A 142,351-nucleotide genomic window follows, 5' to 3' on the forward strand; every position below is an offset into this window, starting at 1 on the left:
AGCGCTCGAGTGCTTTGCTTGGTTAATCAAATAAATTAAACCAAAACCGTAGAAATACGATTCTTCGTAAACAAGCGAAAGCAAGTTGCTCGTTCTTTGCTCCCTCCAGATCAAACATATCTAGAATCATAGTCCAGGCTATATCAGGACTCGTCAGTAAAAGACATATAACTCCATTCATCTGAACTCAACAAGAAGACAACATTACTTTAAATGAGCCTCTTTGTAAGATGAAGCGCGTGGGTCATAAAGCATTGGTTTTATCACATAAAGCTCAACATTGGTGAAGCCTTTGTGAAACACTAGAAAGTTTTACTTGAGTTCTAGTATCTTTCCTGGAGGTTTAAAACCAATTCTCGCTTCTCAGTTTCTTTTAGCTGACAGTGACAAAAAACGGTCTTCGAATGAAATTGTTACTCATCGCTATTCTTGAACAGGTTATCTACTAACTGATTTATTGCTTAAAATGTGGTTCCAAGTTCTTGATACGACACTTTAAAAGATATTCAAACGTTGAGCGACCTCCATTTATGTTTGACCTCTTCTTCAGTCTACCAGCTCAACCATTATTGGTCATTCGCAGAAGACACATTAATTTTAAATAACACTACAGTGCCGAATTAAAGTTGGGAGTCAACCGAGAAAATTACTCGACTAAAATCTCCCGAATTCATGTCGGGAGAATGTTTTCAGTCACCTAATTTGCATATTTTATGCGTTATTCTATGCGCAGAAGTCCAGTTTTGGATTCAGTTGCGAATATTTAATATAAATAATTACAAAGTTGGGCACTGTTTTAAAACTTTAACTAGTAAATATATCGGGCTCACCAAGCGGCCGAGCGGTAAAATCGCTGAGAGCTGGTAGTTCCGACCTGAGCTCGAATCCAGGCGCATGAGCGTTACGACGGCCATCCCGTGTATATGACTCAGTCTCCCTTAGAAAGTCCTCCACGGAGCATCCCTCCCTTTAGGCAGATAGCCTTAGCTGCTTTGTCATAATAAATTAAACCAAACCAATGATTATATCTTTTTAAATTAGCCTTTAACGAACAATATAAATTCGAGGACTTAAACAGTTATGCTCAAAGGAACTTCTGGAATCAGTTTTGCTTTTAAATACCTAGTATTTGATTTTTACATTTGATATGGTTAATTTTCCAGAAAAGGTCTTTGAGATTTTTGCAAGTGCACTTTATCCTTTATTTGCAATGTGAATGAAATGTTGGTAATTTTAGTTTAAAAGAGTTTAATGTTAAGTTTTATTTAGAGTTTTTATACTTATATAATATAATATTTTTATACTCATTATAGATGGTAAAAAATTGGCATAGCTACAGCTATTCATTTCAAACTCTACAGGTGGTAATGGATCAGTAGGTAACCAGATAACTCCCGTGGTAAAATAGATATGCCTCAGGTGGAGTAATTATCATTTTATCAAAAATATGCCGTAAGTATGAACTATTTACTGTATTACGAGAACTACAAAATGTGGTTACATAGTTATTTAATGAGGCACATTTAATTATTTTTAAATTCAGAACTAATTCTCCTATTTTAAATCAGAGTGCTGAAGGATTCCTGTTGTAAACTTGTATTCCAGAGTAGGAACAGTACTTTTAGATTTCCTGTTCCCCCCCCCAAAAAAAAAAAAAAAAAAACTAAGCTGATTACTGTTATCTTAGCTAACAGTCCTCGTTTTGATTCTATCTTATACATATTATTTGCCGATTAGGAATTATAATTTAGCTCACACGTAAAAACTGAGCAGTATAAAAGTAGAAGGCTTCTTTAGTTGTCTGCAAACAGGAAAATAAGGATGAAAGGTGAATTTATACATGTAAATCAATCAGGACTGGAGCTAAAATTCTTTAAATCTACTGCCACTAAAATAGACATGTAAATGTTCAGAGCACAAAACTTATGCATTTGTATATTATGAATTTACCAGTAAAGGAAGGGAAGCTACCTTATGCATGGAAAAGTAAATTTTAAAAAAATACAAAATAAAATATTCTGAGTGAAGATGGTATTTCAAAGTACTGAATTGCTTTCAAAGATTTCAATCTCGAAATCTTTATCGAGTTTCGGGAGAGAACTGAAAACGTAATTTTGTATTGTATTTGGAACTTTTGTAGCCTGTAAACTAGAAAGAGTATCCGGGAACGTGATGTGGATGTACCCAGATATGCAATATCCTGACGACAAATTCGAAGTTTGTAAATGGGTGATCAGAAAATTGGTAGGCCTATAAAATTCACACACTATAAAGTCACAGCACTTTCCGAAGCATCTTCGTCTTTACTCTTCCCAGTGAAATTAGTTTTTACAGTTAGTACTTTCATTTTTATAAAAGTTCCTACTCCTATTAAAGCAGTTGCTGATAATATTGTTGGTGTTATTTCATTCCGTGAATCACGGATAAAGATCATACGGTTGCTAAACTAAAATAAGTGTCGAGAAAAAAATCATGAAAAATTAAAATTTGGGAAAATTTTTGGAAAAATTTTTGAATTTCGATAATTTTTCAAAACTCGATGAAATATTCCTTAAATACAGTTATTTTACTTTTTCAAGCAAAATTATTCGTTGAATCGAAATTCTATTGTATATTCCTCTATACTGGAATACAGAATTTCTTTGCATCAAAAAACGGTTGCACAGTTGAGCGGATAAATCTCAGATGAACTTAAAGAAGTAATTGATTTAAAGTGTATATTAATTAGTTATTAAAAATCACTAATATTTATCACTTAAAAGTTACTGAATTTTTAAGTTTTACTTTCAATAAAGGAAGAAGAATCAGTTGCATTAAACAGTTTATAACTACGCAAAAGAAAATGTTTTCTGTTGATACAAACACGATCTGTATATAGAATTTTAGTGAGGAGAAGAAGGAAATTTAGAAGTAGATTGTTGGATTCCTTATGGTCATTTTTATTTAGATAAAATGTTGTTGAATAATAAACACAGCATAAGAATAGTAGCAACAAAGATGCATGCCATGTTCAGCTATTGCACGGCCTACCAGCGGCTGAACGGTAAAGTAGCTGAATGCTAGTAGTTCGATCGGGGCTCAAATCCCGGTGAACAAGCTGGCTACATGGGCTTTTCGTGGCTTTCTCCATGTGCAACGTCTACACCAGCCAGTTTCCCTTAGAAAGTACTCCCCGAAGGCATCCCTCCTCTTAGGCATATAGCCTTCGAGTACATTTCCATAATTAAATAAATCAAACCAAAACTAAAGCTTCTATTGCACATTAGTTTCATATGTGCATAGGGTTACCAGATTTTATGAACTAAAATCTCGAGCTATGTTATTTTCGTAGAGGGGCATGGTGTGTATAACCCAGCTAGAACCAAATAAAAATGCATTTTTATTGACGCGTGTTTGACTATATTCACAATACATGTTTTTATTGATGCAATAATATATTCTGTAATTTAATATTTGTAAACATCGAATTAAAGTATAAGTTGTTTCTCCCGTCTTCTTAGCAAGCTTTCGTGGTGTAGTGCTCTGCACGCTCAGCGCGTAATTGAGAAGTCCACGGTTCTCCATCCGTCCATGACATATCGCCAATTTTGTCGCCAAATGGGCGATTTCTGCCCAAATGGGGCAACCCTGCCTTTCCTGCCATTTTATGGCAACCCTAAAACTGCCTTGCGGGAAAGCCATCTTACCGCGCCTGTACATTTCGTAACAGTATTGAAAGGTTGACTGCATACTTTTTGTTGCTTTCGGTACTTAAATATTATCCTGTCGACCGTTGGCGGAAATTATGGCGATGGTCGTCAATCGCCAGTCATTCATAACTGGCTCTAAATCGCGTTACTTGGCCGGTCGACGGGATACTACGTAAGTACTTAGCTTTCTCCTCTGGATATGATACGAACAGCTGGGATTTTCATTGTTAAATTTTTACACAGTTTTCATTAGCTTATATTTTCCTTAAAAATTCTTTGCTGGATTTTATATATTAATAAAAATCACTTCATGAATATTTAAAATTTACCCCCAAATTTAAATTTCTTTTAGTTTTGAACTCTGTAACTGAATTCTTTCTGGTATTCTAATGTTGTCCGAAGTTGAAAAAATCTTTTGCATTACAGCTGAGGCATTTAGCGGAGAAACTGACTAACTAGACATACAGCCAGTCTCTGTTAAACTTCTGGGAGAATTTTCATTCTCGAATAAAACTCGGGCGCAACTTTATAAAGCCCGGACTATACAAAGCAGCCCTGAATGTCTAGTAACCCTATATATGCAGCAGTATGATTTGAGAGAAAGAGCAGCAGCAGTTGATAACCCTTTAGACATGATAGGTGACGGAGAACGGGGGCACCTGGCGTCTGCTAGAGGTAATCAGTTCTATGGCCTTCGTCCTCCGCTATCCAGAGATTAATAAAGAATTTTAGATTTTAAGTAAGTTTACATGGTCATATATAAGGTCTAGATGGCGATGCAATGGCTACTGTTTGGGGAGACAGAGGCTGCAAGAAACATGTTGTATTACCAGAACGTGAGACATGGAGAATAAAATATGAAACATAAATATAAATACAAAAGCATAGGTATTATAAAAAAAGCATGTATAATGTATAAGCATATAAAGCATATATTAGAACATAAAACACACAAAAAAAGAAATAAAGGAAAAAAATCTGAAAGCTTTCAGATTTTATATTACATTCAATGCCGCTTTTTTTTCCCACGGATTCAAAATGGGATTTGAAAAGTGATACAGACATTCAAAGTCATTCGAGGCAAAAATACCGTTAGATATTTGTAACGTCTTTGCATGGCTACTCTACCAGCATAATACCAGTAAGAAACGTAAAGAAACCAGCGCATAAAATATTGTGCTGGAAGATGCGTGCGATGTTAATGCTAATAACGGAACGCTTTGAAATCGTTAAGTTTGTTAATTAGAAATCCGTTAAAGTTTAACAAGATATGAAATAGCTAATACAACAAATTCCAAATTAGAGCTTCCAGATGCCCGCATTCGAGTGGAGAACTACGTTATTAAAAATTTGATGTCTCTAGGAACCGTTGTTTTTTCCCAGTGCGAGAAACATACATACATTCACGCAGATTCCTCATTATTTAATTTCTTTGAGTATAATATAGGGCGATAATATTTCCTGGAAACAATTTGAAGAGTGACTCAGGCTTTTATAGTGAACCAACGCAAAATGCTAAAACGAAATTAATAGCAGCTCTGAGCTAATGCTCTTTGGGCTAGCAAAAACAAAATACGTCTAAAACACTGCACATAAATACATGAAGAGATACTAAACAATTTTACTCAAAGTTCAATACAGTTTTTGCATTAAACAAGTTTCTCAGAGTTCATCAGTTGTGCTTGCATTGAATCACATACACATACTCCGCACAGATGAGATAATCCTAGATGAGACATAAAAGTTTGCTCAGAGAGATGCTTTGCTCAGTAAGCCTGACAGATGTCTTGTCCTTGGGCCTGAATCCAGGACATAGCAGATTTTCGTGACTGCTGTCCGATTTGTAGCCAGGATACGTTTGTACGCTGCTGTGTTGTTTGGGTTGTTTGGATGCAAAGAGATGATAAGAGGACAACTGTATATGTATTGGTCAGGGTGCAAACACAGACATGAGTACTGATGATATCATGTCTTTTGAAATAAGTTGGAAAGCGCTATGGCTGGTGATAAAATGCGTGGAATGAAGATATGGCGATCAGAATAGACGTTTTGAATGAAGAAGTCCCGTGTTCCAGTTATTCCATCCTGACTGCCAGAGGATTAATACTTTATGGTACGGTGGAGAATGCGTTTGAGGTGTGACGAGACCGCTAAGATGTGACATTACGTTGCGTCAATGTCCCGCGCCGGCTGTTTGGCTGGATGGTCAGCAGTTTCATTTCCTTCGAGTACATCATGTGCTTTTACCCACACGAGTTGGATGTTGGTATGTCTGTTATTCTATAATTGCTCTTGGATGGTTGAGGTGTGCCGAAGATCTGGAATGGCCGGAAGAGGTGATTTGCTGTCAGACATCACCATAAATGAACAAAAGGTGAGCTTTAAAAAACAAATAAATAAAAAAGAGTCAGTAACATGAATTACCAAATGTGCTATCAGGTTCACTGTTCCGTCTTACTTTCTTCGGAAACATGCAAGGACCTGACTCGGAACAGAGAGCTTACTAAAGCTATGTTCAATCACTGTGGGAAGTAGACAGGATACACAAGAAGGGTATACAAAACCCTTTATTTTTCTCTATTTACAATAACTTCCGTACTTCGGAATACACAGACCCGCTACTTGTGGTCTAACGTAAAAATATAAAAATAAAACTAAACTCTAATTTAACTTTAAAATAATAAACGTGGACCATTGGCCTTATTTTAACAGGAAGCCGTATGTAGTACAGAGAACTGTGAACACTACATTAACGTTTAAAAATTATCAAGAGGATTAAACCTCTGGCCTGAAAGGCAACCAGCAACTGAGTAAAACTTCTAAGGTAAGCGGCCCGCTTCGACTAACTGCTTCCTCTTTTTCGCTTGGCAAAAAGCCACAACTTAAATACTTGGCGTTCGCCAGACAAACTTTGCATAAATACATTAACGCTTATAATTCTGGCCGGAAGTAGAAAATAAGAAGTGATAGTAAAGATTTAAAATAAAATAAACGTTAGTAAAACTTAAGATCCTTACATACTTCCCGCCAGAACTAATTAGTTTGAAACTGAGGTCTAAAACGACCTTGTTGAAAACTTTTAGCTCTAGAATCTAACGCGAGGCCAATCTTTTACAAACATTTTTCGCTAGAAACTAGAAATTTAAAAGAAAGAAATTTGTTTTTACAATAGCAGCTCCCAGGACACACAATTTTTTTCATCTCTACTGCATCTAAACAGGAGCTTTTATTCAAATCTGGTTCCTTCCAGAGATCTGGAAGGAAAACTAGTTTAATGAAATGTTACACAATGAAATGGCAAGTAACATGCATATTCATATTTCTCTTAACATTCTTATTTCATTCATCACTATTTTAATTATCTCTCCCCGTGCTCTCTGACATGTGTTGTAAAAGAACACCAAACACGAATGTGTTTCTGTCTACGTGTTCAACACTTCCTTCTACAATCAAAACACTAACGTGTTAAAATTCAACATACCAAGACCTCGTAACACACCCTAATTTCAACTCTAAACCCTGAGTTACTATTCTGAAAGTGGCTAACTCTGAAGTGTAGCGTCAGAGAGCCTAACTACATCATTCAACCTTTAACACATATTCACCATGATTTAGTCTTTTTACAGTCACACGAATAAAAAAAAATTTAACATTACTTTCACTTTTACCATATCACGGTATTTCTTAACATTTAAAATAACAGTTCACATTGTATATAAGAACATATTAACATGCCGTTAATTTTACACATTTGAAAACATACATTAGTAGTACATTGTTAACTTCTATTCTTTTCAAAGCAAGTGCCAATTCTTTCTACATTGAAATAATACATTTCAAAAAGTCTTTCAGACTAAAACTTCTTTCTTGCCAGAATGTTTTAAATAATATTTATACAATAACTTTTTACAATATTTAAGTCTTTACTCAACGCCATTATACATCAACTTTAGTTTTACGCGCGAGTAATTGAAAAACATAATACCAAAATCGGTAACAACTCATTTCTCGCCCTTTTGGCGATAAAGGTAGACCTCGCATGAGGTAAACTTCTTGAAATCTGCCACTTGCAGTAAGAATGAAAGATTAACTTAAGTTTGCAAAGTAACATAAAATTTTACTTATCTTTGTGATATTCGGACATTCTTTTCTGGGCCCAGTCCTGAAAGGTAGTGCAGATTGTTGTTTGATTTATCCTCCTTCTTGTACGGGTTCGCCCTTCAGTGCCTTCCTCTAGATGCTTTCTTTTTTCTCCAGTTCGGTCACCCTTGAATACCTTCTTTTTTGCTTCTGCCTGTGGTCTTGGTCGTTTGATGGCAGCTGGTCTTGGCGGAACCGGGAAACTTCTTTCGTGTTCCTGCTTGGACCTCGTTGCTGGCCATTCAAATTTTCCTTGTAACTTTTCCTCCGCCGCTGATGGCCCTTCCGCAGTTCGGCGACATTTGCTGCGGAGAGTCCTGTCGGATGAGTAGATCTTCCGTTTTAGAGCCGGGTTATAGTTGCCGTCATTTCTCCTGGCTCTCTTTGCATACGTCGTCCTTCACCCTTCTTCATTCTGGGGGGTGTTCGTTAGCTCTCTTTTCTGGACGGTGGAACGGCTTCTTTTTCTTGCCACCTTCAATTTTTCCGCGGGGAAACTTTCTTTTCACTTGCTGCTGCCTCTTAATGGCTTGCCCTTGTACTTGTCGTTTTTCCACCTCTGGAGCTTGTGCCTGCGGTGTCTGCCGTGCCGGAAGAATCCGGTGAGTTTCCATTAAATGTTGCTTCTGGTTTCATCGAAGCGCGCATGGTCTGGACGATGTAACCAAATCCTTCCAGGGCGGCAGCTGGCATTTCTGGATTCTGAGCCGCTTCTGCAGGCAGCACAGGTTCTTCTTGAAACTCGGCCATGGTTATTCTTCTTCGTTGGGCGCCACTATCAGGTTCACTGTTCCGTCTTACTTTCTTCGGGAACATACAAGGACCTGACTCGGAACAGAGAGCTTACTAAAGCTATGTTCACTAATTGTGGTAAGTAGACAGGATACACAAGAAGGGTATATAAAACCCTTTATTTTTCTCTATTTACAAGAACTTCCGTACTTCGGAATACACAGACCCGCCACTTGGGGTCTAACGTAAAATATAAAAATAGAACTAAACTCTAATTTAACTTTAAAATAATAAACGTGGAAGATTGGCGTTATATTAACAGGAAGCCGTATGTAGTACAGAGAACTGTGAACACTACATTAACGTTTAAAAATTATCAAGAGGATTAAACCTCTGGCCTGGAAGGCAAACAGCAACTGCGTAACTTCTAAGGTAAGCGGCCTGCTTTGACTCAACTGCTTCCTCTCTCTCGCTTGGCAAAAAGCCACAACTTAAATACTTGGCGTTCGCCAGACAAACTTTGCATAAATACATTAACGCTTATAATTCTGGCCGGAAGTAGAAAATAAGAAGTGATAGTAAAGATTTAAAATAAAATAAACGTTAGTAAAACTTAAGATCCTTACAGTGCTAGACAAAGAATAGTGAAGTTATACACCCGCTTTAATTCCATTGGTTGATTAAGGTTTTGAATTGCAAGTTTTAGTATTATTAATGGCTGAGAGACTTTTGCGTCATATAATTACCTTCGTCACGGGCGTTATATAAAAATCACATGATATGGATACAGTTCAGCGATACGTTGCTGTTTTTAAAGGGGAAATAACCAAATTAAATAGGAGGTCTAAAGGGTTATTGCAGATCATATTCAGAATTTTATTTTATATAGTCTTTATCTTAAGTAATACTGCTAATTTTTTCGCACAATATTCTTTTAGTCCTGATGACACGAATCTGATTTCTCTTAACTAGTAGGAGAGATAAAAATGTTAGCATATCTGTGACATCACATGCATCAGCGAAGAAAAAAGACAAGCAAAACAAGCACCCAAGGGCATTCGCCGTTTTTGTTATTTTGATTCGCTGATGATACGTGTACGCGGTGACCTCCGATTCTGAAAATGGTTCGTATTTATATGCTCGCCCACGTGCAACGTTTTGATAGTGGCAGCTACACAAAGACCGAGGGAGCTTTTAGTGCCTTTTTACCGACACAGGTCAAGCCGTATTTCTGCCTCTAAAAACTCTTCCAGCTTGATATATAGAGACAACATGGTCTTCGAATTACGTGATATTCTATTTGATGATATTATTACGTGCTTCATATAAACGCTTGACTTCAAGTTTTGTTTGCTCTCTTGAGAAGTTGCTTGCTATTGAACCTTAGGTCAGAGCTAAGTCTCTTTCTTCCCCTCTTTCTCATTATTTTTAAGCTATTTCCCAGGTATTTCACAGCATTATTCACGGAAATAGAAGTGGGTTACGCAAACTGCTCGCTTAGGTTATATTTAAAGAATATCAAGGAGGTAGAACTCACAGCAATTTTCAAGGTAAGAATTACTAACTGCTAAACGCGGAAGGGAATATGGCATCCAGCTTATTCAGATTAAATCCCAAAAGACGTTTGCCTTAGTTTCTACTGTTGATATATAAATGCGCGTGAAATAAACACGCATTCTGGCGAAGGATTTAGAAATTCCATACCGCCATAGGGCCGATCAAAAATATGTGGAACTAAAATGAGAAGTTTATATTTGTTATAAACTAAAAGTAATAATAAAGTGTTGTTTTTGTTTTTCATAAACTCTTACCGAAAATCACGTAAAAAATAAAACTTAACCTTTGCGCTAACTTAAACTAAAGTTTAATATGGTTCATCAGCAGAGATTATAAACAGAGATGTCCCCAGTGGAATAGCGAAAATTGTTATTGTATATTAGATGAATATACATTTAGAAGAATATGCATTTTAAAAATTGAAAAAATATGTAATTCTATAAATATATTTAATGTTTTTAATTAGCTATATCACGAATTACATGCATTTTTGTTTAAATCAATCAGATTAAATATAAAAGAATATTAAATTTTTTATATAAATTAGATATATCATGAATTAAATGAAGTTTTTTTTTAAATCAATCAAATTAAAAGTAAAAGATTATATTTTTTAGAGTTACATCTCTTGTTTTCAAACAGTTTGTTAATTAACAACGAACATATTAAATATGAAAGAATAATAGCTTTCGCTTTACGAATGACACCAGAATCGACTGAAAAGTGAAATAACGCATTTACAGTGGACCATGCAAAATTACGTTGCGAGACTAAAGCTTTGTTTACACGGTGATTTTAAAGCTATAAAAGGTATAAGCCGAGCTTAATTTCTAAGCAATGAGACCTAGGTACGTCACACAAACTCGTTTAAGGATTTTGCCTAAAAGTTCTAACTTTTCAAAACTTATGCCAAATTAGTATAAGAACCACCAATCATAACAAACCAAACATCGGTCGACCGTTTCGCTGAGCCAGCTACACATTTACGCTGATTGGCTACGGCTTAAACCCTGTTAAACAGGTGTGAACGGACTTAATATGCCTTAAATCACAAAGCTCTATGTCGACAAAAGCTTCGTCTGAAAGAAGCCTAATAGACCGTTTTAGGTAATAAATTAAAAAGCTCTTGTTATCTCTTTATCATCATGTTAATTATATAGGCATATTTTTGCAGTTTCCTCACTTCTTTCCTTTTTTTTAAAGCCCAAATCGGCATTAGCCCAGAAGGGCTATTAGTCTCAAAACAGCACTTTGCGTCGAATCACTTTAAATATCCGAATCACTTTTGAAATTGTAGCCACCAAATATTATCGCCCTGTATTATATTTAAAGAAACTAAATAATGAAGAATCTACATGAATGTATGCATGTTTCTTGCACTGTGAAAAAAACTACGGTACCTAGAATCATCAGATTTTAAATAACATAGCACCCGAAGATGGGCGCCTGGAAGCCCGAATTTGGAATTTTTTAAAAAATTTTATTAAACGCTGTGCTTTGAAATAAATACATGCAGGGTCAGATAAAGATAATAGGGCGTTTTCTTCCCCCCACCCACTTTTCGTTTCAGGAGGAAAAGAGCAAGATTATGCGATATTAGTAAATGAATTTTGAGGATATAAAATATGCGGAGGGCTAAGCCCAAGTCTTTTAAAGTGGTTTGGTAAAAAAAAAAAAAAAAAAAAAAAAAAAAAAAAAAAAAACATTCCTCTATACATGGTTTAACATTCTTTTCTACAACGAAACTCACATTTTTAAAAGTCTGTAAAATAATATAATATCTATTTTATTAACAACTGCGATAGTAGTACCACTCACGATTTTAATGATTATTTAGAATACTATATTTTTAATACAGATTTAAATCTACCCAAATCCTTAAAAGTTTTTATTTTCTCTGTTTCAACAAGACTTTTTAATTTCGGTATTTCAGTTTTCAGACTTAGAATTCTCTTTTAAGAAAATTGTAATACTATATCGGATTCAAATTTTAAAAGCATCTTCTTTTCTGCATTAAGTATAATTACAAATATCATTAATGGTTTATTAAGCAATGCTTAAAATTTAAATGGTGAGGAGTCATTGTATTACCAGTTTTTATATAGTACATCAAAATTATATGACCTCCTATCTCGTTTTCGGATTTTGCGCTGAACCTGAATGAAAAGACTGAAATGGGAATCGTGTTTCCCTACTCCATCAAAAAAGGCTGCAATGATATGACTTTAAAAAAAGCCTCAACTGGGAAAGCCTGAAATGGGACATAACTCAGTGTTGATTAATTCTACTGCTAAATACCTACCATTTAGCTTTAATATTGCTTTAATGTGATAAATCCAAGGAGTTTAAAATTGCCGTAACATATAATTCTTGCATAATATTATTTCTTTATAAGAAATGTTAGCTCATTTATCCTTCTTACTTTAAAATAAAGCAAACGCTTAAGCAAACGTAGGCTGGCGTTAATTTTAGAAAATGTTCTATGCATTCATAGATGTCAAAGATTTCTCTTTTTCAAGGAATAAAAGTATTCTAGGCTATTTTGCCAGAATGTATTTTCTTTAAATGTTCATAATAGGATGATGAGTAAATAATTAAAAGTATCTACGGAACAAATTATATAAAAAATGCCAAGATACCTTCACTATGGGATGAGGCTTTTAAACGCTTTCGAAAGAAGATTGGAACTACAGTCATTTAAATAAAGTTGATATATTTTGATAAAAGGGGAAGCATTATTCTAGTTCATAACAGGTAATTTTTATCCTTTTCAATATCAAAATTCTTAACTTTAACACGCATTCATTATTACATCAAATTTTGATTTTTCTGATTGTACGTCAGTTTTACTACCTCTTATGATCAACTGGCTGATTTGACAAAATCAATCCACTCTTTTTGATGGATGAAAGGGAGAGCAGGAAGAGCTACATAGGGAAAACAAATAAAAATCAAAGTAGCCATAAAATAAAAGTTTTATGCACATATAATGTTCATAAAATATTTTGAGTTTTAAATTATATCATGAGACATACATCATAATAATAAAGTATGCATTTGAAAAACCAGCTGTAATTTCCTTATTTTGATTTCAACTTTTAGAAGAAGTCTGTTTACACTGTGAATGGTATGTATTTACTTTTTAAATGTGACACTTTCGGCTTTTAGAGGGGACGTAAATAAGTTATAGAGATTTTTAGTAAATTCAGTAAAATCTCAAAAATCAAATCGCTTCTAATTACGTTATTTACCTATGCCACTGACGGAACGAAGAGAGAGAAATCTCCGACCGCCCCCCTACCTCTCCAAAAAAAAGAGAAGTTGTCATACCTACAATAGCTTCCGGTTCAACACAAGGGAATGGATTACAAAAAAAAAAAAAAAAAAAAAAAATCTCGCGAATTCAGTATCAGCTTTTCTATTCCGAATAACCTTCTTCCGTATACAGTTAAAAGAACAGTATCATTTTGGTGTATTTAAATAAAAATTTGCAGGAGGAGGAAGTCATCAAATCAGAGGGAAAAATCTTATTTGCATACATTCTTTACTTGAACGGTGAAAATCAAAACTGTAAATCTCAATTTGTTTTAGACACCTTTTTTTTTTTTTTTTTTTTTTGTTGTTGTTGTTGTTAAATATATTATTTGTAGCTATGTAGAGTGGAACAAATGTACGAAAAAGATACATTGACTGAGCAGATTTCAGGCATGCAGTCACATGAAAATCGTTAACTGCTGCTGTTTTTTTTTTTAACTGCTAACGAGCCTATTTAAAAAAAATAATAATAAAAATAGAAAATAAAAGAGTCCGAAATAATATGCCATGCACTAACAGTTCACTTAGCCGTGGCGACATCAGTTTGTTTTTCTTAAAACCGTATCTAAATCGAGTTGGACTGAGCAAGTTCCTGACTTCTAATGATGAGATAAAAACAAAATAATTGGTGGTAGCTTGTTTTCTTACATGAACACTTTTCTCCGGAAATTGTCAGTACTCGTTATCTTATTCCCTATTCTTTAGTGATAACACAAATATTTAATATACACAAGTCCTTTAAACGTAAGGGGGGAAAATAACTATTTTATTATAAATTAAAGTGCTTAAAGAAAGGGAACGAAAACAGTTTATGCTCTAATAAAATTGCAGGATTGGATCGAAACATTCATTAAAATAACTGACCCTTAACAGCTCAGCGGATCTTCAGCATATTTTCACAAAAAACTCTCCGAATTAACCTTTAACTGGTGAAGTGAAAAATGTATGCGTAAATAATATGACGGAATTTTACTGATCTGTAGGTAAACCATATATGGTATCCGGACATAATCCCGACAGCCGAAATCCCGACAAGCCAGAATCCCGACAGACGGAATCCCGACAAGCCAGAATCCCGACAGGTTCGAAATCCCGACAAACCAAAATCCCGACAGGGTCGAAATCCCGAAAAGCCAAAATCGCGACATGGTCGAAATCCCGACCAGCAAAATCCCGACAGGGTCGAAATCCCGATTGTCCAATATCCCAACAGGGTTAAAATACCGACACGGGCGAAATCCCAATAAGGCCTAATAACCCCTTAACATACTTCCACAGCTGCAACTAGTATATGCTTTGATGACTAGCAAATCTGAAGAAAATTACAAAAGATTATTCCAAGATTTAATTGATTTCGCTGAAGAAATTAATATTGAACTGAGGCCATCTAGAATTATTAGTGATCTAGAAAAGGCAGCTATAAATGCTCCGCGCACTCAAAATGCTGTCGAGGATTGGGGATTGGCACAGAAGATGGGAGACCTTAATTGGACGGCCCATGTTGGCGTTTATAACATCATAGAAGGATTTCAAAAAGAACAGGAGCATGTGGAATACCAAGTTGAATGCATTCTTCGCGGAAAACAACAACCAAACCGTAGGAAGGTAGATGATGACAGAGAAAGGAGAATTATGACTGTTGTGGACGATCGTGATAATCGACCTGTGATGGAATATCTTCGTGCTATCGCTCACAATGTGTCACTGTAAATATGTCGTTTGCATGTTTAAGTGATGTTTTCTTTTTCTTAATAAAAAGAATTTTATAAATTTTCATTTCAAATTTTAACGGTCATTTCAATTTGTTAAAAATTATTTTAAGTAATGACATAATTTTTATGATTTTTTGATTTAAACTTTTAATTAGTAATATGTAATAGTTAGTTAAAAATTGTATTTTATTAAGCTAAATTGAGTGTTTGTATTTAGATATTAACTTGTCGGGATTTTGGATAGTCGGAATATCTACCCTGTCGGGATTCTGGACACTCGGGATTCTGACCCTGTCGGGATTCTGGCTTGTTGGGATTTTGACCCTGTCGGGATTTCGACCGTGTCGGGACTTTGGGTTGTCGGGATTTCGGCACTGTCGGGGTTTTGGACAGTCGGGATTCTGGCTTGTCGGGATTTCGGCTGTCGGGATTATGACCCAGACCCACCATATATTTCAGGAACAATTTTCAAACATAATTAGTTATTCTTAGAAATGATTAATAATTTCAACTTAAGATGAAACATGCTGAAACGTTTCACTGAAAGTGAGAAAGGCAGAGAAATACACGTGGTACGCTGCAAATTAGATTTAAAAAGTAAAATAAAAAAATTAAAATTAAAAACAATAAAATCTGAAAGCTTTCAGATTTTATATTACGCCTAAAGGGGCGTTTTTGAAACGTTTTGTGTGTTATCTTTATTTATTAAATATCATGTTCTTCACACTTAAACCTCATCATAAAATTCAGTTCAACAGCAATATCACAAAATATTTAAAAACAGCATATCCTTAGTGTCACATTCTTGCCACTAGGTGGCGGGCATCTCTTCCTTTACTTTTGCTGTAATTAAGTTCCGAGAAGCAGTCGAGATTGGAACCGCTCGGAGGAGCGTAAAGACTCAGAACTAAAAATGTACTGTCTTAAAATAGTTATCACCTACCTTGTAAATAGTGTATATTAGCTTTTTATTTCAATAAATAATTAAAAGACAAGATGGCCTGCTAATTGTAATAGAAACTCTTACTGGAAAACGTGATTATTAGAAGCCTGGCGTCGAGAACACTGAAGATGCAGCAGGTAAGGAATTTTACATTAATTTTATTGTAAATAGAAGAACCTGATGCAACATTTTTATGGCGCCCGAACAGGGACGCCAGGTTTTTTGAAAAGTTCTAATAAAGTGAATTCAAAAGCTGAATATTAAAATTGAAGATTTTAATACTTGTTCTTGAAGTATTCAGCAAAAGAATAATTTTGTTTTCTAAGTAAGAGTTAAATATTTGTTTTTCATGAGACGTATATTTTTTGTGTAAATGTTTGAATCTAAGAAAGATAATGGCTGAAGTAGATAAATTAAAAAAGAAAAGAAGTATCTTAAGAACTGCCGTTACAAAACTATTTAAGAAAATCGAAAGTGAATTAAATAAATCTGAAGGTAGTATTAATGAGCTCGAAGAATTGTTAGAACAGCTTAATGCTAAAACCGAAACGTTATCTAATGCCGATGTAGAAGTTGAACCAATTCTGAGTGTAGACGAATTCGAAAATGAATTCGAAATTACAGAACAATATCGCGAGAAGATAACGTTATGGAAATTCAGGCTTAAGAAACGGATTAAGGAACTTAATCATGACTTAAATGCACCTAACACTCAGCAAAATATAAAAGACACACCTAATGTTAAATTACCAAAACTTTCGATTCCTGTGTTTTATGGGAATAGTAGTCAATGGGTTACTTTTTGGAATAGTTTTGAGTCCTCAATACATAATAACGAATCATTGAACAAAGTAGACAAATTTAATTACCTGAAAGCATATTTAGGAGGAACAGCTGCTAGCTGCGTTCAAGGACTTCCGTTATCGCCAAAGCATTATGATTCAGCAATTCAAATCTTACACGACCGTTTTGGAAGGAGAGACATTCTTATTAATGCGCACATGAATAATTTGCTGAATGTTGAATCATTAAAAAATGCGAATGACATAAAAACATTTCGTAACTTGCATGATAAAGTACAAACGCAGATTAGATGTCTCGAAGCGTTAGATGTTGTATCGGAATCTTACAGCGCTTTGCTGTGTCCGATGATTTTGAAGTTATTGCCTTCAGAATTAACGCTTGAATTTCACAGAACACAAAATGTTTGCACCGATTATAATATAAAAGATTTAATGTCATTTTTACACGCAGAACTTTCATTCCGCGAACGCACAAGGTCAACGGTTTCGCAACAGCAAAAAGTATCAGATCGGCGACAGTCTTCTTCCCCCCCTGCAACGAAAAGCGCATATGGTCTCTCAAATAGACATAATAAACCAAAGATTCCGACCGCTACAGATTTGTTTACAAAATCCGAATGCAGAGAGGAAAATATGAACTGCGTCTTCTGTAATCAATTTCACAAGACTTATGACTGTAGTTTCGTTTCCGGCTTATCATTACAAGAAAAAAGGGACATTTTAAAAAGAAAATGTGCTTGCTATAAATGCCTAAAATTACACCATTTGGCTCAAAACTGCAGAACAAAAATAACTTGTTCTATTTGTAAAAAGCAACATGCAACTATTATGTGTAATAAACAAAATCCTTCTGTCGAGGTTTCGGAAATTAAAAAAGACAAACAGATAGAAAATAAAGTACTTTCAAATCAAGCAGGATGTTCAGAAGTATATTTGCAAACTTTAATTGTTCGCATATATGGAAGAGGGAATAACCAATTTGTTCGAGCGATAATTGACACCGGAAGTCAAAACTCATACATAAGCAGGTATGCAGCAGAAAGGTTACAATTAAGAAGCTTAGGTGAACAAAGTGTAACCCACGGACTTTTCGGTGGCATAGAAGTTTCGGAAAAACATAAACGTTATAGAATAAAATTGGGTAGCGTAGATAAACGGTATAATTGCGAAATCAATGTATTGGATGAAAGAAAAATATGTTCTTCGATCCCTAAAATCAAAAATATACACTGGATTAGGGAACTTAGAAGAAGAGGAATTTACGTCAGTGACGTTTTTGAAAATTGCAGATTATTTCAGGAGAATCCCCAAGAGATTCATTTGTTGTTAGGGGCAGATGTTGCTGCAAATTTATTTACAGGTAAAATCGAAGTTCTTCCTTGGGGAAGATTAGTTGCTGTAAGCACAAGACTTGGGTGGACAGTCATGGGGAAAGCGAACACTGACAATTACGAAATAGAAAATTCCTTTTCCACGCTTTCGTTATCTTTACATATTTCTGATGCCACGCTGTCAGAACTGTGGAGGCTTGATGTTATCGGAATAACAGATCCAGTTCTCTCCACCCACAAGGATTTAGCGTTGAAACGTCTACAATCTACCACCCAGAAACTTTTATCTCAAAATTTATTTTCTTCATATAATGCAGTTTTTAATGACTGGTGTAACTTAGGAGTGATCGAAGAAGTTAAAGAAAATATTGCGGTTGACTATGGACATTATTTACCGCATAGACCGGTGATCAAAGAAAATAGCTCAACACCAATTCGACCGGTGTTTGATGCGTCTGCGAGGAAACAATCGTCTCCTTCTCTAAATCAGTGTTTGGAGTGTGGACCAAATTTGATAGAACTAATTCCATCTCTTTTGTTGAGATTTCGGGAAGGCAAGTTTGCTGCTATAGCAGACATTGAAAAGGCTTTCTTACAGATCAGTGTAAGGCCTCAAGATAGAGACTGGCTTCGGTTTTTCTGGTGGAATGATGTGGAAGAAAGGAAAACGAAAATATTTCGTCATACTAGGGTAGTATTTGGGGTTAAGAGTAGTCCTTTCCTTTTGGCAGCTGTTATAGAATTCCATCTACAAAAGTACATGAAAAATTCTTCATATGATACGGAGATGGTAGCTAAACTCTTGCGTAGCTTCTACGTAGATAACGTTGTTGCCAGTTTTGACAAAGAATCCGAGATGATCCAGTTCATCGAAAAATCTCGAGAAATAATGTATGAAGGAAAGTTTAATCTTCGAGGTTGGTTACATAACGGAGATAACTTGAAACATGAAACTATTTCACCCGTATTGGGTCTGTTATGGAACTCTCAGAAAGATAATTTAACTTTGAATCTGAATTGGCTAGAAGATTTTGAAATGGGTATAATAACGAAGAGAACAATTCTCGCTGTAACACACAAAATATTTGATCCTATTGGTATTGTGAGTCCTGTTCTCTTGTATCCTAAAGTATTGTTGCAGAACCTATGGAAAACAGGAATTTCTTGGGATATTGAAGTCGACGAGAGTACAAAACAAAATTTTGTGAATTGGTATAAAAGCCTTTTTCTCTTAAAAGAAATATCCCTCCTACGTTGGATACATTCCAGCAAGGACAATAGGAAGTTCTGCAGCATTCACACATTCTGTGATGCCAGTAGTAATGCGTATGCTGCTGCAGTTTTCTTGAGAACTGTGACGAATTCTGGAGTTGAAGTTCATCTGTTGGCATCGAAGTCAAGGGTAGCTCCCGTGAAATATATTACGATCCCTCGTCTGGAATTGATAGCTGCCACGATAGGTGCCAGACTATGCTCTTCTGTTTTAAATGGTTTACAATGGCAAAATGTGGAAACGCATTTTTGGACGGATTCTACAACAGTTTTGACATGGATTCAAAGGGAAGAGATTGTCTGGGCTGTCTTTGTGGAAAACAGAGTCAGGGAGATTAGAAAACTCACAGATCCAAAAACGTGGAAACATATTGCTGGAACAAAAAATCCAGCTGACCTTCCATCAAGAAGTTGCACCGCCAAACAACTTTTAGCAGTTAGATGGTGGGAGGGCCCCGACTGGCTGAAGAAAAATCAGGAAGAATGGCCTATACAAAGGGAAATACCGGACATGGAAATAGTGAATTCAGAAAAAAGGAAATCAGTCATTTCTGCACTAAATACGCAAAGGGTAGAACATTTTTTTGAGAAATATTCATCTTACCATAAAATGTTAAGAATAACTGCTTGGATATGCAGATTTATCAACAACTGCAGAAGACCAGATTCTAAACAATCAGGAGAACTCACAGTCCCTGAAATAGAAACTGTAGAAAAGAAAATATGCAAGATAATACAAATAGAAGCATTTGACAAAGAACTTAAAGTTAGCAACCTTTGTACCTTTTTTGACTCAGATGGCCTTATTCGGTTAAAGACCAAGATTACTAGAAGAGAGGAAGAAGAAAATTTTCTCTGTCCAATTGTATTGCCCTCAAATCATAACTTAGTTCATAGGTTAATTTTAGATTACCATTTGCGACTATCCCACGCTGGTGTGCAATTCGTACTAGCCAATATTCGACAGAAATTCTGGGTCCTGAGAGGAAGAAAAACAGTACGTAAAGTTCTTATGAAGTGTGTTCGCTGTAGAAGATATAGCGCAAAGAATATAGAGACTGTTCCAGCACCTCTTCCTGAAGATCGAGTTAGAGATGCTCTGGTGTTTGAAGTGACCGGAGTCGATGTAGCCGGTCCTCTTTATTTACGAAAAGGAAAAAAGGCATGGATCTTGCTCTTTACTTGCGCGGTCTATCGCGCGATACATCTTGAACTGATAGAAAGTTTATCAACAAATGCGTTCATCTTGGGATTAAGGAGATTTATTGCCAGAAGAGGTCGTCCAAGTATTATTTACAGCGACAATGGCACTAATTTCGTTGGAACTGAAAACCTTTTAAGATCGATAGATTGGAAAGAAATAGAATGTAATTCAACTAGTATGAGAATACAGTGGAAGTTTAATCCCCCAACTGCTTCATGGTGGGGCGGTTGGTGGGAGAGGTTGGTACAAACAGTGAAGAAGATGTTGAGAAATGTTCTCGGCAAGTCCTGTGTCTCTTACGAGGAAATGTTGACTATACTTTGTGATATCAAATCAGTGATTAACTCAAGACCCCTTACGTACCTTTCAGAAGATCCAAATGATCTTACGACGGTACTAACTCCTTCAATGTTTCTACAAGATGTGCACGACGTCGGAGTACCAGACTTAGACTACCTGGATACCATCAATCTGACAAAAATATACAAGTTCTTGCAGAACTTAAGAGAACATTTTCGCAAAAGATTTCGTGATGAATATTTAGCTATCCTAGTGCAAAAACCATCTAAACGATCGACTCGGACTATCAACAAAAAAGACTTGGTGTTTGTCGGCAGCGACAACAAGAAGAGAATAGATTGGTCAATAGGTCGTGTTGTAGAACTATATCCTGGGAAAGACAACGAAGTACGTGTTGTAAAAGTGAAAACTGCAACGGGTGAACTCCTAAGACTTGTGAAACGTATTTATCCTCTCGAACTTGATAGACCTAACTTGTTTAGTGACTTCACCATGAACAGAAAAAACTCTGCCGATAAGTGTGACAGTGATATGAACTATCAAACTAGATATGGACGTAGAACTGTAAAACCTGTTACATATTTTTAAATTGCTATACTAATTTTTGTTTCTTTTCAGTATTTTAGAAATTTAATTGTCCTAACAGTAGTCAATTGGAACATGTTATCTGGATATGGTATGAATGTAATGCAGAAAATGTTTAGATGTGCAATCCTTCTTTGTAAGTATTAATTTTAGAGCATTAGTTACCTTTCATATTTGTGAAAGTTGTACTTGAATTTTTGTTTGATTATTATAAATTTTGTTTTGATTTTCCCATTTTATCGAGGTAAAATCAAAAGGTGGGAGGATGTCACATTCTTGCCACTAGGTGGCGGGCATCTCTTCCTTTACTTTTGCTGTAATTAAGTTCCGAGAAGCAGTCGAGATTGGAACCGCTCGGAGGAGCGTAAAGACTCAGAACTAAAAATGTACTGTCTTAAAATAGTTATCACCTACCTTGTAAATAGTGTATATTAGCTTTATATTTCAATAAATAATTAAAAGACAAGATGGCCTGCTAATTGTAATAGAAACTCTTACTGGAAAACGTGATTATTAGAAGCCTGGCGTCGAGAACACTGAAGATGCAGCAGGTAAGGAATTTTACATTAATTTTATTGTAAATAGAAGAACCTGATGCAACACTTAGAATTTCCGATAGACAGTCTCGCACGCTGGAAATAAAAATGTTCATTTCCTGTACAGTGTTGCTATTGCATGCTTTGAAATCGTTGAGTTTGTTAATAAAAAATTCGTTTAAGTTTTACAAAATATGAAATCAATAATAAAACAAATTCAAAATTCGGGCTTCCGAGTGGAGGATTACGTTATTTAAAATTTGATACTCTATGTACCGTCGTTTCTTTTTGCAATGCGAGAAGCATACCTACATTCATGCACATCCTCCTTTCTTTAATTTCTTTTAAAATAATACATGGCGATGATATTTGGTGGCAACATTTTGAAAAGTGATTCAGCTTTTTACAGTAATTCAACGCTAATCCTGTTAAAAAAAAAAAAAAAAAAAAAAAAAAAAAAAGTAAAGGGGGGAAAAAAAAGATTGTATTTGTAAAACGTGAGCTCAGTTTCTGTAGTACCATAACGGATGAAGGTTATATATATCATTTATAGAAAAGAATATAAGCCTATTTAGATTTTATGTTACCGAATAAATAAAATACAGGAAAATATATAGAATGAAGGAATTATATCTCTGGTTATAATTTAGTACTTAGTAAGCAATTAATAGATCTTATTTGGTTAAAATGCCAAGGAAGGATCTGCATCGAATAAAAACTAAAGCTGTAATTCAAAACTTGTATTCGAGCTAATCATTACAGTTTAATAGCTTTAAATCTCAACTGGTAGTTAAATTGAAAATCAATGAATAGAAGTAATTTATGACAGCGTATTTCATATTAAAATGCTAGCTGCCACAAGAATAACTTTCAGGTAAAATAGGAACATGAATAACATATCAAAAGTGTCTTTGAGATTAAAAGAATTTTTTTTTTCTTAAAATTATCGTGCTAAGAAGTTTGAATGAAAGAAATCGTGATATGTCAAAATAAGTCCATATTTTTTTCTTGAACGAAGAATTAATATTTTTAAATACTAAAAGTCAATAGACCATTAGAAAGACATAAAAAATGAAGTTATATAATGTTGTATAAGCTAATTTATGTTTATAAATGTAAAGTTATAGCCAGTGTTTTTCAACCTTTTTCACGCCACAGCACACCTCACAAGCATAAACAATTTCACAATGCACTTTACAAGAATAAAATGTATCACAATGCAGTATAAAGAAACTTTTCCTATTAACGTGATTGATTTCTTTTATTTCATACTAAGAATTTAATTAATAAGATCTTTCTTTCAAATATTTTTGCATCATAATGCATAAACATTCCAGTTAGACATTCATTTCAGATAAGTTTCTTATTCAGTCATAGGCACGAAGTAAACGAAACAGTTGGAATGGAAATAACAAATCCATATATTCAGTGATTAATATTTGACTTTTTATTTCGCATCTAAGAACTCATCTATTAGATTTAATTGAATGAAATTGTTACTAAATTTTAGAAATTTTTTTTTTTTTCGTTTCTTTTTTCTAATAATAGTTTAGTAGCATTAAAACTATTCATAGCGCAGTTTTTAAATTCAAATACTATTGAACTAAACTATTATTCGTGAATTATCCTTTAAACTAGCTTATTGTGCTTTTTAGTGTCCTGTAATCACTTAAGTAGGATAGATTTTAAAGCTAGATATTTCTGATGAAATTTCAGAAAGTTTATGTAATTTTGATATGTAAATGCTTATTTAGATATGTAAATTTCAAAAACTCGAAATCAGTGGCATTAAACTTCACCTGTTAAAAACTAGAAATCGGAAAACTGAATATATTTCACTTAAATTTTTACTATTAAGCAGCGCATGTCTGAAAATTAGTTAGTTCTCTGATCAATTGAGTATTGACAATCTGGTTTATTAATCATTTTTTTAAAATTTACTTTACAGCTTCTCTTGAAATTCTGCCGATATATTCATCTTTAAAGCTAAATTTTCGCTTTTCTTAGGAATATTTTTCTCCTATTTTGTATAAGGAAATCCTTCTGTTCTTCCTTTTGTTCATTTAAATCAGTACTGCAAAGCACGCTAGCCTTAGGAGAGGATGCCATTATTGAGACTTGTTTAAGGGGAACAGGCTCATATTTATGGTATACACGGGGAAAAAATAAAAAATAAAAGGGGAAAAAAAAGAAAGAAAGCATCCATGTAAGCAACCAGTTTGTTGGGATTTGGTTCCCAGTGAACGGGTTGACTGTCAAGTTAATTCATCTATTAAGAGTATGGCTTTATAGTATATGTTATCAGCAAGCAGTACATGAAACGTGGCCATTTTATAGAATGCCTAGCATTTTTAAATAAAGTATAAAAAGGGAGAATTATCATATACTTTGCCTAGACAGTGTATATAATACCTAGACATTCTATTGAATGACTAATTCTATTCAGGCAAAGTATGAAAAAGGTTATGGTAAAGTTAGTATTTAAAAGACATGCATTCCTCATAAATACAAATGTTATTTTGAAAAAAGTAACCAAAGAATACCATTAAAAAAAACTTTTGTGCATAAAGAAAAATCAATGTTGTACAAAAATAAATTTCCGCCTTTCTTATTAAAAAAAATTCAGATGTGGACACCATATGACTTCCTTGTAATGGCCTATTAAATTATACTTTGCTGCATTCCATTTAAACTTACTTCCTCCAGTTTCATAACAGATATATTTCTCATTCATTAATTCAGTTCTCACTTCTCGACTAAATACATAAAAACTCAAAATATCGACATTAAAAATTGTCAAATATGCAAAAATATAAAACACCAAATACTGTTAAAAACAGTTTTTACAATTAAAATTAGAGTTTCCACACAAAAACAAGCCATTCGGCCAGCGTATAGGAAGACCGATTTTTCGGTGCACAGAATTGAAAGTTTACTTTTGGTCCCACTCGGCAAAAAGACACTGAAGTTGGTGCACAAACTGACTTAATTCACTATTCTATTGAGAGTTTCAAACGTAAACTTTTAAACTGTTGAGAGTTTCAAACGTAAACTTTTAAACTGTTGATAATTCCACAGTTATTGCATGCAGATTAAGTAACGGCATGAAAACCGGAATATAACAACAACATAATTCAGTCTCCTTTAAAGCAGAAAATGCACAATTTACTAACATATAAGAGAAAAAAACTGAGCTCAGCCGGATAACAGATTTATATATACATATATAAACCAATAATTCATAATATTTTTTAATAGGAAAACTTTCCGTTTACCATCTCCAAGGAACAGAAATTCAATTTAAAGCCATGAATCAGAAAGGAAGGTACACAACTACATGTTATAGCAGTCCCATGTACAAAATTTTAACCTTCTGAGGCTTTCTTTTTTTGACTTATGCGAAATACATACATACGTACGGACGTCAAGAAGAAATCTCTTGTGAACCCATTTATAACCCGTTTTGGAAAAACGGGTTATAAAATGGATTCCTTTAATAGAAAATGGATTCCTTTAATGGAAAATGGATTACTTTAGTGGAAAATGGGTTCCTTTAATGGAAAATGGGTCCTTTATTCTGGCCTTTACAAGGATGTAAAAAGTAAAATATTTTCCTATAAATGTTAAGAAATTAAAATTAATCTATTCGTTGTAACATGGTAGGCTTGAATGCATTTTGAATTGCCCTTCTTTCACTCAAAAACATTTCATATTTTGGCTTTTTGTTTCGCACATAATTTGTTGAATCTTTGCCCGCTTCCACTGGACAGAGTAATTTATGACTGACCGGAGAGGAATTTCGTGGTTAAGAATGTCTTCAATTCTAAGCAAATTCTTTGCATAAAATGAGTTATGATCTAGCATGTAGTTGTTTCAAAGATTTTTCAGAGAAGTCACGCTGGTAGAATCCGTTCTCTGTGACACTCATTTATAGCTGCCAATATACTGTGCGAATCACTTAGCTCCTTGTTGATGTCAGGAATCGGAAGTCGTACAGTAGTTCTCAAAGAAGCTGTAATGTAATATTTTTTTTACAAGTTCATTTAAATTTTTTAGCTGTTTTATACTTTGCTGGTTTGTCATTTGGCATTCTACATAATACCTACGGAATATCTGAAATATTAATCGTTTCATATATTGCCTGCCAATTTTCGGCATAAAATTTCGGTATTTTCTATAAAATAGTTGGTATTCTATAGAATGCTGGCTTTCGCATACATCGCCGGTAACATATATAGTTACAGTTTTTGACTAAAAGGTTTTTATTTACTTTTTTTTTTCTTAATGTGTTATTAAATTCACAAGTACATTTTCTTTAAGAATACGTGTAAGAAAAAATATTGTAACTATAGAATCGCTTTCGAAGATCGCTTTCGAATCTAAAAAAGTAAGCAAAGAATTTTTTTTCTTTTTTTTTAAATCTGAAAAATTCGTTTTAAGCTTATTACATTTCAACAAAATACCCATGTACGTAGCGTATTCGGAAACTAAGTACCGTTTCATTCTAGCGCCGTCGCAGCGCTGTGGTAGGCGTCCCGCGCATGCGCACTAGTCTTTCTTGTTTACTGACTTTCAATTGTCGCCATTTTGGTTGCTCTATGTTGTGTTTTCAATTTGCTGTGCACATTCAAAATGTTTAAGACAATTAGTTCTCCCGCTGACTGTGAGATTCGTGCCGTGAATAAATTTTTGAACGCGAGGAATGTTAAACCGGCCGAAATTTATCGTCAAGTGACAGAAGTTTACGGTGAATACGCGATAAGTGATGGAATGGTGAGAACGTGCGTAAGAATGTTTAATGCAGGTCGAACAAATGTCCCCGCCGAGGCTCGGAGTGGTCGGCCTTCTGTTGTCACCGATGATTTGGTAAGGAAAGTTGATGAAGCAATTCATGACAACAGACGCTTCACAATGACAACTCTTTCAGAGGCATTTCCACAAATTTCACGTACTGTTTTGTTCGAAATTGTGTCTGACCGCTTGAATTATCGCAAACTGTGTTCCCGATGGGTTCCAAAAATGCTCACTGATGTTCACAAAACAAAGCGACTTGGTAGTGCCCTGACATTTCTCACGCGGTACAATGATGAGGGAGAAAACTTTTTAAACCAAATTGTGACAGGTCTTGGTGTGTCATTTCACACCAGAATCGAAACAACAATCGATGGAGTGGAGACACACTCATTCTCCGAAAAAACAAAAGTTCAAAGTGACAATGTCATCACAAAAAATCATGTGCACTGTCTTCCGGGATAGGAAAGGGGTTTTGCTTACTGAATTTCTTCCCAGAGGTGAAACCATTAATGCGGCACGATATTGTGAGACTTTAACAAAACTAAGGCGTGCCATTCAAAACAAACGAAGAGGAATGCTCAGTAAAGGAATTGTGTTGCTCCATGACAATGCTCGGCCCCATACTGCTGGTGTCACTCAATAGTTAATTCGACAGTTTCATTGGAAGCAGTTCGATCACCCGCCGTACAGCCCGGACTTGGCGCCGTCCGACTATCACTTGTTCCTGCACATGAAGCGCGAGCTTGGTGGCAAGCGCTTTGGATATGACGATGACACAAAAAATGCTGTGGAGTCGTGGTTATCGAAACTGGCGGGAAGTTTCTTTGACGATGGTATACAAAAACTGGTCACCCGCTATGACAAGTGTTTGATCATTGGCGGAAACTATGTTGAAAAATAGTTTAAGACATGTATTTTCATGTAAAAATAAAATTGGATTCGAAAAAATTGTTTTACTTTTTTTTTTTTTTTTTTCAAAACGGTACTTAGTTTCCGAATACGCCTCGTAATAATATGTAGAGAAAATGTATTAAAGAGAATTTGCATTGAAATGAAAACAAAATTCTTCATGAACAGTTACACATAACCATTCTGTAAAATTACAGAGATATTTACGCATTTTTAGAACGATTTAGTAGCCGTTTAATTACTGTTTAAAATGCATAGAGCATTTCTTTTTAATGTACGATCAACCTTTATTCTGCACTAAAATTCGGCATCGTGATTTCATGACAGAAAGGCTTTCCATAAAATTTGCAGGGCTACTGATTTCCATTGCTCTTCCACTACTTTAAAGAGTGTATCAATGGTGGAAGGTTTGCGTTTAGAAAGAGAGCTTTTCAACAGACAAAAGAGACAGTAGTTCATAAGTGAACGTCAGGTGCGAATTTCAAAAATCTTGGCACTTTAGTATAATTTGAGACGTAGAATCAAATTTGAAAAAGAAAGGCATGTCATTTCGGAAAAAATCCGCGTTTACGTTGAAAATCGTATATTAGAAAAAAACATTGTATGTGAATCTAATGCATATCCTAAATCGTGCTTTCGAGATATGAAAAAAGCAAGTGGAACATCGTCAGTCGGCAGACTAAAGTCCCCCCTCCCTGTGCGTGTGTGTGTGAGTGAGATTCTGCATAAGTATCAAGTACACTTATAAAATCTTTTCGACAAGTAAAATTTCGTCATAAAAATCCTTAACTCAGGTGCTATTTTATATTTAATTTAGAATGCTTTACTTAAGTTTATTATTATTATTATTATTATTAATTCAGATGTGGCAGCGCCTTTCTGAAATCATTCGAACTAAATTGCAGTTGAGTTGCGTTGACATGACATTCTTAGTTTTAAAAATGCTGCACTGTGCTATCTTTTTGTATGAACGTTTTTATTTATGAGATTTATCTGAAAAATAAATATTTTTCAACTTCAACGATTTGAATAAATATATGTTTTAATAGCAAATGAGGATAATCAAACGCAAAAAGAGCTTTCAAAAACTATTCGAAAACAAAATAGATAAAAAAATTCTAGGTGACGCTTTCACATTTGAATTGAACCGGAAGGAATATCGTCTTCGACAAACAGTCATCGAAACAATGTCATTCGTCAAACTCTGATGTCACTGATTATCTTTAAATTTTTATTACTTGCTTACTTTTTCACCAAATGCATTTAAGTGTTAAATAAACGCGTGGAGGGCGGAGAGAACTTTCCGCTCCGTCGCGTTGCTCGGGATGACCGGAAAGTTTTTGTCGTTTACGGAAATCCAAAAGTGAGGTCGACTAACTTCAATCTTTGTTACTGCTTTGATGGGTAAGCGACTTTTTTTGCCCCTGCTCTGAAATCAAGTATTTTTCAGCGGTGTGTGTCCTTCCATCATCTCATTCAGCTATACAAACCTATGTCCAGAATTCTAGGAGCTTCTGTTCCTTTAAGGCCGTGCCGAGATGTTCTGGGACAACAAAAAAAATGTAGAATTTTGCGGTAGATATAACATAAACGCAAGACTTAAATTCTAAGATAGAAAGTGGAGAAGATTTAACTGGGGATAGCCGGGAATATTGATTTAAAAAAATTATAATGAATGCAAATATAAATCTTTTAAAATTAAGCTTCTAAACGGAAGTAAATCAAAGAAAACGAAATGAAAAGAAATACGTGATGCAGGAAATATAAATATGTTTAATACTATCACCAGAGGCTAGTTTACACAATGAAGAGTTTCTTTGAACAGTTGTTAATCCATCTTCCACTGCTATCTGGAAGCCTTCTTGGTAAATGTACCAGTAAATGTGCCGTCAAATGTTCTTGATACTGTAATCCTGGTTATGCATATTTGTAAGTGTGCAGTGCCTTTGAAACATGGAAGCATTTTAAAATACTGCAGAGGTGGAAGTGCTGTCGTGAGGTTGATAGTAGAGAAAGAAAGCAAGAGACTTTCGGATCCATCCTGTGGTGTACTTCTCATCAAAACTGGGATGGAATTCCCCTTCTCACGAGTGTAATATCGATCTACTGCCTATGAAGCACTTTGGATAATATTTTTGTTCATAAGACAGTTTAATGACCAATGAGCACAAGCAGTACCAACAAATGCTGAAGAAACAAATACCTGGCCTTCAGGGAAAAAAGAAACTCAGAATTTCTTCGGAAGTTAATTATAAAAATAATAGGTCTGTCAGAGCTGTTTAACTTAATCCTCTTCCTTTGGAATCTAAATGTGAAAATCAGACAGCAATTTTTTTTAAAGGAAAAAATTATTCCCTTTTATATTTTAAATTTGTTAAAAGTTTTAATGATATAAAATCTTCGAGACGCTAGACTATAATTTGAAACTATTAGACTGCAGTTTATTTCTTTTTTTAATTAATTAATTTGTTTAACTTTCACACATTGTTTACAGACGCGACGCCATTGCTCTACATAACAAGCACTCTTTGATTCTACAGAATTTGCATCTAACAAAATTTTATAAGATTAACATTTTTTATCTGGTAAAGATAGCAAAATTCACTTCAATAGCAGCTCCATTGCCTTTTCCAGGAAAGAGGATTTTTATCAAAAATGAAATATTGGAACCGAGCACTACCGTTCGTCGCAAAAATTAATTACCATATACCAAAACGTTTTGCACTGCTGGTATTAAATAATAATAATAATAAAATTTAAAAAGTCTTGATTTTTTACGAAAGGAGGCAACCGAAACAGACAAAATCTCTTTTATCATATTGTTTGCCTTTTAGCACACTGTTTGCCTTTTATCATATTGAATTACAGTTTTCAGAAATTACATAAACTTAGCTGCTCAGATTTTACGACATACTCAAAAAGCTCAGATTCTGAGTATGTGTGGTGAGCTGATTATTTTAATATTAAACAATACGACAAAAAAGTCACAAGAAAAATTTCATGGAACCTTTTATTAAAGAATTTTGATACATAAGAATCATATGTAAGAGATAAATTTCATTGCCTTAACTTGCATCTGAATATTGCAAAAATATTTCTAATTTTAATATAAAATGTAATGAAAAACTGGGCAGATTCCATTTTTAACACCTGAAAAGTGTCATAAACTGGTGTTTTTACACAGCAATACATACAGGTCCCCCAAATAATCCAAAACTTGACTAGCTTTTTAATAAATTAATTTATACATTCATTTAATGAATATGTTTTGTAACTAAATATACTATATATTAAGATACAATAACACGCCGAACAAATATTAATTTAGAAGTCAAACAACAAAAATCAGCTTTGAATTTGAAAATATAACGCTGATTTTTGTTGTTTGACTTCTAAATCAATACTATATATAATTTATGAATTTATTGAATTGATTTGCTTCATAGTTAGAAATATTAAACCCGCATAATACATGTAATACATAAACCAAATAGTAGGAAATGCATTTTCCGAATCATGCGAACCAATCTCTGCTGAAGCAAAAATTCGTAGAAAACCATAGAAATATAGTGAACTATTCTTATGCGACCATCTCACTAAGAAAACCACCTCTCAAAGTGATCAGCATTTGTTAAAAACATAAACAAACATCAGTATACTGAAAATCATCTGTTTCCGGAAAATGCATCTTTGAAATTCTAGAAGTTCTTTTTCATTGCTTGAGGAAAACTATAAACAAACAGGTAACGTACTATAACAAACAGTATTTAGAATGGTGTTTAACTGTAGATCATAACACACACAGCCCAGAAATTGTTCAAATGATTTTCAAATCAGCTGGCAAACAGCTAAATTGTACAAATGCTAGTAAAAATAAATTTTTTACATGACAAGAAAAGACTGTTTAAACTTTTTGATTATAAGATCATATCTATGGAATAACATCATTTTTGCTGATGAAAGCAATTTTAATATAATTGTACCAGGTGAAAGATTTTTAAAAACCGATTAAAAATATAGGACGTATTACGAACAATGAAACATGAATGGGAAAACCTTACGTTCACCGTACGCGCGACAATTTAATACATTTGAAAAAGCTGAAACGAGATTTCGAAATACACTCTCAAAAAAAAAAAAAAAAAAAAAGCGACGCACCAAGTAAGAATTATCCGAATGGGACGAAAATCGGTAGAAGTGATGTACATGTATAGAAAAACAAATAATTACAGTTTGAGAAAAAATGGATTATTTATTGAAGTGATATAGCTTCACAAAATGAAAAGTCAGTAACGCGTTTGTCCACCTCTAGCCCTTATTCAAGCAGTTATTCGGCTTGGCATCGATTGATAGAGGTTGCGGATGTCCTCTTGAGCGATATCGTGCCAAATTCTGTGCAACTGGCGCGTTAGATAGTCAACATTCCGAGCTGGTTGGAGTGCCCTGCCCATAATGCTCCAAACGTGCTCAATAGGAGAGAGATCCAGCGACCTCGCTGGCCAAGGTAATGTTCCGCAAGCACTAAGGCAAGCAGTAAAAACATGTGCAGTGTGGGGCAGGCATTATCTTGCTGAAATGTACGCCTAGGGTGGCGTGACATGAAGGGCAACACAACGGGCTTTAGAACTTCGTCGACGTACCGCTGTGCTGTAAGGTTGCGACGGATGACAACCGAAGGTGGTCCTAATATGAAATGAAATGGCACCCCACACACCGCTGTCCGTGGCGTCTCCAGACGCTGGTCATCGAGGCTCAGTTCAAAGCGAGATTCATCACTGAAGACTATTCTACTCCAGTCAGTGACATTTCCAGTTCGAATGAGCCCGTTACCACTGTAAATAGGCTTGACGTTGTACAGAGGTCAATAGTAGTCGGCGCAAGGGGCGCCGTGACCTCAGCTCCCTTTCTGTGAGCCGTCTATGAATGGTCCTTGCGGTCACTGAAGCACTAGTTGCACGTACAATCGATGATAATAATGCATCTGGGGCTGTGAGTGCCGCTCTGACGATTGCTCGGTCTTCACGTTCTCTCGTTTCTCTAGACCTAACGCTTCCTTCTTGACGCTGTGTGCGGCCATGATTCACCTATTCCTGCCAACATCGTCTAATAGTGGCATCGCTTCTGCTCAAATGTCGATCTATTCGGCGATAAGACCAAACTGCTTCTTTGAGCCCAACTAGACGACCTCTCTCAAATTCTGACATCTGCGCATATCGTTCGCGCACCTGTATGCGAGGCATAGTTACTGTCTACCAGAGTACATGGAATGAAATTGTGAAGAATTTAAGACCTGAAATCGTAATTTCTCCTCTTAAATATCCTGTCAGTTGCGCAGATCAGATGCGCTGTAGTAACAACCATTCATTCATTGGCAGCCAAAATGTAAAATTTTGTTTTTCCATCGAAACCTGTATGCATATGAATTTGTGTCCAATTTGCTTTATGTATCTTCTCGGTGCGTCTTTCTTTTTTTTTTGGGGGGGGGGGCTAAGAGTGTATCTCACAAAATTCAATCCGTAAAACAGTTAAAATTTCATCAAAACAATGATTCGAAGTATTACATAGCAGTGAATGCTCATCTTTTGTTGTTCTGACCGTCTTCTGTTTCCCGAACATGTCCCTAATTAGTAGATCCAAATCCTGTAAAACATAATCCAAATAATTGTAGATCCAAATAATTGCAAAAACATTTTTTTTAATAAAGCACATTTGAGATTTGTGTCACGGAAAAGTATTCCAACGGGAAAATATTCCAACACTGAAGTTACTGGGAATATAAATAAATAAATAAATAAAAGAAGGAAAAAAACATTTTTTTTTTTTCAAAGCAGTTTTGAGAAGGCTAAAATATATCTTTCAAGCAAATTAGAACTAATAATTCAAATATATTAAGGGTTATAAAAAATTCGCAGACATTGAAACTTCGAAAATTTTGGATATTCCAAAATGACTAATTAATGGCAAATTGTTTCAACAGATAACATCTTAGGTAATACATCACTTGAAATTTCAGTTGCAACTTAAGCTGATAGCTTTGAAAAACCATTTGTTTGGCGCAAAATGAAGATGATTTTTTTTCAAGCAAAAAGTTCTTGAATCATTTTTAAAAACTTTTCCGAATGTTCTTGAACATATCAAGATAAACATTTTCTGCTTGGTAACTTGATTCTATTAAACTGGAAGCGATCACTCAAGAAGCAAAAGTAACAACTTATCTCTTTTGAGTTTTGATAAAATGAACGAAGTCATGAATAAAATGTTGCAATTACCAACACAGAATATGCGAAAGATGATATCGTAATCAAATTTATACGTTGCGAAGTAATGCTCAGTCATAAAAATACGTTCTGCTTGGGAAAAATCTCATTTCCATCTTGCATCGAATTAACGGTTTTAAGCACTAAACGGGGAATTTTAAATCATCTTTTAGACTATTTATGTCATCAATAAATACTAAATTACTTAATCCTGATGCTGACATGCACCCCCACACAACTACACCTCCACCGCTATGCTTGAATCAAGTTCTAAGCATGGCGATTAAGTTCCTCGTTTTCTTCTCCATACAATTAATTATATGTCCATCGGAACCAAAAATGTCACATTTGCTTTCATTTACAACTAAGATATGGTTCCAATAAGCCTCGAGCATATTTACCTTTGATTTTGCGAAGGAAACTTATAAGCTTTCTATTTTGCACTTGCAAAAAATTGTCTTCGAGCAGAGCCCATGTTATCCAGCGGGTCTGAGTACTCGTGGAACAGTTTCAGGTGAAATTGAAGTAGAAGATTTTTCAGTAAATTCTGCAGAAATCTTTACAGCACTCAAACTTGGATTTTTCACAAATTTTCTAATTCTAAATATCTGATTACGTTAACTTTGTCGGACAACCTCTTCTTACTTTATTTTCGATCCGATCTTGTTCTTCAAAGCATTTTATATCACATACTGCACCGTAGAATGGGATAAATTTACTAATTTAGTGATATCCCGGATCGATTTTCCACCCTTGAAAAATGGTATTTGTTGTTGCCTTACGACTACGATCCATTTTTGAATTATAAATAAAATATAACGAAGTAAGCGAGCGAGCAAAGAATATTCCAAGCGAATTGTAAACGTCATCAAAATGCAAAAATAAAAAAAAAAAAAAAGTAGCTGACTACTGTTTTATTTATAAAATTTTACGAAACTGTTTTGGTGTACGGTCACTTTTATGGCGTGTTCTATCATCTATGCCTCCTTACACTGTTCAAATTTAGAAAAATAAAGTAAGTTAGTATTAAAAACGTTTAATTTTATTCAAAATCGCATGGAGATGATACGGAAAAATATTGGGCTTTATATTCGAATTCATTTGCGGGCAACAGCGCTTTTTCTACAAATTCTTAATCGTAAGAACGCTTTTGAGGGCCACTGTATGCGAGCATTATGTTGTTACAAAATTTTATCACTATTATTGTTTTAATTTGACGCAAACGATGAGTACAGGTAAGTGTAAAAGAAAATTTCCGCAGCCGAGGCACTCAGTAAGTGGCATCATAATCGTCTTTTATTAATTATTCATCTGGGGGCATAAATATTAATGAAATTTATTATAAAATATTTTAAAAGATTTTCACAATGTTTATAAATTGCTTACTCTGTCACGCTGATAAGCAGTTTGCTCTTATAATTTCGAAAAGAAATTAAAATTTATTTTCCCTCTTTTCTTTCCCTCCCCACCCCACTCCCGCTAAATGCTTTTAATTGTAATGAATAAAGATTTATGTAAATTTTATGTGTTGAGACTTAATGACACTTCAAGGAGGTTAAATTTATTAGAATCTCTTAAGCTCTTGAAGGCAAAATATCTTGTAAAACATAATATTAACTTTCCTAGATATATTGTTTATGAATCTTAGTAATTTCAGGCTTATTATTATTATTAGAAAAAAAATATTGCGAGTTTCTTGCAAATTTTTCTCAGATCCAAGAATTGAAATGCAGATTCACAAATTTCGCATTGATGGCGCCATCTATGAATAGAGTTTTGAAACTAAACTTATTTGGCGGAAAATTGGTTCAATCCTATATTTCAGGTACGCCGAATATTTCAAACATGGAAGTCTGTATCTCCTGGAATTTAATGGACTTCCAGAAATTTTCAAAGTATGTTCTATTTTTATTCTGATCAATGCTTAATTATATTTCATCATTTTTCATCATTAAATCTTCACTCTACCGAAGAGAACATAAGAATAGAAGATAAAATTATGATGCTCTAGTTCTCTAATAAATGCATAAATTATAAACTATATTCCAGAATTTTAAAGTTTTATTCTTTTTCTGTAGTATGAATTACGCATGCACTGTATAATTTTATTTGTGTTTGCTTTTTATATTTACTTTCATTTTTTTGTTGATTTTGATCTAATTTGTTCCATGATATATTCGTTTTCATTTACACCATAGCTAGCCAAATTTCAGAAATCCAGAAATATCCATGAGCCACAGTTAGACATTTTAAGAACAGCAACTAGTTATTTACATCGTTTCATAAATGGCAAAACTATTTGTAAGTTTGTGAACAGTAAAAACTAGCTCTAACTTTACTAAAATCATAAGGAATTCTCATTTTCATAGTTAATATGGTTATTGATAAATAAATATTGCTTTTAATTTGCTTAGTTTGTTAACCAGTAATAGACGGATTAAATTTGAAAGAAATATTTCATATCTGACTCTTCACCAAATGGCAACAAACTGGCATGTAGAAAATAAAAATATTTTATATTGGGCTGTGGCAACGCATTTATCGCTGGGTTCTAACTAAAATTTGGAAGACAAATATCTTACGCTTCGCAAAGTGGCAAACACGTTGTCTTTTAATCGTTGAGTTTGTTAAGCAAAAAATTAGTATATTAAATTCGCCCAAAATATAAAATAAATCCAAAATAAATTCAAATTCCAGCTTCGAGCTGCATATGTTCGGATGGAGGACTACATGTGTTTAAAATCTGGTGGCTGTAGGTGCCACCGTTTTCCACAGTGCCAGGAACATTATAGTATGTATACAGACTCTTCGTCATTTAATACTAATAGAGATACATACGTAATTTTGATCACTTTCCTCTGTTATCAGGAAAGAATATTCTTCCGATGTGTGCAGATCTTAAATTTTTGTACGATAAATTGAACGCTCTTTTATTTTTATTACTAATATTATTTCTTTCTTATTCTCCAGAGAGAAAACAAGCTTTAGTTTCTTCTTTACTAATTTACTTCTGTAACTTTCCCTCCCCAATAACTGTCTTCTTATCTTAATAAGAGTAAACTGAAACTGAAAGTGTTTGGACCTTTATATTTATACAAGATAATATTAGGTACCTTATCGCACTTTACGCAAAATAATATTTGATTTCTTTGTAATTATACAGTAATTTGAAACTTAATTTAAAAACGATAATTGACAAAATAGAGCAAGCTCCGTGAAACTGCTTTCCAAATATGAGAATTATTTAGACCAAGCATGGCCAAACTGTGGCTCGCGAGTCACATAAGGCTGTTAAACCACTTAACTGCGGATCGGATCCATCATTAGAAAGCAGTATAAAAATCATTATATAATAATTATTATCATTAAAAGTCGATTTATTTTTGAGACTGCTTGAACTTGAAACCCAATCATTCTAAAACACGCTTTTCCAAAAATCAGTTGTTTCAATGTTTAAAATAGTATATTCACAGTCATCTGGGGCGATGCCAGCACCACCGCAACCTTTGAAGGCGACTGGAATGCGGCTCTGTGTATTAGTGTAAAGACCCTTGCTCTTGTTAAAACGCTTTGCCGTCTAACCGGTATAGTGGTTAGTATCGCTAACTGCCATACCAAAAGACCAGGGTTTGAATCCCAGAAAATGCATGTATATTTGTAAGTGTATAGTGTCTGTGCGGCAAGGAAAGCACTCAAAATACATCTCGAGCCGAAATCTCTCTCGAGATGTTGTTGGTGGTGAGAGACCGTCGGAACGCCCCTGCCTACATATTATCTGTCGGAATTCTAAAAAGGAAGGAAAACCTAACTCTAAGCTAGATACAGCATTACCCTAACCACCTGTTGTACAACAGAGGTTCTGGCCTAATTTCTACCTGTACCTATTGAAATCCGTTGACAATTACAGTAAAAAGTAATGATCAATATATCAGGCAAAAGCTTAAAATTTGTGATTCGTAGGAAGATATTTTTCCAAATGCATCACATGAGCAAAAAAGAAATATTTATTTATGAGTGTAAATTTATGGGTAAATTAATTGTATTCTGTTACGTGTGAATCTTGAAATTTGTAAGTTTATTTTATTTTGTGTTGTCTTGTTGTATTTGTTTGTTCGTTTGTTTGTTTTTTATTTACTTACCTCTGTAAGCCTAGTGTAATACTATGCGGTGCACAAGGAATTTAAAATTTTCAATTAAAAAAAATTAATTGCATTAGTTTATAAAGCCTTTGTTCAATTGTTCGAAATATTTCATTTTAGAAAAAAACTGTTTTACTACTCTTACGATGATATGTTGCGTACGTGGGGGTTTGTAATGGATTAATGCATGCAAAACCGATGATAGCTTGATAAAATTGTTTTCCCAAAAGAAATACAGTTCTAATCACAATGAACAATGAATAGTTATTCGAACTTTAGCTTTAGTGTTCTTGATCTTTCCACAAAAGTACTCGCTAAGCTTTCTCAAAAGGACGTTGCACAATGAGTTATTAGCGCTTCAAACTACTAATAACATCAAAAAGAACGCAATGCAAAGCTCATCCAAAGAGCGAATCTCGCACGGAGATATCTCAATAATCCGAAGTCAGCTTAGAACTAAAAACTGAGAACTGAAGCTTTCTCAAGTCTTGTATAGTTCCCCCCCCTCGGTTGTCGTGAAATCTCTTATAATCCCTTCCAATGCTCGAAATTGCCGAAAAGCATATGCGGTGTAATGTCAGAACACTCGTATTGGGTGCAAGAAAAGACGTTGACTTTTAAAATATTTATTTTGAAAACTTAAAAAGAAATTCTTGAATAAATATTAAATTAATTGAATCATTTCAGCCATAATTCATACCAAGGCCGCTGATGCGGGACGACGCTAAAATGCGTCTGCTTTCGCTCGTTTACAGCATTAAAAGCTTTTTACACAAAGCTCTCTCCTCGTTTTATTAAGAACATGGAAAGAGAATAATTAGTCCCTTATGACCGGAAACCACACTAAGGCAGTTTTCCGCTGCACCTTTCTTCCAAAGGTCTGCTGTCCATTCTGTCGCTGAGGAAAAAATAGTCTCATTAAGCATCTGGAAATCCGAGGTATGCATACATCTGAACGTCACAACTCCTCCCCTCCCCGGGGTGGGGGGGTTTCAGAACTTCAATTCCTCGTACCTTACCACAGCAAGTCTTAATAATAAAACTAACTAATAATTATTAGCACTAATACCTTTTTTTTCCACAACGCTGGGCTAGGTACCAAGGATAAACATAACAAGATCTATATTGAGGCCAGTATATATAATCAATATAACACTGAGAACTAAACTTAATTATACGCATACTAATAAAGAACTTTATTATTCAGAAATTAATTTAATTTAATATTCAGAAAATTTAATTATATTAAATTTTCTGAAAAATTTTCTGAAAAATTTAATATAAAATATACTTTCTAAGTTTAATAATTAAGAATTCTAAGTTTAATATTAATTATATATCTAGCCAGGCTGAAAAGGGAAACCTTGCATATTTTTAATTTTCCGTTTCTAATAATCGCTCAGGGGGTAATCCAACACCTGGATGAACACGGCTACATTTGTTGCCTCAAAATAAACATGTACATTTAATACTCAAAATAAACATGTACATTTAATTTGTACCTCAAAATAAACATGTACATTTAATTTGGCTTTAACATCAGAAAAACTACTTCATTATAAGTTAGATTTACAGCATTCATGAAGTAGCTATATTTAATCCTCTTTGATCCTTCAGTTACAGGCACTAGTATAGATAAATGATGAACTGGGGATTCTTCTACTTTCCTTGGTAAATTTACACTACTCGGTGTCTTCGTCAATTCTCTTACGGAATTTTTAGGCATTTGCAAACCTTCCGAGTCTGGTTGGTACGAAAAATCATTTGTCATACTACAGTTTCTTGTTCGTGCCGAACCGAAAAGGAAACTCTTAACTTGTACACATTTCCCAAAGAGTTATTGTGATCGTCTAACGCGACTAAGTCATAATATGGTTTTACAACGTAACTTTTCTTTTGTAGGTCCGCTACAAAAGAACATTTTATTGTAGGCAGTGACTGTTCATTCACTTTCGTTTCAGGCAGAGAGAAATTGGTTTTCTCTATCCTTTGTGCTTGATACAAGACTTCACGCCTTTCTATAATGAGGGGAGAAATTTCGCTTGAGGGTTCGAGTTCGCCGCGTTCAGACTCCAGCGGACAACTTTTTCCCATTTCATTCTTTGATTGACTCGGAGCTCGAGTACCTGTTTTCAGCTGAAAGAAAAGTTGATCTACTGCTAAATTTTCGGCGATTCTGTTTCCTAACAGATAATATTCCAATTCATTTCGAATGACCATTGCTTTTGTTGTTACTTGGCCAAACGTTCCTTCTATTGTAACGTTTGCTAAGGGTAAACAGATTGGGGTCTCATCAAACGAGTGTTTTACCCGAACAGTCTCGCCCGTCAGCATATAAGGAGTGAGATATTTCTTGCATATTACGTCAATGCATGACTCGGTATCTCTCAAAACTGGAAGATCAAAACCGTTCACTTTAGCTATCGTTAGATACGGGTCTAAACAATCTTCTTCAATCTCCTGGACCCTATTTACAATAAACGAAGTTTTGAGATCCTTTTTAACTTCCGGACATTGAGGCCTTAAGTGTTCGGTTGAATCTCAAGAATAACACTTAAGTGGTCTTCTCAAATCAAATTGACGCTCATTCTGATTCCGGAGATGTTCCTTTCTGTCAAAGGCATATCTATCTTCCCTCCAGACTGGTGATACTTTTGCGGATCTTTTGAATTTAAATGATTTTTATTCCCCCGTTGTGACTCAGAACTATGAACAGGAGATATCTTCTTCCGGGTTTCACGTACGTTTTCATACTCTTCTAGCATTTCTGCTAATTTATCTGGAGTCGCTATCTTCGACCATTCGTAAATAAAGTGCTGCTGCACTTCGACATTTACATGGGCGCTTCATTTGGTCCGTTATCATGAGATCCTTTAAAAGTTCAAAATCGGTAACTTCCAAACCTGCGATTCATTCTTCGAAATAATTCCTTAATTCAAAGGCAATATCTCTCCAATGGTTCGAGTGTTTTTCTAGGATTCCGTAAATTTGATATGAAATTTTTCTGGGCTAAGCTTAAACCTTTTAAGCAACATCCTCTTTACGTAATCGTAGTCATAAGCCTGCTGCTCTGGTTCTCGCATAATCAGCTGAACTATGTAAGTTGGCAAAATTGTCAATAAAACCGAAATCCATTCTGATTGGTGAAGATTCGGACGCTTTGCTTGGCGCTCAAACATGACTAGATACAAACTAATGTCGTTCTCTTCAGGATCAAATTTTGGAATCAATTTTTTTAGATCGTAACGGCTTTTCCCCATTCCCATCCATTTTCTGCATTCCCATCCTCATTCCCATCCATTTTCTGCATTCCCGCCATTTACAGAGTCATTTCCGTTAACGGTTAGTAATCTTAACTTAATAATAATAATAATTCAAATTCCATTTCTTCTCTCCTAATTCTATCTTGCCTCTCTTCTTCTTCTCTCCTAATTCTTTCCTGCCTTTCTTCTTCTTCTCTCCTAATTCTTTCCTGCTCCTTTTTTTCTTCTCTCCTCGTTGAAGTGATATTTTCTAACAGGCCTTTCATAGGCCTCATAGGATTCATTTCCCATAATCAGCTGTCTTAAATCCAATATCCTAAGTTCAGGGCTAACTTTTCCCCCTAACTCTTCAACCAAGGATTTAAGATCCTCTTTCCTAACTTTTGCTAAGAATGCCATCATATGAACCAAAATTATGATAACAACCTAACAATTTTAGCTCTCTCACACTACATATATATAAAATTGATTTAAACAAATATCATTTTCATGAAGAGAGAGTGAAATTGAATCTTTAATTTTTTTTTTTTTTTTTTTTTTTTCAGAACAGATCTAAACACAAATGCAAAACATTATACACCATAATATGCACATTAGGCGTTCAAAAAAAAACTTGCCTACTTGAGGACTTATGATACTACAGATAATATTACCTCTTAAATGCTTTAAATTCAGTTGCGTTAAACTCAATAGCTTATGATAATACAATATACTTTCGTCAAAATTTGAGGTCTATTAAAATATGCATTCAAAGGTTAATTATAAAAATCGTATATCTACATGCTCATAACTAAACATTAATATGACAACCGCTAAAATGAAAAATACTGGGGATTTCTAGCATTCCCCTTTTACTCATTCAATAGAAAAAATTTTCTCAGTTCTTACACAAATAATGTTTGACACACCTTAACTGAAAATTATAATATTTATAATATCCAAGACGTCTTAGAAATGAATGTCAGAATGCCACCTATCCTTAGAACCTTCAAAGTTACAGTGATTCTTCTCTAACACTAAGTACAAAAATCTACTAACACAGATTTAAATTCTAAAATTTACACTTCTTATTGTAACATAAAACCCAAACAGCACATTTCTTTAAACTTTACAGAAAACAAAGTTACTTAAAACAGCTATGTGAACTTGTATACTAAATTACAGAAATAAATTAAATTAGTTTACTGCCTCAATATAAAAATCCAACGTACTTACCCTTCTGGATTGTAGACACTTATATCAGGGACCGGAATCGAAGACATATCATATTTGTAGACACTTATACTGTAGACCATTATCACTACACTACACATTCACAATAATCTGATGATCTTGGGCAAAGAACACACTGCACTGAACACCATACACTGCACTGCACTAATTTTCTCAGGCACAACGATGATCACACACGTATCACTTTTTCACTACACTACACATTCACAATGATCTGATGATCTTCGAACAAGGCTTATCCGCACACTTCTGCACTAATTTTTCTCGAACACAAGATGATCGCGCAATTTATGCAGCTGAAGATGAGCTGTATTCAGGAGACTGTCGTTCCTTTTTATCTGGACTAAACTTCTTCGTGGATTCTATCTCACTGCTTCGAAGAGCTGTAAATCACTTTTCCGAACTGATGTTCGTAACTTTTCGTGCTGCACTTCAGAACCTGAAGGTCTGTCATATCTGAAAAACACTGATGATATCCCGACAACGACTGTCCCACAACCTTGAGGTGAATTTTCAGAGCCTAACGGTCTGTAATTTCTGCATGGATTTTCTCATCTGAACCGCTGCCACCATTTTAATAAAGCTATAACGTCAGAACACCTGTGTTGGGTGCAAGAAAAGACAAGTTGTCTTTTAAAATATTTATTTTGAAAACTTAATAAGAAATTCTTGAATAAATATTAAATTAGTTGAATCATTTCATTCATAATTCATACAAAGGCCGCTTACGCGGGACGACGCTAAAATGCGTCTGCTTTCACTCGTTTACAGCATCAAAAGCTTTTTACACAAAGCTCTCTCCTCGTTTTGTTAAAAACCTGGAAAGAGAATATTTAGTCCCTTATGATCGGAAACCACACTAGGGGGGTTTCCGCTGCACCTTTCTTCCAAAAGTCTGCTGTCCATTCTGTCGCTGAGAAAAAAATAGTTTTCATTAAGTACCTGGAAGTCCGAGGGGTGCATATGTCTGAACGTCACAGCGGTTAGTTTCATGTCAGAGCCGGATGTGGTTACAGTTACAGATAGGGATCAATTACAGTTATTTAATTACAATACCAATTATAGTTATACAGGAACGGAACCGAAATGTCACCAAATGGTAGCCAAGTTTCGCGACGAAAATTAGTCGCGAAACCATAGACAACTTGGTGGTATTTTGCAAATTTTGCGAGATAGATGTTTATCTCAATGTTAAATGGACTTGCCACTGTAATCTTACGTTTCCGGCACAGCTTCGACCTCTTCAGGCTTTTCATGTTACATTAGAGAAACGATACTACAATTTCACAGATAATTTCACTAAATTTATTTACTTATGTACAAAATTCGTAATAATAGGATGTTGTGGTTTTAAGTCTACTTACGACTCTGTAGTTTTTTAAGTGTTTCCTAAGTTTCTAAGAGGATGAGAGCTATCGTCTATTAACAGGAACCTAGGGCAAAATGAGCCCCTGAAAAATCGCAAATTGGGTTTTACGATTTCCTCTCTGTACCTGAGAGGAAGGAGGCTTTGACAGTCAAGAATCAGGAAGGCTTTGACAAACGCATGCAGGGGTGTGCTGTCGTCCAGCATAGTGCCCGCCCAAACTATTTCATCTTCACCACCGTAATGATCCTTTTGTCTGATGAGGAACTGGTAACTAATTCTTACTACTTTTAAATGTGAATTTCTGTAGGTTGAATTTTAATTAAAACTGGGCGTCACACTGAGCTCTGTAGTCACTTGCACTCGTGTTTTGGCCTGCATCCAATCTACTGACAATTCTCCATATCATTCCATCAGCTGCACGATCATGGCTACCCATTATACCTAAAACCTTGTAAAGTTTATTTAACTCTTGCGAGAAACACGGAAAATTCCGTGAAGGAGTACGAGCACACAAATCGCCGAAAATCCATCATGCGCTTATAGCCAGTCCACAACCGCAACTCCACAGACACATTACATGTACACTTAAGTATTCGACTTTGAATGTTTGCATAATTCTTCGGCGGCATAATTCGTACCTTTGGTTGGATATGTTTCGTAAAAATAAACATAATTTGTAAATTCTCTTAATTTTGCACGTGTTTACAGTTTAAGCCTTCCTTGGAAAAGAATACTAGGAAGCCGAAATGGAAGTTTCTTCTAATGAAGAGAAAGAGAATACAAAGAGTCCATGTCTGCTGCAATCATCAAGAACTATCTGAACAAGTAAAAAAAAGGACATCACAGACAAGCAGCGGCATCCCAATCAAACTGAGATGAAAAAAATGATATATCTTTTCATTAGAAAAGTAAAGCATTCCGCCAGGGCCATCCTGAAGAAGAAAAAAAAGTTAATTGCTTAATAAAACTTCTTGAAACATTTCCGTTCCCTCTTCCAAAAGCTACAGAATGGTAGTAGAGGTGCAAGAGGGTCAAAGATACCTGATATAACTACTTCCAGTTGAAGAATGAAAAGACGCAAACTAAATTCATTTAACTGAAAATTTATGAGACTAAACAGACGCATAGTGTACGTAAATATTTTTATAACAAATAAATTAATAAATTTCGAACATTTAAAATATTGAAGTTGTTTTTATTATTTTGTGAAATATTTTTACAATAATTCTCGATTTTGGACCGAGATGGAAACGCTTAAATTGATAACGAGCGGCAACATGAAACAGGTTGCATTCGTTATGAGAGGCACCGTTGTGTCTTCGTGAAACTTAATACTAGAAATCTGAGACATTCATCACATCGGCATCCGCTTGTAAAATTGATTGTCAGAAGTAAGACTGATTGTCACTTCCCAGAGCGTATTAATTTTGCATCACAGTCTAAGTTCATAATTTCATGTTGCATTTATTGTTTATGTAGCTGATCATGGACTTATGAACTGCTGCTCTGCCATCCTTAATTCCTTAATTAAATCCTTAATTTTTAGCTTCCAGTGAATATTCTAACTTAATTTATAGTATAATTCCAAAACTCCCAAGCGAATTTAAAAGTTCTGAAAACCAAATCTGGAGAAATACAGACAGGCAAAGGACCGGAGAAGCACTGACTAGGCTTTTGAGCTCCTTTTGATGTACTTTAGCCAGCCTAGAAGTTAGTATTGAAGCTGAGGCAATTCACAAAGTTTATGCTTAATCGTAGTAACTAGGAACCATTTTGCGAAACCTTTATAAAATACTGATCAACCAACTATTACTGTATGTGCAGATAGTTCAGCTGCCAATATCCAAATGTGCAAAAACTCTAGACAGCGTAATCTAATCGTCTTCTGTAATCCGGCCTTGTTATTATGGGCTTACATACTGCTTCTACAAAATTTTAGGATAAATATTTTACTTCAAATTCCAGTAAATGTGTCAGACAATTGCAAAAGTTTTATACCGTCTAGCCGGCATAGCGATAAGTGACTGAAATGCCACCAGGGATAACCACTGACCTTAACGTTATAAAGTTTACTTCTTTTGGGCAGCATACACTATAGACTTTAAAAAGACTATTGAAGAATCATCTTCTAGCCTTCTGAAACAAAACAAATTCAGAAGAAGGGTATATAACAATATATATATATAACTACTACGAGCTCCGAAGGCGCCAAGCAAAAATTAGGGAAATTACCGTTTTGAGATGATAGACGATTGACGTGGGAGCAGAGACGCTACTTCTGTTTAAAACGAACTTTGACGAATCATTACTTTTTTAATTCTCTTAAATGCTAAATTTATGCAATAATCGTTTGTCTAATCAAAATGTCTTTCGTTAATTAATTTGTTCATCGTTTAAAATCCCCACAAAGTTTTCTCAGAAGTGGGATAGCACTTCAGCACTCGAAGGAACTGTATTTTACCTGCTTTCCTGGATTACTACCGGTTTCGAAGATTTATTGTTGCTGTGATGGACTACGATGTATAATCAGCTATGTTTCTAACAAAAACCTCGTCAAACTCATAGGAATGTATGCTGATTTACCTGAACCGAAACTGCATAATAGTGAGTAAATAGTGTGCAGCTCTATTAAAGACTGTGGAATAATTTTTAATAATACTGGATGTCAAGTGGTGAATTGTGGCCAAAAATCCATCGGACATAACCTGTTTGTACTCGCGCTTTGTGGACACCATTCGTGATCTATTGGATGGTATGGAAGTACCTTGTTTCGTTTCTGTTTCCGAATTATAGCCAGGAACATCGTGGATTGCCATTACATGAAGTGAGTGATTTTCTTAATTTTATTAAGTTTAATTGATTATTTATTTTTAATTGATGTGCCGGGAATCGAAGATGTCCTGAAAAGTGAAAAAGCACATAAAATAAAATTATTACACAAAATAATATTTAACGATGTCGGCGAAAGAAATAATCGGAAAAGATTAAGACAATTTAATGGTTTCTCTTTAGCAGAGAATAGTAAAGAACTTAATGAAAAACTAGAAAAAAATCAAACAAGATTTTCAGGCTTATGAATTAATTTCCATTGCCAATGTTTTATGCATTGATAGCTCTGGCACACAAGATGACTTAGCAACCCGAATTGTTTCTCATCTGAATAATTTAGAATTGCTTAAAAATAATTTAATTTTAGAAGAAAGTGAAAACGAAAGGGATTTAGAGGGTGAGGATGGTGGGGATAAAAATGAAATAGATGATAATATTCGAGATGAAACGAAACTAAGAAACAATTCTGGTGCCACAGTGAGACAACTTCCTTCCCAATGTGCTAATGATAATATTATTAGTACAATTGAAAACAAGTCGAATGTATTTCATAATTGTAGTATAAATGTTACTATTAAAGACATCAAATCTTTTGTTGGTCAATTTGATGGCCAAAGCCACAAAAATGTCAGTAGTTGGGTCGAAAGTTTTGAAGATGCAGCTACCATTCTTCAGTTAAATGATTTACAAAAACTGCTTTTTACTAAACGCCTGATGACAGGCAAAGCAAAACTATTTGTTCTTAGTGAACCAAAGTTGAGCTCATGGCAAGTTTTTAAGAATGCTATTCTTGATGAATTCCGGTCCAGCTGCAATTCGGCCGAACTGCATGAGTTATTATCGAAACAAAAAATAAAGAGCTATGAAACGTTTGATGAGTTTTTTTTTTTTTAATATGAAGAGAATTGCTAAAAATGGTCAAATTGAAGTGTTGCTTTAATACGATATGTTATAGATGGTATACCAGGCTCCGCGTTTAAAAAATCTTGCTTGTATGGGTCACAAACATCAACTGATTTTAAGAACAAATTGAAGCTTTATCAACAGATATGTGATGATGAAGAAAAGTCGCGAACGTCAAAAACAAAATCTGAAATTAAACAAAAAAATTAATCTAAAAATAAATATGACTCAAAAAATTCTGTTAACCAAACTAAGTGTAATTTAACCGATAGTGGAAGAACAATTCCTGAGATAAAACGTAATACAACCTGTTTCAACTGCGTTGAAAGCGGTCATATTTCTAAACAATGTGTTCATAAAGATAAGCGCGTCAAGTGTTTTAAATGCAAAGAAATTGGGCATCGGAGTTTCGAATGCTCAAATACGAACTCGAAACCAGAAGTAGCAACCGTGAATATTGATGTAGTCTCGAAGATGACCAAAGAAGTAAAAATTAATGATGCATATGTAACTGCTTTAATAGACACAAGAAGTCAAACTACTTTGTTACGTAGCTCTATTTCTGATAAATTAAATACCGAAGGGCTCGGGCTCGTAAGTTAAACACTGAGTGGGTTCGGTAAATTTCAAGTAAAACCTCTAGGCTTCTTTAAAGGTAATATTAAAATTAATGATTTCCAGTGTACTGCAGATATTTATGTTGTAGACAACAATGTGATGACACATGAAGCCATTTAGGCTTAAACGTAATGTTGAAAGGTGAAATATTAATAAACGAAAATCGGGTTACCATAAAAAATAAGTCACAGAGTGTAGAGGAATTAAATATTGTATCTGTTTTATCTGTTGACCTAGCTACTAACGAAAACGAAATAAAAATTTCACCTAGTGTTCCAAACTGCTTTAAAGAGAATTTTCAACAGTTAATTTCGAACTATATGCCACGTAAGACCAAATCTACGGACATACAGTTAAAAATTTGTATTAAAAACCAGTATCGCATCAACCGCATAGATTACCGTTTGCAGAAAAGAAAATTGTTGAAACCCAAATATACGAATGGCTAACGTCAGGAATTATAGAACAGAGTTCTTCGGAATATTCCAGCCCATTGGTCATCGTTAAAAAAAAGACGGAACACCAAGAGTCTGCGTTGATTATTGTTGTTTAAACAAAGTTGTCGTAAAGGATAGATTTCCCCTTTCCCTGATTGAGGATATCGTAGACCGCATTCAAGAACCACGTGTTTTCAGCACTATTGATCTCAAAAATTACACATCATTTGTTACGCATGGAGGACAGTAACAGTTTTTGAAAGTGCCTTTTGGACTCTGTAACTCACCAGCTGTATTCCAGAGATTCATAAATACCATTTTCCGACTTTAGTTAACGAAGGCATCGTTTTGCCGTACATGGACGATATCATCATTTTGTCCGCCTCATACGAAGAGGGAATCGAGAGGCTGAGTCAAGTTTTAAATCTAGCGAGTGAATACGGGTTGAAATGAAATTAAAAAAAATCTCAGTTCTGAAAGAAACGAAATGACTTTTTAGGTAATGTCATAGAAGAGGATAAAATTTTCCCATCCATCTTGAAGACGCAAGCTGTTATAAATTTCCCTGAACCATCTAATTTAAAACAGATTCAAAGTTTTCTTGGGTTGACAGGGTATTTCAGAAAATTTATTACTAAATACTCTATAATTGCCAAACCCCTTAGCGACCTGCTAAAAAAAGGGTAATAAGTTCGAATTCGTTGAAAAACAAAAGATCACATTCAATCGTTTGAAATCAGCGCTAGCTGAGAAGCCTGTACTTGCAATTTATAACCCTCATTATGAAACCGAACTACACACAGTCGCCAGCATAGAAGGATATGAGGCGATTCTAATGCAGGAAACATCCAGGTGATAGCAGTTTTCACCCCACTTATTTTATGATTAGGAAAACCTCTGATGCAGAGAAAAAATACTCAAGTTACGAGTTGGAGGTCCTCGCGATCGTAGAAGCACTGAAAAAGTTCCGTGTTTACCTTTTGGGAATTTCATTTAAGATAGTGACGGACCGTTCAGCTTTTCAACGGATAATGGAAAAAAGAGATTTAGCAACGCGTGTTGCTCTTTGGGCTCTATTGTTACAGGAATTCGAGTATATTATAGAGCATCGTAAAGGTCTTATGTAGATGCCACATGCAGATGCTATAAGTAGAGCTCCTGTAAACGTCTTATGTATTTCTATTGAAAATATCTTACCTAAATTAAAACTTGCCCAAGAAAATGACGTTGAAATAAAAACCATTAAGGAATTATTGAAAACCTCAAGTTATGAAAATTATTGTAATAGAAATGGCGTATTATACAAGTTTATTGACGGTAAAGATTTGATAGTCGTACCGGAAAGTATGCAGACTGAAATCATAAAAGATGCTCACGAGAAAGGGCACACCGGTATCAAGCATACAGAGAAACACCTGAATGAATACTCTTTCATTCCCAAACTTCGGCAAAAGATAGAAAACGTTATCGCCAATTGCGTTCATTGCATCTTAATAAATCGCAAAGCAGGAAAAAAGAAAGGATTTTTACATCCGCGATTCAAGAAGGACATTCCGTTGCATACCTATCACATAGATCACTTGGGTTCTCTGTAAAGTACCCATAAAAAAAAAAAAAAAAAAAAAAAAAAAAAACTACAAGCACATATTAGTAGGGGTCGAAAAAATTTAGGAGCGATCTCCCTTCGCAATCTTGAAAGGAGAGCTTAGGAAAATCAGTTGTGGCTGAGAAATGGCCATTTGTCTCTTCAGATTGCAACTAATGAGTTTAACACCCGAAAAGACAATGCACACAAAATTGTGGATGATCCTGCAAAAAGAGAAATGTGTTCTCCCTTCCTGCTAAACGACAATGCACCATCACACAATCCCTTTTTTTCCATACTTTCTGGTCAAGAAACGTCTCAGGATTTTCAATTGCCCCTTATTCACTAACGTAAAAATTATTTTTTTTTATCATTACCGAAGAGATTCAGAAAACCACAGTTAAAGACTTATTATCATTATCCAAAAGATGATTTCTGTAAAGAAATCAACCAGTTGTACGAATGTATCAAGCGTTACGTAGAATTATAGGGATTACGTATTGAAGGCTAAGGAATAAGATCGTTCTTTTCTTGAATTTTTGTCCTTGTAAAAACTAGTCTTAAAACTTTGTAGACGTATTATATATATGCTAAGAACAATTCTTATCTTTCTAGAAAAATCTAATTATATATAAGATTTGTTGGTCAACCACTCTTAGAGTCATTAAAAACTGTTGTTACTTTTATAGTTCTGGGGCAGTCTTTTTTTTTTTAAACCCTTGGCCATAAAAAGAGAATTTAGGCTGACGTTTTACTTGCCACTTGGTCATCACAAGAATATTTTGGAAATGAGAGGGAGATAATAGTTTAATAATTTTCAGCTGATTACTTTTCCATTGCATTAAATCAGGAATTGATTTCAAATATACCAGTAAATACTTCAAAACCATAAAAATTTGCTCTGCTTGCTGCTTTCATCTTCCTGCAAAGCTATCAAAAATTATAAACAATAGGCACCGGGCCCACCAGCGGCCGAGCGGTAAAGTCATTGAACACTGGTAGTTCGGTCCAAGGTTCGGATCCCGCGAACGGGCTGGCTGCATGGGCGTTTTCGTGGATTTCCCCATGTGTAACGTGTATACGAGCCAATTTCCCCTAGAAAGTCCTCCACGAAGGCATCCCTGCCCTTAGGCAGATAGCCCTCGAGGCTTTGCCAAAATCACACACACACACACACACACCTTTGTCTTCATCCGAGGCGCGCCTTTCAAGAAATATAGTGTTGTGATCCCTAGAATCATTTTATGAGCTGGTCGCCCAACGAGATAGTGATAAGTCATTTTGACTACCGTACCGGGCCCGTGTTCGAAACCTGGAAAAAGCATGGATATTGTTTAGAGATAGTGTATTTGCGGCATGGACTACTCTAAATTATATATAAAGCCAAAAAACCATTATTCACGTGGTTTGGTGGTAGCGGGAGACAATAATAATAATAATTATCCTTAGCCTGCCTTTCCTCTCATCGGGCAATACAGGTCATTCATATCATCCCGGTCGTTGCGTAGTAACCTCTCTTTTATTTATAACTTACATTACAGAATATATAATTAACAATATGTTGGTGTGATCCAACTTACAATTGATGTGTTAGTAGTATAATAAAAAATCTTGGTTAGTAGTTGTAATGAGCAAAATTTAGTTTAGCTGTGTACAATATTTACAGAAGGCGTGCTGCCTTTTACAATACTTCAGACTGATATTTCTTGGATAATGCTCTGTGCATTGGAGTTTGAGAATGTGATGATATTCCTGTTTGTAAGCTATCATCAAGATATTGATCTTGATGATTGCTGCAAGCTCTGTACTTTGATTTTGAGATCTTAATTGTTGAAAACAATGATATTTGACACTTTTAACAAATAATGGGGCAAAATGAAAAATTGGACCATATCTTCAAATTTGGGCAATTCCAATCAAACCAGGACGTCTGGTAAGCCTGTTTAAAATTATAAGCGTATAGTTATAAACTATTGTTATAAACAAATACGTTCATTAAACCCCTCTAATTAATTACTAAAAAAATTTAAATAACATTTCGTCGAAAACTTAAATATATTTTTTTTCACAATAGTGACACACACAAAGCCGTTAGTGGGGATAACGGTGCCAGAGGGCATAGGGTTAAGACCCTCTGCTCTTTACAGTAACTGCTAACTATGGTCACGTGTGTTTTTCTATTTCCTTTAATTTTAACAATTTATGTAATGTAATTTACTCTACTCCCCTACACCAGTAACCTTATGGGTTGGCCACAAGTGACCGTAGGCTAATGATGATTTATAGCTTCCGTGCTTATTGTGGCCTTCGGTTTAATTTTAATTCTAAAGCTTTATGCCACTGCCTCACATTTGTAATCTACGGGCTGACCAGTGGCGTAGTTAGAGGGAGCAAGGGAGGACATCTTTCCTCGAGCGTTGCATCCAGGGGCCCCAAACTGATGTTAGGAAATTTTAGAATTAAAATGTTTTCCATTCTTGGCAAGCCAGGAGGGGTGGGAAATCTTCAGTTGTTCCCAGGCGCTGAAAACTCTAACTACGGTTCTGGGGTTGACTTCCAGTAATGGCCAACCCAAAAGTGACTGGTGATCGACAGACGTCCTTCGTATCATTGTGTTTCCATATGAATGTAAATTAAAATTGTCTTTTCCACCGTCTCATGTTGGTGACCATTTGGTTTACTTGAGTGATCTTCAATCTGTAGTTCATCGGTGATTTTAATAGGCACTGCTTACTAACTTTGAAAAATCACCAATTTAATATTAATCTAAATATTAGTCTGAACTTATAGTATTGATGACTGGTATTGGTGACCCGCAGATTCGCGTACTGGTGACCCTCAGATTGAACCCAAACGACCCTCAACCTGTAGGTCACCGATGATCTTGATGAGCAATGATAGTCGCTAGTAACCAAAAGCTTTGACAGCTATCTGTGAGCTTCGATTTAATTTTAATTTTAATAGCTGTCTATATTTCTTGCAGTACTTCACAGTGTTGACCCAAAGAGTGATATTAAGTCACAAATAATTTTAAGGTCACCAGTGATTAATCCCCTTAAAAACAGAAGAAACATAAGAAGTTCTGCTAACTGGAAAATTTCTTCCAGTTTTGTTCGTTTGCCGGTTTTAATTAAAAATCTACGACAAAATAAGTTTCCTGTTTTACGTATAAATTTTTTCATTGGCGTGTTTTTCTGCTAATTTTAAAATTTGTTCTAAAATACTGTCTACAAAACAAAATTTCAAATATTGTAATCCTCCTGCGAATTTTCGTGGAAACTGCTTTAAGTGCTGGTAGTTATGAGAAAAGTTTCATTACAAAAATCGATTAAGATGTATAATTAACACTTGCAATTGTTTATTTTACGTTTAAGAAATCTTTCTTCAGAACAATAACGGAAGCAATGAAATAAACCCCTGCAGTGTCATTGACTTTTTTAACAGAAAAACAAAGTATAGTTTATAAATGTAAAATTGGAATTCAAAATTTTAGTTCAAAATCAAACATAGTTTTAATTTATTTCCCCGAGGAGGGCGGCATATCCGGCGACTGCTCCGGGAGGTTATGTCATTACCTACCTATAGAATATCTGCAGCTAAATTTTCACAATTTTGTATTTCTAGACAATTAAAATTGTATATATTCCAAGAATCGTTGTAAGCCGCGATTGTTGGGCAATTTCTCACAACATGCTCCGGCTGTCATCAATTTGATGCCTAGACTGGCGCTTCAGATAGAGGAATTCATAAGCATGGGCCTAGAAGACAGTATTGAAGGTGCAAGGGGGGGGGCGTGACCAGTTGTCACGTGAGTAGCAAAGGCATCTGATGAGCCAAAGTGTAAAGTCCATTAAAAGGTTGTCTCACTTAATACAATTCGTTGGTCCCGTGATGAGCGTCTACAGAACTAGGCATTTCTCCAATGGTTCTTCATGGAGAAATAATTGCAATTTTAAAACACAAATATAAATAAGTAAGTAAGACCACAGTAAGATGTAGAATAAATACTGAAAGTACCAAAATTTTTCGCTTCAACTAAAAAATGACAAAGTAGCAAGTCACGTGGGGTGTCACCCACACATTCACTGTTGTTTAGAAATGCTGCTTGATTCAGTGCAGCCATTAAAAATAAATTTGCAATGCTGCAAATGTGATTATCAAATAAACACCTTAAGTTAGGAAATTTTGACTATCGTGGAGAAAAAAGGATGCATATGGTCGCAGATGGTTATCCTCTCTGAGAATCTTATAATGAAATATTTTAGGTGCTCACAATCAATGGCAGAGTTAAAGAGTTTCTCATTTGTTCTGTTCAGAAACTTATCTAAGCAACCAATTTTTAGATAATCATTTCTCCTTACATGGAAATGTGCATTTGTTATCATGTGGAGGAATCGATACACCACCGGTAGTTTCGGAATATCATTTTTGGTTATAGTAGGACGTATCGTGGACATCATAATAGGAAGTATCGTGGAGATGTAGATGAGTCTCCTTTTAGAGCGTTCTAATTCTGAATGCTTTCCAACGAACGGGTAGAGGCATTTCATAATTTTAACTGCCTTGTTTTGTACATGTTTTAAGCGTTGCGACCAGACCAGGTCATTGAGAATCACACCCAGCTAACGAGCTTGTTTTAGGATCGGAACACATTCACTACACAAAATTAGTGGCTTTTCTTGATTTTGAGATTCCTCTTTTTTCTCCTAATGACACCCATCTGGAAGTTTTGTGTATTCATGGCAATATTCCAATTTTCGTCCTACTCTTTGACTATCGGAATGTTTTCTTGCAGTTTCCAAATCGCATGCAGTAGTATGTTAGTAGAATTAACTGCCAGGGCAGTGTCGCCTGCATAACATGCCAGCGTTTAACTATCATAACAATGTGTTTGTGGGAAGTCTGCCATATAAAACAGGTAGCTAACGATCATAATTGCTAAACCTTGTGAGACCGCCCCCAAGCTTGAATTTCTCTTTCTGTCTAATATGAGTTTAAAAGTTCTGTTTGCCATGAAGGAAAGAATATCATGATGAGTTCTCTCACAAAGTTCAAGTTGATGAGTTAAATTAGACCCTCATGTCAAACGCATCGAAAGCTTTCGCCACATCAAGCATGAGAATCACTACATTAAGCTTTGAATGCAGAGCAACACCAGACAATTCGGTGATCCTAAGCAGCTGTTTCGTTGTCATTGATGATGAGGCTATAACAGCAGCTATGAAGTTTGTTGACCAAGAAGTTTGTATTTTCTCAGATAGCCAGTCGGCAATCTTTGCTCTTTGTGATCCATTCCATCCCTCACCGATCATAGCAGATATACAATGCCTGCTCAAAGAAAATGCGCATGACTGCAACATCCAGATTTTATGGATTAAAGTGCACGTGGGCCACAGGGGCAATGAGGATGCAGACACTCTTGCAAAGGAAGTTGCAAAGAATATCGGTGCGCAAGATGTCCAGATCCCGCTTCCCAAATCTTATCTGAAGCGAGTCTGTCGCATTAAATCGCAGCAACAATGGCAAGAGGAATGGGACTCTATATCGCAAGGCGTAGAACCCATGACTTTGTCCATAGAGTTTCCCAAGATCGACTCATCTCAGCCCCTTTTCTTTCCCGTTTCATTACAGGCCACGGACCACTTCCCCAATATTTCTATCAAAGGGGAATATGAACAACTGATCATTGTGTCTGTAATGAAGTAGGTACACCTGATCATTACGTTACGTCTTGCTCTCTCACGGAAGAATGGCACATGAGGCTTCCTGATACTGACATTGCTTATAAACGCTTCTTCATTAAGCAGCCAGCCTATCTCAAGAAGCTCAAAAGCATTATGAACAAACTTGAAGCACTAGGACTAGAATTATGCAGCCCACAATAACAGACTTAAATTTCGCAGAGATTCAAAGCACACTGGTTTCCAGTGGCCTCTGCAAGAAGCCCATCTTGAGTCAGTACGCAGAGTAACATTAGGCTGGGAACACGAAAAACAAATGTAAATATGATTTAATATTATCCAAATGTAAATAGTTTAATTATGTATATTTGTAATGAGCATATTAAAGCATGAGTGCAATATTGTAAGCATGTGCATTTTATAAATAGAATATTGTGCAGCGTATTGTGAATAATGTATTGTACAGCACACTGTGTATAGTACCTTGGTAAAATGTGTAAGTGCTCGTAGCATGCAGAGCTATGCTTTGAGCCGAAGGAAGCATAATAATTATAACTGTAGTACTACAACTTAATGTATTCAAGAGCACAGAATGTAAATATTATAGTGGTAATTATTATAGTAGTTATATGTATGTAAATATTATTGCATTCTGTAAATTTTAGTGCATTGAGTGATTTATATATAGTAGTGTGTTAATGTGCATATTATGAAATGTATAGCGCATGGTAAATACGGTATTTAATGTATCTAGTACATGTAATTTTTTAACTGCAATTAATTTGATCTGTAATTTTTTCCCTCAATGTGTATTTCTAACAGTGTTTTTTATAAGCTTTTTGTATTAAGAATTATGTTGTATATAACAAAGAGTTACTACCACTGCCTATATTATTTAATTAAGAGTAATGTTCAATGTAATATGTAGCCAATACACACAGTGCATTAAGTGTAGAAATGAGTTTTGTAAGGTGTCCTAAATATAGTGTAGTGTTCAATGTAATATGTATTATAAAAATTTTAGTGTATTGGGTGTTTTATATACAGCAGTATGTTAAGGTGCAATGTAACCAGTAGAATGCTTAATTACAAAGTTATTTTTGGTATGTTTTAAGAATACAGCAAAATATATGCCACAGTTAACTTTTAATATCTTATTTAATCAAAAGTAATATGGGCTGTACTATGTCCTTAAATCTGTATTTTGTATATTATAAGTACAGCACAAAGTAAACAAAGAGGATTTCTGTGTGCAAAATGTGTAATCTGTTTGTAACGTGCAATTTTGCTCTTTATTTAAGAGCTTTTAATTTATTTATCTGTTGTATCAAGTTATTTATTTAAGTCTGTTTTATATAACAAGTTATGTACTATATAATCCAGTTATGTCTTATTTAAACAATTACATTGTTCAGAATCTATGTTGAATTGTCAAGAATAATGTTCAGCGTAATATGTTGCAAAGTATAGTGTATTAAGTGTAGCATTGAGTTGTAAATGTGCCTTAAGTACAGTGCAATGATCAACGCAATGCATATTATGAAATGCATATTGTAGCAAGTATGTGTAGCAATGTGTTAACATGCGATGTAGCCAGGAAAATGTTTAATTTCACATGCAGAAAAATCTATATTTTGCCCTTGTATGGCCATGTACTTTGCCCTTGTATTGTTTTCGGAGTGTAGCTTCAGATAGTTGCGGGTTCCGGACGATACCCGACTAGTCTATGTAAGCCGTCCGGATGTCCGACCTGCTCTCACCTGTCACCTGTCATTGATGATGACTCGAAGCGAAGAATTCAAGCAAACTAATGTCTAAGAAGCTCCAAGTAGTGAGCTAAGTTATGTGCAGCTAAATATTCACTTAGTAAGTTTATTTTTATATGCCTGAGAACGCTCCATATGTACTGCTTGACGTCCTGTTTTTGTCTTTTTGTGCTAATTCACAAAAAGGCATGTTTCTGTATGCAGTGTTGTGTAGGCCATGTATGCTATGACAATATGCTATGCTATGTTCAATCACTTTTGTCTACTCTATGCTATGCCCACCTGCTGTACAGGTCATGTTATGCTGCTTATTTATATTTATATATATAGATTGTTTGTTATAAAAATTTTTTGTCAATATATATGCCTCCATGTTATGTTCTGTATGCCGTGTAGGCTATATGACGCTGTGTATTTTATGCTGTAAATCTGTGACGTCAGTATGTTATGTCGCAATACTATGTATCCTATGTCTATGACATATCGCTACGCTATATCCACCTTTCACGTATTTAAGTTACGTTCAATTTTAGTTCAGTTCGCCTTCAATTTTGATGGAGAGCACCCCGGGAGGACGGGTCTGAGGGTCTCCCACTCCTCGAGAGGATTTTCGGCTCGCCGCATATTTATATCGCCTCCATGCCGCACGGACACTAATTATTTATGGAGAGCACCCCGGGAAGACGGATCTCGAGGGTCTCCCACCCCTTTTTTCTTACCACGAACCTCTCGAGATAACATTCGGCTCGCTGCATATTTCGAATGCCTCCATGCTGTACGGACACTGCCTATTTACAAACATCCATGCCTTCTCCAGGATTCAAACCCGGGCCCCTCGGTACGGCAGTCAGCGAAGCTAACCACTATACCGGTTGGGCGGCGGCTGTTTCGTGGTTGACAGTTTCTCAGGAAACCCGAAGTATTCGGAAGGGAGAAGAGTGAAGTACTGTTTCATTCTAGCTAGAGTAAGTCTTTCTAAAATTTTGCCTAGACCTGATAAAAGGCTAGTAGACCTGAAACCATCAAGCTTGGAGTGATCCTTACCAGGTTTTTAAAGCATCATGATTTTTGCAGTTTTCCAAGTAGAAGGAGAGAGACAAGCATTCATGATGCTTTTAATTTTGAAGATGACATTTTTTGGTAAATTTTTGATGACAGAATTGGGGATTCCGTCAATTACTGGTGCGTTTCGCTTCTTTATTTTCAATTCAGTGATTTCCAAAGAAGCCAGTAGGAGGGGATTTCTTGCAATTGGCGAGTTCAGCCAATCGCGTACTTTCTGAAGTGCACTTAGTTCAAAATCATCATCTGACAGCCAGCTGTTGGGTGAAAACCGAATTTCCAGATGTGACGCAAAAACATTTATTTTGTCAATCTGCATCTTGACACTCAAGAATAAAATACGATCTGTGTGAGATTGCTGCAATTATAGATATATATATGTATATACGAAAAATTGAAATCTCTAGGGTTGATGTTCGCGTACATCTCATACGTCACACATCAGCCACAGATTTACGAATGAGGAGACTTTGCTAAACGGCGAAGTCGGAAGCATAGACGCTTCATTTCTTCAACAGGTGATAAGGTAACCCGATTGACGTTTTTTACCTGATGTTGCTCATTATTGTTGGAGTTAATTAAAATATTTCAATAATGGAAGAACTTGTGGCAGAACCAACTGTATATTTAACTCGTATTGAAACTTTCAGTGCATCTCATAGGTTGCACAGGTATGACTTGAAAATTTAAAGTAAATATAAGCCTAATAACAAAGTGTATAATTTCGTTAATTTTTTTTTTTTTTTAATAGTCCTCACCTGAGCGAAGAGGATAATCAGCGAATATATGGGAAATGTAATAATCCAAATGGCCATGGGCATAATTACAAGGGTATGGAAGTTTAACTTTTTGTCTGTTATTACATAGTTATGCGCTTTGCGAATGCCTATAAAACAACTATTTCTAGTTAGCTATTTGAATTGAGTAAATCCAAATTCATATGCGTATATTCTGTCATTTATATTATCTAAATAGTTGGGAAGCTTTAGTATTAGTCCTTTTTGGCAAGAAATTGTTTTGGCGCGATAAATGAATTATGATAACCTTGTTATTTATGGTAACCATAAATACTGAGCTCAAAAACATGCCGCCATTTCTGTCCACGTAACTTTAACGAATTTGATACAGCTTTAGGTATCAGAGCTTTGATGGCAGGAGGGATAAATTGCATGTTTTTCTTAAAGTTACTTTCATGTTAGTAAAGCACAACATTTAAAATATTTTTAAAAAAGCCAAAATTTGATAGTTCAAACTGATGCTTTTAATATTATATCACATGAGTCTTGACATTTTTTCATATGTCAACTCTGCATATTATAAACTCCATCTCACCCCCCCCCAAAGAAAAAAAAAACATTTTTAGTAGCATGAAGTAAATTCTTGGTGTTTCCTTTACTAAGGAACCACATTCAAATTTAGACTTCTTAGATATTTCTTAAAATGGCAGTGATCAAAATTACTGTGGTCTAAAAATACTTTTTTGCCTCATTTCTTAAATTAGAACTACAGGGATGTGTAATTGCATGAATTCATAGACCATAATTAGGTTTCATTATTGCTTTTATAACATTTTTATAATTTTTCTAACTATAAAAAATATAATGTTGCTTAGATTACGGAATATATTGCTTATAATTTACAGTTCTCAAATTTTATAAATATACAATCAATCAAAACAGCTGTATATGAATAACCTTCACTGAGTATTATTACTTTTATTAATAATATGTTGACATAACAGTTGACTTTTTATTTTAAATTTTATGCGGATTTTCTACATTACTTAAACATTTAATCTAACAGAAAACTAAATTTTTTGTAATAATTCTATAGTAAAAGTAAGAGTGCAATTTATATATAAAAATTTGACTACATGGCAAGCACTTAGATACTGATTTCAATGTCTTTAAATGTATTTATTATAAAGTTTAGATCTATATTTATTAAGATATACTCTTATTCTATAAAAAAATTTTAATGTACTGAACAGAAGGCACACTTTGTACTTACGACTCAGTCAACCACTTGTGGCAAGATAACTTATAATAACAATTAAGTTCCAATGTAAAATTTAAATTCAAATAAATTTGTAGCCAAAGGCTACACAAGTCAGTTTAATGCAAAGTTGGTTCAAAACTTAACCGGTATGGAATTCAACTATCAGCAATTATAATGCAGGACTGAAGACTACAAATCTTATCATATCTAGCAACCTAGTAACATGGACTCTGAAGTTAAAACACGGTTTGTTTTACAAACTAGAAACTTCATTTGGATTTTGGTGGAAAAACGGACGGGGAAATTGACAGCAAAGATCCCAAACATAAAAAAACTCTGGTTACAAAATAAAAGAACGTTACATTACATTTGTTCCCTGATTCACTACATGAAATATTGTAATGCATTTTTGTTTGCATCTTATACAAATTATTTATTTTATTTAAATGCTGTCCAAAACTGAACAGGATTTTGCAAACATAATGACCATATTTTTCAACCTATAGATGCAACACTTCTTCACTTCAGAAGTAAGATTTAAAATTAAGATATAAGAAGAGTATTTATGAATAGAAAATAAATATATATGTTGGCTAGCAGAAGGATGCCTTCATAAAGGACATTTTAAGAGAAACTGGCTCAGATTCACATTGCATGTAAGGAAAACCACAAAAACTTCCATATAGCCAGCCTGAATTACTACTGTTCAGTGGCTTATCACTCCACCACTAGTGGATTCCAATGACTGTTCGAATCTTTCACAGAAATCATCAGTTATGATGGTTGTTGTTGTGTATGATTACCATTGGTACAAAATTTACTCATTATGATAATTTAATTTTAACTTTTAAATTATAATCATAAATTATTTGTAATAAATTGAGTGATTAAAAAATAAACACTTTTTAATATTTTTACCATTTACAAAATTTAATCATAAAGTATTTCTAAAACTGGTACAAAATTTATTCGCTATAATTTAATTTGATTTCCTTCAATTTGAAACATTTTTTTAATTTTATTTTAATAACAGAATCTAAGAAACTAAAATAACATACTAGTTTGATATGCATTTATTAACCTTTTGTAAATTTCATTATTCATTACATAAAAATTAACCTTATATTATTCATTAAGCACCATTAAATTTAAAATATTAGCTAAATACTAATATAATATAAATATTAACTAATTACTTAAAAATTAATATTTAATACATTAATATTATATTTTGTAATTTAAAATATTAACCTTTTGTAAATTTCATTACTCATAACATAATCACTGCCATAACTTCATTTATGGTAGTGTTTCAAGAATTCATCATAGCAGTACTAGAAATGTTGAAAATTTGAAAAAGACTGTTTATTCTGAGCAAGAGCTTATTTTTTAAGATTGTTATTTAGTCTAGATCGGGTTTTGTTGACAATCCGCCATTTTTTCCGATTTTCAAAGCCAGGTCTACCTTGGCGACCGAAGTTTGTCGCCAAAAGGACCAATACTAAAGCTGTTCCAAAAAAGTGAAGAAAATGTTAAACAAAGCTTTGTGTTAATAAACAATGCTAACAAATTAAAGATGAGTTTTCAGTATTTTAAGTTTAATGAACAAGGTCCACATTTTGAGAACCATGTTTCATTAAATAATTCTTCTTTTATTGGTCTAAATGAATAATTTATGTCTTGCATTTTAAGTTTTTGAGTTTCCAACCGTTAACGAGAAATTGTTAATTTAAACCAGTCTGCAGATATACATAAAAATTCAAAAGTCCTTGACACATAGGAAAAAGATGGGGTTGGATGTACTAAATTTGTTTTTGTTTCATTCTGTTTAGGGCTTTTTGTTCTATTCTTATTGTTAAGCATCAAACTTAGCAATTGGATTAACATTTGATGAATATAAAAAGAATGAAGACAAAACTCGCATCATTCTAGTATATCTATGAGCAATATAGCATCATTCATTAGGCACCATTAAATTTTTAACACTAGAGTTTTGAAATTTATTCATTTGAAAATTTGGTTAAAAACTAAAATAGATGGTACAAGTACCGTAATTTCGCGCGTATAGTCCGCGGACTATCTGTGTTTAAAATGCGAATTTTTGAAGCTGCGGATAATACACTGGTTGTTCATGGTTAAAATCGTTGAAATTTAAAAAACACGCTGTCGTGAACTGCCGATGATCAAATATAAAAAAAGCGCGAGATTCCAAGAAAACATTTGTATGTATCGTATCCATAGTAAACCATAGAGCATAGTGCAGAACGAATGAGTAGTAGCGAGTAGAGCTCCTAAAAATCCAGGCTGACGCATCAAGCGATGCCGGGATATGAGCCAAAGAAAGTCTTGTATGAGCACTCACTTAGCGCAACCAGAGTCTTGTATCCCAGTATCCTTCGCACTGCTTTAGTGCAACTGCCGAGAGGGGGAAAAGTAATTGCTGCGTCAGCTCGGTTTTTAGGAGCCATAGTAGCAAGTACCTGGAGTACGAAAAAAAAAGCGTGATTCGTTTACTTATAGCCTGGTTTGGCAACACCTAGTGAGTGGGGTCGAAGGTCACATTTCATTACCACTTATCACGAGTATAGCACGTTGCACAGTATTTTGTCTTTCATATTCGATAACGTTGATGAAACATCGCGGGGAAAAAGATGAAAATAGAGAAGCGGGCCGTTATTGGTTTAATCCTAGTATTCGGTGCACTCAGGATTTGGCTACTTTTGGCGACTTTATGATGAGCAGTGAAAACGGGACATATACGATGAGTAGTTAACGGGTCATTCAAAGAAAATATATAGTTATGTGTGTATATACATATACTATGTGTGTATATACATATAACCAGCGGCCGAGCGGTAAAGTCGCTGAACACTGGTAGTTCGGTCCGAGGTTCGAATCCCGCGAACGGGCTGGCTGCATGGCTGTTTTCGTGGTTTTCCCCATGTGTAACGTGTATACGAGCCAGTTTCCCTTAGAAAGTCCTACACGAAGGCATCCCTCCCCTTAGGCAGATAGCCCTAGTGGGCTTTGCCATAATTAAATACACACACAGTATATACATATACTATGTGTGTATAGTATATATATAGACGTTCTTTGGATCATTTTTGGTGTTGGCGATAATTTTCAAAGTCGCGCCAAGGCTGCACCATATACTAGGATTTTACTCCGTTATTTTGAAGTGGACGAGAAAGCGGTGAGAAATTGGCGCAAACAAAGGATGTGTTTAAAAAGCATGGGAATATTGCCGTATTAAAAAAACGTAATTTCGGACGTATAGTCCGCGGACTATCTGACGATTTTTGAAATTTTTTTTATATAAATTCGTATCTGCGGACTATACGTGCGAAATTACGGTATTTCATTTTAAAATTTATTAATGTCTTTTTGTGCTGTCATCTAAATTCATTTCAGAAGAGCTTCTATTCTGGCCCCTAAATAACACATTTTCTACACTTCATTGCCAATTGGATTATCTTTTGGTATTTATAATTGTAAAAGTTTCAGAAAATATTTCGTAATAATTTTTCCTTCATTCCTTACTATTATTAGAAGTTGAATGCACTATCAGATGTAGAACTGAATAAGTTAACAAATATCTTGTATAAGTCACTGTTCTAAATACATGTATTATATTTTAAACAGATAGGTATTTTGCCAATAAATAAAATATTAAGTCAGTTCTTGGTTGTAACAGCAGATTTGACAGCTTCCTGTACTACTGATAATAAACAAATCACATAAGACTATTTTTCCATGGAATCACTGCTGGTTTGCTGTTCAAGGTCATGCATTCATACCATTAAAAATTATATTTACCTGGAGGCAAATATATACGTACCTAATAGCACTCTTATCCAGAAGAAGCTGGATCTCGGAAGGAATTAAAAAAAAACACCCAACCTTAAAAATATGTAACTGCTATTTTGAGTAAATTTATTCGCCCATCTAAACCTACCAGCAGATACCATCTTTGATAATATATTTAAACTGCCTGAATAAAATATTGCAGGCACATTTCTGTTTGGCCAGCGTAAAAGTCAATGCACAATGTACACATAAATAGCAAATGTTAGTTCTAATAATTTTTTATTTTGAAAGCATAAACATTTTAATATCATTTAAAATTTTGTAAAAAGACAATAAATAAAGGCAATAAATTTGTAAAAAGACATTAATTTAAGAATTTAGTATGATCTTATGGTTCAACATCCTGATTCACCAATTCATATCACATGACTCGCATAAACTACGCTACATTAATTTCAAGTTAAATCTTAAATTAAATCTTATGGAATACAAATTTAAATGCAAGAATTATTTCAATTCGTACGAATAGCTTACTCAGAAATTATGTAAAACCTCAGTGCTTTACTTCGCTAGAGCATTCTCATTAAGAATTGATGAATTTAATCCTTGTCTTTGCTTTTTCTATATTTTCACCTTTGGGTGAGCAGTGTGATTGCATCCTAATTGACTTAATTACCGCAAAAGCCCTTAGTGATAGAAATTACGGTACTTTTCCGTTTTGCCGGTGCAGACGATAAAGTCGCCAATAATGGTACAACCGATGCCAAACGGAATATTCGCTGGCAACCATTTACTTTTCATTTTCAAAATAAACTGCAGCCATTTTGTTATCAGATTGATTGTTTCTTTCAATACTGGTATACAATTACATAGAATTTTTACCAGATAGTTCAATTTTATGCCCTAAGGACATTCGCGGGCGGTAATTAAGTGAATTAGGATGCAATCACGTCGCTAACCCAATGGCAAAAATATGGAAAAGATTAAGTCAAGGATTAAATTCGTCCATTCTAATGAGAATGCACTAGCGAAGTAAAGCACTGCGGTTTTACATCATTTCTGAGTAAGCTATTCGCACGAATTGAAATAATTCTTGCATTTAAACTTGTATTCAAAATTAAGATTTAACTTGAAATAATTGTAGATAATTACTGAGAGAATTAGATTTTTGTAGCGATTTAGAGGTAAAAGTTTTTGGATATTTTATTTATTTTATATGTGGAAATGTTCATTACTTTTTCGCAATCTGGTAATTTCATATATGTTCTTTTTACCGGGTTTAAAGATTGAGAAAATTGTCATGTATTTTCATGAAATTTTTCTAATTTATGAGAAAAAAGCAGTGTACATGGATATAGTGAAGAGTGTGCGCAATGCCATTTTTGTGCAATTCTGGGATTTTTTTTTAAGTAAAAATAAGTCGGCGTGTACATGGTTTAGTGATATTTTAATTAAATGATAGTTATTTTGTGAATTTTATGTTTGTAGGAATTTGGTATACGTTTAAGTTGAAGTAAATGTGCATGGAAATAATTTAAATATTTGATACTAAGTATTTGTAATGCTTGCGGTATGAATTCGTTGGTGACGTGTATAATGTAATAGATGATTTAGAGGTAAAAGTTTTTGGATATTTTATTTATTTTATATGTGGAAATGTTCATATTTGGAGAGGGTAAATACTTTTTCGCGATCAGGTAATTTCATATATGTTCTTTTTACAGGGTTTAAAGATTGAGAAAATTGTCATGTATTTTCGTGAAATTTTTCTAATTTATGAGAAAAAAGCAGTGTACATGGATATAGTGAAGAGTGTGCGCAATGCCATTTTTGTGCAATTCTGGGATGTTTTTTTAAGTAAAAATAAGTCGACGTGTACATGGTTTAGTGATATTTTAATTAAATGATAGTTATTTTGTGAATTTTATGTTTGTAGGAATTTGGTACACGTTTAAGTTGAAGTAAACGTGCGTAGAAATAATTTAAATATTTGATACTAAGTATTTGTAATGCTTGCGGTATGAATTCGTTGGTGACGTGTATGATGTAATAGATGATTTAGAGGTAAAAGTTTTTGGATATTTTATTTATTTTATATGTGGAAATGTTCATATTTGGAAAGGGTAAATACTTTTTCGCGATCAGGTAATTTCATATATGTTCTTTTTACCGGGTTTAAAGATTGAGAAAATTGTCATGTATTTTCGTGAAATTTTCCTAATTTATGAGAAAAAAGCAGTGTACATGGATATAGTGAAGAGTGTGCGCAATGCCATTTTTGTGCAATTCTGGGATGTTTTTTTAAGTAAAAATAAGTCGGCGTGTACATGGTATATGTGCATGTGTTATTTTGAAAAACACGTAAGGAGTATGGTATTGTGCACTTTTTCCCAATTTTGCAGTGAATATTTGTCATGATTAAGCAGTTTTGTTAGATAAAATTTCTAGCATAAGTGTAATTCGGCTAGTAGATTGTTGGAAGAAGTGTTCAGTAGATAAAAAGAAAAGAAACATGTCTTTACTTCGTGAAGACAAAATGGCGGCGGGAAAAAAAAATAGAGGATTGCTGTAGGAGAGTTGGTCGCCAAATTTTCGCCGAAAAAAGCCAAGTTACTATAATGTAAAGATCAACCGAAATTGCTATTACAGTCAAAAGTCGTTAATCCGGACTCGTCGGGACTTCTGCGATTCAATCCGGACTCGTCGGGACTTCTGCGATTCCGGATTATAGATCATCAGTTTAAATCTGGTAAAATGGCATGAAGAAATTATAAAATTAAAAATATGAAACCGTAATTTACGAAATAAAGAACAATTATGATCTAAAGTGTATCAAAATTTACAAAAAAAAAAAAAAAAAGAGCTTAATATTTATTAGTTTACTTTATTAAACATTTCTTTCAATGTAAGTTGTTTAAGTTGCTTCGTTTTTTATGTGATAATACGTTCTCTTTAATTCTATAAACATACATAAATTCTTGTTCATTTACAAAGTTCCGCTGTTCAAGTCCTATAATTGCTGTGTCAAGAATACCGACTAATTTGTCAATTGAAATTTTTTCGTTTTCAATAACCTCTGTCACTTTCTGCGCTATCAGAAGCGAATTATAATGATGAGGCATTTGATTTAAATCATATCAAAGACGGAGTATATCGAAATGAAATACTACATTTAGTAAGCAATTATAAGCAAAATAAAATAAAAACATCTGCCCTGAAGATAAGGATAGTGCTGACAGATCAACTTCCAATTCATTGCGTGCCCGCTGCGGTGTTAAAGATAAACAAAGTTTAGATAAACAAAGGATATGCCTTTATCTATTTTTTGCAGCAATTCCACTTTTTGTTTAATGGACTCCGAAACATACTTTCGCTTTGTAGATCCATTACATATTAGTAAATATAAATCGGAAATTCTATTTGACATAATCAAAAGTTCAAGCTTGCTTTTATATAATTGCTCTAACAGTCTGCAAAAAATAATAAGCCGGATCCAATTCGAAGATTAAGGAACAACGCAATCTGCAATATTAACTGAAATAGATAATTAGAGCTTAGCTTATCCAGTCCGTTATACATTAAGCGCGCATTCGTAAACATATTTTTGCGCATGCACACGCAAATTCGCAGCCGTAAAGGTCTTACGCGCGATGCATGCGCAGAAAGTTTGTAGCTTTGAGGTCCGGATTCTGGGTGTCCGAATTAACAACTTTTGATTGTACTTGTTTTGAAAATCAAGTGTAAAAGGTTACCAGCAAGGATATTCCGTTTGCCATCGATTGTACCATTCTTGGCGACATTATCGCCTGCTCCGGCAAAATGGAAAAGTACTGAATTGCATTATTTGCTGAAGTTGCCTGTACTAGTAAAGCTGACCAAAAAAAAAAAAAAAAAAAAAAAAAAAAAAAAAAAAAAAACCTTCCAGATATAGGTAATTTTTTAGGTAAAAATTTTGCTAATAATATGAGAAAATTTCTAATTAATTCTGATAAAAATGAAGAAAAGTTACAAAATGCTTTGGAAAAGATACTAAACAAGGAAATAGCCATTTTAGTGCAGCATATTGTACATTCAAGTACAGGCAAATGTCACAATACTGGTGGCGTTACTCTAAATTATTAGATGCTACATACTGCAGAACTTGTTGGTTATATTATGTTCTATTCTAAACTTGTTGGTTATCTTTCTAGATACAGTGGCGGCTTGTACCTAAAATTAGTGTGGGTGCTGTTCAAAAAAAATTTAACCTTTGTTTTAAAATTGTGTAAAAGAAAACAAACATGTATAAAAAGAAAATTTATTTTGAAACTTCATGAAATCTTACAAGAAAAGAATTAAACATTTCTTAATTACTTTAACCTAAATTGTTACAGTTCAAACTTTATCTAGTCATTTTAAAATGAAATCCATTCTTCTTGTATTAATTTGCACGAAAAGATGAATAATTTTCTCCTTGATCTCTGGATGACAACTGTGGAAATTTTTCTTTATTGAAAGCAATGCATTTAGTCTTTCTGAATTCCTAGTGCTTCTTAGAAAAGTTTTCATTCTTTTCAATGTTGAAAAGCAGAGTTGTGCCTCTGATGTAGTCATGCGAAACTCTCAAGAGAATTTTTATCAGTTTCGTAATTTCACTAAGAACATCATCGAGATTATTTTTGAAGATAAATTTCAGTAGCTCAATTCATTTGCAATATTCATGGATATCAGACCTACAATAGAATACTTTTAGTTTAATTTCAAGCTTTTCTTTGTCAATCATTGGATATGCTTCAGTGATCAGTACTATTTCTTCTACAGGATGTTCATTCCTAAAACTAGCGAAGCATTTCTTCTTGTTAAACAATTTAGCAGGAAGAATATTTGTACATTATATCAATACATAGTATAAAGTCACATATTTTCTTAGCTTCTGCCAGTGTCTTTGAAAAATTCTCACAGTACTTTGAGTTTTTTAATTCTAAAATAACAGTCTTGAAATTTGTTATATATTCATTAACTTTAAACACACTAATTTCTCTGGATTGCATCTCTGGATACTATTTCAACATGAGGCATAATCTGGTAAAAAATCGCTAACCAACACTTAAAATTATCATCATTTATATATTTTAAAATTCCTGTTGCTTTTGCAATAGTTTGATCTGCTTTTGATGTTGACTGAATTTCAGCAGGGCAATTATTTAAAGGTTGCAAACTCTGTTTATGGTACGTATGATGAAGTTCCACCTTGTGGAGGAATACTACATGCGCGGAGTAAAAAGAAATCACGTTTCCAACACGGCAGAGTTTTGGTACTGCAAGAGCGACAGTGCTCTTCTTTCTCTCTTGGCTCGCGTACTGCTTTCTGTGTGCACATGCGCAGAACAGCCAAACACTACGTCACTCATGGGCCTTATAAGAGATAGACCAACCCCGTGGGCGGGGCGCGCGTCACCGATATGTCGGCAAGAAAGAGTAGGGATGATCTGGTTTACTTTAACACTGAAACCTATGACATTTGTATCACATAACTGGGGCGTAGCTAGAGGGGGGCAAGGGGGGCACCTGTCCCCGGGCGCAGAATCCAAGGGGCGCGAAACTGATGTTACGACATTTTAGAATTAAATGTTTTCCATCCTTGGCAAGCAATAGGGGGCACGAAATCTTCAGATGTCCCTGGGCGCTGAAAACCCTAGCTATGACTCTGTCACATAACTCTTTTTAATTATTAAACGTCATACATTGTATAGTGATGATATTATGAAAGTCATAGTTTTTTCCAAATAAGATTTAACATATCTCATTAAAGCACTTTTTACTGCATTTAGCGCACTTTTTTTACGCGTAATTCTTGTAAAAACATCTTTACTTTGGTAAAACGGTAAAAACTCTAAGCACAAAATTTATGAACTTAATTTTGCGTACAAATAACATAAAATTAAATAAGATCTGATAATTTCTTTTAAAAATTTAATGACCATTTTCAAAATTATAATAACATTACAAAACAATCATTTATTTGATTATATCATCAACTTATTAACATTAAAGTGGAATATTTATTTTAGTAATTTATAAAATTCGGAGCACAAAATTTTCTGGGTGTAATGAAAGGAATAAAAAAAAGTAAAATAAAATCTAGAAGCACTCAGATTTTATATTACGCCCAAAAGGAACCTTTTTTCAAAGTTTTGTGTGTTACCTGTATTTATTGAATACAGGTAACACACGCCCGTAAACCACATACATTTGAAAACAGCATATCTTTAGAATTTCTGCACTGGAGATAAAACTGTTATTTTCCGTACAGTGCTCGTTCTGAACTTGTTGAGTTTGTTAATAAAAAATTTGTTAAAGTTTTACAAAATATGAAATAGATTAAAACAAAATCGAAATTCGGCCGTCCAGATGCCCATGTTCGGGTGGAGGATTACATTATTCAATATTTGATGGCTCTAAGATACTGTCATTTTTGTCACAGTGCGAGAAGCATACACGTATTCATGAAAATTCTTCATTATTTAATTTCTTTACATATAATACAGGGCGATAATATTTGGTAACAACAATTTGCAAGGAGACACGGACATTTATAGTAAAACAGCGCAAAATGCCGCTTCGAAACTAACAGTCTTTCTAGGCATCCGCCCCTTTAAGCTAATGAATTAAATTAACAGTAAATAAAAAAATCTTATATAGAACTAAAAATAAATTTTAAAAAAATAATCACTATAAAATGCAAGCAAAATTAATTATTACAGTTAAATACAATTTTAATATTAGAATTAAATGTATAAACATTTTTAAAGAGTCAAAAGTGTTTATCACTATGATGTATTATGAATTATAGTTGAAATTAAATTCCTTTATAGAAATTGTGCTATAATATTCATCTATGGTTTTAAAAAAGCAGCACAATTTAGAATTTTAAACACAACTTTCAAAAATTCGTTTTTAAATATTTTAGTATTTTTTACATATTTACACAGCATAAAAATTGCAAGAGAAAATTGCTTGTTTGAAATTTTCTATTAGTTCGGATTTAAAATTTAATTTTCTAAAAGAAGTACTAGTTACAAATTTCCTTACAGCATAGGAAAAGCTAAAAAAATATCCAGTCCTGAAAGCATGCAATAGTTTTATAATTATTTTGAACGTTAATTATGCTTGATAAATATGCTAAATTTTTAAAAATCAATCTCAATTTCAAAAATAAAACTATGTAGAAATTCTAATTTGAGAAATGAGGCGCTACAACCAGCGTTTTCTTGACAATTATACACGCTGCAATAGGCAACCAATGTTAAATTTCGGCAAGTCGTCCCTACTCCTTTGGACATGATCAAGGTGACAGCCGGCAACACCTCAGACGAGGGAGAAAACCCGTTTGGGTTAGTCTATTTCTTATAAGGTCCATGACGTCGCTGGAACTGTGAAGTGCGCAGTTCCAATCAGACTTTCGTACCTTTTTCACATACTGGGGGATGGCTATTGGCATTTTAAGCTTAAGGATTATGTATTGTAAAAATATAAAGAAAGAGTTAAAGACTAAAGGGCACACTATACTAAATATTAAAAATAATAATAAGTAGAATAGGGGTGCTGCAGTTCCACAGTGCTTATTACGAGCCGCCACTGCTCTGATAGTAGTTAGCATTCAGATATTAGAGATTGGAAAAATTTAATGCTAAAAATTAGAAATTACAATTCTTCCAAATCACATGTGAAAGCAAGCACTGAGTATGAAACACAGGAAAAAACTGACTGTTAATAAAGACCTTGAAGAACATTCAATATGAAGCAAATATTTGGAAACTGGTTTTAGAATATTACGCTTATGGGTACTTTTCAATTTCGCCGGTGAAAATCTCGCCAAGCAGACTTTGTTGGCGAATAACATACAGTATATACATAACGAATGTTAGTTCTAAGAATGTTTTATTTTGAAGGCATAAACATTTTAATATGGTTTAAAATTTTGTTAAAAGACAATAAATTTGTAAAAAGACATTAATTTAAGAATTTACTATGGTTCAACATCGCACACGTCACCCCAAGTGATCTCATCTCGCATAAAGTACGCTACAAAAATATAATTCTCTGAGTAATTATCTACATTAATTTCATGTTAAAACTTAATTTGGAATACAAGTTTAAATGCAAGAATTAGTTCAATTCGTATGAATAGCTTACTCAGAAATTATGTAAAACCGTAGCTCTTTACTTCACTATTGCACTCTCATTAAAATTGAATTTAACCCTTGCTTTTGCCTTTTTATATATTTTTGCCTTCGGGTGAGCGGTGTGATTGCACCCTAATTGACTTAATTACTGCAAATGGTCTTAGAATTTAATTATCTTTGTAAATATTCTATGTAATTGTATGCCAGTATTGAAAGGAACAATCAGTCTAGTAAGAAATGGCTGTGACTTGTCTTGAAAATGAAGTGTAAAATATTACCGGTGAAGGTATTCTGTTTGGCATCAGTTGTACCATTATTGGCGACTTTATCGTTTGCGCCAGCAAAATGGAAAAGTACTCACTTATGTTGTCAAAAAATCCGTTACCTTTTCGTGGGCTTACAGAAAATGTAAATATAAGTCGCAATTTTAATCACTGGTTAAATTATTAAGTAAATATGTCAATATTATGAAACAAATTTTTGAAATGTCAGTAGAAAATTTGTAATATTTCAGCCCTACCTTACAAAATGAATTAATTCAATGTGTTGGTCATAATTAAGAACACATTTTGGCAAACCAGATAAATGCATCTCTCTTTTATTCTGTATTAGACACTGCTATAATGAAGATGGACACATTCATATTCCAAGACACGATAATTCAGAACACATAAATTTTGTAATTAAAGAAACATTTCTTAGAATTTAATGCTGTAAAAAATTCTCCTTCTGAAGGATTGAAAGAACTCATTCTCAGTTTCTTGAATGAAAAAGACATTTGAGTTAAAAAGCATTATGAACCAACAGTGTCGTAGCTAGGGTGCGGCAAGGGGGGACATCCATCCGTCCCCGGGCGCAGCATCCAGGCGGCGCCAAAGTGATGCTGCGAAATATTGTAATGAAATGTTTTCCATTCTTGGCACACAGAAAGGGGCACAAATTCTTTAGTTTTCCCCGGGCACTGGAATCCTAGCTACGCCACTACAGAAAGTCAAAATAACAACCATGTTCGCATCAACCTATTTTCACTTCAAAAAACATCAGAGAATTGCACAAACTAGGCATTGTGCACGCCCTTATATTCACTTAAAAATTCAAAGCAACAGCCAACCAAAAAAGATATAATCTCAATAAACTACATTTTAAATCAAACAATGAAATAACATAAAAAAGGAAATTCATCTTTGCACTACACAAAGGAAATATCCACTTACCTTATTTACGAATTAATGTGTCTTCAGTCAAATAAAATTATTAATAGCACCCAAAAACTTCCTAAAATTATCTGAACTAGAATCTGTATACTGGCATTGCTACATTAAATTCACAAAATAAGAGTAAAAAATATCCTCCGTAGCGCCATTATCATCTGACGTTCGACCATACACATTTCCTTCCTACAAACAGGACACTTAATAATGGCTACTAAGTAAACCTTCATTTACACACCAGTCAATTAATGCTCTTTCCAAATAGTACAGAAACTTCAAATGCTCGATTCGGCCATTTTACCGTCTAAACCACGAAACAAGCAATGTACTTTCTAACCAACACACACCACAAGCCCTTACAAATCTTTTCCCATAATTCAAATTTATTGCAATCATGCAACTGATTACGTCATAATAGGGTTTTCATAACATTCATCTACTCAGGTTATCATAAATGAAACAAGAATTTGGCAATAATACAAAGGTCACCCTTCAATCTACTCTAAACTGATAGTGCTTGTGTTATGAGTAGTGTCTATGATAACTTCGAGCAAAAGATAAAAGCTATTTAGCCGAATGCTAAATATGTACACTGCTTATCTCACAACATAGACTTAATTAATGATGCTATAACTGGTTAAAGAAATTAACATCATTTTTTGATGTATTACAAAATATGTATTTATTTTGAGGGAAAAATAAAATATATTTACTTTGAAGAAAGAAGAATTTACTCTGAGGAAAAAATATAAACCAGCGAGATTTGTTTAAAACTTTAGATAATTCGAAAAAATCTTTAACACTAAACACGGCTCATTGGTCAAACAGGATTACCTTGCTAAATATAAAATTATGTTATGATGACATTATAAAAGTGTTAACTGAAATCCAGCTTAAAAGCAATTTAAAAAAAAAAAAGGAATGATAAGGAATAGAAAGATGAAGAATAAAAACAGAAATAGAAATAAGAATACAGATAAAAAAGAAAATAGCAAATTTTGAATTTATTAATATTTATATATGTTTATTAAAATTTTTGTTTTGCTGTTAATAAATTTTGTGCATTATTAAAATAATCTTGAATTGCTTAAAACATTATACAACACTCAATTATTTGACTAAAATTTATTTTCAGTGCATGTTGCTCATATGGCATGTGTGATGATACTGAATCTTTCGACCTTGGTGTATCCCAAATGATTTAATCATCAACAGAGACAAAAAAAGCAAAATAGTTGGATGCTTGAATGCAAATAAAATTTTCCATGTAGGTTCATGGTTTACTGTTAGTTTAGACCTCAGTTTTCTCCATTCATGCTTCTCCCATATAACCATGGTTTCATATGCTGTGGAAGACAGCACTGAAAATACTCATGTCATGGAGAGTCTTAAGATAATGCCATACCTGCTCTGCCACTGGTGCTATAGGCAGAGTTGAGAAAGAATTGATATCTATTGATTGAAGTTTGTTCCACGTAGAATTGAAATAGTTTGTACAAGGTTCAGTCATATTGCTGTACGACTGAACAATCATACAGTAAAATATAAAAACATTTTATGAAGTTAAAATTCAACATAACATTGATACTTTTAAAAGACAGTTTAATTCCTGTCCTATCATAGAGATGTTAAGATCAGAGGATATTATATGGTATCTTGGAGCATTGAAGATGATTCTTATCAGTTTATTTTGTGGAGTTTGAAGTTTTCTTCTCCTTATCCTCTGCTGTTCCTTAATCTTCTAATTGGATCCAGCTTACTATTTTTTGTAGACTGTTAGAGCAGAGAAATGAACTTAAACTTTGAGTGCACATATTTGACAGGTGGTTAATCAAATTTAAAAATCACCATGGTACTGTATATTAAAAGTTTTTTCATCTTTATTAATAATATATATTTTTATATTTGACACAGCACAAAATGCAGTACTTGTCTCATTTTTCATTGCTTTGCTGTCCTTCTTGCATCAGCTATGGTTGCTATTTATCAAAACATCTGAAAATGCATATTATCATTTTCACTTGCGTGTATCATGAATGATATCACTAATTCAACCACAACCTTTCTTTGAATAAATCTAAAGACATTCAACAGAGTGTGTGCAATATGCAGTGTTTTTCTCATTGCTTAATGCAAATATTGCATATTTCTTTTATATTACTATTGGCATTCATTTTATACTTTTTATCATACCCAAAGCTATGTACACTGCTAAAAAAAAAAAAAAAAAAAAAAAAAAAAAAATTGGACAGTGCTATATCTCCCGTTCTACTGGGGCGATTCACGAAATTCAAATTGCGTTCTTCATGTCTCGAAAGCGCGACTTAGGATATATATTAGATTTATATATAGCATTATTCTAACATAGGTATTTTGACACAAAATCGGACTTTTTCTGAAATAACATACCAATTGTTTTACATATTTCGATTCTACGACTCAAATAATGCCAGAATACCAAGTTTTGTAAAAATCGTACGAGTAGTTTTTGAAATATTAGCTCTCAAAATTTTAGCTCCTCAACGTTAATTGAATTTGGCAAATATTTATTTATATCTCTTTTTTTATTAAACTTTTTTGATTTTTTCTCTCACATTTCGAAATTTAGGTTCATTCCAAATAAAATTTACCCATTTTTTGTGTTTTATTTTTTAAATTTCTATTTTTAAATAATTTTTATAAATTTTTCGAAAAAAATTTTAAATTATAACCTATAAAATGTTTACCATCATCTTAAAGTAGGTATATTTTTAAGCATATCTGCAAAAAATTAGACTTTTTTATTCAAAATTTTCTAAGATATACACAAATTTACATATTTTCGCGTTTTGAAATTTGGCATCTTTTTTTTTTTGAGCGATAATAACGCCAAATGTGGTCTATTGATTTTTGTTACACTGTATTGCCACAGCTATTTTTAACCTTACATTTCAAGTAAAATTTTACGGAGAATTAATTATATGACATTTTTTCCCTCAGTGATGCGTAATAAATATTTATTAATACTATATGAAAAGCTATTTTTTTAAATAAATTATCTAATATTTTTTTTTTAATTTCTCTCTATCTTTTTTTTTTTTTTTTTTTTTTAAATAACAGTACTTTTTTGTAAGAGTAAATTTTTACCTTCGGCGTTTTATCGTCTGCTACTTTACTTCGTTTAAATCGAATTGTCTAAAACTGAGAATTTTCGTTTGATGTTTATTTGAATTTTATGACATTAACTGCACAATATATTTCTAAACAAACTGATGCTTTTGAAGTGGCTGAAAGAGCGGCTGGTACTATCATCCATATTTTTAAAGCACAGTATATTTTTGTAGAAACATAAGATTTAGAATAATCATTTTTATAAAAGTCAAATTATGATATAAATATACAACCCTCTAGAGACTGAATTAATGAAAGTTCAATGGTTATGTAGAAATGATATGCAGCTACTTAATCGCTGGACAAGTAAGAATAATTATATAAACGACACCCAACATTCTGAATTCAATTAACAACGAGGATACGATGTTTATTAAATGAATTCAAGAAGTTTTAAAACATAAAAAATCAACTCATTTTTTACCAAAAAATGTATTTTTGTGCGTAGCGTATTTTCATTATTCTAATTTAAAATTCTAATAATTCTTAAAATTCTAATTTAGAATGTAATTGTCAAGAACTGATTCCTAATCATCAGTAATATAATAAGTAATTATTACGGTTATTAAGAAATCCTTCTTATAAAGTAATAGCAAATATTTCAGAAAACTTTCTGTCTGAATGCAAATATTTTTAATTTTATATTAATCAAGATTGCACACGATATTATTTATTTGCACTTCAATTCTTAACGTCAGTTCTGGTAGAAGTTACAAATCAATTATATTTAATTAAGGATTGGATTGGATTATTTAATTATGGCAAAGCACACGAGGGCTATCTGCCTAAAGGGAGGAATGCCTTCGTGGAGGACTTTCTAAGGGAAACTGGCTCGTATACACGTTACACATCGGGATAACCACGAAAACACCCATGCAACCAGCCCGTTCGCGGGATTCGAACCTCGGACCGAACTACCAGTGATCAGCGTCTTTACCGCTCGGCCGTTAGTGGGCCTTTATGAAATAGAAGGCGATAACTTTATTTAAAATGATTGTCAGAAATACCAAAATGTTTCGAAAAGTTGGATACTTTTTAATATACTTTCAGAATGCTTAAAGAAAAAGAGAAGAAAAATTAAATTTTTTCGTAAAATTTAGTATTTGTATTTTTTTTAATTTAAAACTTTTCAATGTTATGATATTTGATTCTTGCGATTTCAAAAATAAAATATTTGACTAAAATATGAATAACATTTTAAGAAACCAGATGTAATATAAAATTGTGTAAAGCAATGGGCACAATGATAAAACTGTTTAAAGCAGTGTATGCAAGTCATCCTAAGTTAAAATGTCTGTTATACATCTCTCTTATTTATATATATCTTTTCTGAACGGAACATTGAAAGGCGTGTAAAACTGTGCTTTACTGTATTTTCTCTTTTAATATAGTATGCAGTTTTCAAACGCATCGTAGTCTGGGTTACAAAGTATTCTTCCGAAAGAAACGCAGTTCAAATAAATAAAATCAAATTCTGGAAAATTGATATTAATAAATATATTTAAAATGAGTTCGAAGGAATAAATAGAAAATTTTAAAACAATTATCTGAAGAGACAATGCAAGACAAACAATTAAAATAAAAGTATAAAAATTTAAAAATTACCTAAAATAATAACGATGACGAAAAATATATATAAAGAAAACTATTTGAAAAAAAATAAACGCTGCACCTTTATTTACGCAGTTCGAATAGGTAAATAAAAATTTTTAAAACAGTATTCGGAAAAAAAAAAGTGCAACTTAAACAATTAAAATGAAATTCGAAAAAGAAAAAATTACTTAAAATAATAAGTTATAATTAAAAATATAATATAAAGAATATTATTTGGAAAAAAGGAACGATGGTGACTTTTCTTCCTCTCACGGGAAAGGAAACTAGGTTGCCATATATTAAGAAGTTCGCCAAGTGAAGTATTGACGTAAACTGACAAAAAAGTGCCAACATAAATTTGTGAATTTCTCCGTAAATTTCGCTCCAAATTTTACAAAATTTCATATTTAGGCGTAATTTGAGTCGTAGAATCGAAATATGTAAAAAAATTGGTATGTTATTTCAGAAAAAGTCCGATTTTGTGTCAAAATACCTATGTTAGAATAGTGCTATATATAAATCTAATATATATCCTAAGTCGCGCTTTCGAGACATGAAGAACGCAATTTGAATTTGTCAATCGGCCCAGTAGATCGGGAGATATAGGACTGTCCCATTTTTTTTTTTTTTTTTTTTAGCAGTGTACATACATTTTCAGTAAATAAATACAAATTAAGTTTCTACATGTTTTTGAGTGTGCGACTATTTTTTCATCCACTTTATCTCTTATATTAAATTTCTGTTTTCTATGTTGAAGCTCTCTACATTCATAAAGAATCGATCCACATTTTGGATAAAATCAGAAGTTTATAATAAAAAAAAATATATTAAAATATGATCCAGATTCAGTTTCAGTATTGATGACTATGATCAATACTGAAACTTGATGTTCAGGATGATTAAATGAAATTTTGGCTAAAATTGTAAACTGAAAGTGATACTTTACTGGAAGTAACTCTAAGTAAACTTTCATTTAAAAATTTCATTATGTGCAAAATAATCCAAAACTTGCCGGGCTCACCAATAAAGTCACCCAGCACTGGTCCTGGATTTGATTCCAGGCTGGCTGCATAGGCATTTTCCCCATGAGTAATGTGTATACAAGCCAGTTACACTTTTTCTGATGGTAACAGTCAGTTCTATGGGCCTTGCTTCATTCCTCCCTTATGCAGATAGCTTTAGTGTGTTTTGTCATAATCTCAATAAACCAACCAAGATTTCTCAAATTTGATATTTGAGTACATATTAACATGGATTCTTGTAATTAGAAGTTATTAGGAAGCATTTAAATGTATTCATTTCACCTTTCAAACAAACGGATACTACTACCAAATGTTATTGCTATGTATTATTTTAAAAGAAATAATAAATATAGCAAATAAAGTACAAAGTCTGTAATCCGGACCTCAAAGCCACAAACTTTACGCAGGCGCATATGCTTTAAGCATGCGCGCATTGAAAGTGTTGTGAAATGAACTGAAGTAATAACCGGCGCGAGGCGCTGCTGCTTGTGACGTCAGCCTGCGTGCTGAGTTTGTTTTCGAATGTTTTGCTTGTAGACGAACGAAAGCTGAGCTCGGAAGAGTGATACTGTTTTGATGGAAATAAAGAATGATTTATTAAGAATTTTTTTGTCTTTATTCATAATGCACCCAGCCTCGGGTAGAGGCAGGCCCGCAACTGAACGAACTGTTTTAAATATATTTGATTTATATATTTTCTGTGTTCTTCGTAACATAGTGGTACCCTCGGCGGGACCGGGTGCTTTGAATTAGAATTTTCCGATTGAACTTTTGTTATTGAATTTCGATTTTGAATATACTTTGAAGATGGATTTGATCGCTTTAAAGGCTCAAAGAAAAGGACTTAGAATTGCGTTTTCGCAAACCTCAAGGAAAACCGAAAGTGAATTAACTAAAGAAGTAAGAGATTTGAAAATACTTTCGATTTTGAAGTGTCAACTTTGTGATAAATTCCAGAGACTTGACGTATGCCAGAGTGCTATATCGCAGCAAATTCTGCAGACTGAAGATGGAGAAAAATTATTTAGTGATGATTTTCAAGAAGCGGAGAATTATCGAGATAAGTTTTTAGAACAGTGTGCTCAAATAGATGCGGAAATACAAGCCTCTTCTCCTTCAAATAATTCCGAATCTAGGAAATTTAAATTGCCTAAAATTGAGCTTAAAAAATTCAGTGGTGAAGCTAAAGATTACCTGACTTTTTGGAGTCAGTTCCAGAAAATCCACGATGACAAAAGTATCGCCGATGAAGATAAAATGCAGTATTTATTGCAGGCCATGGAACCCAAATCGAAAGCAGAACGCCTAGTCCTTAGCTTCCCGGCAACGGCAGCTAATTATCCTAAAGCCATCGAACAACTAAAAGAGCGCTTTGGACGCGAAGATTTACTTGTGCAAATCTATGTGAGAGACTTGTTAAGCCTAGTGATGAAGAACGCTGTAACCGGAAGAGCAAAAACGGATCTACCCTCCCTGTATGATGAACTAGAAGGAAAATTGCGAGCGTTGGAAAGTTTGGGAAGAACCCAAGAAAAATATGGGGATTTTTTGACCCCCTTAGTGGAAAGTTGCTTACCAGAAGAAGTACTGATGGCATGGGAAAGAAGCAGAAATCACGACTCCATTGAAACTAAAGGGAATCGATCTTTGAAATATTTAATGAATTTCTTAAAACAGGAAGTTAAGGGGGAAGAGATGGTTCTCCTCGCAAGAACTGGTTTCGCTTCCCAACAGAACCATCGAAAGAAAGATTATAACCACGAACAGGTAAAGCAAAATGATCCCGTAACAGCATCAGCTCTAGTAAGTCTTGAGAATTCAGGTAAGAGTGTTCCGAACTGTAATTTTTGTGAAAAGAAACATTTTAGTGAAAAATGTTACTCTGCAAAAAAAATGACTTTAGCTGAAAAACAACAATTGTTGTTGAAAAAAGGTGCTTGTTTTTCTTGTCTGAAAAGAGCGAGTCATATTAGTAAATTTTGTCCTTTCAAAGGTAAGTTAAGTTGTTCTATTTGCAAAAGTTGTAATCATTTTGATGTAATGTGTAATCAAAAGCTAAAAAATAATGATCAGATAAATGTTTCAAAAGAGAGTTCTCTTTCTAACTGTAGCAGAAGCGAAACTGTATTTTTGCAAACGCTTTGCGTTCGAATTCGGTGTCAAGGTCGCGAGAAAATTATTCGCTGCATAATTGATAGTGGAAGCCAAAGTAGCTACGTTAGTGAAAATATGATGAGTCAGCTTAAAGCATCTCCACTTCGGGAGGAGACAGTTATACATGCACTGTTTGGGGGGGACGAAACGAAACCTAAACAACATGAAGTGTTTTCGGTCGAGGTCAGCAATTTAAAAGGAACATTCGCATGTAGTTTTGAGGCATTATCGGAAAAAAAGATTTGCGGTTTTATTCCTAAGGTTAAGGATAAAGAGATTTTGAATGAATTAAAAGAAAAAGAAATCGAATTTTCGGATCCATTGCGAAAGGAAATTGAAATTAACCTTTTAATCGGAGCAGATGTTATAGGAAAGTTATTGACGGGAAATTCTATTGAATTACAGTCCGGGGTAACGGCTGTCGAAACGAAACTTGGGTGGACGGTATTTGGCAAACGAAATTCGGGTGAAAAGGATAATATTTTGAAAACATTTTCAATGCATGTCAGGAGAATTCCTCTGAATGAGTTATGGGAACTTGAAAAAATAGGAATATGCGCTCCAAACGAAACTGTTAAAATGAATGAAAGTTTTAATTTATCTGAATTTGAGAACAAAATGAAAATTCTTCCAAATGGAAGATATGAAGTAGAACTTCCGTGGAAATGTGATACGACACATTTAACCGATAATAAAGAATTATCCTGGAAAAGGTATCAAAAGATGATCTATAAACTCAGATGTAGTAAATTTTTCGATGATTATCAAAATGTGTTCAAAGAATGGGAAAGGTTGAATATTATTGAACGCGTACCAGAAAACGAATTGAATAATGAATGTCATTATTTGCCGCATAGGCCTGTAATCAAATTAGGAAGTGAAACCACGAAAATTCGTCCTGTTTTTGACGCTTCTGCATCTGAGAAAGGGAGACTCTCTTTGAACGAATGTCTGTGTAAAGGAATAAATCTTATTGAATTAATACCTGATATTATAGATCGTTTTAGAATGTATCCGATTGGTATTAGTGCCGATATTGAAAAGGCTTTTTTAATGTTATCCGTCGCATCTAAAGATAGAGATTTTCTCAGATTTTTTTTCCCATGCAATGAAGAGAAATTAATTTATAGGCATTGCAGAGTTGTGTTTGGAGTTTCTTCGAGCCCCTACTTGTTGAACGCATCTATAATGCATCTATTAGAAAACTGTCCACGTCAATATAGTGAAGTTGCTCAAAAATTGAAATCGTCATTTTATGTGGATAATTGTTTATCTAGTGTTTTTAGTATTGATGAACAGTTTATGTTTATTGAACATTCCAAATTAATCATGTCAAATGGATGTTTTAACTTGCGCGGTTTTGAAAGCAATGTGGCTGATACAAATGTTGACAAACATTCAGGGGATACTTCCGTTTTGGGGGTAATTTGGAATTTGGATAATGATACGCTGAGGTGCTGCACAGACACAGATACATTGACCTGTGATACAAAAATCACAAAGAGGACAATTTTGGCAATTGTGCAGACAATTTTTGATCCTATTGGTTTAATAACGCCAACTACATTGCTTCCAAAACTGTTGTTGCAAAAATTGTGGAAAGTGAAAATTGCATGGGATGATGAATTGTCTCCGAATGATGTAAATATATTTTTGAACTGGTTTAAAGAACTTAATGTTTTGAAAGATGTTACTTTGCCTCGATACTTGTTTATCAATGACACGTCTGAACTACATGTATTTGTGGATGCTTGCAAGGGGGCGTATGCAGCGTGCGTCTTTGTTCGATCAATATTTAATTCTGAAGTAAAAATAAATCTCGTACGGGCGAAGTCTAGAGTATCGCCTTTGAAATCTTTAAGCATTCCTCGCTTAGAATTAATGGCCTGTTGTATAGGTTCTAGACTTGCAAATTCTATTATCAAAGCTCTCAGTTTGCCCGATTTAAAAGTTACCTTCTGGTCTGATTCAACCACTGCCCTTTGGTGGATAACAGAGCAAGGAAATTGGTCCGTTTTCGTCGAAAATAGGGTTAAAGAGATTCGAGAGTTGACGCGAGGTCATTCATGGAGACATATCCCAGGGAAACTAAATATTGCCGACTTGTTGTCGCGCGGATGTTTTGCGAAGCAAATGCTTCGGTCTAGATGGTGGGAAGGCCCCTTGTGGTTACGAGAAAGCCCTGAAAACTGGCCCACTGGTGAGATTATTTATTTGCATGAAGAAGTAGAATTGGAGAGGAAAAAGATAAAAAGAGTGAATATTGATCTATCAAAAGACGCACCCCCTTGGCATCGAATCAGTGTATCCAATTATGATAAAATGATTAGAGTATTTGCATGGATATTTAGATTTGTAAATAATTGTAAAGGTGGTTCTGAAAAGAATGGAAAGATTGAACTTTCACAGTATGAAATTGAAAATTCTGAGAAAAATTTAATTCGTTTGGTTCAAAATTATTATCTGACTGATAAGAAATCTTATAATTTTATTGAAACGCTCATTGATGATGATGGTATTCTAAGAGTTAAAACGAGAATACTAAATAGAGATGACTATGAATCTTTTCTGTATCCAATACTGTTACCAGAAAAATGTGATTTTACTAAGTTATTAATCAGAAATGTGCATAATAAGAACTGTCATGCTGGTCTTCAGATGATGCAATGCATATTACGAGAAAGATTTTGGATAGTCAGAGCTAGAAAGGCCATTAAAAATGTCCTCTTTAACTGTATCGTTTGTAAAAGATTTAAAACTAAGGCCATGTCAAGCGAACCGACACCTCTGCCGCCAGACCGAGTTACGGATTGTGCGCCATTTGAAATCATAGGGATTGATTTGGCCGGACCGCTGTTTTTAAAAAATGGAGGAAAGGTGTGGATCGCGCTGTTCACCTGCGCTGTGTACCGTGCCATTCACCTTGAACTCGTAAATTCTCTTTCTACTGATGCGTTTCTCCTGGCGCTTCGACGATTTGTTGCTAGGCGCGGACGCCCTAGAATAATCTATAGTGATAACGGGACAAATTTTCGGGGTGCGTCTAATGATTTATCAAAACTAAATTGGACTAAAGTAGTAAAGGAAACGGGAACTGAAAGTATAATCTGGAAATTTATTCCACCTACTGCAGCTTGGTGGGGTGGCTGGTGGGAGAGGTTGGTTCGTACAGTAAAAGAATTGTTAAAACGTACTTTAGGTAAAACAGTGTTATCATCTGAAGAACTTTGTACTATTATTTGTGATTGTGAAACTATAATTAATTCTAGACCCTTAACTTATGTTTCTGAAGATCCGCAAGAATTAGTACCTCTGACACCCGCCATGTTTCTTATCGAGAACAGAAATTCCAATGTTGAAGATCTTGATGAATTAAATTCGTCAAGTCTTAATAAGAGATTAAAGTATAGAACTAAATTGTTAAATGATCTGAGACAACGATTTAGAAAAGAATACCTTAGTCAACTGGTTCAAAAGCATAATGAAAAGCGATCTCGGGAACCTGTTGTAGGAGAAATAGTACTGATGGGGGATGATAACAGAAAACGTTTATTTTGGCCTTTAGCCCGAATTACAGAATTGATCCCTGGACGTGATGGAAAGATTCGTACGGTTAAACTTAAGACCCGGCATGGAATAGTTATACGACCAATACAACGCATCTTTCCTCTGGAGATACAGTCCAATGATAGAAACATAATTCCTGATAAGAAACTGGGTGCAGAGGAATCTAATTCTAGTGCTGGGTGTACGTTAAAAAAGAGTATTGCACCTGATAAAATGGTGATGCAACAATATTCCTCCTCTGGACGACTTGTAAAAGTTCCAAAAAGACTTGATCTTTTAAATAATGTTTGTTATGAGTTTGAGACTCAACCTGAGTCTCAAGGGGGGGGAGGATGTTGTGAAATGAACTGAAGTAATAACCGGCGCGAGGCGCTGCTGCTTGTGACGTCAGCCTGCGTGCTGAGTTTGTTTTCGAATGTTTTGCTTGTAGACGAACGAAAGCTGAGCTCGGAAGAGTGATACTGTTTTGATGGAAATAAAGAATGATTTATTAAGAATTTTTTTGTCTTTATTCATAATGCACCCAGCCTCGGGTAGAGGCAGGCCCGCAACTGAACGAACTGTTTTAAATATATTTGATTTATATATTTTCTGTGTTCTTCGTAACAGAAAGAAATGTTTAATGAAGTAAACAAATATTACGCTTTTTTGTAAAATTTGATACCCTTTAGATCATAATTGCATTTTATTTCATAAATTACGGTTTCATATTTCTAATAGTATAATTTCTGCATGCCATCTTACCAGATTTAAATTGATGGTCTATAATTAGGAATCGCCGAAGTCTGGACTTTGTACTGTAAAAAAATTGGCAAAACTGGGAATTCTAAAGATATGATGCTATAAAAATTTTTGTGATTGTCAAGTCATTGATTTAAGAATACAGAACAATCGCCGTCAAGTTCGTGTGCAAGTTAAAACTGATTGTTTAAATGATCAGGTACGTTGCTTCTGGGAATTAAGACCCCATAGGGATACAAGATGCGCAGAAACGAAGAATGACTACTCAAGATGAAGAAATTTTATCAAATTTCACAAAGCTTACAAAACTGAAGACAATCGAAGAATTGTGTCTCTACCTAGAAAACCATTGGTCACACCTTTGCCTAGAAACAAAATTATAGCGGAAAACAGATTTCATTCTCTTCAAAAAGGACTTGCATCTATCTAGTGATGTGTTAAAGACACAATATGACAAATGCATCCTGAATTACATTGAACAAAAGCATGTTGAAGTTTGTTCCATAGATGAATCCAATGAGAAGCCAGTATAATTAATTACCTTCCTCATCACAAAAGATTTACTATGCTTGATGCCATATTTTCAAATCAAAGCATATGAACTTGTATGCATGCACACACAGTTATCATTGGCTGTTGTATGGAAGAAGAGAATAATAAAAACTGAGTAGTGTTTATAATTAACATACAGCCATTACGTTAGATCTTGACTACAAACAATAAACTGAATTAGTAATAAATACACTGGACATATACTGCTATATATTAAGTGTGCTTTTAGTTATGCAGTTATTCAAACATAAATGATAAGTTAATTTTACTTTTGAATTTTAAATCACCATCTATGTAAACACATGAAGAAAATTGGACATTTGCTAGCACATAACAATAAGGGATAACAGAGAAAATAAAACTGCTCAGCAAATGACCATAAACTAAGGGCCAGATTAGGCAACCCTATAGCCACTCGATGTGTCGGGTGATAATTCAGTACTGAACTGCAAATAAATGAAGGAACCCATGTTATTGCCCATGAGTAAAAGAACTTAGGTTGTTACTTTTTTTGGATGGTACCGACTGCCCAAGGGAATAGCTGATATACTTTGCAATCGACAACGAAGTTTCCGATGCTTCGTTTATGCTTCATGCAGAATTGTGGTAAGGTTGTGTATAGAAAATCTTGCGCTGAGGAAAAGAGCCTACTGTCACATTTAATCTTTTCTCAACACCCATTTGCTTATGGATGATACAAATCTGTCTGTCGATATTGAAGGACACTCTGTGCCATCCGAAAAAGTGGCAAACAAGAATTTAAGCTTAATTCATGAAGGTTATGATCCCTTATAAATCAATAAATCCACAATATTGCACACATTAGTGGAATATTTGAAGTATGAAATTCACACAATTTCATTTTTAAAAATAAACTACGAATTTTCTATTGTCTCATACTGGTTCATTCTCCTTAACTCAAGCTTCCAGTATTTATTTTTACGGTAGTATTCTCATAAGATCTCACTTGGATAGTATACTACTTTTCTCTCCTCACAAATATGAAAGTTTAGATTAGTAAAACATACCACTAATATATTATCTAATCAGAAACTGAAATATAGCTAATACCTCATCCTAAATTACATATTTTGTATCCATATTAAACAAATATTCCTTTGTTACAGTAGTCTAAAAGTAGCCTTTTCCCTCACTTTGTATATCCCAATACTGAAGAAAATTTGAAAAATAAAGAATATATTCTTTCAAGTGCATCACAATAACAAAGGCTATTTACTCATGTTAACCAAAGCAATATTTGATGTTTTATTACCAGATATGTTGATGAATTTCCACTGAAAGGTTATTTTACTCACATAATCTTAAATGTTGTACATTTAATTCTTGAGTAGCACACTTGTAGCTTTATCCTTGGTCATGGAGACCAGTCACTAAAGGAACAGGCAGATTTCCTATTTGTAATAACATAGCAAACGCGATTCTCAAAATTATTTAACACATTGATTTATAATGGATGAAAGTTTTTAAAATTATTCTTTTAACACATCAGCAAAAGATGTAAACAATTTCGAGCAAACTGTCATGCAGATGTGCCAAAGCGTTTTCTTACCCCCCCCCCCCCCCCCAGTTATCAAACAATTTTGCCAGTGTCCATTACTTTTGAAGTGAATATAGTTTTAAGATCCTGATCTTTAATTTGATATTCTGTGCAAGACTAGTGCCACCTGTTGGAGGGAGAAGCACAAACAACATGGCTAACCCTCCAAGTGGCATGGGTTTTTTGGATCCTTCACAAAGACCTGTATTTAAATATCTTTTATAAGCTAAATTTGCATATTTACATATTTTTATTCATATTATTAAAGAAAATAAGAAAGCAAAATATCTTAAATTATAACATATCATGTGACTAAAAATCGCACTCGGAGGGTTAACTCACCATGTGATATAAACATTTGCATTTCTGATTCCTTTTTTTGCTACTGTGGGGTTTTTATGCTTTGCATTTTCCTTTTTATTTTGGAAAGCCTTGACTTCCGTTTATTACGGCAAGCAAGCATTATTAGATGAAGGAAATTGTTAAACAAGCCAATTAGTTAATGTTAGAAAGCAATTATCATATTCTGGCATTTTGTCAGAGATCGAATGTCTGCCTTCCAATTCCCCCATGAAAGAATATTTTACTTCTTGTACTTTTTAATTAAAAAGTGTAATAATTGATTAAATCTTCAGAATAATTTAATTTTAATAGCCCTTCTGAAAATATTAATTTTTTAATAGGGACAATTTTTTTTTTTATTTGCACTAAAAATAAAACAGCCTGAGACAATTCCAAAATTATATATCTTAGACATGTTTAAAAATCTTTCATTACAAAATGCAAACAAGTAGTAGCAAGCCCACCAGTTTAGAAGGGACAGATAATAGCTGGTAAAAAGTATGTTCATAAACGTTCTTTTGCCAGAACCCATTTTATTAGCTGTGTGTTTAGAAGTCTCTCTGATAAAAACTGTCAACTGCATTCATTGAAGAACTCAAAACCTGAATGGTAATTGCATCTGGACACACATACTAAAAACTTTTTGAGTGTCGTAAAATTAGGTTTATTAGATGCGATATGTTTTAATGATGGTGTACAAAACCTCATTAAAGTAATGGAATAATTAGGAATACAACCAGGATTTTATATGGTAAAGTGGTTTGCAAAAAATAGATTGAGAGAGAATAAATGAGGCCTATTTTGCTTACAAACTTTCTAAAACGGCCAGAAACAGTTAAACAAAAACAACTAGATGCAGAAATGTAAAATCAAGATGATCATGATGCAGAAAAACATTAAAATGTTTTTTAATAAATTATTAGTGTTTAAACGGTCATTTAGTTTTTCTCCAAATTTTTTTAAAAACTTTCGGTACACTTTTCTTGGAAATAAACCAGCGTGGAAGGTTTAAATTTTCCACAGCTGTGCAGGATATAAAAATTTGCGATCATTAGTTTTGGATATATTAAAAATTTAATACCATTTTTTCTGACTTTCAAAACATTTTACTAATTTACTTTAAATATTGAGAGAGAATTCGTGAGGCCTATTTTGCTTACAAACTTTCTAAAACGGCCAGAAACAGTTAAACAAAAACTAGATGCAGAAATGTAAAATCAAGATGATTATGATGCAGGAAAACATTAAAATGTTCTTTAATAAATTATTAGTGTTTAAACGGTCATTTAGTTTTTCTCCAAATTTTTTTAAAACTTTCGGTACACTTTTCTTGGAAATAAACCAGCGTGGAAGGTTTAAATTTTCCACAGCTGTGCAGGATATAAAAATTTGCGATCATTAGTTTTGGATATATTAAAAATTTAATACCATTTTTTTCTGACTTTCAAAACATTTTACTAATTTACTTTAAATATTTTTCTTTTTAAGTGAAATGTAAAATACTGCTCATTATTCTTAAATATGTTTTAAAACCATCATGCAACATTTGGAGTTCCGTGCGCATAGACTCCAACCTTCAGCAAACCTTGTCAGTAGTCAACGCGCGAACGACATTTTTACAACTTTGAAAATGTGCGCGTAGCGTATGTTGTAATTAACCATTCATTAATTTTAAATTAATAATTAATTGTAATCAATTTTATTACATTTAAAATCCATATACATATAAAACTGAATAATTAAAAATATACCTTGTAAATTATATGCACATTTAATTAGAAATTTTCTTTTAACTCCTCAAACATTCACTAATAAAAAGTACTTCAAATCACTACTAATCATAGAAAAAATCAGAAGCTATAAATCATATCTTTATTCTGGATATGATTTCTACAGGGAAATAAAATTTAAATAACCAAGAATGATACATATAAGTATTAAACAAAATACGCATAATTTATGAATGCAAAGATTTATATGTAGCATGCTTAGCAAGCTTAAGTTCTGATTTTGAGAATGTTTTTTTATAACACAGTTCTTCATTTGCCTGCATATTTATTTTTTCAATCAGAACTGCTTCAAGAGTTTTAAGACCTAAATTTGGTCGAAATTCCGTCTGATTTTTTTTAACAATAGAAAAAATTCTTTCACAAGCTGCATTTGAATGAGGTATTATTAAGACAGCAAGCATTACAGAAGGCAATACTTTGTATTTAATACACCCATTCATATTTTTTAATTTGGCAATTTCTCCCCATGCTATATCAATACGCAAATCTACAATTTCTTTCAAATCATCTACTTGATACATGGAAAATTCAATTTCTACTTGATTAAGACATTTTTCATCAATAATGGATGGAAAAGTATTCATCAAGTAAAGAACAGATGAAAATGAGACTTCAGTTCTCAAGCTGATGTCAGCAACTTCAGCATGTTTTAGAAATGGATCACTCAGTGGAAATTTATCAATTATATATGAACAAGACAGTTACAAAAAAAGCTCGCACAGAATTGAAAAATGATTTCACTTCAATTTCATTCAACTTGGCATTTTTTAAATATAGTCTTGTTTCCGCACCAATCACTAAATTTTCATTTTCTTTTTGTTTACTATACTTCTGAAATGGAATAGACGTTAGAGTAACATCTTCATTTTCTTTAGAAATTACTGATGGTTTTACGAATCTAACAAATAAATTCATTAAAAGTTCTCTTCTCAATTTATGTATATAAGGAGCTTGTTGTTGCAAATTAATATTTACTGTTATAAACAAAGGCAAAGTATTTTTCAAAAATAACAATTACAATTTGGTGGTCGGTGACTGTAAAATTTTTTTAATGTTTTGCAATCTCTTTCCTTCATTCTCACTGTTATCTGGTTTATCTCCAAAAAAATTTATCATAGCATCCCACTGTTCCAAAATCCTTGTTATAGATTCTAAAAGAGACAACCATCTCGTACTGCAATATTTCAAAATTTTATGAGATTTTGCATTCTGTCCCGAAATTTGTTGAGCAACTTTGAAGCTGTGCTTCCGTTTCGAACTTTAATCCAAGTAAAAATATATACAGTCAAGTCTTTAATCCGGACTTCGGCGATTCCGGATTATAGATCATCAGTTTAAATCTGGTAAGATGGCATGCAGAAATTATAAAATTAAAAATATGAAACCGTAATTTATAAAATAATGAGCAATTATGAACTAAAGGGTATCAAAATTTACCAAAAAAGAAGCCTAATATTTATTTGTTTACTTTATTAAACATTTCTTTCAACGCGCGGATGCGTAAAGCATACCTTACGCATAGCCGAAATTAGAAAATTGCAACCAGAAAACTATTTGATTTGTATTCGTGATATTTATAATGACGAGGAATTTGATTTAAATCATATCAAAGACGGAGTACATCGAAATTAAATACTACATTTCGTAAGGAATTATAAGCCGAATAAAATAAAAACATCTGCCCTGAAGATAACGATAGTGTTGACAAATCAACTTCCAGTTCATTGCGCGCCGCGACGTCCCCCCCCCCGCTCAGCTCAGCGTGAAATTGATACAGATTTCGGAACGGTTAGATAAACAAAGAATATGCCTTTATCCATTTTTTGTTTGATGGACATCGAAACATACCTTCGTTTTCTAGATCCTTTGGGAGCTCCAGCATCGGAAATTCTATTTGACATAATCGAAAGTTCAAGCTTACTTTTAGAAAATTGCTTTTACAGTCTGCAAAAAATAATAAGCCCTATCAAATTCGAAGATTAAGGAACAACGCAATCATCAACATTAACTGAAATAGATAATTTTAGCTGATACCGTCCGTTATATATTAAATGCGCAGTCGTAAATGTCTTGCGCGCACGAGTAAAACGCCTATGCGCATGCGCAGAAAGATTTTAGCTTTGAGGTCCGGATTATAGATCATTCCGGATTATGGGTGTCCGAATTAACGACTTTTGACTGTATCTATTATCGACATTTCAATTTCTGAGCCAATTAATTTTTCAGTAGCTTTTTTTGCAGCTTTATGCAAGAGGTGGCACGGACAACCTCGGGTGATTATACTTGGTTGATGCATTTTGATAAATGATGCTACACCTTTAAACTTTCCAATCATATTACTAGCATTATCTGAAGAAAATGATAAGCAATTTTTCCATTCTAAACCTTTGTTTTTAAAGTTTTCATTTATACAATTAAAAATACCTTCTCCTGTATTATTTGTGCATTCTAAAATAGAAATCAATGAAGTAATTATCACTCCCTTTTCTTTACTGTAGTATGTTATAACCAATGGGTACAGTTTGTTATCATTACTTCCATCAGTACTTAGAGAAAATGATGTACTGCACACTGATTTTATAATATCAGCAACAGTATTTTCTGCAAGCGTTTTCACAATAGCAGCAGTTTTGGTATGACCGCAGCTAAATTTTTTTGCTATGGCAGAATCCGGAAAAATTGCTTTGAAAAGCTCTTTGGAATGATCCGAAACAGAAAGCGGTAGATTATGTTCAATTAAAAAACGAACAAAATAGCATTCGGCTTTTATAGGATCTGTTTCATCATCTTTTATTAAGAAATTTGTTATTTCTTTAGATTTTACGGTGCCAAGTTCTATATGCTTTTGAGAAAACACATGCCGTTTACAGTCATCTTTTCCGCCATGAGCAACTGAGAAGTCTTTGTTGCGTACACTGCAGTGTGCGTGATTCACAGAAATTTCGGACGCTTTAATGCATGGAAATTCTGAAGAATATGAATCTTTAAACTTCTGCTTTGATAATTTTGGCTTCTTCGTTCGAGGCAGCATTATGATTAAAAATCTTTCACCTGATTCACAGTTCACAAGACACATGCTAAGCTCTCGCCGTAAACTACACAATGCAGCCTAAACACGCATCAGCGAGGAACCTGGGAGACAGACAATTGGGTGGAACTATTGATAAGTCGTTAACGGTTGGAGTTACTGATCTACAATTGGCTAATTCTTCAAAACTAGGAACGCACTCAACACGTGATATATGATAACACGAGTATTCAGCCAATCATTGGATGAATTAGTTGGTTCCGTTTCGCGTATTGGTTCTCCTGCTCTTGTTTCTGAAAAATCCGTAGTTTTTTCCATACTTTTCGTAGCTCCTAGTTTTTCATGAATTTCCGTAGAAACTACGGAGAATCCGTAGTAGTTGGAGTTTATGCGTGCGGTATTTTTAAAGAAAAGTACCATAGCACACTGTCGCAAGATTTATAAACAGAGGAGAGAAACAAATGGTTTTTAAAAAACATGAACTTTTAATTTACAATCTATTTTACATGCAAAAAATAGAGTACATGTTTTATGAGAAAAGTTATACCCTAATAACTTTGTGTCAAAACAGTTGAATTTTGCTAGTCGATATGTTCCCTTAATAAATGCCAATTTTTGCATTTATGATATTGTGTAATAATCTAAAATAGTACCAAAAATGATGTTAGGACAGAAAATTTTTCCTCTAAAGTTGGGCTTTGTGATCACAAAAACCTCTGTTCTGTGCGATGATTCACCCCCGAGGGAGCGTCTCGAGCAAGGGTGCACCATCTTGAGAAGATTAACAAATGGAAAACATATCAGTAATCCTACAGGTTGGCTGCATGACAAAGACTGCTGAATAATGAAACATGGGTTTGAACAAGTTGGTGGCATGGTCAATTCTCCCAGTTACATGGGAGAATTGACCATACCACCAACTAAGCCAGTTTCCTTTATGAAGGAATCCTCTCCTTTGAACATCTCTAGAAGTCTGCTGGAAATTTTGAAGGGCTTTTTAAATACAAATAATAGTATTTTTTGTATTCTTTGCTAAAATAAAAATCTAAAATTTTAATTTTAACTTTTTAGAAATTATAAACAAAATAACTTATTCTATATATTACTTTAAATAAACCATAATTGATATGCAAAAATATAAATGCTTAATCTTTCATTTTAAATGAAATATCAACATACTAATAAAACAAACATCAACTAATTTAGTTGGGAGGCCTTATTAAATGAACAAAAATTTTTAAATCATTTCTGTTTTCAAATTCTTAGCTTATATCTATCTTTCTATATACATATATATAATATTTCTCTTTCAGTTGAAGTCACAGTTAAAGGAAAGGTATGTAAAATTACATCTGTTGTGTGAACACTGCCTTTAATGACCATTGCAACAATATATCCCTGAATTTTAGGTAGATAAAGATACAGGAATGGTTGTTAATATTGCAGACTTAAAGAATGTAATGAAGGTAAAAGATTTCATTTACTTTTTAATCTTATAGTTCTAAATACAAGTCAAAAATAAATATGCATATTTTCAGGTTTCTGTAATGGATACATTAGACCACAAAAATCTAGACAAGGATGTTCCTTTCTTTAAAGAAGTTGTTAGGTAGGACTTATGGATTTGCCTATGACAATTTTAAAAAAAATATTTCTGAATTATATAAATATGCTTTCAATTTTCTGAAAGCAAGCTAATTGTATCTTTTCTTACAGTACCACAGAAAATCTAAGTATTTTTATCTGGAAGCAACTATCTAGCAATCTTCCTCGTGGAATGTTATACAAGGTTAAAGTTCATGAAACTGATAAAAACTGTGTTACTTTTTATGGTGAATTTAAAGCATAATTAAAAAAAAAAAATAGACAGCTGTGATCTCTAATTAGAATGTTACCATGATGCAAAAATAAAATGTAACACCATAAAATTTCTTAGTTTCAAAATAATTCAGAACACCAAATAAAAGACGATTTTTATTTTAATCAAAAAGTCCAAATCCCATGTCATCTTCTGATTCTTCAGACTCTTCTTTTTTAGCCTCCTTTTTGTCTTCTGTGAAAATAAAACAATATAAATACATGCAAAAACACACAATAAGCTGCAATTTGAAAACTTCAAATTATGCTACTTCCCAAGAAGAAATTTACCCATTTTATATTTTTTAACTAAATGTTTAAATTTAAAATTTTATAATTTTTTGTTAAATTTTTAAAGCCAAATCAAAAACACAAATTTTAAGCTTCTACACTACTGAAAGAAAAGTCATAGCAGTACACTACTATTTGAATTATACATATAGACACCACTTAGTGAGAAGAGAAATTGCCCTGTATATTCCTACAAAAATTACATTATAGTTACAATTTTTATTTGAAGCAGATTATAGCACAGTAAAATTATAAGGAAAAATTCAAATCTGCTAAAAAAATCTTGACACCAAGTAACAAATATACTTTCTCCAAAGCGTTAAATATAATGAATTATTTCCCTCCCGTAAATATGGGATGAGAAATTTATATATTTACCTTTAGCAGGAGAGCTTTCTGCAGCAGCTGCAGGTGCTGCACCTCCAGAGGCAACTACTGCTCCACCAGAAGGCATTGAAGCCAATTTCGACTTACCTACAGAAAGCACAAAAGCTCAATTTATCAAATATCATTTACATGAGATAATTCACAAAAAGCCCCCTAAGATTTACTATAAGAATAATTTTTAGAAAAGGCAAAATATAATGCTAATATAAGAAAGCAAAAAACATTTCACAAAACGTGAAATATTTAAACACATTACTGCCTTCAGTGCTTCTATGACAATTTTCAATATAATAAAATGATGTCATAGAAATATAAACATATGTTTAAAAAGAATCTTATGTGTTCAAATGATGCATAACATTTATTATTTCCATTCAAGAATGCCTACAATAAGCTTCCTAGTAAAAATGAATTTTAGTTCTTGGCAGGATAACCTGTTTCTAAGTTTAACGTTCTTTACTATTTATTGATGTAAAAATTTAATACAACTATTAACTATAATATTGGTCATATCTTCATAAAACATTCCATATATGTATATAAAAAATTAACGAAAATTCAGATAAAATAAAAGCTATCAAGAAAAATTATGTTTAGAGCTGTTAGCGGTATTTCATTTATTGCTGAGAAACATTTTGTTGATAAAGGCTGAAAATTAAGTTGGCAGCTGTAATAAACGTACCAGTATAAACTTTATTTGCATTCTACTGCCATTGTTATGGCAACAGGCATGCATAAACAATTCCCACATATCTACCACAATATGCAAGACATTTTAACAGCAAGCTAACACTTGAATGATTAATCATAATAAGCATTTTTAAAACTGTGTTGAAGAACCCAGTTTTTAGAACTATTAGTAGAATGCCAAATATTATATTCCAGAACTGGCATAAAAATACCCAGGAATTCATGAAAATTATTCAGTTTAAAGTTCAAAAATACATTTTAAAATGCAATATATATATCAATACATTTAAGAAATCCCTTCTATTTAAATTAAATTTAGTGCATTCGCATATATTCCCAGCTGAAAGGTAGTAGCAAAGTGAAGCCATATCCAATTAAAGTGGAATTTCTTTCACCTTGCAATATTAGAGAACAAATTTGAATGCCTCTTGTCCAGTAATGCAGGGTTTACGGCTCCTTTGTATATAGTATTTTAAGAGTACGTTTAATTTCAAAATGCAGTATATTATGAAATTTTATCTAGCTAAGAAGTTCATTTAAATTAAATCCAGTACATGCATATTTATTCACATATATCCACAGCTGAAAGATAATAGCAAAGTTAAGTTATATCCGATTAAAGTGGAATTTCTTTCACCCTGCAATATTAGAGAACAATTTTGATTGCCTCTTGCCCAGTAATGCAGGGTTTACAGCTCCTTTTTATGCAGTAATTTAATACACTCACTTCCAAAAGTTAAGCACGGGGAGGAAAATGCTAATTTCGGGAAGCGAATCAGATTTGAAGAGGATGCAATTCGCTGCAGAGATAGATGGAAGTATACAAATATGTTAGGTAACAGCCAATCACGCTTTCATGTCAAGAAATATGCAAAAAAGGCAGTCTTATAAGAAGCCAGATTTATGAAGGGTTACAGGAGTTGATTGTAAGTGCTGATAGAAGGTGTTAAAAACTTTCGAAGAATTTGTTTTCAAGACATACATGTTTCTATGACTTCCAGATGCCGAAGATTACATATGTGTGGTCTGTACTTAGGTGTTTTGAGTTTGTGTTCCTTTATTCGTCCAATCAAGAGGGGCACGATTACAGTGGTGCCGGGAACATGTCAATTGGAATGTGTCCGACTGGGGCAATGTCATGTTTACAGATGAGTCAAGATTTGCTCTGGAGCCAGATGACAAGCGTATAAGGATATGGAGTGAACAACGAACACACAATCAGTCCCAAAACATCACACATTCAGTGGTGGAAGCATTATGGTGTGGGCAGGGATTTCATTAGGATACTGTACCGACCTGCACATCCTTAAACAGGGTTCTTTTGACGGCTGTCCGGTATCAAGATGAAGTCCTAGAACCCATTGTGAGATTGTACACTGCAGGAGTTGGCCATACATTTGTTTTCAGTGACGATAGCACACGTCCCCATAGAGCTGACATTGTCGATGACTACTTGGAGAGTGAAGGGATTATGTGTGTGGCATGGCCAGCATATTCGCCTGACCTTACATTGAAAATCTTTGGGATGCACTCGGCCGTGCTGTATCTTCACATTTCCTACCTCCAGCCACTTATTGAGCTGGAAACTGCTCTACAAGAAGAATGGCGATTGCTTAATTCTGTGGTGGTTAACTACCTAGTTGAATGCATGGTCACAAGGTGTAAACTTTGTATACAGATGATGGGGAAATCGAATACCCTATTAATGTCCTTTTTTTTCCTTCATTTTATGCTATTTATTTTCACTTTATACATTTCTGTTTAAATTTCCAGTATTTCATTATCTGATAACTTACAAAAATTTAATATTATTTTCATTTCTGTATATAATTATTGATTTTGTTTTATGCATAAATATATATGCTACTCTCCTGCTGAATTTTTGAGTCAATCAAAGCAGTATTTGTTGATTTTTTTTTTTTTTTTTTTTTGCATTTTACATCTTCGTGCTGAACTTTTGGAAGTGAGGGTAGTATGTTTCATTTTAAAATGCAGTAAATTATGAAATTTTATATATATAGCTAAGTTTATTTGAATTAAATCCAGTATATATACATTTATTCACATATATCTACAGCTGAAAGATAATCGCAAAGTTAAGCTATATCCGATTACCCTGCAATATTAGAGAACAATTTCGATTGCCTCTTGCCCAGTAATGCAGGGTTTAGAGCTTCTATTTTATGCAGCATATCATTAAATTTTATGTAGCTAAGAAGTTCATTTAAATTAAATCCAGTATATGTACAATTATTTACATGTATCCACAGCTGAAAGATAATAGCAAAGTTAAGCTATATCCGATTAAGGTGGAATTTCTTTCACCCTGCAATATTAGAGAACAATTTCGATAGCCTCTTGCCCAGTAATGCAGGGTTTAGAGCTTCTATTTTACGCAGCATATAATTAAATTTTATGTAGCTAAGAAGTTCATTTAAATTAAATCCAGTATATGTACAATTATTCACATGTATCCACAGCTGAAAGATAATAGCAAAGTTAAGCTATATCCGATTAAGGCGGAATTTCTTTCACCCTGCAATATTAGAGAACAATTTCGATTGCCTCTTGCCCAGTAATGCAGGGTTTGGAGTTTTTATTTTATGCAGCATATCATTAAATTCTGTATAGCTAAGAAGTTAATTTAAATTAAATCTAGTATATGTACAATTATTCCCATGTATCCACAGCTGAAAGATGATAGCAAAGTTAAGCTATATCCGATTAAAGTGGAACTTATTTCACCCTGCAATATTAGAGAACAATTCAGATTGCCTCTTGCCCAGTAATGCAGGGTTTATAACTTAATTCCATGCAGTAATTTAATTAAATTTATGCATCAAATTGTATACATAATAAAAATACAAAAAACCTGTGCAGCTAATATTAGATTTTCAATTATCTATATTTTCTGGGCCATATAAAATTAATCTAGTTAATTTTTTAAATCTTTTTTATTAACTTAATGCAGAAAAATACATAGAAAGTACAATTTCTAAAATATATGCAATACATAGATTTTATAAAAGACATAACCTTAAATATCAAAAGGAGTGCAATTATGTACTACGCAAAATTTATTTACAACAAGAACTGATCTAATAAAACTGATTTAAAAATAATTGATACAATAAGATTAGAAACAGAAGAACTAAACTACTGGAAGAGCAGTATGTGTCCCAGGGAAACCAGCATGCATGTGCCCCTAAAACTACTCAAAGAAATAAAATTTAAGTAAATTAGCATGGAGCCTTCTGGCAAGTGACCAGTGGATTCGTGCATTAAGCCTACCTATATTTGATGAAAACAGGTTATATATTTGTTTTATGCAAATAATTTTCTTTTTGTGCAGCAGAAATAAAAAGCTTTTTTACCAGTCTAAATAGTGATGAAAAACTTCTGAATAACACAAAAAAATTTTACTTGTTAATCAGAATGCCAATCTTTTTTTTAAACTTGGAAGTGGTTATTAGAACATGTAAGCAATAACCAAATACAATATTTTTACAAATAAAAAAATAGTTAAGAACACACAAGAAAAGTTTTAAGAATAGCTATGAAAACTGAAGAATAAATTAGTAAGAATGCATCCCAATTTGTCCTACATCTGGTTCTATATACTTGTGTTTAACTGCAAAACTCCATTAGACTTGCATGATGAGGTAGTCAATGATAGTGGCAGGAAAAAGAAATTATTAAAACAACAAATTTTATAAAATTTATTTTTTAATTTTAATATCCTCTAAAAATATTTAATTATAAACTACATAATATATGCCATTACCCATATTTTAAGTTTTAGGTGTACTATATTTTTTTTACTAGGAATCTTGTGGCATTCTATGTATCTGGAAAGCCAAATCTCACAAATATATATTTTAAGAATGAATTTGTGTGTATATTATTATCGCAAAGCCTTGAGGGCTATCTGCCTAACGGGAAGGATGCCTTTGTGGAGGACTTTTTGAGGGAAACTGGCTCGTATACACGTTACACATGGGGAAAACCACGAAAATGTCCATGCAGCCAGCCCGTACACGGGATTTGAACCTCGGACCAAACTACCAGTGTTCAGCGACTTTACAGCTCAGCTGCTGGTTGTCCCAAGAATGAATTTGAGACAAAAATATCATAACTTTAACGACCAATGAAACTTAGAACTCAAACAAAACATATATAAAAATGGCAGCATTACTTATTAAAACTAAAGAATTGATATGCACATGGTTACCAAGTTTGGTGACTTTTACTAAGCTATACTTGCCAACTTAAAAAATTAGGAGAACAAAAGGATATTTTAAATAATAAAAATACATTTTTAATAATGAATTAACTTTAAATAGTAACTAAGCACATGAAAGTTCAGATATTATTTCTTAAATGCAAATAAAGTAAAAATACATGTGGGAAAAAGTAGTTTTATTACTTGTACCTACTAATAGAAAGATACTCTAATCAGTTTCCCTAATTATTAAATAATACTTTAACCAGATTACTAATCATTGATGGCAAAAGATTGAATTAATGGAATTCTGAACTTGCATCAAACGATAGGAAAATGGAGCATACAAGAAAAGCAAACGCTTTAAGGTCTGAAGACAAAAATCTAAATATTCATTCTTCACAAGATAATCTTGCAATAATTAGAAAATAGTGGTTTTTATTTTGGAAGAACATGACGCCTATATTTTTTAGTATTATTTTGAGATTTACCAATTTAAGTGCAGTAATTACAGAATTTTTATCACACCTATTTTTATAGTGAATGTAATAACCCCATCTCCATTTACTTAAAATATTTTTAACTTTCAATACAGCCCTTTAGCCTAACTCTAGAAGCAGTTAATTCTTCTTCAGAAAATGTAAGTGGGTTCCACTGGTTGAGGATTCTACATAAACCAGGGTGTGCACACATATTTTCAACTTTTTCTCATTTCAATAGCATGCAGCTGTACGGATTGTTTCAATTTTCCCTTCATTTTAGAAATTTTTTATAATATTATAATATATAATAATAAATATCAACAATATGTTCATCCATGATTATTGGCAAGGACAATTTTTTGAACTGCTAAATTTAAAAGGTGCACCTCCTAATTTGCAAATCGGATTATAATCTAAGCAATTATGCAGAGAAATTTTAAGTTTTAATAATTGGCTCATGTATATTACAGCCTGTGAAATTTCTTTTTAAAGTGGGAACAGAAAGTAACAGAGCACTCAATTTTTGAAGTCTCTGGATTAAAAAAAAAAAGAAGATAAAATAATTGGATACAGTTTTGCATTGGTATTATTGCTTCTATCTCAAGAAAGGCAGAAGGAACTGTTTTAATGCAATCAATAACTGAAGATTTGTTAGACTAGTTTCTCGAACGCATTTATTGGGCAACCGGAGCCATTTTTATCCTTGCACTTGATTATTTTTCAGCAATTTTACTGGCAGGAAACATTTTTCTAAATAAAGCCGCAGCATGATGATGCATTCAGTGGCAGGTTGTGCTCTAGTTAAAAAAAAGGGGGGGCAGGAACATGCATTCTGCATTGTTTCCACAGAAAAATTGACATTTTTAAAATACAAATCGCATTGTCGTTATGTACACACGACGGCCCTTTGAGTTTGCGAAACAAAAATCACAAGGCCAACCGATACACACTGCAATATTACATTTCCTTGATGAAATAACAGAAGGGTACTATTTTTGAAAAGTACACGAGTACTTTACACTTTTCACAGACATAACTCAGACAAAAACCGCAGTTTCTTAAAGGGAAGCATGCAAAACGTATGCTGCTCACTAGCCACATGAAAAAAATAAACCTCAATCTGGTTTTGTGCTCCTTGGCTAATATCGCAGTGGTGCTTGATTATCATTGGAGAACTGGAACATGATGTTCTTAGATGTTTTGGACTCCCACACATTACAGCAGAAATGCGCATGTCTCATTAATAAAACGGCTTCGTTTTTTAATGTGTCTAGTGGAATAACAAGGTTTTCCAGATACCAAAATTCACTTTTTGAGCACAAATAACGAAATAGACATTTTTAGAATAAGAGAAAGAAAGCAGAACTAATCTGCAAATCGGGTTAGCAAGTGTATGGTCGGAAATAAGGAGAATTGCCAACTTTGCTAAGTAGCCCTTTTCAATGAAATTGCTACATTCATGTGAAAAATTAATAACAAGATTAGACGATTTTCGAACAGATAACAAATGGTGAATTGTGTTAAACGATGATAGCTATTATAATGGCATATCTGTATTTCATAGGTATAAGAGCAGAGCAATATCTTGTCTTAGCTTACACATATATTTATAAAATCAATACCACAAAACTTTACATTTCAATAAAAAATAACTTTTCAGACATTACTTAGCTTTAAATTTAAATATCACGCAACTACAAAATAAAATTATATTAATTTATTGCATATTTACATTGTAATTCTTATAGTCTCACAGATGATACAATCAAAATGTTACTGAAAAAAAAATATCAGTACTCTGTCCCTACAATTAAAAAGGGGGAAAATTATATTAACCCTCTGAGTGTTATGACCGGCTTTATCTGGTCATCAGAAGTTTTGCTACTTGGCATATATTAACTTATATAATTTAAGATATTTTGCTTTCTTACTTTCTTTAATAATGTAAATATCTTAATGAACGTAAATTTATGAAAATACAGTAATTGTACAAACTCAATTAATAAACAATGTTTAAATACCGGTCTTCATGACGGATCTAAAATACCGCTCCGCTCAGAGGGTTAAAATAAAGTTAGGACACTGCGTAAGCTTCTGAAATATTTAGATTCAATGACTAAGCATAATAGCTATTTTAACATAAAAGTATCGCCAAAAGTGCACATTAAATAAATTACACTGTAAAATATCCAAAACAATCAACAGAATCAGAAAGCAAAGAGCCAACAACTCTTGATCTCAGAAAGTATTTTAGGCTGCAACAAAAAGATACGATAATCTTCAAAAATGTAAAAGCATCCATGCAGCAGACAGGAGACTAATGTTAAACAGCTTTATGCATTCAAGTATGAAAGCAGAATCTTACCTACAACAAACTTTACAATTGAATAAAAAATATTTTAAATATATTTACCACTTTGAATAACTTCATTGATATCTTTTCCACTCAGTTCTGAAATAACTTTCTTTGCTCTTTCCTTATCAACTTCTATTCCTACACTTCCCAGGATCTTCTCAATATCACCAACAGATGGATTTTTATTTCCTCCTAAAGAGGCTAACAAGTAAGCAGCTACGTAACGCATTGCTGTAAGGGAAGAGAATTGGAAATAATTTTTTTGTATTTTTATTTCTTAAATTTGTTTATACCTAACACATAACAGAAGTTTTAGCTAGAACTAATTAATTAAAAAGCTAAAATTAATGCTAACTTAAAATTTAGATTTCCAAGAAACATTAATACCAGATAATACATGGCATAAATCATCACCTATAATTTAACATACTCCAGTGTTATATATAAGCTCTTCTGAAATTTGATACATTCAATACAAAGTCTGAGACCCAAACTCGTGGAGACTTCAAATGATTAAAGATTTTTTTTTAGATATTAGATCATCAGTTTATATCTAGCAAGATCACACACAGAAATTAATAAATTAAAAATATGAAATAACAAAGCATTTATGACCTTAAAGGAATTATTTACAAACACATGAAAAAATTAAAACACATGAAACTCAATATTTAATCATTAAACTATTTTTTCAATGTAAGTTGTTTAATTTGCTTCATTTTTTGCACTAATACTTTCTTTACAATTCTACAGATAGACATAATTTCTTGCTCAGTTACAAAATTCGTTTTTTAAATTCTGTAGCTGATGTTTCAAGAATTCTCACTAAAATGTCTAATAAATTTTTTTTTCTTTCATTTTCAACAACCTCCATGTCACTTTCTTAACTGTCAGTAATGATATTTTCTCAATTTAGTACCATATTACAGATTTTGCTCTCTGTCAGGTAATTGATCGTCATCAAAATGAAAATATTTGCTACATTTCTTATTTACCACCACCAAAAGATAATAAATAATGACTCGCCAGCCTGGCAGTCAAATTATTCAGAAGGGGTAAACTAAAACTTTGGTTCCAAATATATACCAAGCAGCCAAATCACTGACATAGATTTATGTTACTAAATGATTTCTTCAATATGGAGATTTAATGCCAAAGTGAAATTAAGAATCAGGACTTTCCATGTTTCATTAGAAAAAATACCATATGTGCATGTTCTAAAACACAAATTTTTCTTAAGTTGCTGTAATCTGGATTTTTAGATCATTCCAGATACTGGATGGACATCTGCATTTTGGATTTTAACTGTATAACATCATTTTAAGATTTAGATAATGAATGATAATTTAACAAAATCATGATTCATTATCTGAATATCTTCATATAATGCCAGGGCTGGCACCAAAACTGGTGTCTGAATTTTAGGACTCTCGAAGATTGCACTGGGTCACAAAATATCCTGCATATATGTAGGAATTTATTCAGGACGAAACAAAAAGTCTTCATTACGATCACAATGCCCCAATAATCAAGCAACTAACGGATGGTAATATCCGTAGTATGGTTCTAAAAAATTCATTTGACAATTTAGTGAACAAAAAAAAACTTTAGAACTGAACACGAAATTATGTCTGTCTATATAATTAAGGAAAGTGGATTACAACAAAAAAGCAACTCGAACAATTACAAATGTTTAACAAAGGAAACAAATATAGTTTATTTTTTTTTTTTTCAAAGACGTGTTTCATCATTTCATAGTTTTAGTTTTTACAAGTTTAATTTTAACATTACTTAACTAAAACAATTATCTATGCTTATACTTCACTTTAGTAATTTGTAAGAATTAACAAACCTGCAAGTAGGCTGCATTAATATTAAATCTAATCCAATATTTAAATTAGCATTAAACTACTTATATTTCACACTTACAACAGCTTCATATATTTAAAAAAAGATTAGTGACTTTTTATTTAAATTTTACAATTACCCTTATACCGATTCATTTTTTTCTGCCTCATTTCGTCATGTACTCACTCAATCCGAAGGTTTATGCAGATTTTGTCCGACATAAGTTAATTTCAGAAGTAAAATGCAGTACAAAGTCCGTAATCTGGATGTTGGAACTTCAGCGATTCCGGCTTATAGATCAATTTAAATCTGGTAAGATGGCATGCAGAAATTATACAATTAAAAACATGAAACTGTAATTTATGAAATAAAGAGCAATTATGATCTAAAGGGTATCAAAATTTACAAAAAAAGCTTAATATTTATTCAGGGTTTGTACACATTTTTGCACATGGAAATTAAGTACTTTTAAGGACTATTAATGAAAAAAATTAAGGACCTATGGGCAAATGGGAACTAAATAAATTCAATTAAAAATATTATCTATGCCTGAATTTCACTTCTGCAATACCATCCTAAAAATTAAATAGATCTCTAAGTAGTATGCATTATTACTAAAACTGAATAAATTAACATAATTATTAATAAGTTTGAGAATAAAATTTGAGACTTCATGCAATTTATCAAGTAGCATTAAATATTTTACACTTATAATACATATCTAAAAGAAGATAAGTGACATTTATATTTTAACAGTTAGCTTAATGGTGATTTTTTTAAGTCTCATTTTTTCACATACTTGGTCAGTCTAGAGCAGTGGTTCTTAACCGGGGGGTGCCCGCACCAAACCATAAAAATTATTAAATATCATTCATTAAATTTCTTATAATAAAAGATTTGAAATCTGCAGTAGTGTCCCCAATACTGAAGCTCATAAAAATTGGTAGTACTTAGCTCACTTATCGGCAAAAGACAGGAAAGAGCCAGTGCCAATGGGCGTATACACTACACTACGAAAAGGCATGGAACGCTACAAATGAATGCGAACAGGCAGCTAGGTGACGCTGAAAAGAAAAAAAAAAAAAAAAAAAAAACCTTGTGGGAATACAAGCGTGACCTTCGAGAAACCTCGATAGCCACGAAGCGACGATACAAGCGGAGAACGTTATCCCAGCTTGCGCATGAGCTGAGTTCAACATGTGCTACTCCAACGAAATCTATGGATTCACAGATTTGTATCTGCATCTACTGCGACTGTGTTAGGTAGAGTCAACTATTGTGTCTGCGACATGTGTATTGTGTATTCTGACTTGTTCGGAAACCTCGAGACTAATAGATTCTTAATTGCCCGTTCAAGCCGAATAGAATTCAGTGATATTACAAATGTAAAAACATTATATCTATTATATTACATTATTTCTAAATAATTAAATCGATTATAGTGATATGTCAAAAATACGACAATGGAACAATAAGTATGCCGGTTATGGATTTACCTGAGCAACCGAAAAAGATGGTATGCAACAACCGCAATGCATCTTGTGTTCCAAGATATTTTCAAACAGCAATCTCAAACCTTCAAAGTTATTAGAGCATTTCAACAATGTGCATGGTGGCGAAAAAGCGCATGGCATGAACAGCTTGAAGTCAAAGAAGGCTCGGTTTGATACGAGTGGAACTATCCTAAAATTGTGCGGACCAGCAATTCAAAAACCTTTATTAGATAGAAGCGTCATATCCAGTGGCATATTTATGTGAAAAAAAAAAAAAAACTCACATGATCGCTGAAGAGTTGATTAAACCTTCTGCTTTAATTATTGCTAAAACAGTTTTAGATTCGGAAGCACATAAAAAAATCCAACAGATTATCGAATGATATTATACGATCGCAAATACAAGATCTCAGTGAAGATATTTTAATGCAAGTAATTGAAGATATAAAAATCAGTCCACTAAAAATAAGCATGCAACTGGGTGAGTCAACTGATGTTGATAATTGTAGCCAACTTTTGGTATTTGTCAGGTATGTGAGGTAAAAAGAGGTGATAGAAGAATTTCTATTTTGTGAACCACTGGAGGTGAATACGAGAGGAATTGAGATTTTCAATCGCATCAAAGATTTTTTGGTGCTTATGTATTAACGCAACCAGGCCAAAATTCGCATAAATTGCCAAATTTGGCGACCCTACGTGTTATACTTAGTTTTGTAAAAAGAGCATGTGGAGATTCACAAAATTTTCCTTCATTTTCGTGCAAATTTTTGTAATTTATGAGAAAATAGCAGTGTACATGGATAAAGTCAAGAGTGTGCGCAATGCCATTTTTGTGCAATTCTGGGAATTTTTTTAAGTAAAAATAAGTTGATGTGTACATGGTTACTGCGAATATGGTTTTCAATCAGTGCTAAAAGCAATAGCCAAAAGATTTCCGCCGAAAAAAAAATTCTGCAACTTATTCAAATTCGAAACCGGAAGGGTTTAATTGCTATTTTATATTTTAAAACAAAATATTAAAAAACTGTATTAAAAATTATCTGTAATTAATAAATGTACATTTTCTTTCTATTCATACTTTTTTACTCAAACCTACAAATAGCGCCAACCTGGTTGCGATAATACGTAAGTACCGATTTTTTTACCAAATATCAATTACCTATGAATGTTATTGGCTCAATATGCACTTATGGAGCACTTAACGATGATTATCTAAGGGTTGCATGCTTAACAGTTTTTTAATTGGGTGAGGAAATTATTCAATTACTGACTAGTCAAAATTGTTATTTAGTAAAAGATTTTGAAAGTTATGATGCAATACTGAGGCTGACCTTCGTAATAGACATATTTAGCCATTTAAATGAATTGAATCTATCAATGCAAGGATTTGGTATAAATATAATATCTAGTGAAAAATTATCTTCATTTATCTCAAAATTAGAAATTTGGATACGTCGAGTAGAAAAGGGGAATTTTGCAAACTTTCCCTTGCTTGATTCTGTTATTGCGAAAAATGAAAAGAATACAATTATACCCGACATTGTAATACATTTGAGACAATTGAGAGAATCATTCAATGGATATTTTTCTACCAGAAATATTACCAAAACTCAGAGATGGAAACTGGATCCATTTCTATTTGGCTTAAATTTGATGGATGATAGTGATCTGGAAAAAGATCAACTTATTGAAATGCGAGCAAGTGGACATGTTCAAATGGAATTCGAACAATTAGAATTGCAACAATTCTGGTGTTCACAGTTACAACGTTATCCAGAATTGGTGAACGGAGCACTGCAGTTACTCTTACCCTTTGCTACCATCTGCTTGTGCGAAATGGGATTTTCATCGCTTTGCACATAAAATCTAAAGCGAGAAATCGCTTAAATGCAAGTGGTGACTTACGCGTATGTCTTTCAAAAAAGAACCTCGCTTCGCTAGTATAATAATGAAAAAACAACAGACTAGTCATTAATAAAAATAATACTGTTTTGTATTTATATAAAATGTACAATGTTTTTCAATAAACAATAAGTTTTGCAAAAAATGTATTTTTCTAGACTAAAAAAATTAAAACACAATTTTCAATGGGGTGCGGGAGATATATTTTCAGATTCAATGGGATGCGACTCGCTAGAAAGGTTAAGAAACACTGGTCTAGAGGTTTAGTACATAAGCAGGTAGATTTTATGTCAAACAGCATAGGTTAAAATGAGAAGTAAGCTCATAATCAGCATAATTCATAACAAAAGACAATGTTATCTGGAGAGAGACCTGCTACAAAATTAGAACCTGAAAGGCCTGATGTAGGCACAGTTGGCAAGGGATAAAGTTAGTCAAGCTCTGTTTGATGCAGTTAGTGTCTTAGCTTCCTGTCGAGTTCCAGGGGTTGTAACCCAATTAATATACTTTAAGGTTCCAATAAGCCATTAAAGCACCAGAGATAAGTTCTTTTGTATTCTTTTAAGTCTCACTTACATGCAAAGAATAAGTTTCACTTGAATTTTTGCATTTTTGTGTTTAATCTTGTGACCACAGTGAGTTAAGGAAAGGCAATAACTCGCTTTAATATGCAGAGATAATTTTTAAGGGTAAGCAGTTTAAATTAGGTAGTTAGATAACCTTAGTCATTATGGATTTACACCGCCACTATTAAATTTAATCTTTTAACAATATTTGTTAAAATCAAAATCTAATAAAATTTCAGTTTAAAATACATGTAATTTATGACTATTTTTCATAGTCATTTATTTTGACTAATAGTTAATTCGTAATTAAAGCAACTTTGTTTCACTCTCCTTTTCATCCATGCTTTCCTGGCAGAATGCTAATCGGATGGCGCATGTGTGTTCAAATTAAAGTAGAAAGACAAGTGTTATTTAAGTGAAGGTTCGAGCAGGCGATTTTATAGTGTGTTATGCTTGCTCGAAGGCCACATTGTTATTTGACTTGCTAGCGATTTGACTCTGTGATGCTAAATGCTTATTTTACAGCATTAAGCTTTATTTCCACCGGCTTCTATGAGTCACAGCCTTCCTGTGTATTTAAATTATCCTGTCAGCCATTAGGCTAGTTTGACATGGACTAGCTCTGGTACACTTGTTGGCCTGAAACGTATCTATATCCATTGAAAGATATATAGGAGAGACCATCGTCACTGCTCTTTACGCAGGCTGGATCTCTGCGTATTTACTCAGATCACCATTGACTGTGACAGTCAGTTTCAAAGTGAGCTTTTTCGAAAGCTTACACTTTGGTATTTGCCTTTTTCATACCACCATGTACCACCCACGAGCCAATGGCATCACTGAAAGATGGCATAAGTCACTTATACACCTTAATGCTTCCTCAGTTCTTTTGCGATTTTGAACTGCTTTTAAAATGGAGCTCAAATGCTCTCTGGTTGAATTTATGTCTTTCAGGTGAAGTCTATACCTGCCGAAAGCAAAAATATGAGAAATGTCTTCCTACAAAAATTAAATGATCATATACAGCACCTTCATTCGACTGCTATAACAAATCATGCACACACAAATACTTTTCTACGAAGACTTCCATAAATGTTTTCCTATGTGTAGATACAATAAAACCTTCCTTGCACACACGCTATACTGGTCCTTACAAAGTGCTTCAATGTAGTGATAAAACTTTTACTACCTCAGAATAACCTCTTATTTTACCTAATATTCACAAAGACCCATCACAGGAACCACCTTGTCTAATAGATGAACAATTTTCAGTGCTCTTGCAAAAGCAAATTATCAAACTTGTTTTGAATGTCATGTTTACTTTCCAAAATGATTTGTGACATACTGTTTTCTTTTTTATTGCAGTTTTTTTAAGAAAAGGAGATGGTGTCTCCACATTTCTTTAATATGAACGCTGACGCCATGTCCTGATTTCTCCCTCTAATGCAAACATACTAAGAATCTCCACTCTGTGGGAATGACAAAAAGAATTCTTTCTTTTTCCGTAACAAGTCTATATACTCTGTTCACTACTGAGATTATTTTAATGCTGTATATATATATATATATATACTGATTTATTTTTTACAAATTGTTTTTAATAATCATCAAAAACCTAAACAGTCAACCAAAATAGATCAAAAGCAACAACTTGCAAGCAAATGCCCCACAGAAAGTTAAGTACAAATGGTTGCTTACACTGCTCCCAAACAATCCTTTTACAGTAAAAGCCAAACTATGTAATATTCAATTAACTGGAATAGTTCATAATTCGGGGGGAAAATTTTTTAATGACATTTGTAATGCTATTAACACACATGTATTGTCACCAAACGGTGTGATTTAGTGCCAATACGGGATAAAGCACATCAACACAGATCATATGAAGTTCATTTTGGTTTAACACACAAATTCTTAATAATCATTTTTAAGGGAGAATATGAATTTTATTTTTCTCTTGCATTTTGAAAAATGATTAATATTGCATGAAGTATAGTTACAGAATCCAGGTATTTTTAAAAAGCCACGTGTGACCAAACTGATAAAAAATGAAGATGTAACACAAAATATAAGCGATTTTAGTTTTCTATATGCTGGAACGATTCACAGCATTTGCAGCAATCTTCATGTTCGATGGGATTTCATAATCAGATCAGGCCTAAGAAATACACCCGCTTTTATATTACTTCCAAAATCCATTGAATTTAAGTTTTTAATATTCAAGTTGATAATTAAAATCACTTTTTATAAATTTAAGAGTGGAAATGGGTAGAGTAGACTTTAAAGTACCCCTTGTATTATGGCAAAGTTGTTTGATTTATTGCCAAGTTGTTGTTTCATTTATGGTAGCCCGAGTAGTTGAATGTTATGGAAACCCTATTGTGATGTAATTGGGTGCATGATTCTGGGAAATTTTGAATCATCCGATGTTTTGTAAGCGTTTTTGTGGTGTGTGTTGGTTTGATTCTTTAGACAGTAGAATGGCCGAATGTAGTAAGATCAATTTGAAGTTTCTGTAAGATTTGGAGTGAAAGGGGAAAAGAGCTTTAATTGGCTGGTGTGTAAATGAAGGTTTACTTAGTAGCCATTATAAGTGTCCTGTATGTAGGAAGGATAAGCGTCTAGTCAAACGTTAAAAACCGTTTAGATGGATTTAAATGGGTTTGTAGGAAGAAAGGTTCAGATGGTCACTATGTGAAGCGTTCGATCAGAAAGAGTACCTGGTTTGAAAAAAGTCATTTGAGTATGACTGATATTTTGATTCTTGCGTGGCTCTCTGGGTATACGAAGCGAACTCGAAAATCATAGTGTGAATATTTGCTTTTCATAGTGCTTAAATGTATAACATGTTTTTTCCTTTTTTATGTTATTTTATTGAGATTATGTATTTTTTTGTTTGCCTATATTGTAGAATTTGGTGCTCCTTTGACTTTTTAAGTGAAAATATATCAATGTGTACATGGACAAAGTAAATGGAGTACGCAATGCAAGTTTGTGCAATTGTGGGATTTTTATTAACCCTTTGACGTGCAGTGGTAGCGCCCTGAAACCACCACTTACCGAAATTTCTGAGTGGAAATGAATTGATTACTGATCTTTTACATCTAAATAACACAAAATGACTGTAAAATCATATATGTTTTAGGTATTAATACTTCAGATTGGATGCCTTATAAAATTCGTTTTCGATGAGACAAAATAACTTTCTTTTATTAATATAAACAACTTTAAATTTCAAAAGTTAGTCATCGCACATCATGATTTTTATCATAGACAATAAAAAATTGCAGTAATTAAACTGCACATATAAAAAAAACCTCTATATGTATGGCATTTGCTATGTGGTTTCAGGGCGCGACCACTGCGCCACTAAAGCATTGTGTCACAATGCTTACAATCCTCTAGAGGCCCGGTGGTCGCGCCTTGAAACCACTGGCGTTTACTTGCTTTTCAAATAGGAATGTTTATTTTTACCCGAATATAGATAAATATTTTCTGAATATTTTGGGACGAAAAAGAATAAAATAAGTATGAATGGGAAACAAACGATCCGTACAATGCCAAAAAGACCACAAATTTCATGTGTCAGATGAAAAGAAACTAAATAACGCTGGACATATACCAGTGAAATTTGAATCCAGGCAGTGTACATATTGTAGCCCAAGGAAGAAACCTCACAGAACAAGATGAATGTGCGAAACGTGCAATGTGGGTCTATGCATGTACCAGAGACAAAACATGCTTTGAACAGTGTCACAAAAAAATTTTGTTCTTTGAAATAAAAAAAAAAAACTACTGTATTCTTTTTTATCCTTATTTTATTAAATTTTTTAATCCATTTATCCAAATGTCCTTATTATGTAGGTACTTATATTTTCACTGCTATAGAAAAATTACATAAATATTTTTTAATTTTTTCTGACGATTTACTTTGTAAAATAATGTAAAAAATTATATATAATGCAATTCTTATACATTTTTTTAAAATCCGTAAATTTCGTCATTTATTGGAAACGTGCGTGGAAAATGGTAAGTTTTTCTTTTTCCGACTACATCAGTAAGTTTCAAAGTCCTAGACGCGTGGTGGTTTCACAGTGCAACCACCACCCACAGAACAATAGGCAGGAGTATATTTTTTTAAATTCATATATTATTTGTCTCTAGGATCATAATATTCAATTTCTAGAGTTTTGAGTTAAAATTATAAAAATAATATTGCACGTGTCAAAGGGTTAAGTGAAAATAGGTTGACGTGCACATGGATAAAGTTAAAAGAGTGCGCAATGCCATTTTTGTGCAATTCGGGAATTTTTTTTTAAGTGAAAATAGGTCGATGTGTACATGGATACCGGGTTTGTGCAATTGTTTGTCTTGTTATTCTGGCTTTGTGTAGCGGCAATTTTTGGCGCACAAATCGTCGCTTCGCAATCCAAAATAACGAGTTGTATCCATGTACCACCAAAAAAGTTGTACCGTAAACTATACTTTTACCGTGAAAATTATTCTAACTCTGCTTTTCTAACAAGAATTCTGTTTTTATATGCTTGACTACCCAGAATTTTACTCCTCCCCCCGAGCTTCCTGGATTTATGATATTAAGAGTAAAGTTTTTACTATATTTATGATATTAAGAGATATTAAGAGTAAGGTTTTTACTATATTTATGATATTAAGAGTAAACATCTGCAGTTTTGCTAACTAAAATTTTTTAAATGAATCATAAATTTATTAGATTAATTAGATAAGAAGTACATAACAACTTCTTGTTATATCAAGCATTGGATGATTTACAGAAGTTATCAATAGATTTGTTTACACAACACTTAAAGGTGACCAAAAAATAATTAAATATCCCCAAAAAATTCTCCCTTCAGGATTCAAAAGTAGAATTTGTCTATAAATGCCACTTCGGTGCTACTTTGGTAGAGGGTTGAACGGATTTCGGAGATTTTTCTTTTGGCGAGTAATACAACTTATGGTAAACCCATTGCTGGATAAGTTATTTATAGTAACCGATACTTTGTTGTCATTTTATTATGCATAACTTCCGTGTTTTAAGTATTATTTATGGCTTCTAAATATTAAAAATCAATTTAATTTTAGATTTTTATTTGAAATAAAAATTTTGTTATTTATAATATTTTATATAATTTTATGTTGTGGATGATGTAATCAATGATGTCAACTTACTTAAAAAAAGTAATTGGTTTTATTAATATCTATAAATTTACTCTAATGTTTTAAACATTTATGGCTGTTAAATATTAAAATACAATTTAATTTTGCATTTGTTTTAAAAATGATTTTATTATGAATGATTAGTTAAATAATTTTAATTCTATGTGTGACGTAATCAGTTCCTTGATTGGTTACTGAATATTTTGTGTGTTACCGCACCATTTTAAAATTTTATTATTCATCTCTTCGAATTCCTCAGATGTCAAATGGAATGGATATCTCCGTTTCGAAAAACAATGTTGTTATTGGTAATTACCAAGAATTATTGGTACTGGAATAAAAAAATTGCCCTTTGAGACCTTATTTTGGCCAACCTGTCTTTCCTAATCAAAGATTTATTTTTAAATTGTTAATAGCATCAGAGGAAATTTAGTAAAAATTTTTGGAGGAAATTTCGCTAATTGCTTCTTCAATGAAGTGCGAGATACCTGGATAACAGATGAAGATGGTTAAAAGAGCCGATTCAATTACGATTTTGATTTTTTTGTGATATTTATCAATAAACAAGAGGTTAAATTACTCAAAAAAAAAAAAAATGTAAGTACATATATTTCTTTTATTTTACAATTGTATGCTTCAATTTTTGTTAAAAAAATTAATACATTATTTTCAAAAATTGCTGATATAATTATTGTCACATATGTTTTAATGTTAATTATATTTTATATAACATATTTTAAAGTATTTGAATTTAATAATATTCTAATTCTTTTAAATGTTGGTAGGATGTTTTTTAATTCGATATTCAATTTCAGTAATATTTTAATCTAATTAAACGTTGGCACAATGTTTTTATAGCGGTGTTTTTATTCTCTTTTTTGCTATATGAAAGTAATAATAGCCTTACTTTAGTATTTTATACTCATAGTAAATGTATTTATTTACACTTGCCTGCCGTCTTAAAAAACGACATTTTCAACAAAAAATTAATCCATTACTTTTAACGATATTTATTTTTTTAAAGTTTCGAATACTTTACTATGCGTAAAAACAGCGTTTTTCAAGATGGCTGCCGATTGTAAAAATCGTGCCAACGTAAATCGCCAAAAATTTGTGCAACCGTCTACCAAAGTAGCACCGCCACTTCAAACTGAAAATTCAAAATATCACAAATGAACAATAAATTTATGTGGAGGAAGTTACTGGGGATAATCCAAACTGGTGATCATAAATGTTCTCTATCTGAAATTAAAGCTCCTACAGAGTAGGCATGTGAAAATAATGGCCCTCCACTTACCTTGAGAAAACTCTGAAAACTACATAACATATTACTAGAAAGATTTCAACAAATATCAAAGTTTATATACAACTCTGTGTTCTAGAAAGAGGTCTTGAGATGGGCTCCTTACAAAAATACTTAGTAGCTGATGTTGAGAAAGTGGCAGTATATAAACAAATGGCGATTCTTTTTTGATGCCAGGAAGGCCAAATAGCCAAAATAAGAAGTCAAAGAATTGCACAAACTCAATTTCCACATACACATCAATCTATTTTTACTTTAAAAAAAATCAGAATGCTAAAACAAAGTTTAACTATCATAGTAATCAGAAATGCAGTTTCATTGCCAAAATTAAACAAAATTTGTTGCTAAATGAAGGGGCACCCAATTCTACACTAGAGCCAATATTTGTTTGCATGGTTCCTAGAAAGGGGAAAATTTAACACTATGTGATTTCCACGTTCAGTAGTATGTACTGCAGGTTGAACTGTTTTTCTCATTCATGAAATGAAACCCCGGTGAAATCATGACTAACAGATTAACCTCTGTCCTTAAAACTGCTAATGTGAGCAACATGTCTGTAGTCCAGCACCTTTTTCATCAATGAGACCCTAGATATTAAACATCTTTAACAATTTTCAGTATTAAATGCTATTTGCATTTAAAAAGCACTAAGGTGAACCACTTGGGCTCTAGTGTAGAACTGAGTGCCCCTTCGATTAGCGACAATTTTTTTTTTAAATTTTGGCAATAAAACCTTATTTCAGGTTACCATGATAGTTTTAACTTTGTTTTAGCTTCCTTTTTTTTTTAAATTAAAATAGATTGATGTGTACCTGGACAAATTTAAGACAGTGTGCAATTCCTTGACTTCTTATTTTGGTTTTGTGTAGCAGCCATCTTGAAATAGTGCCTTCCTGGCGTCAAAAAAAAAAAAAAAAAAAAAAAAAAAAAAAGGGGGGGGGCAACCAACTGTAAACTTCTATCAAAATTTGTTTCATAAGTATGCAGTGCTTGAATGGCAAATGTGGGAAATTCAGCTCTTGCTCCAAACCAGAATTCAGTTGAAGATTTTTGAGGAAAAATATGAATCACTCGTCAGCTCAAAAAGTTCCTATTGGGCTTAATGTCGCAGGTGATCAATCTTAATGTAAATAGATGTATTCTTTAAATTCAAAGCATCTGAATTAAATTTCCGCAATCCTAATTGGGGTGGCAATCTATAATTTAAGAAACTTTGCTCTAGGCATTCGAAAGCTGGTTGTAGGAATAAAATGCCATCTGTTAGGAGAAAACAACAGGTATCTATCCACTATCTGGATTTAAGAAACTTTGCTCTAGGCATTCGAAAGCTGGTTGTAGGAATAAAATGCCATCTGTTAGGAGGAAACAACAGGTATCTATCCACTATCTGGATTTAAGGTTTTTTAAAGACTATAGCATTATGTAAAATTTAATACATCATTAAGCATACAAACAGCTTTTATTATTTTGAGGTTCTCACTACTGTACACTAAGGACTAGCTGGCTTAACCGAGTTTGATATGCCAGTTTTAGAGGAAGCAATACCTAAATATGTATGCTTGCTTCTGAGAAACTTGCACGAAGTACCTTCATAATCTTTTTACAAAGCAATGAACAAAATCAGACCACAGATATACTGAAATGCAATCAAGTGGGAATATTAAAAAATTATTATCCATGAAGTAGATCTAAGTTAATCTTTTAGCAGACATGTAAGGATGCATTATCATTGGAAAAGGCAGAAAAGTGATATCCGTATTTAATATAAAAAAGCAGAGGCTGCTTCATTCATCATGACCATATCAGAGACGCAGCTTATTAAATCTGTTCATGAAACTCAGTTCTGTCTGTTTCTCTAAAACAGGCAAAAAAACCAACTCCATAGTCTGGAAATGACATTTTGGGAAACTTGTAACGCTTTCGCTACAATGAATTGCGTTTGACTATCCTGTAAACGATTGGTCTTCCTGGTTACCGATTAAACTAAGTCATCTTGCTGAGATATCATATATTCATTGCTACAAAGCATTCAACGCGTGTCAGCTGTTTTTAGTCTCCTACTAAAAAAGAATGTTGCAGGTCGCTCCCTACGCCTTATCTAAAATGCATAGTTTCCGATGTCACAGACTAAATTTGCACATTCCCAACTTAGTAAACGTTATAATTTTCCTTTATAATCTTTTCTATTCCTTTTTGTTAAAAAGGTTGTCAATTATATGTTTACTTAATACCGAACTCACAATGTCCCCTAATTCTTTTGAGCAGTGAATGTCTGCAAGATGTTATTCTGCAGTAGAAAAGAAACTGAACCTAAAACTATTACAGATCTATGGAGAAAATGTTTTTCCAAACCAAAGAGTATATGGTCACTTTACTTAACCTAGCACTTCAAATACTCCTTACTATTTCGGTACAACTCTGATATACGCCCTAATTTTACCAAATGGGGCGATATGTGCTGGTTTTTTGCGCGATTGCGTGTTGTATGGCAACCCTGTTGACGTTGAAAAATCTTTCGCTGGAGCTCGTTGGTTCGCGAAAATAGGGGGGAAAGATAAAATGGTTGAAGTTGCTGAACTGAAATTCGGCTAAAGGAAAATATCATCGTGGCCATCCTGTTGATGGGCAGTGGGTATTTGAAGGTTTGGAAAGAGGGTCTGGGAGATTATTTTTAGTGGCTGTACATGATAGAAGTCGGGATTTGTGATTTTATTTATTTGTGAACCATAATATGAGTTTTCTGGATAGTGTGCCTGGCTGTCACATAAATACTATAGTGAGTACGTGGCGGTATGAAGTTGGTATTTCTGCTATTCAAAAAAGCATTAATTTATGGTAAGTGCATTTTATTTTATTCTTGTTCTTATTTTGTAGAATTGTTATGTTCATTGTTTTTTTAGTACGAATTTCTGTCGTTATTTTTTTTTTAATTGTTTGAAATTTATTTTAGTTATATTAGTTTATTCGATTGATTAGTGCAATTCGTAGATTTTTTTTAAAGTTGAAATAGAACGCTGTGTACATGGTATTCTTTGAAATTTATTGTTGTTGTGTTAATTTATTAAAGCGAGGTGTGAGTAGATTCGTTCGTTGCCTAGATTGTGCCATTCGTAGATGTTAAGTTAAAACATATCGCTGTGTACATGGATTCTTGTCAAATATTTTTGGTTAGAAACTTTACGTTTTTGCTATCTAAATTTTTCGTTTTTGTTTCATATTTTTAGCTTAAATTGTGTGTTCAAAACGTGGTTTTTTCATGAGCGAAAACCGCGCTTTTGGAGACATTTTAGACTTAAAGTTCGAAACGTAGACAAAAAATTTAGATAGTAATATGGCAGCATGGAGTTTCTTGCCAAAAACGTTTGGCGACTTGAGGGCGCATATAAGAGTAGTCACACTATTTCATTATATATCTACTTATTTATAGTATATATTAAACTTTTAATTGTTTAAAAACTGATTTTTCCGCCGACACAGATACATTTTCCGAATCCAATGAGTGTAGTTAGGTAGCGACTGTTCTTAATATATTTTATGGCAGATTCAGCATTTTATTATTAGGTACTTTTCCGTTTTGCCGGCGCAAGCAATAAAGTCGCCAATAATAGTACAACCGATGCCAAACGGAATATTCTCGCTGGTAACCTTTTACGCCTCATTTTCAAAACAAGTCGCAGCTTTTTCTTATCAGATTGATTGTTTCTTTCAATGCTGGCATATTATTACACAGAATTTTATCAGATAATTCAGTTTTATGTCTAAGGCCATTTTCGGTGTTTAAGTCAATTAGGATGCAATTACAGCGCTTACCCGAAGCCGAAAATATAGAAAAGAAAGTCAAGGGTTAAATTCATCAATTCTAATGAGAATGCATTAGTGAAGCACTGCAGTTTTACATAATTTCTGAGTAAGCTATTCGTACGCACTGAAATATTTCTTGCATTTAAACTTGTGTTCCAAATTAAGATTTAACTTGAAATTAATGTAGATAATTACTGAGAGCATTAGATTTTTGTAGAGTAGTTTACGTGTGGGGTCACGTGATATGAACCGACGAATTAGTATGTTGAACCATGAAAACATAGTAAATTCTTAAATTAATGTCTTTTTACAAATTTATTGTCTTTATTTATTGGCTTTTTATAAAGTTTTAAACGATATTAAAATGTTTAGAGAATTCTTAGAATTAAAATAGAGAAAAGAGAATTCTTAGAATTAAAATTTTTTAAATATTTTTTATGTGTATACTGTATGTTGTCGCCAATAAAGTCTGCTTGGCGAGATTTGCGCCGGCGAAACGGAAAAGTACCTATTATTATTTGCATTATTTTCTTATTACGAATATAGTCTATACATTATATTACTGTAAGTGTTTTGGGGGGCGCCAAAAAAGGTATTTTGCCTCGGGCGCCAATTATGCTCGCTACGCCACTGATTATTGGGAAAAAAAAAACCTTACCTACTAAATCAGTAAGCCGATAATAAGACCATAAAAATGTTAAGAATCATTAGTATAGATACAATTAACATTTATACGCAATATTCACATTAAGTGTTGATATAATATTCTTTACGTACTTAATACTTCTCTCTCCTTGAAAAAAATTTTTCTAACTTTTTTAAAATTTAGTTTTAGCTTAATTACTCCAGTATGTTTTCTAGACTAAATTTAATTCCTATATTATATTTAATCTTTAAGGAGTAAGGAAATTATTATTGAAAAGAGTTTGAATCCATCAAATTACATGTGATCTACGCGAAGCCTAAAACGCACTAACATCAAGAAACAGGAAATCATATAATGTATATTGCAAATAAATAAACTGTAATGCAAAGGGATTTTTATACATACATAAGTATCATTATTACACAGTGAAAATACATTCATTATACAAGTCTAATAAAATTCTCAAGGAGAAAATGACTACCCCTAACAACTGTCCACGTGGTAGAGCAGATCAAGATTCTTTTCTGCAAAATTACTGAATCAACAAAACAAATTAGAATTCAAGTTCCTTTGGTTTATGAAATATAATATACCTTTTCCAAAATAAAATATAACAATAAAAAAATTACCTTTAAGTCTCTTTGGACACGAAACGTGCACACTTACTCAGATATTACAAACGGTTAAACTTACTCAACAAGCTTACGCGCAAGCTTCAAGAGAATTTACCGATAATCAAAGTTGTAGTATACTCCGTGTTCATGAACTAAATATTTTTCTGAAGGGGTATGCGAAGAAAATTAAAATCAAATTAAAAATCATAAACTAAGTTACACATTAAGTTAAATTAATAATTTTTTGTAATAAGATTAGGATAACTATTTTTGCGTCGAGCCAATTTTCCTTCCTATTGATCAAAAAAATTTTTAATGAATGAATGAAAATAAAACATACAAATATAGTTCAATATTTAAAGTATAAATTATTCGTACAAGTGATTGGACTGTATTTTGAATCTTTTTAAGCAATTCATAGCAATTTTCGATTTGTTGTTTGAACTTTTCGCAAGCATTTCACTCGAAATTCTTCTTGGTTATAGCCTTGCTTGGAGGGTATCGATATTCGTGATCGTCATTCTAGATAGCCCCCCTAGTCTCTTGATCTATGACCTGCCCATTCCTCTTGCCTCTTTTCACAAATTTCTCGAAGTCACTCCTGACAGCCTCTACCTACCTGACAGCTTCTACCTTCCTGATCTTCCTACCTCACATTACTAACCTCAAAAACCAAAACCCTTTCCAACATTCTTAAACCTTGCACTCGCACTTCCATCAGCCCAAACCAAGGCCAACTAGATATCTACAGGCCTGCTCCAATCTGATGATCACATGATCTGACGTCATAATCTTAGGCTTTCAATTTTGTAAGTTGACATTGCTTCGCCGTAGGACTAGTGCTAGTGAAATAATTGTTTACATGTGTTTTTTCTTCTGAAAAATTTTGTATTTTACCGGAAAGTAAAATATTATATTGTGAATTCGAATTTATAAGAAAAAGTGTGTTTTAGAATGCCAAGAAAGTGTAGTGTATCTAAATGCCGATCAAATTACGATAGCAGTAATGAACATGTGTCGACTTTCAAATTTCCTTCGTATCCTGTACTCTCTCAGAAATGGATAAAAAATATTAATCGCAAAGATTTTGCAGCTGGCAAACACAGTATTGTATGCATTAAGCATTTTGAAGAAAAAATTTATCGTTCGAGAAGATAAAGCTGTTCGTGATGATGGAACGGTATTAGTAATGGTTTTGCAAGAAAAATAGATCTTCCCTCTTCATGGATATTCATAACCAAAGGTAAGATCTTTTGGCTATCGAAATTAGAATTTTTAAACTGTTCAAAAGTGCTTGTATCTTTAAAAATATTGGACGATTTAAATGTAAGAGTTTTTTGCAATGAAAATGAAATTCCCATTGAAAAGTTCAAATGGATATTTGGAGAAGAAAAGCTATGTGATAAATGGTTTAAACTTGAGACAGTGATTAGCCATTTGGATGGTTTTTCTGCTTCTGATATTCATGATGACTGCAATTTAAATTTAGATAAAATATCAGAACTACTGTTGAAATGTGCAGAAACAGAAAATAATCCACATTCTGAGAAATTTAAGTTTTTGTATGAACAGATTCAATTAATGCAAATGAAACAGCATTCGTATAGTGCAGAATTCTTTGCCTGGTCTTGTTATATATTTTATTGTAATCCAAACAGCTACAATATTATACGTAACAGTAAGTATTTTATATTGCCTCATCCGTCATACTTAAGGAAGTTATCTCTGAAAATTGGCCGAGCAGATTCTGGATTACAAACAAGTCACTGGATGTACTTGAAAAAAAAAAAAATAAATAAAAATGTGAAATTTTAAATGATTCTGAAAAAATTGTCAATTTATTATTAGATGAGATATATATAAAACCACAAGTTTCGTATAAAAGTGGTCGTGTTTTAGGTTTTTCGGGTAATTCGCAGATGGAGGCCACAACGCTGTAAACATTTATGATAAGCTATATTAGCAAAAGACAGAGATATTGTAGCAATGTTTCCCGTAAAAAACTTATCATCACATCAATTATTAATATTTACAAAACAAGTAATTGACCATGTACAGTCTTGTGGCTATCGAATCATAACTCTAATATAAGAGAATAATAGAATTAACGGAAATATGTTCAAAATGCTTTGTGGTGGTGCATTAAAATCCTCATTTATAAACCCTACCATGCATAATCTTCCTATATTTACATTATTTGATACAGTTCGTTGGTAAAAGATTACAATTGGGTGCCCCTCGTTTATTGGCGATTCTTTCTTGATGCCAAGATCGGCGCCAGGAAGTCACAATTTCAAGATGGCCGCTACACAAAACCAAAATAAGAAGTCGAAGAATTACATAAGGTCTGTGTCCACGTATACATCGATCTGTTTTTACTTAAAAAAACATCCTAGAATTGCACAAACTAGGCATTGCGCCTTAAATATGTCCATGTACACATCAATCTATTTTCATTTAAATAAAATCAGGAAGCTAAAACAAATTGAAAACTATTGTGGTAACCAGAAGTGAGGTTTCATCGCCAAAATTTTTTTAAAAATGTCGCCAATCGAAGGGGCACCCAATTCTACTCTAAAGCCAGTTCATTTATCGAAATCTATACGAAACAACTGGTTCAATCAGAACGATTCAAACCAAACATTTTTTATACCGTCATTTGAAAACTCAAATATTGTTTACAATTCCAGTGTTCTACATTTAAAAAGATTGTATAAAATAGAAAAAAACGATAATATTAAAATGGCTCCAACTTTATCAAGGAAAGTTTTATTTCCGTCTTCTATAGAGGAACAGAATGTAAGTACTGCTATTAAACTTTTTGATGAAAAGACTTTAGCTGCTCTGCAAATTGAATCGCAGAATAATAGAACTTGGTATGGAAAAGATGTCTTAAGAACTAAACATTTTATTGATGTAATTTTAAAGTGGTGGAAAATTGTGAATGTTAAACACTCTAAAAAAGCCTTACAGTTTCGAGATGTATTTATGCAGCTTATAAGGACAACAGAAGATAAAAGCTTAGAATGTTTATCACAGTTTTGTTCGTGGCTTATATCATGGAACGATTTTTGCCTAACAAAAAAAACTGTAAGTCAAAAATTGGGGAAACTGTCAAAAGAAGCCCAAGTTGCTCTTCTCCATACCACAGCAACATTGAATGAACTTTCAAAGTATTTTTTAAAAGAATTTAAATTACCTTTTATTCCTTCAGGAAAATTTCAGACAGATAACCTTGAGGGACCTTTTGGTCAATTTCAACAAATGAGTGGCTGTAATTATAATGTATCCTTACAGCAGATTATAGAGTCGAAAAGAAAACTAAAATTAATTAGTTTGCTTAAAATGCAATTTCTGAGAAAGGTTCATTTATTTTATAACATTTTTCTTGTCATGATATTGAAGATTTTAATGATGATCAACTTATTGATAAGGAATTTGGTGATGTTTTGCATCAATCCAATGATGTTAATGTTACAGAAAAAGATACAATGTATCTAATTTACATTTCTGGATATGTTTGATCTGTATTGAAGCATATAAATTGTAATCTCTGCAGAAAAAAATTAATTCTTGACAAAGAAATGATAGTTGAATATTGGGAAGATTTTGCGTACTTAGCTGCTATTGATCGAGGTGGTTTATTTTGGTCAACAGAATTCGTGCTTTTCATTAATACCTCTGCATTTAAAATATTTTCAATCCTAATATCTGAAATGTATGAGAAATTATATATTTCATCAAAAGATCAACATTTCTATATTAATAAGTCTTGTCACAGAGAAAGTTGAAAACAGGGTTATTTGGAATGATAGTATTTGTGAATATGGCAAATCATTGCATGTCACATGCATTTCCAATATATTGCAGAATATTTACTGTAAGGTTAAAAATAACAATTTAAAGGAAACCAATGACCAAAAAAGAAAAATGGGTAAATTAAATAATTCTGGAATTTAGGTGAATTTTTTATGTAATTTTAAAGTTAAATAATTAGTATTTGCAAACTGTGCATAACTGAGCCATAGAAACTTGCTGCTGCCTACTAGTGGCTGAGTGGTAAAATAGCTGAAAACTGATAGTTTGGTCTGGAGTTCCAATCTCGGTGAACGGGCTGGCTGATAATTACCTTATACGAGCAAATAGAATTGATAATTACCTTATATGATCAAATAGAATCAAAAGTTAATTAAGTTTGAAAATATTGACAAGTGTGATAGAAGCTGATGAACCAACAAAAAGGAAGATGTTAATTTTAAAAGTGAAATAAAAACTTGGGAAATATGGGATGATAATGTGATAGCAAGAAATCTAATGAATTAGACTGTGACAGCTCCATAAGCGTTAAAATATGTGAATGAACAGAATACAAAGAAATGATGGGAGAAAATAAAAAATGAAATGGCGGCAAGAACAGAAGATATTCATATCAAATGTAGAAAGAATTAGCTCAACTGAAAATGAGTCGAAACGAATCTGTAGATGCTTACATAAATACAGCTGTAATTCTGAAAAGTAAAAGCATTCAAGTTGGGATGAAATAAGAGATAAAAAATTAATTTACTTCATACTAGAAGGACGTTAAAGTTGATTGTTGTTAAAAGTATCAAAAGTAATAAAGAGAAAGATCTAGCTTCAATTATACAAGCTTTAAGATAAACAAATTGTAGATCATGATTTAAAAGCAATTTTTACCAAAACTAAAGCAGAAGAAAAGATGAGCGAGAACAATGAAAAAAGATTATGTAGTATGATGTATGAAATGATAGAAAAACTAAGTTCAATGGAGGCTCATGAAGTCTGGAAATTAGTTGAAAGATCTATCAATAAGAAAATTACGATGTTTACGAAAACTACAAAATAAGATTTTTGATGTACAAACTGCATATTTAAATGGATACTTGAATAAACCAATTTATATGGAACAACCACCTGGATTTAAATCAGATTCAGACTGTCAAGCATTAATAGATTGGATTAAAAAAACAAAACAAAGTAGTAGTTCAAGGCACATTAATCGAAATCCTTTGCCGTAAGCCAAATCAACTAGCTAAATCATGTTTATTTTTGTAGACCTCAAATCAGGGGCTACAATGATAAGCCTGTTTTGGCATTCATATTTCAAAAATTTGAATGGCAAATATTTGTTGATGTGAATTAATGATGTTTAACTTAATAGTTAATATCTTATAATATTGTAATGATATGCTGGATTTTTCATTGCTTAATACTGCATGCATCTTTTACTATTTGTCTGTTATTAAATAAATTTACAGTGTATATTTAATCAGATGTTCTTTCATAAGAATTTTTATAGCATGATATTGTGCTCATTGGGGTAGATTGCATAGTTATGATCTCACTTTGTTTTCAGGGAATTTTATAATATATTTTTGGATATGCTACAAGATTTCTCGTATAATGTTCATGCTTTAAAACATCTTTAAAATAAAACATTTTTTGTCATATATTTCCCAAAATGTTCACTTGTATGTTTATAATTAAAAAGTACCTTAAGATATTGGATTAAATGTTGAAATGTTTTTATGAGAAAGAAAAAATTCTTCAATAGAATGCTTTTGCTTCAATAGAATTGCATGTAAAATCATAAATGTAAATCAAAATTTTATTTAAATTAATATGTTTATGAATTTTGTTATGAAATATCACATATCTTTTTAATATTTAAGCAGTATAAATCAATCTAATTAATTTAAGCAATACAAATTAATGTAGTAGTATGTGGTGTATAAAGAGTTTAAATATTTTTAAAAGAAAAAAAAAGAATGTCTAAATTAATTGAATACTAAGCATCTGTAAACTATATCCATTTTGGTATATAGAATGATATAGATGATATATTGTAATATCAGTGAGTCGTAGAAACTTATTCAAGTTTATGAAGTTTATTTTTGTGGACCTCAATGTTCCCTTATTAATATTTAAAAAATTCAAATGACAACTTATTGCAGACGTAAAATGATAATTTCAACTGGCTAATCAGTATCTTATACTATCGTAATGACTCGCAGGATTTTTCATTGCTTAATATTGTGCATTTTTAATGAGATGTATTAAGAATGTATTTTTAATAAGATTTTCTTTCATAAGAATTTTTTGGAGCATGATATGATGCTCATTGGGATTGATTGCATAGTTATGATCTTGCTTTTTTTAAGAGAACTTGAAATATATTTTTGAATATTCTGTGTATTGTTTTTGCTATAAAACATCTTTAGAATGAATCTTTTTTCAATGTGTAGACTAAACTTCAGATATACTTTTAATATATTAATGTATTAATAAGATTTATGTATTTCACTTAATGTCCACATGTGTATTTATTATTAAAAAGCATCTTAGGATCTCTGATTGAATCTTGAAAAATTTTTATGGGAATAAAAAAAAGAAAGAGTTCATTTTGCTTCAATATCATTGCACCAAAAACAATTATAAAGCAATATTATATTAGAATTAATGAATTCATATTAATTTTATTATGAAATACTATATTTGTTTGTTTAGTATTCAAGCAGTATAAATCAGTCTTCATAATTTAAGCAATATAAAATCATCTGAGAGCTTTAACATATTTTTTCTTTTTATTACAAAATGAAAACATCTCCTGTTTAGTTCATTACATATGTTATATTTTCATTGATATTATCATACCGTATAATTTTTATAAATAATTTTTGTGTCCATTTTATTTCCGTATAAAAGTTCAGATATGTTTCAGTTTAATTTAAATCAGCTCTGCTAAATTTACAATATCACTCAAATCTTATTTTTATTTTCTGTTTAATAAATCGGTATTTAGTATTTAAATATCATCATGATATAACATAGTACGTTATTATTCCTAAAATTGGAAATATTAGTTGTAAAAATTAATTTAACTTGACTTTTGTGTTGGAAATAAAACGCTGCGTACTACATAAATGAAACAGTCGGCTGCGTCTACCGTGGGAACGATCGCCTTCGATTGTGACGTCACAAATCGGTGGAGCAGGCCTGTAGATATCTAGTTGGCCTTGCCCAAACCTAAGGCTCCTCTAAACCAGGCTGAATCACTAACTTTTCTCTCTTGGCGAGGGAGGGACCGCGCTACCAATTTTGGCGCGTTTATCGCACACGCTGGCTGAATGTCTGCTGTTTTTTTAAAGATTTATTTTATAGACGCGCGACATTCAGCGCACATAAACTTTTCGGATAATTTATTAATTCTCGAATAGTATATAGACGTTTTCACTTAAATAAAAATTTCGCGTATATTTTGTAAACATATTCAAAATAACTTATTCTTTAGATGTTTCAGTTTTGTTAGCAGACTAAAATAAATGAATAATGATATGAATAAAAACTTTCAATAGTGTCAAATGGGGAAATAGTTAAAGCGTAGAGTGTGCAAATAAATTTATCTTAATGACATTTTAACAAAAATTTCCATAAAAACACTAAATTCATACTAAAAAAATAACTTAAGAATATGTTGTCATTTTAGTCTGAGGTATATGGAAATAATTGTGCAAGACTCTGAAGAAACACTTTCTTTTAAATGTGTGAAATATTTCATAACATATATGGAAGAAGAAAGTACAGCATTCTGTGTTTTGGATGATTTTCACCAAATGTAATATAAATACGAACTAGAAACCGTAATAAAAAGTCCTTCCTCTCCAATCAGATCACCTTTGTGTTGCATTGTATTTGTAATACTTCTAAAAATCCAATTTTTACCTAAATTAAAAAACAGTTATTCCATAAAAGATAATAAATTTGAACGTATAAAGAATGAATTTTGTAATTTGAGTTATGTTACAAAATAATTCATAGTTTATATATTTTATACTAATAATTTAGATAAAACCTGTCCAATTTAAGAATGTGTGTTAACCACATTCTTAAATTGTAAAAGGATGACTTAACCCCACGTAATTCATTTCAAAGCATAAAATAGCTTATTTTCTAATATTCAAAATTTCTAATAGTCATAAAATAGCTTATTTCTATCTTTCATAAGCTTATTTTCTATTTTACACAGCAACAGCATTTTCATGCAGTCAAGGTTTTTTAATTGCTAGTTATTATACATAATACTTAATTTTTAACACATTCTTATTAGAAAGCATAACTAAGAAACTTCTTTTTAAAGCACCACAGTGATTGCAATGAATGTCGTTAAATTTACAAAAGTATTGAAGATATATTGAACAGCATTATAACAAGAAACTACTGTACAAAATATGTAAATTTAGCATAATTTCTTTTTTAGTATTTGCATAGTTTCCTCCAAATGAACCTTAATGGGAAGTTATCTTGCAAAAATTTAAAAGTATTAAAATGGCCTCTATTTAAGATGTAACTGCATTTATAATTATTTTGTAATTGTGAATAGATTATATTATTGCAATTAGATTATGCACTTACAACATAATTGCATAAAGTAATGAAATTAAGAGTTCACAGATACAATGTAATATAATTACAATGCAATTATCTAAATTGTAATTATAATCACTTATTTAATACCACAATATTATTATAATCACAATGTAATTTAAATTGGGTACTATATTTGTATACCCTCCACTCAAATGGAGGTACTGATAAGCCTGGAAGTTATTATCAACAAAAAGCCTGTTCAGGACAGTTTGATGACAATTTCCACCGGGCGAAAAGTACATTCTTAAGCCCAGGCAAATCATGACAATAAAAATCATTTAGTCTCATGATTCATTATATTTCAAACCCTAAATTTGAATTCTGCACCAAATTATTTACCTATATTTTAACATACTTTATGAATTATTAGAAGCGATATGGCAAATATCTTCTAAAAATAACTGTAAAATATTTGTATCCATTAATTGATTCAGATACACACTTTTATTATTTAAGTATATCAAAATAACAGTTTCATGTTCCTGAAATACAAAAATTATGAAAAAAGTTAAAAGTAATATTCTTAGAAGCATATGATATTAGTCACCAGCTGCAAAATAGTTAATTTTTTGCCCTAAATACAAGTTTATTACACAGTAGTCAAATGTGTAACTTAATAACATGTTATATAAAAAATTAATGATAATAAGTTTATCAGAAATGAATTAATTCTGCAAATAAACTTTCTGCGTTTGAAAATTTTCTACACCTGAGGGGAGAAAGAGATCTAGTAAAATTAGATTTATTATAACTTCAGTTGGACCAAATACCTTCTCTCTATGTATATGCATCACTAAAAAAATAAATAAAATTATCATGCTTAAAAAACAGATGTACCATACCAGTTTTTTTCCCCTTGTTACCCTTTACATTGAGAAATAACAAACAGTACAATGCTGAAAAATACTATCCTTGAAATTTTGTTTAAATGAAGAAACACACACCATCTTTTTATTTAAGCATTACACTTCAAAAACAGATACACATACCAATTTATTTTCACTAGCCTTTATACTGATAACATGCCATATAAAAATGAAAAGAATTATCCTTGAAATTTAGATAAAATGAAGTAACACAATGGGAAAATTTATGCACACGGACATCTTTTCTCTATTGCATGATGTCTGACATGATCCACAAGTGCCTAAAAATGTATCCAAAGAAACACATTTCAATATTAACAAAAAATTGTTTACAGATTAAAATTCATTTATTTCATACCAGTATTACAAAGATCATGCATGAAACAAATCTGCTTTCCCATACTTTTAAGTAAAACTTAACTGAAATTTTATACTGGAAAATATGCTATATTTCTATATATTAGAAACAAGAAAATAATACCATAATAATATACTCATAGCCTAGCAGAAAGTAACATATATAACATCAAACACAGAAATTTATATATTCGTAGCCTAGGAAAAAGTAATATATATTACATAAAACACATAAATTATTTAATATAAAACATACATACCTTCTAAAATTATTTTACTTTTTGTTTCTTATTGGCCGATGCTGATGAATATGAAACGTTATGGGCTCTTTTGTTGATAAGATGCTGTGTAAGGCCTTTGCATCTAGTAATAAAAAAATTATCAATAATTACTTTCTTAAGATTACAGCATTCTGGCATGGCCACATGCGTACATTTATCAATTATTCTTTCAACTAATTCTTTTGTGATGGCTGATTGTAAACGAAGGAGTACATCTTTACATTTTTGAAATTCTCGTTCAGCTTCCCTACATATTCGATACATTCCTGAAGAGATGACCTTCAGTCCACCTTTATTGCTGTGTTTTGTAAGAATTGTGCGATGCTCGGGTATGTCAGGTTCCAGCACGTCCTCTGAAATGGTCATAGCTGTTTTACAATTTTCACATATGCTTTTTTTTTTTCAACAACTTATTATATATGGCTCCTGCGATGTAATGTATATCATTTTCTTCCACAGCTGGGGGCAAGCGACGTTTCACTGCCACTGCAGAAGAGGTAGATGGCACTACAGAATTGGAGATAGGATGCAAGACCTCCTTTCTGATAGCAACTTCTAATTCAGAAGCATCAAAGAGGCTGTGGTCACTTTCAGAACAATAATTTGGATTATTGATATCCGAAATGAACTGTGATAGGCACACTAATTTCAGTGCTCTCTTGGCTTGCAAAGCAGTAGGCTTTGCACCCGACTTTCGTCTAATCTGTGAAAAGGCATTTTCCAGCGCATCTTGTGTCAACCTGCCTGGTAAGAAAAATGTAAACCCCTCGGAAAATAATTCTTTTGAGAGTTTCACAACACTCAATGTGCTCATAATAATGCCAGTTTGAAATGGCTTCCATGCTTTTCCAAACTGAACAGTTTCAGTCACATGAATGAATTTCAATAAAATATTAAATTTCTCATCTTGATTTTTGATAGTGATGCCTTTTTTTGGATGCCTTGCAGTCATAATTGTAAACCATTCTGCTACAAGTCTCAGCCACCATGCAGAAGTTAATGCTTCTTTTGCAACTTGGTGTAAAATAACTGTTTTTCAATAGCAGCAGCTGTTTTTACAGAAAACAATTGCACAGCAGATGCCACATTCATCGAGGAAAAGTGTGTTGGGAAGAGATGAACTCTGTTCAAGTGATATAGAGATCTCAGGGCAGCATCTGATTCTATCTCACTTGACCAGAGTCGTTTCACATACACTGAAGATACTATCCTCGATGGCAAGGCATGCTGCTGGCGAAATTCCTCTGGTAATATCATAATACTTGAAAGAAATGCATTTCTCATGTTTTTAATGAGATGTGGTACATCTGCAATACTGTGAATGAAAACATCAGGTCCTCCAATATTGTAATTTGTCTTCCTATCTGTCCTAGAGACAGATACATCCAATGATGACCACATTGCTCTGTTATTGCTTCCCATATCTGAAACAGAGGCTCTTACAGTTAAACCTATTTCTGTAGCTGCTACTACAGTTCTATGAATTATATCTTTCATGTCAGAACCTGATGTTGAAGGCCCTGTTAATTCATTGGCAACAATCTGTTTCCATGATGTTTTAAGGCCTCTAAGCATTACAATAGTGTAATGCTTAGCAACTGCAGGTTTTCCTAACGTAACATTTCCAATGAATGACTTAGACGATGTATCAAAATCTTGGTATGAAGCTATTTCCATTTCGTCAACTAAAAGGCAGCAGTTCCTATCAAGAGCATCCAATGAATGAACTTTTGTCTTGAGGAAAAAAAACAAATTTTCTAAAATGTCGAAATTTATTTTTATTTCCCTAATCCTCATGTTCAAGGTACTGTACGATGGTGCTGGATATCCAGTACTTCTGAGGTAATTATATCCATGTTTGCCCAAAGCAAATCGCATCTTCAGTCCTTTTATAATGGACTTTTCTGACCAGTTCCTTTTTGACTGCACAGCAAGGGCTCCTACTTGCTCATCGGACAAAAATGATGTCAATTTTGCATCTTTTTCTTGAAGCTGTTGCTCAAGGAATTCTATTTTTTTTTTTAACAACTCTTCATTTGAAGCAGGTAGAGTTTCCTAAATTCAAAAAGAAATAGTAAACATGTTATGCTGTGATTATTTTTTTAAACAATGGTTGGATGAATTAATATATTTGTAATAACAATGATTTTTTCAACAATTTTTTTGGAGAATATTAAATAATTTACCACTTCAGTATTTGGCTTAGGACATCTTACTTCTCTTATCCTCTTGTCAGTTACAGATGGTGGTGGATTTGGAATGCTAAAGAGTGTTGGTACTGCAGTTTTTCTTAGTTTTTTTCTATCTTTGCATAGTGATTCAAATTGAGATTCCTCAAAATGATCCTGTAAATACATAAAGTAATAAAAAAAAAGTACACAAAATAAATAAAAGTACAAAAAACAAACCACACAGTGAGGTTGTGCCAAAGGCAGCAAGCATGAACTGTAAGTAAGTATAGGCAATAAATAAATATGCAGGTAATTAAATTAGGCCCAGTATTATAAAAAAGTGAAACAATAAACAAACCATGTCTAACATATCAGCAGCAGCATCTTGTAAGCTTGGACAGAATTTAATTGTCCAATATTTATTTTTTGCCTATAATTTAAGGTGTTCTTTAGAACATTATCCAAAAATTAAATGAAGTAGTGTTTTGCTATAACATTAAAAACAACTAAAATAAAACTTTATATTTCTTGCTATAGTGCTCTTACAATAGATAAGAAAATAAGAGTTCACTACACCCAACTTTTAAGATACTAGGCCGATAAATACATTTATAATTAGAGCAGACTATGATTCTTGTTATAATTGTAGTAATGTTTATTGCTCTAATTGAAATATTTAATTTTTAATTCTCTAATCATTCAAAACATAGCCCTAATTTCGGAGTACAGTGCCAACATGCATTTTAAAAAGCATCAAGGCCAGTTTAAACGACTATTTTTTAAATTACATCGGCACAGACATATCCAATTAAAGTTATTAAAAACTCTAGAACGTAGTTCAGTAGCTTTCTGAATTTGTAGGCAATTTTTTATTTAGAGATGACAACACAAAATAACGCTTCAGAAAATATTATTTATCATGTATAAAAATCTGTTTTGTAACACAGATCAGTAATAACTGTTTATCAATGTCATGAGGATTTAATTTGAGGAGATCACATTCTTTAGAAGTATCAAATTCATGAAAGGATTTTGGCTTGGCCTTTGAAATTCATCATTACAGGCAGATTTATTTGATTGTTATGCATGCATTAAACACTACACATGCATTAAAAACACTACACATGCATTAAAAACACTACAATTATTTTTGAAAAGTACACATGCAGTTTCACAAGTTTTCTGTGCTTATTTGAATGTTCTGCATTCATTTCTAAATCTTTACTCTCATTATCTTTTTAAAATTGCCAAATTGTATAATACTGTGATTATAAATATATGGTTCTTGCAATTATTGAAGTCAGATTATATATATTTTGTCTCATACTATTCAATTTATTCTATTGACTTCAGATGTCAATGTCAAAATTCTGGAAGTTATTTTAACCAAGAAACAGTAGTGGGCACCGTGCATAAACAACTCATCTAACTTTTTAACAACAGTGATTATAAAATAAAGAAAAAAATTATATATCATTCCAACGATATTGCAACTATAGTATAATGTTACATATATCTTTAGCAAACATTCAAATTTTATCTTGACTTTCCAAATTATTATTTATTTTTTAATAAATTTCAATATGCTAATGATTTTCATGTTACATTAGTATAAATTCCACAATTAGCACAGGAAAACAAAATCTGCGCTTTATATTAGAAGAGAAATTTCTTTTCCACATTCAAAACATCCACATTGGCGATGTTTGGCGACGGGTACATTAACCCTAGACTAATTTAATTATAGCTATTATTACAGAAATTAGCAGATACTCAGGTTATTGTACACAAGAATTTCACTTTACTTGCACATTATAAACATCAGAGAAGATATAAACTCTAAATGAAGGCGTAATTAACATTATACTTACTAAGCAAAGTTCAGCGCCTGGACCAGGTTTCCAATTGTCTCTTCGGCAATTATTTACCCATATTTTTCTTCATTTTTAGGAAATTTTACCAATGTATGACCTTTCCGTGAATGATTTGAACAATTAATAGCTGCACATCCGCCCATTTTACACAAAAAAACACAAAAAATTGTTGCACCGTAACTACACAGCCGCCATTAAATCTCCCACTTGGGATCGCGAATGCCTGATGATTCAGCCTGGTATATAGGAGCCTTACCCAAACCCACTGTTGGAGACGGCCGCTGCAGACAGACGATTACGTAACGGCTCGGCGAAGGTCAACAGATGGAGCGTCGCATCTGATTGGACTATTTTTTATTATTCTTATTTTTTCTTTAATTGAGAACTAAGCGGGGAAATTCCCTTTTCAATCAGTTATATGTATGCACTTAATAGAGTAATGTAACGTTTTCAGCTTGTGTGAGATATCCATATTAAATCTTTATATTAATAATCCCTGCTGTGCTTATTTAATTTGTAACCTGCACGTTGTAGCCCTGTGAGTTGCAACATAGTAAATTTAGCGTCCGCTACTTTATATTTTTGATGAAATATGGATATAAAAGTTTTGAAAGCAAAACGAAAGTCGCTGAGAACAGCTTTTACGGTATGCTGCAACGATATAGCTCAGAAGATCGAAAACAAAAGTTTAGGAAGTGACGAAGTCAGTACCTTGTTTCGGCAGATTCAAGACAAATTCTCACGTTTGGAAACAACTCAAGAAGAAGTTTCGAATTTGTTGCAGAGTGATGATGCCCTTCAAGAAGAATATTCCGAAGATTTTTTTGAAAGCAGAAGAATACCGTGACAAGTTCTGCTTGATCTGTCCGCTGTTAGAAAATGCAAGAAGGCAAATTCGGTTACGGAAGGAACAACAACCGAGCGAAAAAGGAAATTCAAGCTTCCGAAACTTGAATTGAGGAAATTTAGTGGAGAACCGAAAGACTTTCTTGCTTTTTGGTCCCAGTTTGAGAAAATTCACAACGACCTCTCCATTGTCGATGAAGATAAATTTCAATATCTTTTACAATGTGTGGTAGCAGATTCTAAAGCGTCAAGACTCGTAACAAGTTTTCCGCCAACTAAAGAAAACTATTCAAAGGTGATCGCACAACTTAAAGAACGCTTCGGGAGAGATGAACTTTTGGTTCAGATTTATGTACGGGATCTACTTTCCATAGTAATGAAAAATGCTACTGGTAGGATTAAAGTAGATTTAGCTGAACTTTATGATTTACTTGAGAGCAAGCTTATGGCACTGGACAGCCTCGGGAGAACTAAGGAAAAATTTGCAGAATTTTTAGAGCCACTTGTTGAGTCCTGTTTACCAGAGACTGTTCTTCGTGCGTGGGAAAGAAGCTGCTCGATGGAAGATACTGCGTCACAGCAAGATAGTGCGCGTTCGTTGGATAAACTTTTGTGCTTTCTTCGAAATGAAGTGCAAAGTGAGGAAATGATTAAGCTCGCTCGTACCGGGTTGGGAGCTTCACGTTCTGAACATTCGCGTCCACATGCTGATGATCCAGGTTGCTCTACAGCTGCTGCCTTAATAAATGTTCAAGACAATACAGGTAGGCGAAATTTACGTTGTATTTTTTGTGAGAAATCCCACAATTCTGCCGAATGTTTTCTGCTCGCAAAATGGCTTTAGAAGATAAACGAAAGCTTTTGGTGCTAAAGCGCGCCTGTTTTCGCTGCCTACGAGTTGGACATAGTTCACGGGCATGCAAAAATAAAGTAAAATGTTTAACATGTGATAGATTTCACTATACCATTATGTGCTCAAAAGGCGAACCTGTAAAGCCAAATGAAACTGACAGTACTGTTATTTCCAGTAATGTGTTGTCTAATCAGTCAACTGTTAATGAAAATGTGTATTTCGAAACACTTTTACAAATAGTTTTTGAGGGTAGACAACTTACAGTTCGTGCGATTTTGGACAGTGGTTCTCAGAAATCTTATCTTTCAGAAAGGGTTATCGCGTCTTTGCAACTGCGTCCTAAATCGAAACAAACCATTATCCACGGTTTATTTGGGGGAACAGAGACAAGTCCTCATTTCCATTTAGTGTTTGATGTTAATTTAAGAAATTTTGAGGGCACTTATGACCATAACTTTGAAGTACTTTCTCAAAACAAAATATGTGGATGTGTTCCAAAAGTAGTTGATCGCAATACCCTAAAAGAATTAAAAGAAAGAAATATTACCTTGTCTGATTTGCAAGCTAAAGAGTATGACATTGAGTTGCTTTTAAGAGCAGATGCCATTGGGGACATTATTACTGGCAGTTATCTGAAACTGAACTCTGGTGTAACTGTAGTTGGGACTAAATTCGGATACACTGTGATTGGTAAGGTAAACATTTTATCTAAAGAATCTACTTCAGCTGCTATTCCAGCATTACTACAAAATAATTTTTGCAATAATGTTGTTTCGTTGCATTGTGCTAATCTTAGCGTAACTGAACTCTGGAATTTAGATGCCATTGGCATAACAGATCCAACTGAAGATGTTAAACGTAAACTTGCTCACTCTGACACCGTTAAGCAATTTAAAGAGAATTTAAATGTTCTTCCTGGTGGCCGATACGAATTGCCACTACCCTATAAATCTGAAATTCTGTTACCGAACAATAAGTCTATGACTTGTAAAAGGCATCAAAGAATGTGTCACCGAATTAATGAGGAAAATCAGTTAGATGACTATAAGGTAGTTTTTAAGGAATGGGGAGACCTTTAAGTAATAGAAAAGGTTCCTGAAACTGAAATTGATAATTTGAGTTATTATTTGCCCCATAGACCTGTTATAAAGCATACTAGCCAGACAATGAAGGTAAGGCCGGTGTTCGACGCTTCAGCCCGAGAGAGAAATTAACTGTCCCTTAATGAATGTTTAGATAGAGGGCCGAACTTAATTGAACTCATACCTGATATAATTGACAGGTTTAGATTGTATCATCGGACATAGAAAAAGCATTTCTTCAGCTGAGTATTATCCCAGAACACAGAGATTATTTGAGGTTTTTTCTTCCAACTCTTGAAGAAGCTATGATTTACAGACACTGCACAGTGGTGTTCGGCGTTTTTTCGTCTCCGTTCCAACTCTCTGCATCGATAGAGCATCTCATGGATAATTCCCCTGCCGAGTTTGACGATGTGACCCAAAAATTAAAGCATTCGTTTTATGTTGACAATTGTGTAACTGGGGTTCACGACATCAAACAGCAAGAAAATTTTATAGTTAAGGCGACAGAAGTAATGGCTCGGGAATGTTTTAACCTACGGGGTTGGGTAAGTAATGTTCCAGGTCATTGTATTTCCTGTAGTTCAGGTATAACTTCTCTTCTTGGAATCTTATGGGATTTGGATAACGATACATTAAAATGTAATCTTAACTATTCAATAGATAATGAGATAAGTAAACGTAATATTTTGGTTATGGTACATAAAATTTTTGATCCGCAGGGTTTTTTGAGTCCAACTACCTTGTTACCTAAGTTGCTATTACAAGAAGCTTGGACTATGAAATTAAAATGGGATGATCCCTTGCCAGATAACATTCAAAAAACTTTTCAGAAGTGGCAGGATGAAATTAAATATCTTGAGAAAATTAGTATTCCACCATATGTAGAGATAAATGAGAGCTGCATCTATTCGTTGATGCATGTAAGAGCTACTATAGTGCATGTGTTTACATTAGAGCTGTAACGCCCGTGGGAGTCAAAATTTGATTGATCAGAGCCAAATTTAGGGTAGCGCCGTTAAAATCTCTGACAATACCCCGGTTAGAATTGATGGCCTGTTGCATTGGCGCGAGACTGGTTCACTCAGTATACGCCGCCTTAGACTTGCCTGATTTGAAAATTATTGCATGGAGTGATTCTATGGTAGCACTCTGGTGGATTAAGAACCATGGTGATTGGTCAGTTTTCGTTGCGAGTAGGGTAAAAGAGATAAACAGTCTGATTCCTTCTCAGTGTTGGCGCCATGTTCCAGGTGATTTAAACCCGGCAGATATGCTTTCAAGAGGCAGTTCCCCTCGTTCATTTTCCGATGATCTCTGGTGGGAGAGGTTAGTTCGTGTAGTAAAGGAACTGTTGAGAAGGACACTCGGTAACGCGGTTTTTACAGCCGAGGAGTTGTACACAGTATTGTGCGACTGCGAGTCAATAATTAACTCTAGACCTCTTACCTATCTGTCGGAAAATCCGGATGATTTAATCCCTCTTTCCCCAGCCATGCTTCTCATCGAGAATCGTAGCTTAGGTGTTCCTGATGTTGATTTCTGCGATTCGAAAGGTCTTTGAAAAAGGGCTAGACATCGCCAAAAACTGCTTAATGATTTAAGGCATAGATTTAGGAAAGAATATTTAGGCCTTCTGGTCCAAAATAAGAAGGATACATCGTCAGAGCTACGGTTGGGTGAAATTGTCCTAATAGGAGATGACATCAAAAAAACGGATGCATTGGCCTTTAGCTAAGGTCATTCGACTAATTCCTGGGAAAGATAGCAAGGTCAGAACTGTAGAACTAAAGACTCAAGCTGGTACGCTGCTTCGTCCCATTCAGCGAGTCTTTCCATTGGAAGTGCAGTTAACGGACAAACCCACTGATCCCATAAACGATAACTCTTTTACTAATCCTATATTTCTATTTCTAGTGATGAGCATTCAGATTCTAATTATTCTTCAAATGACTCTAGTAAGGTGCTAAAGTGTCAAGATTTGGACGTGTGATCAAGGTGCCTCAGAAATTGGATCTCTTCGACCTGGTACTGTATGTATTTGAGCCAACCTGAAGTCGACTCAAAGAGGGGGAGAATGTTGGAAACGGCCGCTGCAGACAGACGATTACGTAACGGCTCGGCGAAGGAACAGACGGAGCGCCGCATCTGATTGGACTATTTTTTATTATTCTTATTTTTTCTTTAATTGAGAACTAAGCGGGGAAATTCCCTTTTCAATCAGTTATATGCATGCACTTAATAGAGTAATGTAACGTTTTCAGCTTGTGTGAGATATCCATATTAAATCTTTATATTAATAATTCCTGCTGTGATTATTTAATTTGTAACCTGCACGTTGTAGCCGTGTGAGTTGCAACACCCACCCTCGTAGCTACTTCTCTATAGAACCTGTCTACTGTTGCGTGCGTACGGGTTCGTAATAGTAGATTGAATGCACAAGTTCGTTAATAGGTTAATAAAATTTATTTATCGAAAGAAATATTTCTGAACTCTGGAATTTTCCGCAGAAAAACCCGTACAGGTTTCACAGTCACACAGTGCAATCAATAATTACGCTTCAAACTACTAGAAACGTCAAACACAACGCAACGCAAAGCGCATCTAAAGAGAAAGCTAACTCGGATATCTCAGTTCACGCGGAACTAAACAACTCGCAAGAACAATAACTAAGCACATGACAGCAGATGCTCTTTCTTCGGCTTTAAATAGTTTTACCCCGGCCGCGATTATATTTCTAGTACTTTCTGCTTGGAAAGCAATACGAGGGTAGAATTAGGGTTACAGCAAACATAGTAACCAAATCCAGTTATTCAATTTCAATACATATTACTGTGATACAGGAACCGGACCAAAATGTAGCCAAATGGTCACCTTGTTTGGAGACTTTGACGATTTCTCGCCAGATAACAGCGTCAATGAGTTCGCTTTTGCCCTGAGAAAGATCAACTGCCATCCTACCAGAAAAACTCCTTGTGAGTTATTTTTGGGGATGAAAATAATTACACCCTTAGACGAACTGTTCTTTGTGCAGAAAAGGAAGGCCGAATTTAAAATAAGTGATATTAAAAAAATTATCACCGAGGCATTAAGAAATTCAGATATCGTAAGACAAAAACAAAAACTTTATTATGACAGGAAAAGAAAAGATTTTGATTTTAAGGCTAGAGATAAAGTATTGAAATAAAAGCATTCTTTTGTCTTGCGCCCTTCAAGAGAAAATATCTAAATTTTATCCTCGTTTTAAAGGTCCTTGTAATTATTGAGCGTATTTGTGATACGGTTGTCACTTAAAAGGAAAAACGCAATTAATATCACTACGAATATGGATCAAGTCAAAAAATATCACTATCGTGCTGATATACTTATGTTTCGAGATATTTCTCAGGAAGTGTCAAGCACAAGAGATGGGCCTTAAACATCTAAGATTGTAGTTCTAGAAAGAAAACGGAAAGTATCTAGAATGATGGAACAAGAAGAAAAGGAGAGTCGACATGAGTAGCCAAAAAGCAATATGAAGTGTAAACTGGAGCCCTTTCTAATTTTGTATTAAGCAAGAAACTTTCTATTTTTGTATTAAGAAAGAAGCTTTATGCATTGCTAGTGAGTAATTTGATAAAATGAGAACAAGATGTTCACTTTAGTCGTAGAGACTGATTTAGAAAATATTTGCATATTTTAAATTTTAATAAAGCGTTACTCATGACTTTAGAAGAAGACCTTTCTCAGTTTGACCAATTGTAATCTTGTTCAGAACATTAAATTTTCAATTTAAGAGAATTTTGAGCCTCTTTTGGCATTGTCGTTCTGCAAACACTTTTGGGCTAATAAATTCTTGATTCGTTTTATATTTTTGTATTTACTCTTTGATTCCGCAAGGTAAAATTTGAAGAAAATTTACCGGGCAATACAGAAAGTTAAACAAGTGTTTAGTTTAGACGAAACTGAGTGTAACCTTATACGCCTGAACTAAAACTAACGCGAATTAAGTACGTGATGCCCGAATTAAAAATGTAGCAGACGACAGTTCACACCTGAATTTGGGCGATTCGGCCTCGTGCTTCTCGCCATGTTTGCTATTCAGTTACCAACACTTTTTATAAAAGTGTTTTAAGCATTGCCCTGTGAATAATTTCTAAAGCTGCCATGAGTGTGCTGTCGGAGTGTAAATGGTAACATGTATAACTGGGTAGATTCATTGTTCGAATCCTGGAGTTGAATTTTCCTTTTTCCTGTATAGGGAAAAAAAAAAAAAAAAAAAAAAAAAAAAAAAAAAAAAAAAAAAAAACTGATAT

The 142,351-nt window shown here is 33.2% G+C and overlaps 2 protein-coding genes across 2 annotated transcripts; one reads left to right on the plus strand and one right to left on the minus strand.

Annotated features, from left to right (window-relative positions):
• The first annotated feature begins 59,433 nt into the window (after positions 1–59,433).
• pr (6-pyruvoyl tetrahydrobiopterin synthase purple) lies at positions 59,434–95,636 on the plus strand. The gene is made up of 6 exons (XM_085815916.1): positions 59,434–59,635; positions 59,716–59,795; positions 94,959–94,981; positions 95,055–95,111; positions 95,184–95,254; positions 95,362–95,636. The coding sequence occupies exons 1-6, from the start codon at positions 59,559–59,561 to the stop codon at positions 95,492–95,494; spliced, it is 441 nt and encodes a 146-aa protein (XP_085672042.1). The 5' UTR covers positions 59,434–59,558; the 3' UTR covers positions 95,495–95,636.
• Positions 95,607–121,453, minus strand: LOC118204257 (uncharacterized). Its single transcript, XM_035376596.2, has 4 exons — positions 121,297–121,453; positions 103,988–104,161; positions 96,172–96,267; positions 95,607–95,698 (listed from the first exon to the last, which is right to left on the minus strand). The coding sequence occupies exons 2-4, from the start codon at positions 104,157–104,159 to the stop codon at positions 95,625–95,627; spliced, it is 342 nt and encodes a 113-aa protein (XP_035232487.1). The 5' UTR covers positions 104,160–104,161; positions 121,297–121,453; the 3' UTR covers positions 95,607–95,624.
• Between the last annotated feature and the right edge of the window lie 20,898 nt (positions 121,454–142,351).

Source organism: Stegodyphus dumicola, chromosome 4 (assembly GCF_044657685.1).
Source record: "Stegodyphus dumicola isolate Sdum_Otavi_A_Nest chromosome 4, ASM4465768v1".
NCBI classification, from domain to species: Eukaryota; Metazoa; Arthropoda; class Arachnida; order Araneae; family Eresidae; genus Stegodyphus; species Stegodyphus dumicola.

Excerpts from the sequence above, each read along its gene's own strand:
- LOC118204257 (XM_035376596.2), bottom strand. The coding sequence starts at position 104,159 with ATGCGTTACGTAGCTGCTTACTTGTTAGCCTCTTTAGGAGGAAATAAA. Across the intron at positions 96,268-103,987 it reads CAATGAAGTTATTCAAAGTG|GTAAGTCGAAATTGGCTTCA; the intron begins GTAAATATATTT and ends TGCTTTCTGTAG. Across the intron at positions 95,699-96,171 it reads AGAAAGCTCTCCTGCTAAAG|AAGACAAAAAGGAGGCTAAA; the intron begins GTAAATATATAA and ends TTATTTTCACAG.
- pr (XM_085815916.1), top strand. The coding sequence starts at position 59,559 with ATGGAAGAACTTGTGGCAGAACCAACTGTATATTTAACTCGTATTGAA. Across the intron at positions 94,982-95,054 it reads AAGTCACAGTTAAAGGAAAG|GTAGATAAAGATACAGGAAT; the intron begins GTATGTAAAATT and ends CCTGAATTTTAG. Across the intron at positions 95,255-95,361 it reads TTCTTTAAAGAAGTTGTTAG|TACCACAGAAAATCTAAGTA; the intron begins GTAGGACTTATG and ends CTTTTCTTACAG.